Consider the following 128,254-nt stretch of genomic DNA (forward strand, 5'->3'; position numbering starts at 1 on the left):
CTACAGTTATGTTTATATTTCATTGTGCTTTAATTTCATAAAAAATGAAGACAATAGTTCCGCCAATATGGCTGACACGTCACACACAGACCCCCCTTAAGTCCAACAGTAGCGAGAGTGACCTCCCTGAGCCTGTACACATGCACGAAGCGACGTGGCATGGATGTTATGGCGCGGATTTGGCGTCCTCTACGTCCTACGGTGTTTCAGGCTGTCCTTGCTGCTGTCTTTGGTAAACCTGTCGGATGTGCCGGTCTGGATGGCCATCGTGACCGGAGTTTGTCCTGGTCAGGGCTCAATCCGAAGTGGTGGGCGACCTCACTTTGTGATGTTCCCACAACAGCAACCCGATTGCTTGTTCCCTCTGCTGTTCACTGAGCCGTGGCATTTTGTGACTGCTAGTGAAACGGTTGAACCATAGTGCCTTTTATGCGTGATTGGGGACGCGAATTGCTGGCTGTACTGAGTGGTGAACAGATTTACATCTCATCGTGACAACGGGTAGATCATCGATTGGAATATCAGAGGCAGTAGTTTCCACTCCGTGGCTGACGAGTGCTTGGTACTTGACAGAGCATTGGCGATGGCATTCCTGGGCTCTGGCCACAATGTTGAGTAAACTCATTACATGATAAAATCGAAACGTCCACAGAAGCAGAGCTGCCGATTCTGTCGAGCCCTGATAGTTTATGTACCATACTACTATTGAATTGTCTGATTGAATCAGTAGATGGGAGGACTGCCCAATGCTGAACGGCGAGAATGAGAATGTCAGTGTGAAGGGCACCATAAAGATTGCGCCGCAAACATTCCGCCCGTTGAGCCACCAACGAAGGACTGGGTCTAGTTGTTCAGGAAGACGAAACAACTCCCTGGGTTTGTCGTCCCGGATGCACACAAACATCTGAAAAGGGCAAAACTGCTGCTGGCCTCTGTAAGTCAGCACTTGTGCCGACGTCAACCACCCTAGTAACTGCTGCCACTGGAGAAGAGTTCCGGGTTGGGCCAGCACTAGTACTGAGTCTTGTCCCTAATGTCCTGGGGCACAAACATTACCTTCCGACATGGGAATCTTCGAACGACGAGCAGTTAATACGGGTCGTCAAAAGAGGGGTTTTGTAGGGTGATCAATCGACCATGCCCTGTTGACATATAACGAGCTCTGTCTGCCAGCAAACGGGCGCAAGCTCGACTATATGTTCTAAAAGTGTCTTTGATAAGGGAAGACATTCCCGACAGCGCTTGTTCCAGAAACACAGGCCAATACAATCCACACAGGACGAGTGGGGATCCGAGAAAGAAAATATTGTTTACACTGTGCGCAAAATTACGCTACTTAGGGTCAGCTACCCACGATATATTTCTCATGATAACTTCTAAGGAAAACTGACAACGTCCACACAGTGGTGCGACACGAAGAAGAATGATCACTCTGAGGTAGTCATGTGAGTAGATAGGGGAGCGTGCTGCACGCTTAACCAGGGACCCCCAGGCATAGGACCACAATGCATTAGCCATATCTTGGGAATGCCTGAATGCTAGCTAGTTTCCACCTCCCCCCGGCTTTTACTACACAAGGTAGTTCAACTTACTTGCGACAAGCAAGATTCATCTACTTTTGGTGGCGGCATTTTGGCCAGTGAAAAATGGCTCGTTGGCCTAAAAGCTATCAGAACCGAATACAGTACCACTACCCTCCCGGAACTTCTACTTCGTCATCCACATTCAGACGTGTACCACGGGTCATCACTAACCCTCCATCTGCACGTCTGGCGAATTTACAGAAATCACTGATAGCCATGGGCTACTCACTTAGAGTCGCTACAGTTATAATATCTGCGCATAGGACATCGACTCGATCGTTGCGTGACAATAATGGAAGGAATTCCTGTGAAATTAGGAGAATTAATTCTCCCACCACTGCATCTCCCCAGGTTGTTTCCTAATTTCTACAGCATTTACGGGCTACAAAAAAAAGAACCAAAAAAAACTGAAGGTACTACATTGTCAACCTATCTGGCTGCCATTAATTTGGTTCCAGCCACTACCACTGGAACCAAGGTGTCTACTACTCCCTAGCTCCAGTATCAGCTTCGTTGATCAGACTTCCTGGGATTTGTCAGTTGTCCTCCGTCACTTGAGTCGCTGCATGATAAAGAGTTCGAACAAATAACGTTCAAGCTTTCTTTCTAGTAGCATTAGCTACTGCACCTCGTATTTAGGAGTTACACACACTCGATGTGACTCATGTGCGTTTCAGACGGAATCGGCATTGCAGAGTTTTTCTGGGACTGCGTTTGGTCTTTGTTTGCAAAGAACAAGTTACCAGGACAACCGGATAGAATGTTTACTATCCCACCGTTGTCAACCAACTCTACTCTACGGAGCAATCACGTCAGTGTAGTGAGTCCTTCTCGACTTCCTTTGTGGATTTCGTAGCATTCTAGCTCCTAAGTACCTTAGCACACCGTTGTGGTCATATTGTAGTAAGCAGTGGAAGCCATGTGGTGTTGTTCTGGTACTGAACGTTAAACTTGTGAGCTTTCCGATTCAGTTTCCTTTTCCCTTCTTAGCGATTGGGTCTGAGGGGCTGTCTCGAAGCAGGTGCAGGCCCGATTGCTAGTCATAAGAAATTTCTTACGGGGGTACTCTCATAAATCGTGACAACGTGAGGTGACTCGCCTAGTTGCAACCCCTTGCATATACTAGGGTTGCGGCCGAACACCACATCACTCGGGAGCACCCACTCCTTGGCCGCAATTGTGTCTAGTAAGCCAAGGAGTTCAGGAGAACCCATCACTAGCATAGGTACTGTGCTAGTCGGATCCAGCCCCCCTTGTTCATTGCTATCTACGGTTGTCATTAGCCTATACAGTGTATACTGTCAGTGCTTTTTTACTTAGGGTAATCTGCGACCCGCCGTCCACCCGTCGGAGAAGTGCAAATCGTGAGACAGGATAAGTTTAAAAAAATTGAAATTTTAACTATATATTGTATATGTTTATACTTATCCTGTCTCACGCAATATGTACGTCCACCAGGCCTCCCCGCTACTCAGATTACGGCGGTAGCTCCAAGAAGAGAATGATCACTCTGAGGTAGCCACGTGGGTAGATAGGGGAATGTGCTGCATGCTCAGCCAGGGACTAGGGACCTGTCCAATAAAGAGAACAGCCTGGGGAAAACGGGCATATGGACAAGAGAGGCCTACAGGGAAAGTTCTCATTCGTTCCACTCAGCGTTGAAGCAAGAGAGAGAAGTGCAAATCGTGAGATAGGATATGTTTAAAAATGTATACTTGTCAAAGTATCATACCTTCGAGACAACTCTGCCTAACCTCGGAGTCACGTGCCCCTGAAGATGAGAAAGGAAATCAGATGTGATGTGTACTGAATCAGCATATTGATGTTTATCTATTCTATGGTCATGTGCCATACATGCTGTGAAGCATAAACCAAAACGAATGCAACCACAAACTTAGGCCTATCAATATGTATTATTAAGAACAAAATTTCCAACTGTAAGTTTAGTGGACACAATGACAACGACTAAGTTTGTTTTTGAGGACATTTTAAGTCTTATGATTATGGTAACCCACAAATACGAGGGTCTTTCACCTCGAAAATGATGCAAATAGAGCTCTTTTTATGTTATATTTTTCTATATACTATCTGTCAACCTCAAGCAAACTGCCTTTGCTATGTTCCAGCGCCACGATCCCCATTTTGACTTATTAACATGATAGCCCCCAAAACGTTTGAGATAGATAGAAGTCCGCTGGAATCAAACTGAGACATGAAAGTGCATATAAAAAGATGCAAAATTTGCAATCAACAGACATCATAACATGTCATGTGTACAAGTATCAAAACCGGCCTGTCTGTGTAATTACAAAATGTCACAGAGACCGAACTCGCGCCATAAATGAATGCGTTTTGTTTATGGTGTATAGCCTGATATGTGTTAAGTTCAAATTGCATGTGGTTAGTGATCGAAGTTGTGTATTGAATATTGTCATTAGCAGACAGGCAGGCAGACATAGGTGTCAATAAAAAAGACACTGAGTTTTGTCTGTGACAACGACATATCTATATCAATGTTAGAAGTTCTATCAACGCTAAATAATGACATTGCTTTTAAGTATCGAACTGAGAAAGTGACTCGGTAAGAAGAACGTGTGGTGAAATAGACAAATGAAATTATATAATCAGTTAAATCGGTAATCTACTGTCATAACATATAAAAAGCTCGCGCCTGTGAAATATCAACAACATATTAGAAAAATAGCTCATGCCAAAGCCTTCACCGAGTATTCACCGGACAACCCACTTCCAAGCTGCACGAACCTATTTCACTGCGCATGTGCTATGAGCGCAGCCCAGCGCAGAGCAGCCCAGCTGTTGAAACCACTTTCCCCTCAAGCGCTGGGGGAAAATTAGTGAATCGTTTGAACTCCGATTTCGCGCGGTTTTTTCGTGCGCGTTATTTTTCAACTTTATAAGTTGAATATGCATTTTTGATGATTTGTTTCGGTAAGTCCATACCGAAAGGTATCAGCATCTGCAAAGTTGTGTTTTACGTTGCATGTGACCTTTAAGAAATATTGTTGTGATGGCTACTATTTCGTTAATCACATTACCCAAATATGTGAAAGTTTGGATATGGCTTTGCTAATGATCCATTCAAAATAAAATGGAAGTGTTTCAAACATTGGACATCAGGAATATAGTTAGGCCGACTACTTTTTGATTGACAGTCGTAAATACGAAATCAACAAGAGAAACAGGTCGGTGATATCAGAAACAACATCGCATGCCGTCTATCAAAGCAAGTAAATCAATAGCCTGATGACATATTTAATTTCAGTGGCATCTTCTCACAGATTTCTACTGGGAGACGTGATGACACATGGCAATGACAAAATAACAGAAGTTTCAGGCGCACTTGATGCTGATTGGAATTGGTATTGGTAACTCCATGAAATGAAAACAGAATATGTTTACTTACTTTTCTTCCTCTCCTTCTTTCTGCGCCTAAAAAGAGAAACGAAATACAAGAGAAACAGCTATCCATAAGATTCATATTGGTAAATGTAAACACCTTCAGGACACGTCTTTGCCAACACCTCCGAGCCTCTACCTGACTTACATGAGGTTTATTACAACTCGTTCAGCTTTGAAGAAGACTAATTCGCAAAACTGCATCAGCTTCGACTCCATTATTTGGAACTGGGTAGCTTGCCACCCTCTTAAAGTCATATTGCTGTGAATCATGTTTGGTGCCGGCCTTTGAGATTGATTCACATAATTATTCAGTTAACACATTTACATATCTTTAAAAAAATAGGCTGTGCGTGAAGAGTCCCCAACCCGGTGCTAGAGGGTAATCGTGACAGGCGATATTGGACATCACTCACTTTCCAGTAGGAAGTAGTCAAGAATGCGTGTCAGGCGATCTAAAATAAGTCACGATTTACTTCCTATCATAAACGAAGGTTATTTCAGAGACAGCAGACGGCAAGGCAGACAGAGAGCTGACCCAAACCAATCACCTCCACCAGCAGCACACCCGAGTGAGAGCCAGAGGCAGAGCTATTGAAGTCAACTGTACTCCCTCTGTACTAAAACAATCCTGCATCAACGATGCTGTGTTACTTCATTTCCTTGGTAGTATATAAGTTGCAGGGAATGTGTGAAACCATGGATTTCATGTAATCCCTAAAAGATTCAGTGATTTCATGAAATCCCTTGAAGTTTTAGGGAATACGTGAAATCCCTTGTTTCACACATTAACTGTAGCATAAACATCGATTGGGCTAGAAGGTCTTTTTTCTTCCATACATACTAAGGCAATTTAGCAAGACTAACGTCGAAAAGCGACACAATTATTGTGATTTATGTTTTTCTTTCATCGTCACTTTGAGGTCAGTGAGACTTGTACGATAAAGGACGTCAGGGCGAACCTGTGAGGTGCTCCTGTTGTTTATGCTGTACAATCAATATATTGCCAACAAAGCCATGTATTTATTCTGAAATTGCGTACATTATATTATTTTTAGAAAGAGCACTAAGTATCTCGGATTTGGACAGACCTGTAGTTTGGGGCACTTATACATATCAATAACTCCTCTTGGCATCAACTGTGACATGTGCTTTTTCTCATCTTCCTGACTCCACCAACAACCAGTTACTCCATCTAAGACACACTTGACTCGCGAGGTGCATGTGACAAGAAACTTGTCATCACGGTTTGTTAAAGGAATGACGTACCTCGAAACTGTAAAACTCTTAAAGATTTGCCATTTCGATGCGTCTCCACCAGCGCACAATTTCATTGTCCCGTGCAAATCTGGCTAGATATAGGTATTCAGCAACCCATGCCAGTCAAAAAAAGGTTTAACAGTTTTAAGACTGTCGCAGGTCGTGCAGTGGTCTATCGGAGGTAAAACCCCCTATGTATCTACTTCATGATAAATCATGTTTAATGAAAACCTACACTTCTGGACATTTTGCCCATTACTCATTCTTATTCGTATTAACTGTGACAACTGGTGTCACTAAACCTGACGATAACAGCCAAAGGATACTCTTACCAAGACACACAGATCACTCTTACCCATGACTCACTTAACTTGGTCGTTCAAACTTGTCTTCTATGATTTGTAGTTAGGTCTGTATTTTGTTACGATTATTGGGATCTGATTTAAGATGGTTGACATGACTGATGCAGACACCCTGTCCCTGAGGTGTGTATCGATGTCCATGATATGAATCAATGGATTGTCTGGTTGATTGGCAATTATTATCTGATGGTGAATTATTTACAGGCCTCTGTCATAAAGCTGGAATATTGCTTATTATCGCAATCAACATTAAATGAACAAAAGAAGCAATTTGTTAGAACTTACCATATGAAGATAACCCCTGCGCCCACAAGGATAAGGATAAGGACAAGTACTGTTACAACAACTGGAATGACGACCTGGGAACTGCTTGTCGGTGCCACACCTGTGGAAACGGTTGTGTGACTGCTGTAGGTAGTACCTGCATAATGATAAACGCACACATGATAACGTGAACACACACTCAGAATCCTCGAAGTTTAATTTCTAACAGAAGATATGATTGCGGTTAATGTTATTCACACCTCTTACAAATAGTTTATACATGACACTCTGAACATATACTAGGCACATAAAGAAACTGTGCATAAAACAAATTAAAATCTAAATTTATCAAACCTGTGTAGACACATAAGGATTTAAACTCAGAGATTAGTGATATGTTTCCAACATGCATGCTCGTGCCGCGTTCCGTGACGTCAGTGGGTTCGTCCTTGGGACGTGCAAGACGTTGTTGCACGTGCAGTCCCGGAAAGAGAAACAGAGCAAATGAATGCCACACAATACTGTCACTTTGGAAAGCTCAACCCCTGCCCTTGCAATCGTTCAAAAAATTAAACGGCTATTGAAACGCATAGCATGCCAAGGCTCAAGTCCGCACAACGACATGAGGCCATTGGGATGGTCCGTGGGGAAATGTCTCAACGACAAATGGCTGCACATTTCCACTGCCACCCGAACACCATGTCTGCACTGGTGAGACGTTACCAGAACACAAATGACGTCATCGATCGGCCACGTTCTGGAAGTCCACGTGTAACGCCAAGACAGGACAGATGGATATGGGTGACCCATCTTCGCCACAGGTTTCAGACTGCAGTGATGACTGCCCGGACCATCCCAGGACTTCGCCGTATCCACCCCAACACAGTTCGACAACGTTTACGTCATCACGGGATCAGACCACGACGTCCCGCCATACGGCCTATCCTGACACAACGTCATCGACAAGCTCGCGAATGTGGTGCCGAAATCATGTCCGCAGACCCTTGTTTTGGTGGAAAAATGTTGTTTTTACAGATGAGTCCAGGTTTAACATTTCTCATAGTGATGGACGTCAACGTGCCTGTAGACGAGTGGGAGAACGTTATGCACAGGCCTGTGTCTTGGAGAGGAATCGTTTTGGTGGTGGTTCCGTGATGATTTGGGGTGGAATAACAGCACGCCAAAGAACTCCTTTGGTGATTGTTCAGTGCAACTTAACTGGTGTGGGCTACAGGGATCCGATTCTTCGACCTGTGGCGATTTCTTTTCTGCAACGTCATGGCCCTGGGTTAACATTCCAACAGGACAATGCCCGCCCTCATACGGCAAGGGTTGCTATGGATTTCTTGCAACACCACAACGTTGACTTACTGCCTTGGCCTGCAAATTCACCGGATCTCTCCCCGATGGAGCATGTTTGGGACGAGATTGATCGACGTCTAAGCCGTCTTCCTCATCCGCCAGATAACGTCCTTGACCTTGCAACAGAACCTGAGAGAATCTGGCGTGACATCCCACAAGCCTTCCTTGCACGTTTGATAGGCTCTATGCACTGCTGTTCTCAATGCCGCTGGTGGACATACCCGTTATTGAGCTTGTGACATGGTGGTTTGGCCCCTGTCCCGCTTGTGGACTCGTGACGTCATTGTGATTGACTTTTCAGTTGAAATTCTCCCGACTTGTTATGGTCTCATGATCCCTCCATTATAGTTTATATGTACCTTTGACATTGTTGTCGTACTTATCAACTGGGATAATATTTTGACAATGCACAGTTTCTTTATGTGCCTAGTATAGTACTTCTATTAAAATACAGTAAAGCTTTTATGTTAAATGTGTTAAGATGATATTACAAATGAAATTTTGAACTTGCCATCGTTCGCATTATACGTTCACTCTCCTCTTATCGTATATTAATATAATTAAACGTCTTTAACCTTGATGCACGACAGTAGTCTGTTGGTAAGTCTCACAGAAGTCGCCGATGTGATTTTCTATACAGCCCAAAACGCAGTGTCCATTTTGCTGGATACAGGTGTATTCTTTGCAATTTCTGCTGCACTGTTGATCACACCGGTCACCGTACACTCCCGCATTGCATCCTTCGAAACATGTTCCAGTTTCCTTGTGACAGAGCACTTCGTTATTTGGAAAAGCTTTACAGCCTTGAGAACAATTTCGACTACAACCATCTCCATACTTTCCAGGTTCGCACTCCTCTCTACCATGTACAGTCAAACCTGAAACACATCATAGGTGATCCACATTTCAAGTTTTGTCATAGCACATATGCCATACCCATTTAGACACATGCTTTAATGTAAGGACAATTACGTCAGAAATCTGAACGTAAAAGAATTCGGTGTGAAACCATCAACAAACGATGAGATGTTTAAAAATTAAGAATGTGATATAAAGATTAACTACTTTTACAAATTAATGCAGTAGATTTGTAATACGTATAGTTAGCATGTAGACAATAGCTCTACAGGGAACTACAACCCTATGGACTTTCCACTATATCCTGACCAAGATAGTTGTCCATTGTGTCGCATCTTTACGCATCAAGTTACACGAAAACCAGCAATTGCGTGGAGATCGCAATGAAGGGGATGTTAGCATCTCAGTCTTTATTGATATAATCACCTCTTTTATATGCTGCCTTTGAATTGCACTGTTACTCTATTTCGAACTTCAACCGTAATGCATTTGGAAAACACATTTGTTGGTTTCACTTCGAGTTCTTTTACAAACTGATTTCCATTTAACTAGAATTAGTTTTGATTTGGGAAACATGTAACTATGTCTTGAATTCCACCATTAAAAGCCACCCTTGTCAAAAGGTTACATTGATGAACGTTTATGGGGAACAGAGCTGAAGTATCAACATCTAATTTAGGTAATGAAATTAGAAATGAACAAACGTTAGTGGTACCCACTAGATCTAATAGGCTACTTATGACATCCTATGATGTCATACATTTAATCTGTGTATGTACAACCTACATGTAGATGTTGTGTGTTGTATTCTGTATACACCCTTATAATGCAGTTAGAATGTAGTAAGAATACTTAGAATGCAGTTAGAATGCACATCAAATACTGTTCGATATTCTTCCACTTCGGATGTACCTGGAAAGTTTTGAACATGTTGCATTCGGAATTCAGTAAAACGTTTTAGAATGCATCTCGAATTTCCGTGAATCTCCAGGAATATTCATTCCAACAGCATTCGGGCTCATTCTGCCTCCAGTGTGAAGGGCGTATTAAACTGAGAATTAAATATAATTATGTTCAGTTATCTAATTCCCAATTTGGGCTCCTATGGTCGTGACAATGTTTTTGTCTTAACCTGAAACGTATAAATGCCAAAGGAACATAACAAATCTCCTGAAAATTGTCTGCATTGAGAACACGGCATTGAAAAACAGCAAACATATCCATTTTCAACATTCAGGTGCAATCATAACAATTGTTTTTCTGCTCTTTATATCTAAGTAAAGTTTCGCTTTGCCAGAGAAAACTGTCTATGAAGTAACCACACAAACAGCATTATACCTTTAGAATGATACCACCTTCAATGTGCTGCTTAATTTTCAAAGTGACATTTCCATACGGAAATAAACCTGTTTAAATACTATAATTACAAACACAGTTAAACCTACTGACCACTAGCTTTTGTTTTCTTCTGATTGTACAACTGTGACAAGAACATGCACACATGAACTGTATGCTTTATTTTACATTTACCACAGAACATGCGGAATATTGTTTTATTACTTACAGTTATGGTTACGATTTGTCGTCTATTTTACACCCGTTTTGATAAGATGGTTGTGCAGATATATATTGTGTGTGCATTGGATTGTCGCATCTGTTGCAATTATGGTGACGTGAAAGAAATACGCATCCAAACATTCAAAGTTACTTACAGCATAAAGATACTATTGTTCCAAAAATCCAATGTCTTAGCGATGACATGACCTTTTGGCAGATCACCTGTAAATAAATGAAATGTACTTATTATTTAAACACACTGCTGAGATGTATTTCACGAAATTAGCCTGGGTTGGGTGAGATGGATAACTCGAAGGACATAAAATGTCGTTGAAAAAACGGGTTGAAGGATCGTCTGTTTGTTCACCGTGGATTGTCCCTTGGCAATCACGGTCAGTGTCGTCCACTCTGAATAAGAAGGGTTGAAGGAGCAAAGGACTAACGAAATCGCCCTGAAACATATGTCTTCTATTTAGAATTTGAGAGCCTGGCTCTTCAAAGGTCCACCAGTTTCTGAACCAACAACTTTTCCGTGCAACCCCGACATCACTTTCTCTTTAGATTACGTGGGGGTGGTCTGAAGAAGACGACATTAATATGTTGAGCAGAATACATCTCAGCTACAAAGTCTTGGTCGGTTAGTCAGAATCGGACAAGCTTTTGACTGGACATGAAATGACTATTTCAATAATGTGATAAACTATGAGATAGGTTAACTGTGTATCTATATGTGGACAACTCGGACACCCGTTTGACACAAGTTTAACGTAAATCTCGTACAGTGTCAGAAAGAAACGATAAGTAAATATTGAACCGTTTTGTGACAACACATCTGGCGAATCATTAGACATAACTGTTCTGTCCATATACAAAATCCATGACCAAGAAAATCCCCTATGTATGTGTGTGCATGTACAGTTAATGAAAAATATGAATCACCTTCTTAAAGTTATGTAGTCATTTATACTTATGCGATTCAATGAAACCTCTGTTCACTATCTTATCTATACACATTACAATATTGATTATTACACACCATTGAGAATACGTACATATTTCATTTTCTACCTCGTCTAATGGTAAAAAATACAGTGCTCTGAAAGTGCCAGCTTCTGATGTAAATATTGTTAAAAAATGTTCAAAGTATAAACATAGCTTATCACAATGATATACGTATCAGGCAATATTTAACAAGGCAAAATGTACATAATGAAATTAGATTGATGAAACAATGTCTAAAAGATAGACAAAATATACTTCAAAATATTGAAACTGAAAGCAGCTGAATAGTATGAACTTTGATAATTATATTCAAATCTACCAAATCATTGTATTGTACCGTCATATGTTTAGTTCGACATATATTTCCTCTCAACCTTAGTCAATGGCGGTTTGTTGTTGCTTACTTTCAGATGTGATTTGAAGGGCAGCTTGTTTGTCAACACGTACTGTCCCGCTTCCGCTTCAGTGACGAGATTTGATCAAATTTTAGAACTTGTGTTTGAAACAGAAATCACAAAGACAAAACTAACCACTATGAAATATAGTTTTCATTTTTTTCTTAACATGTTTCTGTGCTATGAAGCCTAAGGGATAAATCCACCGGCGTCGTGTTGGTATTTCCCACCAGGAAATCAAATGGCTTGTGTGTGGCTCAGTGCACGAACATAGCAAGTCAATGGAACGAGCGTGAAAAAAGGCATAATAACAAAGTGTCACTCTGAACTTGGGAAGCGATCGATACCTACTTTCGTTTTAGAGTCTTTAATATTAGCCGCATGAATATTACGTCGTTGTCATGGATCTTAATTTTTATGGATGAGGAAATCCGGTGAAACATACGCTGCAGCAAGGTGTAAACTATACGTAATGCAATAGGCGTCACATGAACGGGCTTCGCGAAATGTGATTTTGTAAACACAACAGTATGGGGGGACACTTCCGCGTTCGCGATCGTGTTTCCCTAAACATCCCAACAGACCTGTTTTATCGTAGGCATTTAAGAAGTATCGTTTGTGATTTGCAGAAAGAAACACAGGCATGAGTAGTCACTAATATGTTATTTTTGGAATTCAATCCGATTTTAACTTTTCCAAACATACACGAAATATCACTGCGAATTTGTAATGTGTGAAAAATGGCGACATTTCCGGTGTACCCTAAATACCCAGAGGTTGGTTTCAAAATCTTTGCTTTGCCAAAGATGAGAGTCGGTGACACCCCAAAAACGGGAAATATCCCTCAGAATTCAACATTGCAAAGTGTATTAATGTGAATGATATATGTAGAAGATGAGGGACACATGTCACCCCAGGCATACAGGGGTTAACTACTACTATACACATACTGCCTCGGAGGATAAAAATGTTTGACGAGCTTCAAGCCAGTGGAGTACAATCCAGCTGTGATAAGTCATATAATTGTCGGTTCCGTCGGTTTTAAGATGAAAATATAGTGTAAAGCTGCTTACCACTCTCTCTCACCCAGATTTGTGCAGCTAATGTATTTAAAACTGCTGTTGTCTTTCTTCAACACAGATAGTTTCAGTTCAGGTGAGAAGCTTCCTGGTTGACTGCTGTTATTCAAGCCTGTCCTTCCCTCCCACGTTACACCCGGTTTGTGCACACTCGCTGCAAAGTCGATATGTGCAGCTAATGTATTTATAACCTGCCTTGCGACTGACGGGTATTGTATAACATAACGGTGGATACTCGCTACACCATAACTATAGGTTTGTTTGTCGGTGTAGTGAGTGAGTGAGTTAAAATTTTACATGGCATCGGCAATATTACAGCCATATAGCGATGGAAACAGGATAATCATTATAAAATATCTGTATAACCAACTAGACTATCACTAATCTATGTATTCAAAACTAGTAATTAAATCTCAAACAGTTTTACTATTGAGGACGATACAAGATAAAAACAGGCTATAGATCGCCAACATCTGAAGGTAGATCACCATACCAGGGACCATGGGGACCTACAGTCCCTTTGCTACGTGCATGGACCCTAGTTGGATTTACACCATCCCTTCAGCCACTGGCGAATGTAAGTAAATCTAGACATAATTTTAAATTACAAAAATACTACGTTTAAAACATCTGGTAAGCATAAATTTGTCTTAAATGTTTTGTGACTACGTACCCCATCGGGAGGACAATCTTTGTCGGTGTAAGTATCAGAGCTACAGATAACTTTTTGGGTCATTGAGTTATGTACTCGCTTGTGTTCATCTCAATTGGGTATCCCAATTTTCCACTGAGTAACCAAATAAATTGTACCCACCCCATTTAAACTCATTTGGGTATTTTGTCCTTTTCCATTAATGGTCTAGAAGCCAGACCCCCAAAATGGTGAAAATGTGGTGCAGTTCTGACGACCGAATGGGATGCGATTTTTCACAATCAGGAATGATTAAGCTTTGATTTTAAGCCGGTTGTCATCAACTATCATGCGTGACTACCGCGCAGGGGCCCTTTTAAGGTGCAACATTTCATTTCAGTTACGGTAATATTTTAACCGATAACTGGATCCTTTAATTCAATAACTTTGGTTTGGTATAACCGATTTCCATCAAATAAATAGTTTTGGAATGCTCAGATCATGATTTATAATTGTGGACAATAATAATTATATATTCGTGGTTGCAAAAATATTTTGGTAAGGTCAAAGGTCAGTTTTTTTGGAAAATGCATTTGATGAGAATAATATGAGATAAACTTGACAAATTATAAGTAATTTTACTACAAATATGGTTTTCTAGATTCATCATATATCATTTGAAGATCATATAAACGTTTGGTTGGCAAAGTATGCATGATAAATCATTACAAGGAAACAAAAGTTGTTACTTTCTTTTCAGACCAGCAAAGTCTTACGCAATAATACCTGTGTTCAACAGTAACAGCTCCATGCTTTACAAAGCATTAACAATATCAAATATGTCGAAGATACTGTTGGACTATCTAAAATTGTCCGTTTATTGACAGTCTGGCAGAAAAATCAATTCAGCTGATGTCAGAGGGAGATGTTTTGATAAGTGTCAAGATTGTTTATACTTGTGTCACTTCACGGTCCACCTGCACTGCACTGACATGCTGTAAAACCCTTAAAAGTGGTGGGTAACAATATTATATCCATTTAGAAAGTTCATAGCTGACATTATTTTATTATGGTGCTCCAATTTCGTAGTGTTTACAGTGTGAAATATTACGACTTTGGTTTTCTTGATTTATTAGAGCATAAGTCTAGGCCTCAGGAGACTGGAGTACTGTTTGTCTGTGTGACGTAAACTCAATTATTGGAGATTTTTAAAGAGTGTAGTACCTATTGTCTTTTTGTTGTCGTCGCAACAATGGCAGAACATAATTGTTCGGATGTCAGTCCATCCAAAATCCCCTAACTATGCACAGATTACACCAAATGTATATTTTGTCAAACCACGAAGAGTGTACCTTTATGCACTGGGAGCGAAGCAGGTATATCAAAAATTGCTGATGTGCTGCGACTTGACCCGAGGGATGACATCAGCGTACGAATCAGCAAAAACATTGAAAACTTGATTCAGCTCAATCCCAAATGGCATAAATCATGCTATACAAGTTTCACTAGTAAACACAATCTCAAACGACATACGAGTTCAGCATCTGAAGAATCATGTGGTTCCCTCATTCCCATGACTCGGTCAATTCATGCTTCATCAAAAACCAAGAGAATGTATTATATGCTCCTCTGTTGTTGGCAACTTGGAAGAAAGTTCATCACTTCAAGCTTCTGAAACACTAAAGCATGTGGCCTTGCTTCGAAATGATAACCATGTGTTAAGGAATTTACAAGAATGTCAAATTTTGAGGAGAGCATTAACATTTCATAAATCCTGTCGAAAAACATACACATCCGCAGAGCACATCGCTCGTTTAGACAAAAAAGAAGATGCCGAAAGTGCCATAGTACAGGCTTTCCAAACATTGACCGACTTTCTGGACAATGAACTTTTCTTTCGCAATAAGATTGTACAACTTACTGATTTGAGGGACAAGTTTAGATCTTTCCTTCAAGACATGAACGTTGATTGTCAAGGCTACCAATCTAGTCGTTTAAAACAGCGCCTACTACATCATTATGGGAACAAAATATCATTTCACACACGAAAGGATCCAACAAAGAGTGAACTTGTCTTTGCTGAGTCAGCATCAGGCTTAATTGCAGAACATAGCTTGACAGATTCTGTAAAGGAGGACCAGAGAATTCAAAGTGGAATGTCTGATGACATTATCCTCACAAAAGCTGCCAGTCTTCTCAGAGATCTTTGTTGGATCCTTTCATGTGTGAAATGATATTTTGTTCCCATAGTGATGTAGTAGGCGCTGTATTTAAACGACTAGATTGGTAGCCTTGACAATCAACGTTCATGTCTTGAATGAAAGATCATCACTATGGGAACAAAATATCATTTCACATGAAAGGATCCAACAAAGATCTCTGAGAAGACTGGCAGCTTTTGTGAGGATAATGTCATCAGACATTCCACTTTGAATTCTCTGGTCCTCCTTTACAGAATCTGTCAAGCTATGTTCTGCAATTAAGCCTGATGCTGACTTAGCAAAGACAAGTTCACTCTTTGTTGGATCCTTTCGTGTGTGAAATGATATTTTGTTCCCATAATGATGTAGTAGGCGCTGTTTTAAACGACTAGATTGGTAGCCTTGACAATCAACGTTCATGTCTTGAAGGAAAGATCTAAACTTGTCCCTCAAATCAGTAAGTTGTACAATCTTATTGCGAAAGAAAAGTTCATTGTCCAGAAAGTCGGTCAATGTTTGGAAAGCCTGTATTATGGCACTTTCGGCATCTTCTTTTTTGTCTAAACGAGCGATGTGCTCTGCGGATGTGTATGTTTTTCGACAGGATTTATGAAATGTTAATGCTTCTCCTCAAAATTTGACATTCTTGTAAATTCCTTAACACATGGTTATCATTTCGAAGTGAGGCCACACGCTTTAGTGTTTCAGAAGCTTGAAGTGATGAACTTTCTTCCAAGTTGCCAACAACAGAGGACCATATAATACATTCTCTTGGTTTTGATGAAGAATGAATTGACCGAGTCATGGGAAAGAGGGAACCACATGATTCTTCAGATGCTGAACTCGTATGTCGTTTGAGATTGTGTTTACTAGTGAAACTTGTATAGCATGATTTATGCCATTTGGGATTGAGCTGAATCAAGTTTTCAATGTTTTTGCTGATTCGTACGCTGATGTCATCCCTCAGGTCAAGTCGCAGCACATCAGCAATTTGATATATACCTGCTTCGCTCCCAGTGCATAAAGGTACACTCTTCGTGGTTTGACAAAATATACATTTGGTGTAATCTGTGCATAGTTTGGGGATTTTGGATGGACTGACATCCGAACAATTATGTTCTGCCATTGTTGCGACGACAACAAAAAGACAATAGGTACTACACTCTTTAAAAATCTCCAATAATTGAGTTTACGTCACACAGACAAACAGTACTCCAGTCTCCTGAGGCTTAGACTTATGCTCTAATAAATCAAGAAAACCAAAGTCGTAATATTTCACACTGTAAACACTACGAAATTGGAGCACCATAATAAAATAATGTCAGCTATAAACCTTCTAAATGGATATAATATTGTTACCCACCACTTTTAAGGGTTTTACAGCATGTCAGTGCAGTGCAGGTGGACCGTGAAGTGACACAAGTATAAACAATCTTGACACTTATCAAAACATCTCCCTCTGACATCAGCTGAATTGATTTTTCTGCCAGACTGTCAATAAACGGACAATTTTAGATAGTCCAACAGTATCTTCGACATATTTGATATTGTTAATGCTTTGTAAAGCATGGAGCTGTTACTGTTGAACGCAGGTATTGTGTAAGACTTTGCTGGTCTGAATAGAAAGTACCAACTTTTGTTTCCTTGTAATGATTTATCATGCATACTTTGCCAACCAAACGTTTATATGATCTTCAAATGATATATGATGAATCTAGAAAACCATATTTGTAGTAAAATTACCAATAATTTGTCAAGTTTATCTCATATTATTCTCATCAAATGCATTTTCCATAAAACTGACCTTTGACCTTACCAAAACATTTTTGCAACCACGAATATATAATTATTATTGTCCACAATTATAAATCATGATCTGAGCATTCCAAAACTATTTATTTGATGGAAATCGGTTATACCAAACCAAAGTTATTGAATTAAAGGATCCAGTTATCGGTTAAAATATTACCGTAACTGAAATGAAATGTTGCACCTTAAAAGGGCCCCTGCGCGGTAGTCACGCATGATAGTTGATGACAACCGGCTTAAAATCAAAGCTTAATCATTCCTGATTGTGAAAAATCGCATCCCATTCGGTCGCCAGAACTGCACCACATTTTCACCATTTTAAAGGGGTCTGGCTTCTAGACCATTGAACGTTATTAGTAGGCCAAATATACAAATAAATTACTGAGAAATAACAAATTACATGTACTTTAAAATTTTAAATAAAAATTATGTACACCACTATGTGATCGAAACTGCATGTGTGATATTATGAACTCATGTGACACTGGTGGTGGTCCTCTTGAGAAATTAAAGCCTATCAATACTAGCATTCTCTCATCCGTGAAGATCTGGCCTCGAATTGGTATTCAGCAACCATGCTTGTCATAAGAGGCAACTATCAGGATCGAGTGGACAGACTTGCAGATATGTTTCCTGTGCTGACCGTATCCTACTTGCGTTGATCGGTACTCATGGTGCCAATCATTGATTGTCTGTTCGAAGCTCGATTATTTACATCGTGAAGTAGCTGGGAAATTGTTCAGTCTGGCGTTGAACACAAACACACAAAAAAACCAGCAGGATTCACCAATCAGAATGCATGATTCCATAAAGGTGTGGTAGTAGACACAAATGTTTCAGCATCATCCCATTAACTATGAAAGCCAGTCGTCACTGTTGATGGCTTCAGTTTTCATGGAACAAAAATACGAAAAAGCATTATTGTCATCAGAAACAAGTACAACAGTTTGTGTAGGTATAAACAATGTAAACACACATACAGGACAAAGGCTAGTCTGTGTTTCCCTCATTACAACCCTTTTTACACAGTGAATATCTGGATTAGTTCGTTGCATCGGGCAAGCATAAGGCATATTTATTGATGCAAACAATTCTTGAGCACTTTGAAATCTTCGTAGGCACGATACGACATATTTGAACGTGCCCAAAAGGATTTGAAGACATCAAAGACTGAAGTTGTGGCACACAGGGATTAATAATAAAACATGAAACATCAACATCAGAGAATAACAAGTCTCGACTATCAAGCAATATGACCATTAGGACAAGTGATTAAATTTTATCGAATGTACGTTAAATCATGTACGTCTTGGTAATATTTTCTGTAATCCAGAATGTGATAACACTGAATGGCTGGCATTAAAGGTAGAATTCGTGTTTTAAAAAACCCAATTTATTCAGAGTTGGTGGTCTTTAATAAATAATAGCCCCAAATCATTTATATTTTATAAGACTATAAAAGACTATACCATTAGAACGTTATTTTTTTTCTTCTAACTAATGTTTATATCCTGGAATTCTGGAATTAAGAACAACTGACCACCTTCAAACTATTGAGACCGGCCAATGGGAGGACATAACCAGAGACAATAGAACATGTAAGTTATGTGACTCCTCCTCAGTAGCTGATGAACTTCATTATTTACTGAGATGTAGTTACTTTAATGATATTAGACTAAAGTCTATTCCTTCGCACTATCGTAAATGGAAACATCTCATTACCTTCAAGCTACTAATGCGTACAAAGAAAACAGCAGAATTAATAAGCTATCGATGTTTATTAATATACTCTCTCAAAAAGGAAACGCATATAAGAATTTGAACTTATTTGTTTTCTTAATTATGATACATTGTGTTGGTTTTAATAATCAACGTAATGCAACGAAACGTCGCATAGGTTATGTCCCAGTATTGATGTTCGGTAGGGGTCGGAAAAAGTCAGATAGAGGATCCCAAAAAGACACTTGGTGGCGCTGTAGTTAGTACCTCGTGTGGCCACCATTGGCGTTCAGTACTCTCGACATCGTGTCTGCATCGAACGAATCAGTCTCTGGATCTGATGATTTGTTTGAGTGGCACTCTAGAAGTTGGTGGAGAAAGTTACTCAATGTCTCTATCTAGGTAGATATAGTGTGTGTGGTTTAATGTTGATGTGAGAGAGTTGCGTGCTCTCAATGTCTCTATCTAGGTAGATATAGTGGTTGAGGTTGAATGTTGATGTGAGAAAGTCATGTGTTCTCAATGTCTCTATCTTGGTAGATATAGTGGGTGTGGTTTAATGTTGATGTGATAAAGTCACGTGTTCTCAATGCCTTTATCTAGATAGATATAGTGGGTGTGGTTTCATGTTGATGTGAGAAAGCACGTGTTCTCAGTGCCTCTATCTAGATAGATATAGTGGGTGTAGTTTAATGTTGATGTGAGAAAGCACGTGTTCTCAATGCCTCTATCTAGATAGATATAGTGGGTGTGGTTTAATGTTGATGTGAGAAAGGCCGTGTTCTCAATTCCTCTATCTAGATAGATATAGTGGGTGTAGTAGTGTTGATGTGAGCAGGTTAGGTTTCGTTATTGCTGCTCTCTAGATAGATAGACGACAACATCTCTTGTAATCTAAACAACCCTGATTGAAATGCATACTTTCCGCGTACCAATGAATTGCCTATTTGTTGTTAGTTGTCAGTTGAAGAGGCTCCGTCTTTGCTTAATAAAAAGGTAATCCATTTATTTTTCCCAAATTATCGAAGTGTAAGAACAGTTTACTGAAACATGGTACTTGTTTAATGACAGTTGCAGGTATTGTATATGGTACTGGCATTTGATCGTAGCGCATGCACATATGTAATCAATGTATGGTGCGCTTGAAGGGTCAAAATACTCAAACAAACAAACATCATTCTGATATGGATATATATGGCTACGTAGGGGTTGAAGTCATAAGTGTTCCGATACTTTCTTTCTGTGTGTAAAGAAAAGTGTGGCTGGTTATATCTCTGAGTAGACATTCCCCTTACATGACCATGTTCATCAAAATCATTTTGATCAGTGGTAGAACCCCTGTGTACACCAATGAGGAATTCACGAACACATTCGTTAATATCTACATGTATCACAGACAATGTTTCGGTTATCCAAAACAACCAATGCGTCATTCCGCCATTTGCCAATATGGAAGCATATGAGGAAGTTGTAGAATGTCATGAGGATGAATCTTTCATAAAGCCTCTCAAACTGATCAGAATTCTCTTGAAATATCGTCTTTGCTCATTTAGGGTTGAACTTAAACACACATGTGGCCTGAAGTATATGATGTATGGATCATTGAGTGAAGTGTGAGATCTAGTATTATAGGCATGAAATTATAATATTGATAAAGATAGAACTTAGAGTGTGAGGGCACACTGTTGGTCAGAAAGGGGGTCGTATTATAGGTATGAAATTATAATATTGATAAAGATAGAACTTAGAGTGTGAGGGCACACTCTTGGTCAGAAAGGGGCTCGTATTATAGGCATGAAATTATAATATTGATAAAGATAGAACTTAGAGTGTGAGGGCACACTGTTGGTCAGACAGGGGGTCGTATTATAGGCATGAAATTATAATATTGATAAAGATAGAACTTAGAGTGTGAGGGCACACTGTTGGTCAGACAGGGGGTCGTATTATAGGCATGAAATTATAATATTGATAAAGATAGAACTTAGAGTGTGAGGGCACACTGTTGGTCAGAAAGGGGGTCGTATTATAGGCATGAAATTATAATATTGATAAAGATAGAACTTAGAGTGTGAGGGCACACTGTTGGTCAGACAGGGGGTCGTATTATAGGCATGGAATCATAATATTGATAAAGATAGAATTTAGAGTGTGAGGGCACACTCTTAGTCAGAAAGGGGGTCGTATAATAGGCATGAGATTATTGTACTTGCTGCAATAATAGATATACAATTGACATCATTAATGGCGGGTGATCATTAATGGCGGGTGATAACGTTGTTAGGTAGGAAGTCAGTAGCGGAGGTAATAAACATGAAAGTAGGTCGTTGGAGCTGATGGGGGCAAGGAGAGGGGACTCATAGCTTAGGTAGGGGAAAAACTGCTACACTATCAAGACAGAGCGGCGTGTCCGGGGACCCTGCTACCAGTTCTTGGTACTCTACGAGTCATATATGGTTTGGGGAGAGAGACTCTGAGATTCCTGGAATCCACCTCACGGTCTTACAAATATGGTATTGGGGGTACGAAATAGAGGTGGGGGAGAGTAATAGATAGTCAGGTTATGGGTTATTGACCAATAGAAAAGATGGACAAGGGTGTTGGCTGTGACGTAGGAACCCAGCTTTAAGCTGGAGCAAAGCTCAGAGACGGGAGAGAGGTGCGAGACCTGAAGCCGAGAAGGAGTGTGCACCTAGGAACCCCAACCCTGGGGCCTAGGGCGCACCAGCTCTCATCTGATTGTCACTAACTTTCGTACTAAGAAACAAACTCAAAGCACCAGCATTTCGACTGAGACTGAAGCTTTCCAGCTGAAGTCTCCTAATTATGTGACAAATAGAGTAGGTTGGACTAGCAACGCAGTGTTAATAAAACTGTGGAACGAAGATCATCGTCTTGTGGTTGCTGGAGGAACTACGGTAAAGGTCCAAAGGGCCCTCGGGTACTGACACGGTACCTCTCGCACATCCCTTATCGTCAGGACCGAAGTACGAGGGTATACCGTAGTTCCGGTAAAGAAACGCCCTCCCAGGTGTGGGATAACTGACAGGTAACACAACTACCTGGCAGGGTAAAAGGGCGGATTAAATTAAGAACCCTTTGGATACTAGGTCATGGACCCATGAACATACTCTGCATTAATGTCAGAATAACCAACATGTCGGGGCAGAATTACCGCGTTTCATGTTCCTCTCGGCGTGACAAGCAAATGATTTTGATTCAGAAACTAAAACCAAACTAGCTTTTCTGTAAGGACATGCAATAATTGCTCTTATATCACATTCATACATGTTATGCTCTTATCTGTTTCGGTGAGTGAGTGAGTGAGTGAGTTTAGTTTTACGCCGCCTTTAGCAATATGATTCCAGCAATATCACGGCAGGGGACACCAGAAATGGGCTTCAAACATTGTACCCATGTGGGGAATCGAACCCGGGTCTTTGGCCGGGCCTTTAACCACTACGCTACCCCACCGCCCCTATTTCTTTCGGGGCCATACACATATTGTACAATGCATAATTGTGGAGAGAATGTAATTTATTTATGATATGTATGTATACTAAGTACGTCCATCCATCCATTGTATTGCATTATGTACTTTGTATTTTATCTTTTTATAAAATAAACTAAAATATCAGTTCCAGAGGATTACGCGTTCCCTGAAACAGTTTTGTCCTGGCGTGGTCACACAGCTGTTTTCTTGAAACTGAGGTGAGTAAGTGAGCTGAAATTTGACATTGTGTTCGCAATGTTACAGCTATACAGCGGTGAAACAAGGTAATCATTGTATTATTCCTGTCGACAAAGGACAGAAAATAGGTTGGTATATCACAGCCTGAAACTGAAACACTAAACAACGAGAAAGTAATTAAGGGCATTGGCGACAGTTTGCAGTTTTATTTTCATAGGGTGGCTATATAGTTAACAAGACAGCTAAATCAGCACAGACGATGATCACCGACAAATACACAAAATGGATAAAACCCTTTCACGTTGGCGTGAAATATCCATCCAGAGCAGATATGATTTCGACCATGTCTTAGATCATTAATATCCCTCAGGATTCAGTTAAACCTATTGGCCAAATTATTGTGTTTAGATTTTGCCTTCCGAACATAAATTCTGATTGATATTCATAGCGCAAGAGTTCAGCAAGTGGTAGCAAACAGTTCCAACGGGGATGTCCACTACTTGTCTGATTGTTTTACTCCCAAGCTTCATCTTCATGATGCCTGTGGAAAGCATTACAAAGAATAGTATTCCTGTCACCAGACAGACAACAGAGGCTCGTGGATATCAGAGCCATGATGCGCTGTGTTATAGAATGTCGATGATAGACGTATAAAACAAACATGGCGAGGTAGTCGTGACCCTATATCATGCGCACAAGTTTAAGAGTTTGTTAGTTGTCGAACACCACAGACCAACACTCTGGTCATAATGACATTAACTACAGATGCTACTGGTCTTAGGATGGTGATGAATCACCACCAGCCTTCTGTGAAGATACAGCATGTGACTAGGTGACCTGTTCATGTAGTCAACATATGTTGAAAACACTCTGACAGTGTGTAAAACAAAGGTTACAGAGGTGCGTATTTTAATGTATCGGTATTTCAGGCATAAAGTATTTTCCATTGCTACTCTATGTGTTGTCTTCAGTTGGGGATATATACGTGACTACAGTTCTCGCATCATCAACAAACACATCCCTCATTAAGGGAATGTATGACTGGGAACCACGCGCTGACTCAGGTAATGTGTCACCACCATTGCTGTCTTCTGCATCCTGTGCCCCGGGAAAGTAATCAGCCAACACAGGTAGTACAGGAATACCATCATCATATTCACTGTCATGTGGCTCAGGAAAGTTGTCAGCCAAAGCAGGAAGTGCAGGGTCACTGTTGTCTCCTTCCTCTGCCGGTCCTTGTTGCTGATCATGGGTTTGAGATACTTCATCGTAGTCTTCTTCCTCTGTCGGTCCTTGTTGCTGTCCATGCAGCTGAAATACTTCATCGTAAGCTCCTTCCTCTTCCCGTCCTTGTTTCTGCCATTGCCTCTGAGATACTTCATCGTAATCGTCTATATCCACGTATTGATGCATTGTGTAGTTATCTCCTGTTTCCAGTTGTCTTGATCTCTGTGTCAATATGGACTCATCTGCTTGCCGATCCCTGAAAACGTACACATGGGTACAGAGTATACTGCTACAAGTTACCATTGATTACAAGCAAACTAGTATCACAAAGCTGGTTTGTCTGATAGTTTGCTGTGCTGTTCTGCCTGTTTCAGAACATATTCTTGGAAACTTGTGATATTCAATAAGTTAGTTCCGTAATCTTAATATATTTACAAGGTATGTAAGTAAATTGCAAACTGTTTTGCATTTATATCATTATTATATTGGCAACAAATACATTTTGTCTGAGATACTTTGAATGGCGACAGTTCTAGTTCCCGAAGATGTACATTCTTAACTTAACAGGAATGTTGAATAATGAAATATGTTCCACACATAATCTCCTCCAATCAAATGTTAGCTCAGGCTCTATTTGACATTTGCGCAACACGTCAACAAGGTGTACGTGCTGACCTCTTTGAAGCGACTCTCTTGAAGTAAAAAATGCACCCGAGTGCAATGATTCCAACGACTAAAATCAGTGCAGTGGTTGTTCCAATGGTTGCATAATTCATGGCACCCTGAATGGCAACTGAAAAGCGGAATAAAACAAACAGTTGTCAGTACATGTATGAATTGTATTAACCGATTCCGTGTTCATTACAAATGAATTTCGCACATGAGTATTGGTACATGTTCCATTTCAACTGATTGCACTGATGATATTTTGAGTTTCAAGCACATATGCGAATGAATAAATGAGTCTATGCCAGTATTCAAATCGTGGCATCATTCATGATCTGCACAAAAGAGGAGGGAAAATATAACAGTTATAGACACATCATGAGCCGAATCTGTGTCCGCATGTTTTCATCTTTCAGTGAATAGACATAAATTCACAAATCGGAGGTGGTAATTATATCCGTCTAAATCATCTCGGAAAAGATGCTTTTCGGTTGTTGGTATATCTGCCAAATTTGATACCAATTGATATGAGGCCAGTATGCTATATATGAATTCCCAAACCCTGTTCGACTGAAATATAAACTTCATTTTTCTCAACTCCGTGTAAAGGATTTAGAAACTATACATTCATTCAGACAATATGTATAATATATATAACTTTCATTTGTTCGTTTGTATGTTTTTTTCTATAAGTATTTGTTTTTTATTCAGTTAGGTAATTCTATGAAATATAAACCAATCACTGACATCAGTCGTTTGCTCCCAATGCCCTAATGCTCGCACTATTCACAATTTGCATTCAAACAAGAAATTATATAACATATAGAAATGCATTATGCCTTACCGCATATCCCAGTACCAGGATGACAAGCACCTCCCGGGCAGTGGATGCAGGATAGTTGACAGGATTGTCCATATTGTCCTTGGATACACCCGTTGTCACACAACCCGTTGTTTGGGTAACATGTGTGATTGAAACAGGACTTCGGACAAGGCCTACAGTCATCTCCAAAGTAGCCAGAGGGACATCCGTCAATACAGGCACCCGTCTCATTGCAACCCAAACAGTTTGGGTTACATTTAATTGGCGAGGAACAGTGTGGACCAGACCAGTCATCTGCACAACCATTGATACACTCGCCACTATATCTTTGACATTCAGATATGCAGGAGGGGAAACTGTTACTTGTCAGAGTATCATTGGCAATAGCGGTAGGATAAGACAAACAGGCAGCGTTGCATCTTTTTGAGCATGTCCGTCCATACAACCCAGGTGCGCATGTTTGTACACAATCAGTTGTTGAACAATGTGCACATGAGTATTCACAGTCCAGGCCATGATATGGATCATGACACACGTCACATCTGCCTGTCTTCCTGTTACAGTGTTGACATCTGGGTGAACAATTCTTGCAGCTGGACCCATAGTATTGGTCATGGCATCCAGAAACACAAGATGATGTAAGATGGCAGAACGTTCCATCACATCCTCCAGGACATTTTGTACAGTTTCCCTTCGGAAGTGTGCACTGGATATTGCATCGAGTACCATAGAAACCAGGTACACAACCGTCTAAGCATATACCAATCCCACCTCGTGTCAAGTTACATTTACTGTTTATGCATTGCTGGCTACAAGGTAACTTGCATTTAATGCCGAAATACCCAGAAAAGCAATCTGTACTGCAGTGTTGTGTTGAACGTGAGCAGTTTGAGCACTGTTGGTCCTCCATACACTTATCCGCTGTAAAAGACCCGTTCATAGTAAACATTAATTTCATGTTTGACTGTATATTTGAATAGTGAATACAATTTTAGATTATATTTATATCCTGTATGAATTATATCTAATATCATACACATCCATCAAAACACACAGCCAGTTTCCCAATTCAGTTCTTTTACTCGTGCTAAAGGCAGGGCCTTCTGGTGTCATCAGTGTTGACATTAGTATTCTACTGACAGCCTTATGTTGCCACCCATTGATGGACGTTCACTATACATGTACGACAAATCAGTAAACTTATTGTGATATCCAGAGTAGTATACTCAGCCAATATTTTTTAGAACAACCAACACAACTGAAGTGACTGTCGCTACTCAGAAATCAAAAGGCAGGAAATATTTTTTACACTCAGAAACGACACGGTTCACGTGCCCGAACGGGCTCAGTTAAACAAGTGTACAGGCGATTGTATTACTGCCACAAAGTCTGTGTTCACAGAATGTCATTAATCTTTACTACAAATTTAAATATTTTGGTTTTACTTAATCAAAATACCAAATGTATTCAAACGTTACCCTGTGTTGACAAAAGCGCCAGCGCTACACTCAGTATAACCTGAATTTCCATCGCTGTCCTGAAATTAACACAACACAGTCTTACATTTAGCTTCAGTATCGTTGGTTGGGTGATTTCAGTTATCCGATAAATGCAAATGTCATAGATGGGTGTTGTTAAAATACAAACGTACCTGTCCACTGAGGCTACTGCTGTGTGGGCAGATGGGAGATGAACGGACTACTGAACTCAAGTTTCTGGTGGTGCAGGCAACACTGAACTAGGGCACTACATGAACGTCATGGTTTCAGTGAGGTTTCAACTTCCGGAATAGACGGCCGATCTGTGATTCATGCATACTAAAACAAACGGTTGTGAAATGATGACGTCGATATCACGGACGTGATTTCTACATCTATTCACAGATGTATCTATAACCAAACGGCAGATCACAGCACAGTCCCCAGAGATTTTTTGTATCTCCTCTAAAATATTACAGCGGTTTTGAGTAGAACATTTGTATGGAATTATTTGTAGCCAAGCCGTCGCAGGCAGGACCTGACTGCTGAAATATTGTGTATTGGATGTCTGCCGCTAGGCTATGATTTTCTTTATTAAGTAACAGATTAATGAAAGATAAGAGGGTATATGATAAATATAGAACGTCATCCTTCGAACTCGTTGTTTGTCTGCTCCCATGCCATCTTCTCGTTCAATACAAAACATCCCAATGCACTAGTATGACGTTCTATATATGCATTCAATAGTGGAGTCTCATTTCAGTCAAGCATGATAGAAGAAGTTGGAAAGAAGTTGTTATCGGTGGTGGTGATAAGGATATTCTTGTATATAAAATGCCCGATACTACATGCTATATTTTATGCTTTATGCTTTGAATCAGTTGATAGATATAACAATGTCCTTTGTGAATCAAGATTCTGTCTTTTTTGCCAAAAAAGTAATCTTAATTTAATTGAAGATTAAGTACACGTTTTACTTTATTGTAAAGTCTTCCTAGATATAAGACATAAGTTTCTGGATAAATATTCGAAACACCCTCTATCACAAAACAGCTTTGTCAACGGTCTTCAACAAACAAACATGTTATAAATAATTCATTCCTATATTTATATAATGTTGGGAAAATAAAAGATTCTGATGGTTTTTTTCTGTAAAACGCATGTTAATTGGCCAGTGGCCTATTACTGAATGTCTGTCTGTATATCTGTTTGTTTGTCTTTCTGTCTGTCTGTATGTATGTCTGAATCAGTATAATACCAAAGAACCTCTGACTGAATGAAGTATCCCTATATCTATGGCCTGTCTTCGTGAGCTGCGATGAAAGCCTGGACTGATGCAGGTACCTGTTTGCTGAATCCATCGAGGACGGGTATAACACCTAGAAATAATCATGGCGAATCGAGATTCGAACACTCATTCCTACGTTTCTGGAATACATCGTCGAGCCCAATAATTTGGAAATAACATTCGGCTATTGTGATGCATTATTTGTCTCACTTCGTTACTTTGTATTTACTCCTCCTAAACCGTTTGAGGAACAATAAATGGTTCCTGGAAGCCTTTTGGAGATCCTCGACATTTCTTGTAATTTATCGGTATTTAGCTGAGGAAATGTTCTAGTTGCATCATTATAACTAAATTAGTTTCTTTTTAAAGTGAAGCCTGATGCTATGTGTCCTTATTTTGCCAAGATGTCTGGTCGTGTAACGTAAAGGACACTTGTATTGCAAGCAGGTTATTGACGAGAGCATGTTACGTATTTCTTCCATGTTGCAGTTGAAGTATCTAAAGTACACCACCGTCCAAAGTGTTAAAATGGCTCCAATCGTTATGTGTAAAACAGTGCCTATCATTGTAGATCACATTTTCGCAACGCTGTCCACCAAGGTTGCAGACAAAAGAACAAGAACAATTCAAGCATTCCAAATTCGGATGATGTCAAATTCTATGATTACATTAAACTAAGGTTATATAAAGCTGAAAGGTGCCAATATTCTTAGTTCATTATAACCGTAGTTCACTATATGCATTTCAGCTTAAACACACACCAAGTGTTCAGGACCAAATACATGTATAAGTCATCATATCTGTCACTTCATTCCTGCCTGACAACAGTACAAGAATCAGTATTGACACATCTCAATCACGACATAATGACAATGTGATCCATAAAATATGTCTTTATTAAACATCTAAAATGCTACTCAAAGAATTCGTTGAGGTACTCGTCTAGGACATCTTTGTGAAAAGGCGTCGGCCCATCCACACTTTGAAGTACTTTGAAGAAAGCGATCAGATTGCAAATTCAATTTTCTTTTGCATCCAACATCACTAGATCAGACATACAACGAATCAAGGCTCGCATGTTTCGACCCATGCTCTACGCATCAGTGTCCACCAGTAACGTCCCAGATAGGTTCGAAGGTGACTGTTAACGACTGAATGCTGGCTACGGCATGACATGGCAAGGATGTTTTGCTTTTGGAGTGAGACAGGAACAATCGAGCATTATCACCGTGAAAGATGAAACGTTGCCCAGCAAATGCTACCATGAGTGTTTCGATAATGATGTTCCGATAAGGTTATCCCGGGACTCTGTCATGGTAAATATGGAGTGCACTTCAGCCGATCATTGTCATATCATCTCACTTCCACCACGATCATGCTGTGCAAAACACTCGTTACGACGTCTCAAAACTCGATTCATTCAGTTAACTAAATATATAAAATATATGAGAAAATTGGCAATGGATAGAATCTCGTCCATTTTATGATATGACGTCTTTCTTGATCATCACTTTATCTCTAGACACAGAGGTTCAAGCTGTAGTTACTTCACACTTTAAGATGCCCGTTTTATGAACTCTGAACTGTCCCTTGTGTATATTTTTATACGAATCCATATTGGCATCGACATACAACGGCAACATTGAATTTGTTAATATGTAAAATTGGAATGAATACCCATCCATCGAGCATGTGGGATTGACGCGAAGGGTTGTTACAAATCAGATTGGGAATATATTTCTTGAGACCGCGAATAACAAATACAGTTCAAACAAAATAAGATACAGTTTAACGAAGAATCAGTGTATCTAGATATCTGGTGAGGAACACAGAATTGACGTAATCTTTCAATTGTGAAATTTATAGTGGAATTAACAATCAAATGTCTGCTTAGCTTTAAGCAACATATATCACTATTGCTTAGAACCTTTCATCTGCATACAGTAGACGTTCACTCGGCTACGACACATTTCGAAGAGGTGCAGAATTTTTAGAATATCACGCACGCTCGTACACACACATACATTCATATAGTCATGCCAATAATGGTTGTCACCCCCTTCATTCTTGTTAATAAGCGACCCGTGAAGATCCGGTGTAGAATAGGTCTTCAGCTACCCATGCTTGCCACAAAGGGCGACTATGCTTGTCGTAAGAGGCGACTAACGGGATTGGGTGGTCAGGCTCGCTACCTTGGTTGACACGCGTCATCGGTTTCCAGTTGTACAGATCGATGCTCATGCTGTTGATCACTGGAATGTCTGGTCCGGACTCGATTAATTACAGACCGCCGCCATATAGCTGGAATATTGCCGAGTGCGGCGTAAAACTGAACTCACTCACTCACTATTGATAGGCTGAGGGGTGACAACCATTATTGGCATGAGTATACATACATGCTGATTCACTAAAACGTTTCGGATAGAAACTCTCTCATTGTGGAATGGCTGTTGTACATACAACTGTTCACCTTCTCATAGACTCTTATATATAAGTGTATGTCATTCACAGAATAGAATTCAACACGTTTATATTAATACCACCACATGTTTCTTACAGATACAAATATCTGTCCAGGACAACATTACACTTAACAATATAACACATTCACAGTAGCTTTCTCCTGAGTACATTTTCTGCCCTTGTAGCCGGTGAGCGTGTGGCTTTCGGGTCTATGCTCTTACGCAAAACATTTGAAAGCATGAGTAACTGAATATTTCAAAATGTATTGAGCATGGAAAGTAATTCTTTGTACACATATTTTTTCCCACTCAAAGAAATTGAAAGTTTTGCTAGCTGAAGCACACAAAACAATCCATTGCTATTAAATTCGTTTTTATTTCCTGAAATAACAACATGCATTTAAGATTCTAAAATAGGTTACATTTTCAATTCAGTTAAATTCAAATGTGAAATCACATGTTTCCTCTCAAGGATTAGTCTCAAAGAGGGTCAAGGTAAAATTTGACAGTAGTGGGGAAACATTGTTTTGGAGATGACGAAACAAGATTTGTTTCCGGCTCTCTCATATGTTATCGCAGCCTGACAATTCACAGTGATACGGAAAACGCGCTTAGTTTACAGTGTCTAAAATGTAAAAATAATTGCAGCATCTCTTTGTCAATAACTATACAGTGGTGACTTATTAGCTACATGAATGACAGTTGCCTTGTATGCTGTCCTCTTTTCTCTACTGTAGTGACTAGTTATGTCATCACAACCTTGACATGGAGTGTTGGCTCGTTACAAGTGCAGCAGACCTGCTGTCAGAACAGTGGTGGGTGACTCACAGTAGAGCTATTATGTTCCGCATTCTAACTCAATCTACAGGATTGCAGCTATGATCGTTCATGATTTTTTTCTTTACTCAGAATGATTCGCATATGTGAACCGTTGAGTTGACAGTGACAGTCCACTTGTAAATGCATGTGTTTTGAGGGTTTGTCTCAGGTGAACCACTGACAACACGTGGAGGTATCCATGTTCTAGTCAAATACAGTGCGTGCCTTTCAACATCTCGTGACGCATATCTCGTGAGTCTCACGCATTTCCAACTAAACTCACGCTCTCACGCCATGCTTCCATTTTCTCACGCGGATATTTAGATTCAAACAGTTTGAAAAATATTATCTCTAAGATTCATGAAAAAATCATTAAAACAATATTAAGTCTTTTCCCTGTTGAAGTGTGAACTCTGATTCTTTAAAATGTGAGTAAATTTCTGTCTAAATCTAATTATGTCATTTTTTAACCTTATCAGAGATAGCCTAGGTGTGCGTAGTTATGGTGAAATATGATTTCCCCTGGCCCCCCTGTCACCCTAAACCTGACCGGGGCCTGCTGAGCCTGGACCCGGGCTTGTGTCATTCTCACTCAGTGGGGTTATCAAGGATTGGCAGCTCTGAAAGTATCGGTAGTAGAATAGTTACTTGTCGGCAACGTCATCGGAAGAGCAGCCGCGTGGTGTAACTGATCAATTTCAATTTTAACTTTTAAGATATAACATGTCTATGGAACGAGAAAACATGATATGTTTTGATGTTCAAGCGTTTGCTTGTTTCAATCACAAGAAGCTGCTTTGAAGCTTTTGCTAATTTTTACAGAAATATCAAATATTTAATCAATATAATATAATATATAATATAACAAGCCTGGATCATCTGCCAAAGCAGATTGAATTTGGCGTAATAGGCACTACAACTGGGAAATTACATGGATGGATCATTGAACGTCGGCGAGGACACCAGGTGTTCTCCACGGGGTAAGCAGGTCCTGCCCAAAAAGGTAACACCCGCTATTCACACAATTCCCATCAAAGTATTTCTGGTCTGACACTGCCCAGTAGTCATCGTGGGACTGCAGCATGTAAGTTAACCGGACAATCAAGTGAATAATTTTCCAGAAATTGCATGACTCACGAGTGCATTTATTTGTTATGTAGAAACTAGTACAAACGAAACTTTAATGTTTAGCTTTAAATTTTTAAAAAGTGAGCAAAACAATGTACATTGCAAAAGCTGGAGGACGAGTTTTCAACTGAATAGACATTTGTATTATTTCTTTCCTGTCGGCAAATGTTTCTGTTTCTCTTTCCGGAAAATATTAGTAACCACTTTCTCTTTGTAATCAAGGACACTCAGTGACAAGGCAACTTGCCCACACTTCAATAGAAATGTTGGTTTCGTATGTATTGAAATCGAGTCACGCTTTATCCAGTATGTTACACCAGCCCTCCTCCCCACCCCACCCCACCCCACCCCACGTGTCGTTAAGGACTAGGTGACGAGGTGAAAAAAATTGTTTTCATCATGAGCCACTCATTGCATGCACTATGTACCTTCAGCATGTCAGAGGTGTGTGTGTAGCTACGAGAAGGAGAAGTGCCGCATCTGAACAGGACTTAGGACTGTGTCCAGAAATTGTATCAAAACATGATCGTCGAAACAGAACATTATTCTCACCACAGCCTAATTCCTTGATTCCAGCTGCGAGATTCCGGTTTAGTTTATGTTAAACCCCTGGGTGCCACAGGGACATATACGTCCTTCCTCCTTAGCTCTCACTTTGAAGTCCAATACAATTCTAAATATATCACGCCCATCGACCAAGCTCTCAGACCCCACGTCATACCACATTTCGAGCATGATAACGCCCGGGCCCCTACTACCAGAGTTACACGGGACTTCCTACAGCAGAACGGTGTCATTGTTATGCAGTGGCCAGCCCTTACTCCTGATGTAAACCCAGTTGAACATCTTTGGGATGAAATTCAGAGGAGACTGAATAATGTCATACCAAGTCCGAACACAGCCGATTTATTGCGCCAGGCCTTTCTCAGAGTGTAGTTCCAGGTGGCAATGGCCTTCATCAATCGATTGGTGCACACCATGCATAGACGCTGTGCTGCAGTTATTGCCGCTCGTGGTGGTCACACTAGATACTGAAGTCAAGGGTCTGAATGGACTGCAAACGTTCACGTAATGTCTTGAAATTGTTCATTGATGTGTCAAGATATTGTACACAAAAATGTTTTTGATCCGCTTAAAATGTCCATTTCTGTAATGATTTGATTACAATGCCTATCTAATTTTGAATTCGTACTGACGTTTTTTTGCTGCTGAGTATATATTGATTGGCCAGGTGCGCGACTGTCAGAAACGTTTCATGATTCACTATCATTGTTTTCAATAATATTTGTAATCAATTTATATTCGATTGAAATATATTGTGACAACATGATATCAAACAAATATAAACTATTCAAAAAAGAAACGCATAACCCAGGAATCTGTTGAGAAAATGTTGTATTTTCAAAGATGTGTAACCCGTCCACAGATCGACTTTAGGGAATGGGATTTTGCATCAGTTTAGAAGAAGGCAGTATCTAAGCAACCAGGTGGATAATTTTAGATGACGGAGACGTTGAGATTCTAGCACGACATTGTGTGATACTCGATTCTGATTGGCTGAGAGCTCATCAAAACCGTACTTAAATGGCAGTTTAAGACCGCTAATTAAAGTGACCGATTCACCGCGTATGAATACAACGAACTCGTTGACCCTATTGTTTGTAAACAAACATGTCGGACATCGGCAATTTCTATCTCGGCAGCATCTTTGGTGTTTTTTTAAGTAAAAGCGAATGGTTTGAAGGAGAATTTCTTGAACCTAATCCCAGTGAAGAAACTACGAAGCTGGAAAATCCGTCAGCAGCGCAAAAGCGGCAGTATATATTCAAACCGGGTCCAGATCTACGTGTGTTGACGTCGACAACACACGTCGGCCCACACGTCCTAACCTGACCGCTTCCGTCCCGGCCGTAATGCCCAGTCCTTCCACTTCCACTGTCCATGTATCCCACATAAAACGTGGCATGTCAGGTCTTTTCCAAATTGGGAATAGTAGGGTGGTTATCAACAGTTATTAAATATTTCCGTGAATAAAGTTAGCGGCGACTAAACTTAGCGACTTCACGGCTTGAATTGGGACGAGTCGATTGTCATACAGTAGGGGAGATCAATAATTCGCTTGAGAAAAATCAAATAATTGTACTTGCTCACAGTATAAACTGTATTTTTATATTTATGTATGCTACTTGTTACAAATACAAGCATACTGGTTCCTGAAATAAAGCATTTATGTTGTTGAAAATGTCTCATTTTGTTCATTACACAACCTGTCCCTCAACGGGACGATTCCAAGCGATTTCCAGGAAAAAGGCCCCTTCGCGCCTTGTGTTCTTGCGCGCCAAACAGTTCGGTTTTAAAACGCTTATCAGTCGTGCTAGAATGAAGATAAAGCTACACTGTTTTCAATTTTGCGGTCCTTTATCGTTGATTTAAGACCGCTAAATGTTTAATTTAAAACCTCACTCTAACGCGTTCGGTTTTTAAATTACATTTAGCGTCCTTAATCAACGACAAAGGACCGCAAAATTGAAAACAGAGTAGCTTTATCTTCTAAACACTCACTATTTAAATGGTAAAATCATTCATTGCATTTTTTTCTAAAGTGTGTTAAATTCTGACTTAGAAGCCGAGACCTTCTGTACAATTAATTGGAAATTAGGTGAAATATATACTAATCAGCAGACCAGTGTCGTCTTTTTCCGAAGTCGCAAAATCCATAAAACAAACAATGACGTCAACTAAAATGTTTTATTATTTTCAGTAATTTCATTGCATTTGAAGATACGGCTAGTACCATTTTAATGATGATGCAAAAATAGTCAAAATACATCTACACAAACAGGGGAATATGGGAATCTGAGAACTAACTTACATATCGCACAGGGCCAGCGAAATCGCTATTACGTGCTTTCTTATGTAGTACGTTGTCATCTTTTGTTATATATTGTGAAACTACCACAATGTATCCGCTCACATTTGGGATATTCGAATTGGAATACTTTGGTTCACCGTGAACATAAAATATGAAAATATAGGGTCCACAACAAATTCCCTCCAAGTGAACTTACATTGACGTAGTCTTAAGCATAGCAGAGTTATGCCCCCTTATCTTATATATTACCTCTCTGTCGTCCTTTGACGTAAGAAAATCCATTTTTGACATGTATTGCGAGTCATTTTTAAGATTTAGTGTATAACGTTATGCATAAGCACATAAACCCATTTCATATACACCTATGTCGTTCAGATATCGGGACGTATTTCCTTTGTTCACACTTTCCGTAAAGATGCCAAATTAAAACAAATCGTAACATAGTGCTTTTATCGGTGCACGATAAAAAGCGAAGAAATTTACTGTTTTTCAACGCATAACAAAATTTTGGACAACATTTAGCATTTTCTTTGTCTCAAACCGTCAAGGTAGATGCACTTATATTCATACCGACGGATAGGAAATTTAATATTCTACATTTTTGTGTATTTTTATAGCGCAATTCTCGCACAACGTTCACTTTTCAAACCTTATGAAAATGTGCGCCTGAAAAAGAACCTCGGCATCCAGGGGATTAAACCCGGCAACGCCATAACACATTATCAAAATACTATTCAACACGACAAACATACTGATCTCAGTCGGTTCATCTGCCATCTACATGACTAAAGTCAATGGGTCTACACACCATTCTACAAATTAATGAATTGTAATACACATTACACTGCTGTCATGAAATATACTTGACGAGGATTATTATTTTATAGCCATGCGTTGTGTGTTGTATCGGACCATTTTCATTTCGTAGCTTATGTTTTCTCTTGGTTACGGTTTTAGAACGTCATGCAACATTACGTGAATTTCAAATTTCTGAGTATTGAACGAGGTGATGGTGTTTGTAAATTGATTTTCATTTCCTCGAAACACGGTCACTTTTTCTGCATTTGAAAGACTGAGTCCATTTACATTTGTTTTGAAATTTAAGCTTCTATTTCAGGATCAAATGTCAAGTAACGATGAATTACTTGAACAAGTTTTCAATAATTAATCTTCGAGGGGGTCGTGTGAAGTGCAGCAGTGTCCATCCGTATCTCTGTACGGTATAAGTTACCTACTTACCCGTGAACATCCGGGTTAGAATTGGTCTTCAGTAACCCATGCTTGTCGTGAGGCAACTAACTGGATACCGTGGTCAGGCTCGCTGAGATGGTTGACACGTGACATTGTATCCCACTTACGTAGAACGATGCTGATACATCAACCTTCCTACAATGGGAGAGTTAAAGCACAAGGCTAGAGTCCACTGTGACAGTCTAACTTTCAGTAGCTGTAGTTCTGGACATGTACGGAAACACAGCCTCAAACTTTAACCTCAGAGAATCACCTCTATTCCTCTGTGACAATAATCATTATTGCATTGTTCATTTTTCACTTTGATAGTTTTGTCTGCGTCCTCACTAAATAAATAACCCAGCTTGTCGTAAGAGGCGACAAACGGGATCGGGTGGTCAAGCTCGCTGACTTGGTTGACACATGTATTCGTATCCCAGTTGCAAAGAGTGATGCTCATGCTTTTAATCACTGGATTGTCTGGTTCAGACTCGATTATGTACAGATCGCTACCACATATCTGGAATATTCCCGAGTGTTGCGTAAACTTAACTCACTCACTCATACTTTACCTACCAGTGACATTCCCACACAATATACCGTTATGCACGTTTTACTCCAACATGGAGTTGTTATAGGCAGGGTGATAGATGTGCATATTTAACATTCAGTTTTACACGATGACGACCATCTACTGAGACATTTTCACCTCAGGCATCAAATGACACCAAAGTTGTTGATTAGACTTTACGGGTGTTATATAATATCAAATATGTTTCAAACTCTTTCAAAGTAGATTCAGTCTGACCGCATTTTTAATAATAGTATATATGTTCGTTTAAATTACTGGCTAAAATTGCTAACAGATGAAGGAATTGTGTAAATCACTAGAGTACATGCAGGTAGAAAGAGCACTGTAAGTCCCAATGGTCCCTAGTATGGTGATATACCTTCAGTTGGTGGCAACCTACAGCCCATTTTTATATTGTATTGCGGCAGATAGAAATAGTGGTTATATGCTAGTTTTAAGTGTAAATCTGTCTTAAACTAGTTATTTTACTGTCCTTTGCAGACATGTAAGTATATTAAGTAAGTTTGGTTTTATTCATTTATAAATTTACAATTTTCATACGTAAGATTTGGCTAAAATAACTCACTCACTCAATGGAATGTGAAGGCAAGGGAACTACCATTCCCGAATATCCACCGGTTGTCATTTCACCCTAGTCAAAAATACAAACAGCGGTGAAGATGATAGGGGAATTCACTAAACAGGCAAGCATTTCGTTCCCTACCATCAACACCCACCACCTGTTTCCAGAACGTTTAGAACAGGATTAAACATAGGGCATGTTATAAGCGATACTTAACAACAACACAGCCTTGTACAATACAACGTCCACCGATAACCTTATCAGCAGATACTGTAACGATCCTTTAGGTGATGACATGTAACCTATCTGCTGACATATACACGTGTGTACAGCTGTAGGCGGCGGTATATCAGTAACGTCCCAGGCACAACATGGAACGCGGAGCTATTTTCACAATAATCGGGGGTTTTCTAATCCACCTAACCCTGGGAACGTATTTCTGTTTTGGTAAGCATGAACTTATGTTGTATCCGGCTCATGAAGGCTGATTGATTAGATTGTGTGATAACAATGACCCATTCATTGAACTCCACGATTTAGATAGACTGTTGGATCACATCGAGTGATTAGAATTTATTTACATATTTACGAAAGCGTCTTGCAGATGTTGTGTCCGTGGCGGAGAATATTCATATAGAATAGGCATCTGTGCATGATTGTACCTATTAGTGGATAGTGGATAGGCCTACTTGTTATGGGACCACCTCTGTGGTGAAGTGGTTAGAGCGTCTTCCCGGAGAGCGGAAGGTCGCGGGTTCGATCCCCGACCGCGTCATACCAAAAGTCGTTAATATGGTACTTGTTGGTCCCTGCCCGGCGCTCGGCATTAATGGGTACTAGGACTGGTCGGCTCGGAGTCAGTATAATGTGTCTGAGTGGGGTATTGATGCTTCACTGCGGCATGTTATCTCAGTGGGCTACCACTATAAAACCAACTTAAGTCTGGGCTAGTACAAGCAGCCGCACATACACATACACACGCATGCACGTCGTGATATGAGCGAAATATTCTCAACCACGACGTTAAACCCAATTTCATCTCACCTCACCTCACCTCACCCCACCTACTTGTTATAAGGCAATCTAGTGTTGTATTTGTTTTACAGTGTCTCTGTTGAGATCTAGCTGAGGACGAGGCGGCGGGGTAGCCTAATGGTTAAAGCATTCGCCCGTCACGACCCGGGTTCGATTCCCAACAAGGGTACAATGTGTGAAACCCATATCTGGTATACCCCGCTGTGATGTTGCCTGAATATTACCAAAAACGGGAGTAAAACCACACTCACTCACTCTAGCAGAGGGCAGTCGTTGTTGCTGTTAGTATGTTTAGATTTGGAATCAAAACTGGTCTGAAAAAAAACTGGGCTGCTGAGAAAGCACATGTGTATCGATGAAAGAGCACTGGCTACTGCAATGGCTATTTATCAATGGAAGTAAGCGAGAGTTGTGAGGGTACTGGTGAAACAGAACTGGCTCTGCTATGGCGTTTAATTTCTCCTCTGGCGTTTAATAAATGTGTTTCTTTGCGAAAAACTATTCCAAATATCGAACATGAAAACAAGAAAATGATAAAATATTGTAATAGTTCTCGGTTTAATAAATTTTTGTCACCACTCATTTGTTGAGTTATCCCGATATTGTTAGTTATTGTGAATATGCCATACCCATTTCGAGGAAGTTACCTGCATACATATTGCTGTCGAACGGGTTGACAAAATATTCAATTACCATTTAATTGACTGTAACAGGTAATTTGAACCCATACATCACGTCCTACATCCGGGATACTTCAGTCGATCTCCGTTACAAAGACAGTGAGTGGATCTTTGCTGCAGCTGCCTTTGGACTGGCAGGTTCCATCTTTATTGGAGGACTTCTACGAGCTCGGTTTGGGCCCCGCATAGCAGTACTTTGTGGAAGCTGCATGATGAGGTATTTACACAAAATATGTGATGGACTAATACTCTTATCCTTCATCAGTCGTATGTACTAATGGATGAATTAGCCTGTATAATAGCGCCAGTGTACGCCCCTCTTCACCGGGGAGAAAGGATGTACCCAAAAGGAGCTGGGGCTCCTTACACGAAGCAACCTTTACTAAGGTTAACCTTAACTCCCATTCTTTTACATTGCACTAAGGTCACCTTAGTGACTTACGATCACCTTAGTGCTTTGTGAAAGGAGACCCTGGTCTATTTAATGAGGAGAATGGGATTACCAAAATTGCCGATAAAATGAGCGAACTGGCTTAAGTAGACGCCTAGGAAAAAAGGCCTAATGTTTTGTCAACTGTGTATTATGAGGGCAGTACACCACATTTATCAGTATATTCAATAAGTAAATGCCCATTTAATGATGGGTTGTGTCTGAAATAATACAGGTATCACGAGTCATTAGTACATGTCACCAAGGAAGTGGTTCTTGCAACGTATCACACGAAATATTCTCAACCACAACCCTGTTGACTAATTATCATTGACGAAGACCAACCTCCACTTCCCATTTCATAACGGCGCTGCAATTTTGTTATTATCGTAGAAAATCAGTTAGAGTCCGTTTTGCGATTGTGAACCTCGCTTTCTGGACAATAAACATGTTATTATTATACCTTTTCAAATTATAAGTGATCCACCACATTTTAAATAATTATTCTTGATATTCTTCCGTACCATCAAGACTAAGACACCTCTACCGGATGTTCCTTCAAAAAGGTCGACGTTCCCCATTGATCACAATTATTTATGATCACTTGTTCCAGTGTATGAAATAAGCCCAAAACCCAGCCAGACATCAGGATGGGAAACTTCAAAATATTACCAGCCCCAAATGGATTTAGTCAGACCGGACACCAAGAATTCAAATGTATGGTATATCTAAAATTTGCACCAGACCGTCGGGCTGGCTAGCTGTAAATTTAGACCGTCCGTCAAATCTAGCCCGTCTTGGACTGTCCTTATTTCATACACTGCTTGTTTATCCTACTACGTTGCCTTGACTAGAATGTTTATTACCGTCCGTATCGTAGCCTACATGTGTTGTTTATGTGTGTAGCCCCTTTAATGTGCCTGTGTGATATGTAACTAGTGATGCTCTGATGTTAAAAACAAATACAAATCTGAGGTACAATGAAGCTGAGGGCAATAAATTGTTACCGTATCCTATCTTTTAATGCTGCTGAGCATAGTCATAGATGTGGTTTGACCACCTGGTGTCTGGTTCTCCAGTAGTCCATTCACGTTTTACCTCGATATTGCCTTTCCTGGCCCATGGAATATTTAAATCGAAATTTGGTGTTCCCTAGCGTTGACGTTTTATGCCTAAAATTATTTTCTCACAGTTCTGGCGTTGCCCTGACCTACTTTTCGATACAGCATTCCTTCGCTGGGGTCATAATCACCTTCGGTTTGATGTTTGGGCTTGGAGTTGGAACCGCATATGCTGCTCCGATGGATAGTGCGATGATGGTAGGATGTAGTTTCATACAAACATTTCATCCAGTAAATAAACCACAGAGTCCACATAATATGTTAAGGCTGAATGAGGTGCAAATATTCACTCTGGTGGTTACTCAACGACAGAGATCAACCTACCAGAATATGTAAACGTAGCATTTGTGTGAGTTTAAGTTATGACTTTCCTACAATCGCCAGCGGCTGAAGGGATGGTATAAATCCAGCTAGGGTCCATGCAGGTAGCAAAGGTACTGTAAGTCCCAATGGTCCCTAGTAAGGTGATCTACCTTCGGTTGTTGGTGATCTATAGTCCGCTTTTGGTATTATGTTGTATTGTCCTAATTTGAAATCCAGGTTTAGTAATAGATACTAGTGTTTTTGTTTGTCTGTTGTCTGTGATATTCTAGTTGGTTTTACTGTCCTTCGTTGACAGGTTTTTAATGATTAAGATGTATTTATGATGAAGTTAAAAACTTGTTTTAGTCACGATATGGCTGAAATATTGCTGATGTGAACTCAACGACAGAGACCCCAAACGATTGGGTTTCAATGAGCCTATGACGTAATGTATTGTTGGTCGTGCTATCAACCACCAGACTGGCCCAAAACATACACACGTGGTGTAGTTGAATTACCCATGACTGCTCTTCGTATTAACTCGTCTCTCATCACCAATACAGATAACAAAAAAAAACACCAAACAGTTCATATGGATCATAAGAAAGAACATAATTATCAAAATGGCCGCAGTAGTGAAAATCAAGTTTACATAAGTGTTCGAACTCAGACTTTGTTTTTGAACCTAAAAGTATAATGCTGTATCTGATGCTGTCATAATACTGAATCCTAACATACCCACCTGGCAGGCTACTTAATCGCTAACAGTCTAGGTAACGTTGGCAGAGTTCTGATTGCTATATGTTGTTCCAACCTGTAAAATGTCCACGACTTTGAAGTTCAGAGGAATGTAGAGGAAATCAGTTGTGAAATATTTACAGGAAGGGCTGAATATCTGAGACTTTGTATCCCTGATTGAAATATTTAACATCAAATGCACATTTGATTTATTCTACTTCTGATCAATTGTAGGAGATAAGTTTGCTGTTCTTGATAAATAGAAGGTGTTATTCAGTATTAAGTATCTCGCGTGTCATATAACGAGTCAGTGATGATCTTATTCCTTTCACCAATCAGTGGATCCCTGACAAGAAGGGTCTCGCCACCGGATTGATCTTGGCTGGGTTTGGCGGCAGTGCCTTTATCTTCGACTACATCCAGTCATGGTACATCAACCCTGATAATCTTGCACCAAATTCCGGCAAAGTAGACGGCGAGGAGTATGTATACTATTTGTTTACTGAAACACGAATCACAAAAAAAAGAAGCTAAACTTTTAACTAATGCAAGGTGAATGACCCAAACAACAGTCCCATCCTCTAACATTAAGAATAATGCGCAACCATGTGAAATGATAAATGAGACGTGAGTGAGTTTAGTTTTAGTGCGCTTTTAGCAATATTCCACCGATATCACTGCGGGGAACACCTGAAATTGTCGTCACACGTTGTACCCATATGGGTAATCGAACGTGTCTTCAACGTGATGAGCGAACGTTTTAACCACTAGGCTATTCTACCGCCCCTTAATGATAATGGTTGTGGTTGGGACGAGACTGAATGAATTTCTATCTGGTTACAGATACTTCACTCAAAAAGACTTGCTTGGCAGAGTTCCCAACATGTTTCTGATTCTAGCAGCCTGCTATGTTTCTCTTCAGTTCTTGGGAATTGTGTTCCTTCGACTGCCAAAGGTAAAATTGTATATTTGCCTACTTTTCCAGAAGACAATATCAGATCAGACGGTATATGAGTTACATATTTCTGAGAGACTAGTAACAAATTGATTTCGAAATTCTGGTTTCCCTTTCTTCTGGTTGCCTAGGACATCCATTTAGTGCAATTGTCAAGCTCTTTTCTGTTAAACAAATCTGAAGGTAAAACAATTCTTTATACAATGTCATACGCAGTGATTATTCGAACTCACTACACATTCATTGATTTGATCCCATTTTCATCATAAACTGGTTCACGTCAATTCTGATTGGACAATCAAAGGTCTGAAACAATATTAACCACTCGGCAGGTGGCCAACACATTGGTAATTTTGTACATCTCGAGTCTGGTGCTCAGGTTGTCTAAGGATATCAAGGTATAGATTGTCTCCCGTTATCCTGTTCGGCAATCAATGATGGTGATCACTTGCATTCAGGGATAATATATTGATTCAACGGTGATATACTGAATCATAATCCACCTTTTCTTGTAGCCTGAAGATACGAAGGGAGCTAATGAACAGGACTCTAACGGGCAAAGAGATGGCCGACAGTATGAATACATTCTTTGTAATCGTAAGATTCATGTTAAATGTTTGAAACTTGTGTGCTTGTTTCTTCATAACTAAAGTGAATTTCATACAAATAGTGGCTATCGCTTTGACATATGTTGAAACATGTACACTAACAGTTGTTCACTGGTCACGAGGGGGGCATGGGTTGATGTACCCTCGATGTTTGTTTATGTTCCCTGAGCCCGAACGTATTTATCTTACCGAACACCTTATTGTTAATTTTGAATTGTTTGAAGCATTTACAAATCCTGTTGTAACCATCCCTACATTTTGCTGACAAAAAAAGAAGAAACAGATTTAGAGTAATCTCCCTTCCATCGATTTGCATTCGCAAAACATCGATAATTTCCTTACATCCGTACGCAATTCAATGTTATTCGAGATAAAGAATTACTACCACGAAGTACCAAATGAGTTGCCATTGACAGCGGGGTACATTGCAATGTGAGGTAAGATAAAGTATTTTATATCCCAGTGGCCGCTGTGTGTCCAACATTGACGAACTTGATGCAGTTGACAACTATGACCCCCTAATAGAGGATGCGAGAATGACGTAAGTATTTAAAAAACGGTTCTTTTTTCCACTGTCCAATGTTATGTTCATTGTTCATCTTTGAAGGAAACATAAACATGGGTTCTCTAATTTGGTTTTGGTAAAATGTGTCCATTGAACTAGAAAGTTGAATTTCGGAGGCCAAATATTAAAATCAAGAGATACAACTAGGCTTGATGTCAGTAGTTCCACAAACAGTTCCATGTCTGTCAAAGGTGTGGAGATGACTCGATAGCTAGTACTAGGGCCGGTCAAACAGTAGTCGGCCTAACTATATTCTCGATGTCCAATTTTTGAAAAGCTTCCATTTTAGTTTGTAGGAATCATTAGCAAAGCCGTATGAAAAAATTCACATATGTGAGTAATGTGATTAACGAGATATTAGTCATCACAACACATTGGGGTATAGTATTTCTAGAAAAAATGCAGAAAATGAAAAACGATCCGTCATTTAGTACCTCTTGGATAATGGTATGCCCTCAGATAATGTCATATAAAATATGTTAGTATAGTATTGGATGACTTCCCGTCATAATCAAGAATCAAAGCTTTGGATTGCTTGATTCATATTTAGTCGGGGGCTGTTTCTTTTAAGGACGCCCCCATTTTAGTCTTTCAAAAACATTTCGTCCAGATATTCAAGCTGGCCCCGTTTACAATATACCGAGAGTTCACACTTGTGTGACCATTTAGTATTTACTTTGAACCTTTAGCATCATGTGTGAAAAAGTGAAAACATTAGAATAAGTTATGTCCTTATGATTCGTCGTCTGAAAGGGGGTGGGTAGTGTCTCCAAAACAAGCTGTTTCAGTAAACATGAAGGGGAATCACTTTAATAAGCAATTGTACTTTCAAATTGCTTTTTTATGCACTTTAATATAAGTTTGATTCTAGTGGACGTCTACCTATCTCAAACACACAGAATGTTTCTTGCATATTTTGTTACCTGAAGTTTGTGGTGCATTTATTGCCGATTTTGCGCTTTTGGGGTGTACCAAGATAAAATTTCAAACAAAATTGGGATCGTAAGGCTGGAACGTAGCAAAACCAATTTGCTTGAGGTTGACAGATAATATGTAGAAAAATAAAACATAAAACAGCTGCATTTGTATCATTTACCAGGTCAGGCTGACTACTTGTCGACTGTCCCTCGTATCATTAGTCTTTATTGACTGACTTTCTGCCTCGTGAGCCTTTTAACTCTTGCCACCTCGTGGATTTGCGACAATAACCTGAAGTCTGAGTCATGTTAGGCATAGCAACAGTTAGCAGTTGATAACGAGAGATATCGAGCCTTGCTCTGTCGTGGTTATTTGTTTCGAAGACACACATAAAAAACAACAACAAAAACATGCTCTCCGAAAAATAGTGGATCCAGATATGTGAACATATTATGATAGTTCGTCTGAAGTATGATGAGGTTCAACTGGTTGTCAGACATAAAATCTTTAAGAAAGTACAAGACGAGCGTTCCACCGCACTCAAAACACTGAATGTTGACCAGCAAGGTTCGACGAAAAGGTTATCAATACTGATTTTAGTACTTCTTGGAAAGGGATTGTTCTGTGCGGTTGTTGATGTTCGGGCTTAACACATCGTAGAAACGGATGCTTGACCATTAGTGCTTAGTATCCTATTATTGGTCAACTCATCCTAAACGTCATTCTGTTCCACAGACGTTACTTGTCAAACCTTCCTACGAACCTCTGTTCTAGTACGACCCTTTCATGGTGCGAGTGTTCAGGATTCGTGATTGGTTGCAATCAGATTTAGGTGTGCAATCAGATACGTTGTTTCAAAAGTGATCATTCGCAAGGCCTCGGTAATTTCCTTATGCTTTGGGAAAACTAGAACCTCTTCCCCTGCGCAATGCGCTAACGTTTCGTCTAGACAGGACTCAGTCATGTAATGGCGAATCAATGGAGTCTCCATTGACAACGACAAGCTATCCATTAAATGTGTCACATCAACAAAAGTCCCAGGTAGAGGAGCGATATCTGTGGCCCCACATTTGCTTGTATATGTCAAGTTGGGTCTACGTTGGATAGAAAGAAGGAAGATAATTCGTATTGCAATTTTTTGCCGCTAGGTTATTTTACGAGAACCGGGAAATATGGCCATATCAGAAGAGAGGATCGAAGGATACGACAAGCAACCTCTGCGGGAAGAGCATGCCTAAACGTTCACTTTACATGATCTTTATGGTTACTTCCACCCCCACATTGAGAGGGAGTTATCGTTTTAATGTGTTACTTCAATTTTTCATCTAGTCCTTACCATCACATTGTGTTCATGTTTAATACATCGCATATGTTCAAATACTCCGTACTCTTTCATGATGAATATAGATTGTATGTTGGTTACACACTGTAAATTAACATAATATGTTTGTTTGAGCAAGAGTGAAAGTTCATTTCTAGATGGCAGTGTTTGGCACAGATCTCCTACTATTGATACTTTAAACTTCAAAGTTATAAGACTATTAGTACCCAATGCATTGCTGTAGTAGGTACTGATTGGTATGTATAATCTACACGTTCCTAAAACGGTCTATTATAATTAGGAGTTACTCTTTTAATTTAAGACATTTTTGTCATGCTGTCAGTCAAGTGGGTAAACAAGAGTCTGTTCACTGGAGAAACTGCTGGAGAACGAAAGAGTTCTGGATTCTCTGGTGTATCCTACTGTTTAACTGCCAAGGACTAATCTTCTTCTCTACCATCTGGAAGGTGAGCGTGTCTATGCTATATGGTGTACTGAGTGGAAACTTGTGTGCTGGCGATTAGGTGCCTGACTCTGAAGGTGTGGGTTCGAATCCCGGATGGGCCTCAACCCCAAAAGTACTAGAATATGTACTTTACTAAGAAAGTGTAATCCCAAATATAACATAAGTTACATTTGACCACTTTCTAAGATGGCATTGTGTATTTCATAGCTTTCGGCCGTGGGAGCCGTGTCAATTAACACTTATCAGAGAAGTACACAAAGTCCGCAGTCTAGACTACCAGTTGTCCGACTTGCATTTTTGAGGAAGTCGCGGTGGCTGAACGGTCTAGGCGTCTGACTTTGTGTGCTGGCGATTAGGTGCCTGACTCTGAGGGTGTGGGTTCGAATCCCGGATGGGCCTCAACCCCAAAAGTACTAGAATCTGTACTTTAATAAGAAAGTGTAATCACAAATATAACATAAGTTACGTTGTTTTACATTTGTTCTGTGAAATATTGTCGTACCATCTGGATCAATCGTATTACGTTCTGAATCAAACTTTTTATTGTCCAATATTATATGACATATCAATGATTTTCATGACATGAAGTTAGCACATTGCGACAATGATAGACCTTGATAAACTTCAAGTTATATAATTATGTACACGAAATGTCTGGTTATAATTCCAGACATATGGACAAACATTCATCCAAGATGACAGGTTCCTGTCAGTTGTTGGAAGCTTTGCGTCTATCTTCAATGCTGCAGGTCGTATCTCATGGGGCTACTTTGGAGACAAGGTGTCATTTAAGGTACTTCATTAAACACGGGCAATCCGAGACAGATGTAATAGGTTTATTTAGACCAAACTGCCAACTCAAACAATTCAACCTTTTTGAAAACGTCGCATGTATTCTGTCATTCACAAATAACCAAGATTAGAACTGATCTTCAGCAGGAGGCGACTAACTGGATCATGTGGTCAGGCTTGCTGATTTGTTGACACATGTCATCGTGTCCCAATTCCGCCGATCGATGTTCAAACTATTGATATCTGGATCGTCTGGTCCAGACTTTTTATTTTACAAACAGCCACCATATATAGCTGAAATATTGATCAATCAATCAATCAATCAATCAATTAATGAATCAACGAAGCCTCAGAGGTATAATATGAATGGTTCCAGAACGGAACATCAGTTCCTAGTGCATCATGTCACTTTCAATGTTCTTATATAACCCTCAATGGCTTGACACTTCTGCTGTCGAAAAAATGCTTTATTGTGTTACACCTTTCCGTTGAACGTTCAATTCTCAAACCAAATCTTACATTTCTTGTTTAAGTGTATACATTACTAAGTGCGGCCTCAAACCACAAGTAAAACTCCTCTTCCAGACGGCTATGCTGTGCCTGTGTGCGCTATTCACAGTCCTCATGTTCACCTTCACCCTGACCAAGGTTGCCGACGGGAAGCCCCTGTTCTTCATCTACGTCTGCCTCACATTCGGCACCTTCTCCGGCAACTACTCCCTCATCCCCACTGCGACCGCGAGGACGTTTGGCCAGGAGTACTTCATACAGATATATGGGATTTTGTTTTCCTCACAGGTTAGTACTTAACGTTTTATAAAAATGATGTGGTCCTGAATCACACTCTTGCAGATTTTCGTCCGCTACTCTCTGCCACATCATTGAGAAGCGATAAACATCTCAGATAATAAAGAATTACAGTGGTTGCAAACATCAACATTAATTCATCCATTGTGAAATTTCTCTTCACACTATTACAGTCCCATAGACATGATCGAGGGAATTGAAATTGATAATATGTGCCGTTGAGATTGACATCAAATGGTCGTGGGAAAAACAACAGCGCCTTGGGCGTGTACTAGATGCGTGGATATGTAAGCTTTATAGATATCCCGTCATAATGATGCGCCGTAATTTAAACAGATGGTCATTTCTCCAGTCGGGTCTCTGCTGACGTCTTATCTTACAGACCTTATCGGCTGGTATGGGCTCTTCTTTCTAACTGCTGCCTGTTCTTCCTGTAGTAAGTCTTTTACATCACCTTCTATATGTGGTATTGTAGAAGTGGGGAAATATAATATTGACAACATTTATGGATAACAAACTTAATAAGGAAATAAAAGAGGTTCTTATCCATTAAGTTTTTCAATATTTTTTCTATCAAGAGAATGTAATCTAATTCAGGGACCCCATCCGGAATAAAGCAGTTACGATGGGTCGTAACACTACGTTTTGTGGGTAAGGTCCCAGAATCTCGGTAAATCACTATTTTAACTTTTTTAAAGCTTTTATTTCCATTGGTTGTCAGTAATATTTTATTAAACTGGTTAGATCCGGTTTGTTTATTTACACATGGGAATTTGGTTTATTTGTTACATGTGACACGTACACGTGCATAAGGCATGATATCATAAACAGTGATACAATTCCCTCAAGTTGCATTGTAACATACAATCTAGTTTGGATAATATTTTATTGTAGGTTTTATTCTGATGTTTTTCTTCAACAAGAAGATGCCAGATGGAAATGACGTTTGAAACAATGTATAAGGCCGGATGGTGGAAGATGGTGGTGACCCGAATAATGTATGTACAGTGGGTGAGTGTGTTTAGTTTTACGCCGCTTTTAGCAGTATTCCAGCAATATCACGGCCTGGGAAAACAGAAATAATCATGTTAAAAAAAAAACCATATCCAAAACAAGTCCAAGTATGTCCAAAATACTACCATGGTGCCTCGTGAACAATACGACATTAAATACTTCGTTCCAGGTGGATAACCGGGGACACATATTTCAGTGAATATGTGGCTTCTTTGTATGCTAGCTGAAGTGCTACCTACCTGTGTATATCTGTCTTTTCTTCATTTTTCAGTTGTGATATTACATAACGCGTCTCTTGAAACTGTGTCGTGAGAAGACTGCGGGAAGACCGTGAGAATACTTCTACCAAAGGTGTTCTGTGATCGGCGTCAGGCTATATGGCCTCAGACCACAATTATTTTCCTTCTTTGCTATCTACAGTGACATGCCAGTGCACCATAATTAATATCGGTCGTAGGCTGTTCTCCTGTTGCATGCTCACCAACCTGCCACTTGTCACTTAATCGGCAAAATATGAGCCTGGATCGACCATGTCGATTTTGCTGTATCCACTGTAAACAATGGTCACCGGAAGTTACGAGCCGAAACACACCAGACAGCCTTGAACTTGGGGTCAAATCAAGGAAGGCTGGTGTCAATACCATGAGTAGATTGTGGACCAACAAAATTTTGCAATAAAAGTACAATGTCTTACCTTTCATTTAAGCTATCACAAGTCACCCTGAAAAATCAGCACAAGCAGAACAGCCCATTTAAACAAGGCACTATATTCTCATATTTTACTTCCGGGTCATGGTAAAAAGTTAAGGGGTAACTGTGGTCTGGGGCCTATCAGGACACCAAAAGTCTGCAAATTAAATAAAACTTAATCAATACTAAGCCCAGACACTATGTAAGGCTCACAGAAAATTTAGAAAGCCCTAACTCATACACAACTTGACTTATACTGCTTTTACTCCATGCTGTATCTCTGGCATTTTGAGTGTTAATTTTGGGCATGAATTAATTTCAAACACAATTCTAATTTGTCTATAACTCCATAACCAGGTGGAAATTGACAAAAACATCAAGTGTTCCTCTTTTGTTATTGCATGTGCTATCAAAGGACAATGGTTTCAGTCCATTAAAGCATTTTTTTTCATTTTTCTCTATTTTTATATACATACATGCATTTTATACTAAAATAATTCCATTAAAGTTCATATTTTTCAACAAAAATGAAAATTGAAACTGTTAAATTTGTATTCATTAGAAAGCCCTATCTTTCCTCGTTAAATTGATTGGCTGCACAAGTAGCTGAGTACAGCCAATCAAGTGCAGCGAGTCACCAAAGCATGTCCACTCTCACCTGACACCTGGCCAATACGCGACAAAGTGTCAGTAGGTGTGTATGGCTCAACTGCGATTTACACCAGTGGCGCAAGACATGTGTATGTCTTGAGTTTCCAATACATTTTTCTAATACATATACCTGCTTGTCAGTGCCAGTGACAACACACAGAGATGGGATATATAAGTACATGCTGTGCTCAGAGCTCATTAGTTCTATTCGACACAATCACGATGAAAGGCGACCATAAGAGAATCAAGTCACAGTTCAGCAAAGGCCATACTCCCTGGAACAAAGGTCTCACCCTTGAATCGGAAGAGTCGGAAAGTGCCTCTCCACCCCAGATACCCAGGACAGTCACTAGGTTGAGTGCAGAAGACTTCTCCCTGGTCACCAAGTCAAGGCTGGATGGCACTGGGCTGTCAACACCTGACTGCGATGGCATCTCTACTTCAGTGAGGCTGCTGCGTCCCACTTCAACGAGCAAGCATGACCTGAAACAAGAGTCAAGCAAAGATGACTTGGAGGGTATGCGACTAGTCGACAATGAAAAGGTGGCCGAAGCATGGAACACAGCTCTGCGACTGCATCGGTCAACATCCAGTGACTGTGACGACCCTCAGCTGCAGATAGCCAAGGAGAGAAAATGGGGAGCATGCTGGAAAATAACACTGAAATGTGTCACATGTGACTTTAGTAGCACCTGAAATGAAGTTATACAAAGAAATCGAGACGGGTAAACCTGGGCCAAACCCAGCAGCACCCAACGTGGGACTTGCCTTGGGTCTACAGGACACACCTATAGGAAATACGAGGCGAGGTTACTGATGGCCAACATGGACATTCCACCCCATGCAGGAGCAGTATGCAGAGGACCTCCAACAAGGTGGCTAAGGCTGTAACTGAACTTAACACTAAGGATATGGCAGAAAGGTGGAGTTAGTGAAGGAAGTTAATCGAAAGAGGGTACTGAGCCGTGTGAGATGAACATTGCTATGGATGGCCGATACAACTCGACAACAATAGCAAGCAGGAAGAAGCCAGGGCAGAATGCATCACAAGCAATCGGCATCGCCTGCGAAACTGTTACTGACAAAGAAGTTCATCGTCAGTGCGTCATTCCAGAATAAGCTCTGCTGGACTGGTGCCTGGCTGAAAGGAAAAGGCATGGATGTGAAATGTCAGGGGGCACCCAGACTGTACTGCGAACATGTCGGCCTTCCTCCATTCTCTGAGTTCAAAATGGGAGAGGACATTGGTAATCAGCTCGCACTACAGGGTGTACTCATAAAAGTATGCCACAACCGATGGGGATTCGAAGTCTGCAGATGGAGTAGACAAAGCTCTCAAAGTGTTGGACCCAATGTGGAAGGTGCAAAGGCTAGCTGACCCAACCCACTTGGCTCAAGGACAGTTCCGACAATGTTACAGAGCTGATTTTAGCAGATATGTTCCCCGGCACTACTCGTACACATAAAATGGAAGCAAAGAAGGTGCTGAGCCAGGATGTCAAAGCACGGTGCAGCCTGATACTAAAAGAACTCATGAAAGATCATGCAGGTGACATGAAAACACTTCGTAGTATCTTACCAAGAGTGCTCGAAGCAACCCTCAAGTGCTACAGCGGCGACTGCTCCAGGTGTGCCCGGTACTCAGTTGTGTGTAGAGGAGGTGTAACAAACAGCTGGTGGCAGCGATCCATGTTCCTCGGCTGCAACAGTATCACTCATTTCAATATGGATGACAATGATAAACACTTGCTTAATGAAATTCTCAAAATGAAGTTAAGTGTAGAAGTGGTGGAACAAATGAAACTGTACACAGACACACAGAAATGTGAAGCTGCCAATCGATCACTGAGTATTTCTTTGCCAAAGAATGTAAACTTTTCAAGGAACATGATTGGGAGGGCTTCTTCCACAATTCACAGGCTCAACAATGGCCCTGGGACATCAGCAATCGACAAGTGCGACCATTCTGGGGTGAAACTTTCAAGCCGAGCTGTGCGGTCACTTGAACAAATGGACAAGGAGGCTACCTATCACAAAGACTATCAGAAAAGCCCCAGTGTTGTGAAAAGGAAACTTACACAGCATGGAAGCAAGATCTGTGAACATTTGAAGTCTAAACAGACTGACAAGCAGAGTGGGGACTACAGAAAGGGTCAGTTAGACCCTGTACCGTGTTTCAGCAAAAACCATGAACATTCTTATTCAAAATATTGAAAATGTGCAGTGATGCTGCAGAACTGTATGTGCTAATTACTTCCTAAAGACAGATACTGTGTAACTTTAAGTTTAAATACATCATAATGTCTCTAAAGCTATGTGTTGTGAATAAATGCTATGTCACAACTAACTGTGACTGTGGTGAAAATCAGGAAATATGAATAAAATTTTACTATATTATTTGATATAGTATTTTTCATATACTTTGCCTTTGTTTTTCTGTTCTCCTATGACTTCAATGCCAAAAGGCAATCTGGGAAAGGTGCATGGCCTTTACACACACCCCTGTTTACACAGGCCACTCTGTCTGCATTTATGCTGTATGGTTCAGCAGACAGGTGTTCGACATAGGTGCATTTACTGTTGTGGCACAAATGGCTGATGTCGTAATCACCTATGTCGAAGTTTTCCCTGTGTACTATAAAACTCAGCCTGTGAGCATGAGTAGTACGCCACTGGTAGGCTATGGGGCAAAAATACCGCAACACCCCATACCCACTGTGCTTGCATGCTCCAGTCCACATATGACATATGCCATTTTCCACACTGAGGACTGAATTCTTCACAAACTTGGCTCTATATCTTTGGAAAAAAAGGCTTGAATATTAGCCATTTTAGGTATCACATGCATCTATAAGGCACGTGCGGTGTAGTGATACATACATTCACCATAATTGAACCAATATGTCTAAATATGATGCGTCCGCTCACTCACTAAAACAATATGCAATCAGAAAACTGAAATAAATTCATAAAAAATGTAAAAAAAAAATATTTTCAGTTGAAAACACATGTATACATATTTCAAATGCTCCTGGCAGTAAATATGCAAAGTTTCAAGTGAATATTTTGAAAAATAACAGACATATAGCAAATTAAACACTTGCACTACCTTCACCATATCAGGCCTCAGACCACAATTATTTTCCTTCTTTGCTATCTACAGTGACATGCCAGTGCACCATAATTAATATCGGTCGTAGGCTGTTCTCCTGTTGCATGCTCACCAACCTGCCACTTGTCACTTAATCGGCAAAATATGAGCCTGGATCGACCATGTCGATTTTGCTGTATCCACTGTAAACAATGGTCACCGGAAGTTACGAGCCGAAACACACCAGACAGCCTTGAACTTGGGGTCAAATCAAGGAAGGCTGGTGTCAATACCATGAGTAGATTGTGGACCAACAAAATTTTGCAATAAAGTACAATGTCTTACCTTTCATTTAAGCTATCACAAGTCACCCTGAAAAAATCAGCACAAGCAGAACAGCCCATTTAAACAAGGCACTATATTCTCATATTTTACTTCCGGGTCATGGTAAAAGTTAAGGGGGGTAACTGTGGTCTGAGGCCATATGCTTGTGTAAATAGCGGGTACTTCCGGTAGGACCGGACATGCGTATATCCGTTCCGCGAACACATGGTGTTATCACTGACTGTCAGCGATCCATGCATAATGTCTTCACAGCTCTGTTGTCTAAACACCAACTAAACCTGTTTCTGAGGATATTCAGTGCTGGGTATCCTTTGGCACTGACTGTTTGATATTTATGAATAAAATATGTTTACATCAAATCGTTCATTTTAACAAGTCGTTAATGCCTACAGTCTGTCTGGGTCAAAAATGATAGTTTCTTAAGTAACTTTTTTTCATTTCGAGACAAACGTAATGAATCCTTTTCCCAGAGTTGGTCTGATGTTTTCATTACATTCTGCGTTGAAATGAATGTTTGATCATGAACCGATTTGGTATTCGATTGGGATTCATCAATATCATTTTGACCCAAACATATTAATCGACTACACAAATAATTGATTCCAGCAAATCTGCAAATGCCTTATTTAAGTGCTCATAATTTATATCATTGTCAATCAATAAGTGTACCAGGCTAGCATATGTGTTACTGTTAGTGAGTGAGTTTAGATTTACACTCTTTACACCGCTTTAAGCAACATTCCAGCAATATCACGGCGGGGAACATCAGAAATTGGCTTCACACATTGTACTCATATGGAGAATCAAACCCAGATCTTCGGCGTGACGAGCGAACGCTTTAACCACTAGGCTACCCCACCAGCTTCAATCAATACTGCGGTAATGTTAACTATAGTGAGCCAGTATAGTAACATTTGGAATATATGCGTTTAAGTTTCATTTTTTAAAGCTAAATCAGAAATTCCACCAAATCATATGCTATTGAAGAAATTCAGTCCTGGTTACTTGGTTGAATGAATGTAATCGCACAGCCAATGTAAGAAGGCGCCCGTTATATCAATCACGGGATTGCCTGTTCCAGACTTCTGTCCGCAACCATATAACATGAATATTGTTGATGTTGGCCTTAATCAAGAACCATCAAGAAAGGACGACACTACACTGCACGTAGGACTGCACATTGTTTATCTCAAGTGCCCGGGATGTCCACGTTATCTTCAGTTATCACGACTACTGTGACATGTCATATCACATGCATAATGATAAAAAACATCACGTTGTTCCTGGTGCTTGCTCACATAAATGGCAAACTGATATGGACAATGAAGCCTGGTTTTCCAACCTAATGTCAACACGTTTCTGTCAACAAAGTGGCTCTTCGCCCTAATAGAATAAACTAATTCCACATTTCCAATGTTTTATAAATTTAGGCCTGTAAGTGTATTGGTCTTGGAGCGTTGATAGTCACGGGAGAGGATTACATGGGCAGGAATCCATACCGAGACACAAGATCTGAAATGGTGATTCCAATCCGTCATCGTGGCGAATCCAGGCAATCAAATGATCAATATCATGAGCATGGATCTACGCAATGGGGATACGATGACGTGTCAACCAAGTCACCCAATCGCCTCTTAAGACAAGCATGGGTTCCTGAAGACTAATTCTAACCAAAATGCGCCTTGTTGTTGCCTTTGGGGATACACATTGTATAATTGTCAGTACAAACTAATGTTTATCACCAAAGATTGAATATAATGATAGCTCAAAACGAGACAGAATCGAATGTCAGAATAATGAGTAACTGTACTTTAGGTAAATGTAATCTCACTACACCGCTGACAATGTTAAGTTTTCCATCATTAGATTGAAACCGTGGAAGACGGATCATGTGGACAGATGTATATACACGTTTAGGTCATTCCACAATCAGTGCGCATGCAGCAAGCTAATGATATCACCGTTATCAACTAGATTATCAGTTGCATTTTTCTTGTTCGTCCACGTCCTAACTAGATGCCATTCTAAAAAGACGGTCAAGGATGTAGTGCGATGTTAACTGATATTCAAGCCTTCTCAAATCCTCTGTAATTTACTCTATATTCTCTTCAAAAACAAAGTCAAGGGAGCAGGCTAACCAACTGTGTGGAGCGCTTTACACATCAAGTGGGTGATCTACAGCTTTATCCAACACACTCGACAAGATGGCGTGCTGGATCGGATGGCCCGCTACCGGTGTTATCATTGGTGGTGTACTTATTCAATTAACACACTGATGGTTGGATTACATTTTGATATTGACACTTTACACCTTCCCGTAAGCCTTTGTCACCTACCTTCGCGCCATTATTATTTCAGGAGTGTTATGTTTTGGTATTTCGTTCGTTATTTTCTCTGGTGTGTTGCTCCATCGATCCATGTTAAACAAACAATTCAAGGTCAAGTTCAGAGTTTCTGAAGTATTCTTGCCTGAAATTCAATCATATGTAGACTTGACATGAGATTAACAGACATGATAAAAAATTGCTATACCTACATATCTATCGGCAGAGATTCAGGAAAATTTATCAAAAATGAAAGCAAATGTCAAATGTGAGGTACAACGAGAAAACAATCTGTGAAATGCTGAAATAATACGATCTTTGCTAAATTTAGGGGTAAAACATTTCTCAAAGAAGTATGCATCAGCAAGGGCCCCAGTCGTGCTCCCCTCCTTGCGGATCTATTTATTTATGCATATGAATCAGAATGTTTGCTTGGGTTGACAAAATCAAAACAAGGTAATTTGGCCAAGACGTTTAACCTAAGCTTCTGATATATCGATGGTCTAATATCGTTCAATAACCATGAAATAGCCAATTGCCTTCCACTGATTTACCCACCTGAAATTGAAATTAAGGTGACAAGTGAGACCGCCTCAACTGTTTCATATTTACATCTATGCATAGAGATGCAGAGTGACAAAAAATCACCACAAGACTGTATGACAAAAGGGTTGATTCAAACTTTCCAATAGTCAACTTGTCTGTCATGTCGAGCAATACTAGTATTCCAACAGCTCCTGCATTTGGTGTTTACATCTCACAACTTTTGAGATGCAATCAGTTTGTCAAAGAGCGTTATATCACTCTTGCTCAGAAGTTGTTTGATCAAGGTTACATTCAAGGCCTAAGTAAAGCTTGCAAGAAGTGTGTTGGTAGACAGGTGGAGGAAATTCCCAAATTTGATGCATCAGTGACAAAAATGATGCCCGATGCAATTCCCTATTTTGACTTATACCATACATTCCCGAAGTATTTCAGGTGACTGACTGACTGACTGAGTTTGGTTTTACGCCGCTTTTAGCAATATTCCAGCTACATCACGGCGGGGGACACCAGAAATGGGCTTCACACATTGTACCCATGTGGGGATTCGAACCCGGGTCTTCGGCGTGACGAGCCAACGCTTTAACCACTAGGCTACCCCAGCGCCCTATTTCAGGTGAACAGTTGAGTTGACTTAGCATATGTTTATGACGGGTGCCACTTGTGGGGCAGGATACGTTCACCTTTTCGCGAACACCTGGTATCATCACTATTTCAAAGTGAATCATAAACGCGCTCTGTCATCGTATCGCATGGTTACAATCACTGGATTGTCCGGTCCAGACTCGATTTGTAGTCTATTGTTTACAAACAACATCATACAGCTGTAATATTGTTGAAACAAATATATACTCTTGATACAGTCACAACTGTAAATCGACTTAACCTGTATTCTTGTTTTAAATGTGGTGAGTGAACATGTGTTTATATTCTCGATTTATGTGACATGAATGTTTTACTTGTGTTGGTCACTATATGGCTGAAATACTGCCGATGTGACTAGAAATCGTAAAAGACTAACTTACTCATTTGTAGTTCAATTGTTTATCCAGGCAGATTTATTCCAATTCGATACAATTGGAATCTTAGTTGATCTAAGGTTAGTAAATGTATGCTTTTATACGACAGATTTCGACTTCGGATTTACTTTTGGGGGGAATATTTTATCACATCTGGTGCTAGCTGGGATGTTGTTATTGGAATGGATCAAATCTACGTAGACGTAACGATTTGCTCATTTGTCAATTCCCAGGCAACATGAACCCTTATATCACGTCTTACCTGTGGGACAAGTTCCCTGACTGGAAGATACGCTACTCGGATACGGCCTGGGTGTACTCTGCTGCCACTATCGGCATGGGATCCACGATCGTACTGGCGGGCGCGATCTATGACAGATTCGGTCCTCGCATAACTGTGTTCTTTGGCTGCTTGATACTGAGGTATGCTGTTTTAAATGTTGTAAACATCTCTTTTTCTATAAATGTTTATAAATCTTTGATAGTTTCATGTGTCGCAAGTGATAGTTCATTCTTGTCGTTCATTTCTCACGCCAGGATGAAGTGTGTGATCTGTTTACAGCTCTTCCCGTATCATGCGTCCACCAGTCCTGCGAGGCTAAGGTTAATGACCTGTATTCCACTGTTCACTGTACTTGCGTCCACCAATCTTACCATGATCAACTTCGTGACCTGTATTCCACTCAGCGTTCGAGATTAACGTCGGTCATTAGGCACGAAGCCGACTGAACCACAGTCTGACCGACAGCTTTTGCTTTCTGCAGGTCCTTATGACCGACAGTTTTTTCGTCCCCAATAACTAAGAGCAATATTTCCATATTAAAATACAGGTCCTACACATTCTGATCAGGACTCAACACTTTGTGTGTTTTTGGGTCCTTATGGCCTGCAGCTTTTCAGGGTTAAGGGCAAACACTGATTCAACCGTTTACTTATTCATTTTTTAGCTTTATGCTGAAAATACATCTTCATATTGGAAACTCTTAAAGATCACATATACTTTAGGGGGTACAAATACATAAATCACTAATTGGCATCGTTATAAATGAAACCCCATCATTAAGACTACTCATTTCGATCTTTAATTAACTTAAATCGACCTTGTTGACAACAGTGCACAATTCTCACCCTCGAACAAAATTTCAACCAATCAGATCGGGGCGTCTCTGTGACGTCATATGAGGAATAGATATGAGGACTGATGCAGAATTCATGTACATTTCAGGGTGTACATTATCTTGTGTACAGGTTTGTATAAACCTGCAATCGTGACAACTGTTGTGAAAAATGAAAGCTATATGTTCTCACAATCTACTGTCATTTGATTTTGTCTCGTGCTTTGCCTAGTTTCCGAGTTACAACTTGTTTTCATAGACGATTCTGTCAAAATCGCTTGGTGTCGCTAGGCCTTATTTGTTCGAGCCAGACGCTAGTGATAGTGAAAACGATGAACAGCCTCGCTCATCACGGTTACGGTTAATTTCTTCAACCTAAACAGTGCGACATTAACAGAACAGAACAGAATTTTATTTCAGTAACAGGCCTCCGGCCCAAAATACATGTACATAAATTGATGATAAGTAGAGCACATATATATTTCATTTAGATTTGTGTTTCTTGTCAACAAAGTATAAAAATAGACATACATCCTTGATAATATTAACATTTTTACTCTGTAATATTGATAAAATATTAATAATTGATGGACATTTACTAAAATATTTTGATATGTACTTATTTCTGATATGGGAATATGCATCACAGATATAAAACACATGCCATTCATCTTCAACAACGAAGATACCATTTAATTTACAAAACAGGCAATGCCTTTCATTATATGCAACATCAGTGTATCTGCCCGTTTCAACTGCTAATTTAAAATTACAGCACCGAAATCGGGCATATAAAGTTTTTAAATATTGAGGGATATCATTATTTATCAAGGAGCTCTCAACATTTAAAAAAGATTTGAATTGCTTATAGTAAAGACATTTACAGTTACTGTCCAAAGATGATTGACAAGATTGAAATAAATTGTCATGTAGTCTCTGTTTAAATGATTCCATAATTATTTTGTGATCACCAATTTCCTGACTTATCCAAACAAATCCAAAACCAAATTGAAAAAGAATATTTTTAATTCTAGTTGCCCATGAATTTCGTCCTACCCTGTCTAAAGATAATAGCATAAAATAACATTGTTTTGGTAATCTATAGTCAGGCATGTTTAGAAGTCTGCACCAGTATTTCACTGCATTGGTTGTATAAGTAAACTGTAAAGGCACTCTTCCACATTCACCCAAGACCATATTGTTACAGGTGGATTTTCCAAGTTTCAAGACATATTTACAGAATTTAATATGGACAGATTCAATAGTATTACAGTAGGATGTGCCCCAGATTTCAGACCCATAACAGAGAATGGGTGCTATCATACAATCAAAGATTTTGAATAAATCAGTACTATTAATGCTGCCAAGTTTCCTTTGGAAATTTTTAACAGAGAATATTGCCTTACTAGCTTGTGATGCAAGGCAAGATGTAGCTTTACTCCAGGATAATTTAGGAGTGAACATAATTCCAAGGTACTTGTAAAAGGATACAGTTTCAATAACATTGCCATTATAAAACCAATTTTCATATGAGCGCATTAAGACGGTTGGATGCCCATCAGATGCAGTTATGTGAAAATATCCCCGGTAGTTGTTGATTGGTTGTGGTAAAGCATCCAATCAGTGTGGGATTTTTCAGGTTTTCTATAATGCCTGGATGGTATAATGAATGAGCCAAATTGATCCCATTTCTGTGTTTTTTTACCTCGATATTTAATGTCATGTAAAAATATGACGTCTATTACGTATGATATTAAAAAATGACGTTTGATTTATTTGAATTCGTAAACTAAACAACCCTACTTTGCCATTGCTAGAAGAATCTGAAAACTTACTTAGGCAAATAGGTACATACAGTTTTAGCATACAGAAAATGCTTATATGTATTTCTTATGCAACAATGAAGTTGTGTTTGTATTCTCAAACTGTGTCGGCCCATAAGTTTTCACATGCAATTAAAATGCATGCAATACAGCAATTAATACTCCCTTGTTGTAACCCGTGTTAGGTGGTATAAACCTACACATGTTATTTGTCATCATTCACTTGATGGTCAGTTAATGAAATTATAACAGGTATAATTAGTGGTAACACCACTTAGATTACCCGACAAAGGTTCCCATTTGACATTTCTTGTGTCTGGAGTAAATGCTCAACATTATAAACATCGATCAAAGGATTAACCGATAACACGCTGATTGATTAATTACTTTTATCTTGCACAGCGGATTTGTCAAAAGGTAGTGTTTATGTATGTAGATTTAATAATCTATACTGAATACACTCTGTCGTGTCTGTGTCTGTGAAAAAACAACGTCCTTCTGTCAAAGGATCAACCGCCAATACATTGAGTGATTGCTCATTATTGGCTAACAAAATTACTTTTTTTAAAGAATGGCGGACATTACGCAATTAGTTACCAGGGGTGCTATCTTGGGTGACCAACGAGACTAAACACCAATGTGAAATACATCACTTGGAACAGCTGCAGATGAATGGCATATCACTCGTTTTTGTGGATATTGATGGATACATTCCTCGAACATGGTAATAGCCTGTCATTGTTCCTATAACTTTAATCTGTTTTAATTTTAACATTTGCATTTTGTTTTTATTCATTTGTCGTAGCATTCAGCAGAATCATAGTTTTCGCCGAGAAGTGTAATGAGACAGACAACATACACTAGGGCGTGTGTGCGAATTATGATTCACATTGGCAAACTATATAATGTCTAGACCAAATATAAAGACGTACATTGACTAGTATCTACATACTGGTGAGTGGACGTTAACCACGTGAATGTAGCAAGAAATTTATCGCGCAGTATTGTGACTTCGACCCCCACCTCGCTTCTATGGAAGAAATCGTTATTTTATATGTGTCATGAAAATCATTTTGGTCATGATTCCAATACATATGTAACTACGAGTAGAATATAGTTTTCATTTTCTAACTTGATGAAAACAAACCATAATCCCATTAATTCTAACAGACTTTAGCCCGAGACTTTATGATTTTCAAAACTGGCGAGGCCCTGTCGCGAACATCTGCCAATACTATTTAGTTTTGTTTTCACCGAGTTACAAAATCAAAACTACTTTCTACTGGTAGTAAAATATGTATTTGATTGATGGCCAATATGATTTGGCATGACATAGCTTATAACATAACAATTTCTCTCATGGAAGCGAGGTGTGTGTCAATATAATACTACTTACAGTATTATTGTCACTTCGACCACAACCTCGCTTCCGAGGAAGAAATCGTTATGTTACAAGTTGTGTCATGGAAAATCTTTATGGTCATCAATCATATGCATATTTTACTACTACTAGTAAGTAGTTTTGATTCTTTAACTTCCGTGAAGCGATCTGAACACAATTAAGATATCGTTTCAGGCTTCCACAACGCTCGCTTCGCACTCACAAACATAACCCATTTAGTACGAACTACGGGGTCCTGTGGAAATCTGTGCATGGCGACACCATCGCCCGACCCCTTGTAGCAACTGACGACAATGCAACGATTCGGCATGTCTTCCTTGATGTTGAGAAATCATCAAAATGACGGACATGCTACACACTTTCTATACAACTAACTGAAAATCCTTCCTCATATGACGTCACTGCAGTACTCTGGCGACAGAGTTACCTAACCTGTCTGTGGTTTCGTTAGCGGGCGAGAGTGAAGCAGGCGACTTTTTGGCAACTTTTAATCGCTCCATATTAATTAACCACAAGTTTTTTTAAGAATGAATTTGGTGTTCCGCATAAGACTAACCACAAATCTCTCATATGTAATAGTTAAAAGAGTACCACAAAAACAAAGTTTATTTGTTCTTTAAGAAACATAGTAAAAAAGTCAAATTCCGCTTCCTACATTCCCGCTCTAAAGAGAAATGGCAACGAAGAGGGTCCATCAGCGTTCACAGACTTGGAAAAGGCTAATTGTTGAATGAATACTTTGAATCTATCTGCCATTTAGAAGAAGATGAGAATTTAGACCTGCCTCTGTTTGACAAACGCACTGACGCGTTTTTGGAAAATTTCATTCTCTCCAGTAATGAAATATCCGATATTATCAAATGCTTGCCTGTAAAGAAAGCTGCTTGCCCCGACAGAATCAGTCATCAATTGCTTGAGAAAACGGTCAATTCTATTAGTCATGTACTGTGTTTATTATTCAACATGTCCCTTAGTTGTTGTGTGTATCCCAATAATAGGAAATATGCCAATGTAATGCTTTTATGAAGAGAAAGGTGACCACTCCATTGTGTCTAACTACAGACCTATATCGCTTATTAGTTGTGTGGGAAAGTTGTTTGAGAGAGCAGTTTTTAGACATGTGTATAACTATTTTTAGACAATAAGTTATTATATTAGTATCCATGTGGATTCCAAACTGGTCATTCAACTGTTTATCAACTATTGAAATTTGAAATCAGTTTTGTACATCACTTGACAACAAAGAAAACCACTGCATGGTATTTTGCGATGTACCTAAAGCGTTGGATAGAGTGTGGCACAAAGGGCTTATGTTAAAATTAGAAATGTATGGTGTTAAAGGAAAGTTACTCAATTGGTTCAAAAGTTATGTAAGCAATCGAAATCAATCAGTATTTGTTAATGGAGCTTTATCCACCCCGAGAATGTTAAAAGCTGGCGTTCCACAAGGTTCAGTACTCGGTCCTTTCTTGTTCATTGTTTACGTCAATGAAATAGCCGATATACTCTATTGTTTAACCAGACTGTTTGCTGATGATACGGCACTAGGGGATATTTCAAAAGACAAATGCTTATTGGAAAAAAACATGAACGATAATTTGACCTTATTGAGTAGTTGGGCGAAGGAATGGCTGATTAAATATAATCCTGACAAAACTAAAGCTATGATAATTTCTTTACAAGATAGTGACCAAGCTATTAAACTATATTTTGATGGAGTTAGTATAGCTATTGTTGATTTTCACAAACATCTGGGGTTAACTTTTTCTTCAAATGGCAGTTGGTCTTGTCACATCGGAATTATTGTGGACAAAACCTCTAAAACGATCGGTGCCTTAAGAAAATTAAATATCTATTGAATAGGATAACGTTATCAAGAATTTACACAGTGTTTATAATCCACATTTTTAATATGCGTGTGAGGTATGGGGTGGGTGACTGATTGAAGACTCGAACAAGTTAGAAAGACTACAACTTGAGGCAGCTCGTATAGTAACTGTCCTACCCAAATACACTCCGAGTAGAGTTCTTTATTACGAGACTGGATGTGAGTTGCTATCGGAGAGAAGAAAGAAGCGTAAATTTAACTTGTTTTATAAGATTAAACATGACATCGCCCCGTCTTTTTCAAACGAATTGTTACCACCTGTTGTAGGAAAAAGAACCCATTATAACTTACGTAATGCTCAAAATTATACTGTGCCCAATACAAGACCAAAATATTCAACATCTTCATTTATTCCGTCAACCATAAAAGCCTGGAACAATCTCCCGTCAACTGTAAGCAACTGTGACTCCATTTCGTCATTTAAAAGAAACATTACAACAATGCGTAATAGTGCCCCATCATACTTTTCATCTGGTATACGTAAGCTAAATATTTTACACACAAAGTTAAGATACAATGTAAGTACGCTCAACTATGATTTGTATAGAATCAACATTATAACCGATCCATCCTGTTCTTGTGGATGTCTCTGTGAAAATGTATATCATTATTTCTTGGATTGTCCCCGTTATAAAACATATAGAGAAACTTTGTTAGCTAACATAGGTGATAATTTACAAAATTGATATTTACCAAATATATGTCTTATTATATATGGCAATGCAGACCTCTCAACTGAAGAAAATCTGAATATCTTCAAACATGTCCATCACTACATCACTCAAACTAAACGATTCATCTGTTCTTCCTAAACTGTTATATTCTCAAACTCAAGATCTCTCATGCATAATTGTTGTAAATATTGGGAGAGGGCGTCATTAAGTTGGATAACTTGTGCTCAATCCGTTTCCTGAATGAATACAATATGTGAAATCATACTTATTGGGCATCCACCAATCTTACCAGGATGAAGTATGTTACCTGTATAACACTATTCATTTATCATGCGTCCACCAATCCTACCAGAATGAAGTTTGTGATATGTAGACAACTGTTCCCGTACCCGGAAATCCTACCGTGACGAAGTCCGTAACGTGTATTCCACCAGGATGAAGTTATTGACGTGGTGGGCGAGCTGGCTAAGGCGCCAGGCTCGTGATCCAGTGAGCACGAGGTGCCGGGATCGAGCCCACCCGTGACCAGGTGTAAAAACCTAGGAGTCAACTTTGTGTGCAGACACTTTCAGTGTTGTCACAACCCCTAGTGTACAGTACAAAAACCTGTGCGCTTAAAAGAACCCACGAATCAGTTGGTATATGACCAGATGGTGGCCACATGAATACGTGCAAACACCTAGTTGCGGGTACAGCAATGTGCAGTAAACTTGGACAAAGTACTGTGACTATGTGTCCCAGTCCACCCAGCTGTGAATGGGTACCTCGTAAGGTGGGAAAGCCGCAATAACTCGGTGCGCCTAGTGGCAGCAAGAGTTGTATGCTCGCCAGGGATTTGAGATTAATAATAAGATGTGCCGTTGAGGTTGACATCCAATGATCGAGGGAAAAAATACCAGCGCCTTGAGCATGCACTAGTGCATGGATATGTGCGCTACATAAATATTCAATAATAAAAATAATAATAATAATAACTGTTTACTGAACGTGTGTCCACTGACCCTGACATAATTAAGTGTCCAGGCTAAAGTTCGTGCCCTGTATACCACTGTTCACTGTACTTGTATCCACCAATCCCACTAGGATGAAGGTATTGACCCGCATACAACTTTTGACTGAACGTGCGTCCACTGACCCTGACATAATTAAGTGTCCAGGCTAAAGTTCGTGCCCTGTATACCACTGTCCGCTGTACTTGTGTCCACCAATCCCACAAGGGTGAAGTTTTTGACCCACATACAACTGTTTCCTGAACGTGCGACCACTGACCCTGACAGAAGTGTCCACAACCTGTGCCAGTACTAAGGTTCTGGGTACGTGTCGTTGTACAAAGAGATCTAAGTGGTAAAGTGACTGTGACTCCAATACCTTTACATTGACTTATGACAAGTCCTGTAAGTGCTAAGGTGACTGTGACTCCAATACCTTAACATTGACTTATGACAAGTCCTGTAAGTGCTAAGGTGACTGTGACTCCAATACTTTAACATTGACTTATGGCAATCCTATTGCTAAGGATGCTTTGTACACCAGCACCCTGATCTGTATTCTATTCTGTACGACCGCCCACTAACTCTACCAGGATAATTGTTGTGGTGTGCTGTTCTATGTACGGTGTCAACCAAGCTGCATATTCAAAGCCATGATTACTCCCAAATCCCCAAGCAATTTCCTCATTCAGTTATCACGTTGCCTGTATCTGTATTTGTTCCAGCGGAGGCACCATTTTCACCTACATCACTGTCCAACGCTCCTTGCCCGTCGTGGTTCTGACGTATGGTCTGATGTTTGGTCTCGGAATAGGGATATCATACGTTGTACCCATGAGTTGTGCAATGAAGGTAATTAAAGGTGGCTATTCAAACAAGTCACGTATTGATAAGTAATCCTATGAGGAGGATCCGTTAAAAGTTATTATACTAGGTCCAGCAAATGTACCACCAAATCCCTGTTTTGAAAATGAAACATTGTCCTTAATACATTCAAGAAACAACTCCCGAATTCATTTTCAGGTTTACGAGAATTTTGCATTTGTATATGACTCGTGCTGCATGTGGTGCAGGATACGCTTATGTTATCGTATCATCACAATTTCATTTAAAAAAACTCATTGCATAATCGGAATAAGAATCAAATCTGCATTAATAGATATTTCGTAAAACTGTGGATTTGAAATTCGACTTTTCGATATCAATTTTGGATGTTTAACATCTGTGGCTTATGAGCGTTGTTTCCATTGACTACTCACCCAGATGAGCTTTTAAGCGTGCAGCACTAATTGTGTTTTATTTACAGTGGATCTCCGACAGAAAAGGTCTAGCCAGTGGACTAATTGTAGCAGGATTTGGTGGTGGCCCTTTCATATTTGATTACGTTCAAACATGGTACATCAACCCTCAGAACGAGCCCCCCTCCGTATCTTATCCATGGTCAATAGTAAGTATTCATTGTTCTATTTGTGTCATATGTTGTTGCTGTTTATTTCGCGAGACCAGTGACCAGGTTGTTTATCCTATGATTGTGGGTTCGCATCCCAGTTTGTCCCGAGTGTGTTTCGAGGTGTGTAAGCACCATTCCTAGGGAACACCAGCATCACCTAGAGTTGAGAATGGACATCTGTTCACATCGGCGTTAAATCAGTCACTCACTCACTCTTGACATCCTAATTGCACCCCAGTCTCCAAATACGTTATTGATAGTTACAAAGGGCGGTAACTCGACGTTCATTTAAAAGCAGTTCATCTCAAGTAAGGCGGAAGTGTTAGCGGAACAACTATTAATTGTCACATTCAGCAGAAAATGACACAATGAGAATGAAAAGGTAAGCAATTGCACTCAGTGTTACAGAGTTTGTTACAGAGTCTTTCATTCGATGTGACACACCAGCTTGATTATATCCATCGCGGTTGATGCCCCAAATCACTTGGAAACGCGATGTACGTTTGCTGGGTGCCATTAAGAGTGTGTTACTTCACTTCGCCAGACCTTAGTGTTGTTTAGTACTTCGAGTGACCAACAACGTTTCATACGTTTTCGAATGGTTTCATTGTTGGCAGTGGACAGTAAGGAACCGATAATCCATGCGGGATCTAACCATCCCCAAATACGCCAACTATTACGACTGTCAACAGCTGTGACAGCCAAGCATGGTTGTATACTTGGTCTGGTCTAGTAAAGTCATATCTGGCGGTCCCGCAATTTGGAACCAGTAGAAGTTCTTGAAGTTCTTGTCACCGGAAATCTGGTATCGGGTGTAGGCAGGGCTCTGTGTCGCCGGGAACCAGCTTAGTACCGGAAGTAGCGCCTCGCGAGATTTACAGGCCCTATGGTCAATGTGGTGCTGTAGTATAATTCAGAGTGTCTATCCTCGACATTGTATAACATGTATTGATATGCTTATCATATAAACTGAAAATGATTTGAAAATAGTGCATAATTTGTTGTTTATCACCTATGTGTTTTCAACTTGTGTGGACACTCAAGTAGGTATCAATACATTACATGAAATCAAACCCTATATTGGTTACACCTACTTGGGTTGTCCGACCAGATTTGCAGAGGTCATAACACGACGATGTCGTATTGGCCATACAATATATACCCATGAATACCTATTAAAAGGTGAGGATCCTCCGTTTTGTATCCCTTGTGATGAAAGAATCACGGTCAAGCATGTCTTGCTTGACTGCATTGAATATTCCATCACAAGGGATAACTATTTCAAAATCACGAACAATGAAGGATCTTTTTAATAATGTCAGTTCTCATTTAATTATTGCATTTATAAAAGAATTAGATTTGTTAAATGATTTGTAACTAGATGCATATTTTATTATTGGTAGTTTAGATTAGTAACTGAGATTGTTAGTGGCTGTACCCTGAAAGGGGGTTGAAGTAGCGTTAAATTATTGTCCTCCTGAGAGGATACGTATGTCCCAACACTTTCAAAGTCAATTTAAACTTACCAGGATTTTTAAACGTAGTATTCTTGTTATTTTAATTTTGGCTAACATTTCTTACAGTCGCCATGGTCCCTAGTATGGTGATCTACGTTCAGTTGTTGGTGATCTATAGCCTATTTTTATATTGTATTGTCCTCTATAGAAAAATTGTTTTAGATTGTATTAGTAGTTTTACAAGTATATCTGTGATGTTTGTAGTTGTTTTACTGTCCTTCGGTGACAAGATTTTATAATCTATCTTTACTAATTGTTAATCTATAACTTGTTTTAGTCACGATATGGCTGAAATATTGCCAAAGTGCCAACTCACTCACTCACTCACTAACTTTCAACTTGTATTGCAGCTACTTTATACAACGAGCTATTCTAAGCAGAGTCCCCCTCGTCTTCATCGTTCTGGGAGGATGTTACGTAGTTCTACAAGCGTTCGGAATCCTGTTGCTAAGGGATCCGCCCCAGGTGAGGTGTCCTTTGACATTAACACACAAGGGTTCACCCACACTGGAGACCACAACTCGGTCCTTGCCACCATCAACCAACACGAAATCTCTAGGCTCTCCTACAGACACAGTTCTTCATATGTAATAACGATCTCACATACGGTGCTGATGTGCATTCAAAACAACTTACCAGTGAATATGTTTCGCCAGTATTTAAAATACATTCAAATCCTTCCCCAGTTCAGAATATTCTTCAATAATGTTGCTCGATATACATCGTAAATTAATTAAACAAATTTTCCCAATCAATATGAAGATTTTAACTGAAATAATTATGCGTGAAAATATTGTTATATATGTTGTTATGTTTCACTCTTTCACCTTTTCACCTCAAAATCAAAGATCTTTATCCACAGGCCCATACACATATAACATATATACAATCAGCATATATTGGAAACATGATGTAAAACAATACGTATTAAGAGTTTAACAAAGTCTGTCTCTTCTTATATACATTTCCATAAATTAATAATGATTCACTGTAAGCGGAAGTTAACAGGCTTTTGAATATAAATATATATGGAATTTGGTTATAGACATGTGGAAAATAACGTAATCTTACTTCAGAATAAAATTGAATACTAAAAGAAAATAGAATTCATCCTCTATACCGAATTTGTGCGTAGAGATACATCAATATTTAACCATCTTCCTTCATTTTGTTTAAATCGTAATAAGCCTGATCGGAATTTTATAAGAATATTACGATATTTAATTTCATGTATAACACCTAAAATACGCGGATGACCTTAGAATCTACATAACCCGTGACGATCCGGGTTAGAGTTGGACTTCAGTAACACATGCTTGTCTCAAGAGGCGACTAACAGGTTCGGGTGGGCAGGCTCGCTGTCATGGTTGACCAGTCATTGTATCTCAACTGCATAGGTCGATGCTCATGATGTTCATCACTGGATTGTCTGGTCCAGTTTAGATTGTTTGGACTGCAGTTATATAGATGAAATATACAAAACAAACAAACTTGAGTACATGTTGATGAGCACACGTTGCATGAGCACACGTTGCAGGAGCACACGTTGTGACATTTCTTTCCTGTATTTATTGGTTGGCGGACACGGCAGACTAGACTCGTGGACGTTGAGGAGGATGTGGACGACGAAGAGACATCACTCTCACCCGAAAGAGAGCCTACTTCCATCACGAGGTTCAGTTACACATGGATGCATGTTCAAACAACTTGGGTTTTGTTATTTAATGTCAGGTGTTAGCCTTCTGCTCATACCTTGGTCATGGAGTATGTAGAGCAATGATTAAATGAATAATGATACTTACCACAGACAAGGCTAACGAGGAAATAATTTGTGATCACGATTCGATTAATTAATATCTAAATTAGACCACGCCTACTGAACTAGGTTCAGCTGTTGCCCTTTATTGGCGAATGTCTCTGCTGAATATTCTCATTCGGTATTTCAATGCACAATTTATTGTTAGTCAGATTCATGAACAGCTTAAATGTGAACTTGTTGTTTGTCTGGTCTAGTTGTTCATACGGCACTTGCCATTACGAAACAGTTACCAACGATTAAACACACGTAGAATATGAGAAACAGCTTGGGTCATCGATGCTGATCTAATATTTACAATTATAGCAAATCAAACAGCTATCGTATCATGATTGTAGCTACGGCCATGATGAACAAGAGCACTATGTGTCATGGAAACACAGTTGGAAGATGAAGGACTTTTGGCTGCTGTGGTTCACGCTGCTCTTCAACAGTGTTGGTCTTGTGTTCTTTTCAACATTCTGGAAAGTACGTAGTGTTTCTGAGTCGGATCAATTTGTCAGAACCCTCATATAGCAGAGTCCGGGGTTTTGGGAGGACATGTTCCTTTAAAATGTGCCCATTATAACTATGATCTTCTTTCATGAATGTACTGAGGGCTATTAATTACAAGTATTATGTAAATATCTCGCACTTGTCATCCAGAAATAGCATTTGATTAATGTAGCTTTAACAAGTGGAAACGTGCTGATTGAGTTTATGAATGCTACAGTGATGCATTGTAAGACTTTGAACATTTTGAACTGATCATTGCAGGCATACGGACAAACGTTCATCCATGATGATCACTTCTTGGCCGTTGTTGGAAGCTGTGCGTCCATATTCAATGCTGGGGGCAGAATCTGGTGGGGGCATTTTGGCGACAAAGTGTCCTTTAAGGTATATGACACGAACAACGAAATATTTTTTGCAGAGATACATTTTCATGCATAGGTGAATGGCGACTCAAGGAAAGTAATAAGCCATTCCAGTATGCCAGATAAGGTGGATCGTGTTTTACAACGTGTCAGCCTTCATGTTACATGGTATATGGTTGTCTATGTTGTAGGTTGCCATGATGTCCTTATGTACAGTATTCACGGTGCTTATGGCAACGTATAAGTTGACGGAACTAGCAGGAAAACCACTATTCTTCATCTACGTATGCCTGACGTTCGGAACTTTCAGTGGAAACTATTCGTTATTTCCATCTGTCACAGTGCAAACATTTGGACAACGCTACTTCATACAGAACTATGGACTGTTGTTCACCTCTCAGGTTTGTACCACAAATTCCGCGGACACTGCACGCCGATATATTAGCCACAATACAAAATTATACTAGGCCGGAACTGATATCTGGGTGAGTTGGTGAGAGAGTGAGTTGACACTGCAGGACAATATATTAGCCACGACACCAAAGGATATCAGACCGGGACCGATATCTAGGTGAGTGGGTGAGCAGGTAAGAGTCAGTGAGTGAGCTGTGTTCAACTCAGCGGTGAGCAATATTTCAACTTCGTGTGTAAGGTTTATGTGGCACTATAGCTCTATCTGATCCAGGCCTAAGACGTGTACCACTTCGGCAACACCCATAAGAACAGATATTGTTCTTATAAATCTAAAATAAAATCAGGCGCGATGGTTTTGTATCGTTTTCAGACGCTGTGTCCTCTGCATTTTTCCTTTCATGAGCAGAGAGATATTTCGTACTTTGCAGGCGGTCATGTCCGTGATCATTGCCGTCATCGCTCCCTACATCCAGGACAACTTTGAGTGGTATGGGTTCTTCCTCCTGTCGACTGGGTGCTCCGTCGTCAGTACGTATGGTTTGATATAAGCCTCCTGGAACATTCAGTGTTTTATCACAATGTTTCTCGCACACGCCTCGATTAAATTCATAATTATCCATGTCTACATTGTATTGCAATGACTGGGATATAGTCGGGTATGCAGCTGCTCGTTCTTGATATTGTCTTGAATAATTGGCATTACTGATTACTATGTGCAAGTAGTGTAATCCCAAATATACTACCATCAAAATGTTTGGTTTTCGTATAAACCATCAAAAGTTTAGACTCACTAGTATAAATTTAGCCACTTACTTCAGTCAACTGTTCTAAACTAGATTTTGCAAAATATTCCATACTGTTTAAAGGTACTGTCTACACATGAACTAATGTATTGTAAAACAAATTCGTAACATTGAAAAGATTATTGTCATGAGTTCAGTAAATAATGAAATTCTTTATTTGCACATGTTTTTCAGCAATTTGATGCATGATCCTCTGCAATTCATCTGCATAAGGTCTGCAGTTGGTTCCCCAAAGTTAGTGGAGAAATTCATCTTCGATGTAACCACACACACACACACACACACACAAACACACACACACACATAGATACATAGATACATACATACATACATACATACATACATACATACATACATACATACATACATACATACATACATACATACATACATACATACATACATACATACATACATACATTACATACATACATACATACATACATACATACATACATACACACACACACACACATACATACATACATACATACACACACACACATACATACATTACATACATACATACATACACACACACACACACACACACACACACACACACACACACACACACACACACACATACATACATACATACATACATACATACATACATACATACATACATACATACATACATACATACATACATACATACATACATACATACATACATACATACATACATACATACATACATACACACATACATACATACATAACATATAGTGAGTGCTTTAAGTGAGTCTAAACTTTTGATGGGTAGTATATATGATATGTTACATAAAGACCCCGAGAAACCAGTGAACAACGTATTTATCTAACCTAACACCTTAATGTTACTTTTGAATTGTTTGAAACACGGCTACAAATCTTTTTGAAGCCATCGCTAGATTTTTCTGGCCAGAAAAACAGATTTAGAGTTATCTCCCCTCCATCGATTCGCATTCGCAAAACATCGGTAATTAACGTACATCATACGCGATTCAGTGTTATTCGAGATAAAGAATTACTACCACGAAATACCAAATGAGTTGCGATTGACAGCGGGGTACATTGAAATGTTACTCGCTTGTAAGCGGGGTACATTGAAAATAATAGAAGAGCTTATATATGATATGTTACATAAAGAATTATGCAGTTTCGTCAAAATATGATCAACTACTTAGTAGTTGTTGTTTATCTCCTGTTCTAGGTTTCCTACTGATGTTATGTTTAAAGCAACAGCGACCGTTCAACTGAGAAACGGGAGCTACACCCATCTGAAACCAGTGCTGTATGATTCTAGTTTGCATATGCACTTTCTTCGAAGAATCTTCCACCGAAGAGTAACAAAAACGGAACAATAGCAGGGAGCAGTCCAACAGGGCTCCTTGTTCACTCTGTTTCTTATTGTAAAGGGTGAGGCAGATGCGCCTGGTTTTACGTTTAGTCCGTCAAATACAGCACCAATGAACAAATGTTTTTCATCCTGTTAATTCATTTAATTGACCCGTGAAGATGTGGGTTAGAACTGGTCTTCAGTTACCCATGCATGTCGTATGAGGCTACTTACAGGATCGGTTGTGGTCAGGCTCGCTTGACACATGTCATCGTATCCCAGTTGTAATACAAGGCTCATGCTGTTTGTCACTGGCTTGCCTGGTTCAGACTCCATTATTTACAGCCCGCCGCCAGATAGCTGGAACATTGCTGAGTGCGGCATTAAACGACAAAAGGTCTCATTCAATCAATCAGTTACAAAGTCTCACACATATTATAAGACTGGCCCTAGAACAGAAAATCAGTGCATTATGTCACTTTCAATATTGAAACATCTCCTTGTATAACTCGAAATGACTTGTCATTTCCCCTGTCGAAATAAAGGCTTCATTGTGTAACACTTTTCAGTTGAAAGTTCAGGTCTCACAGCAAATCTTACATTTCCTGCTTAAGTGTACAAATTGCTATGTGTGTCGACAAAACGGAACAATACGTTCGTCCAGAAATCTGCCAGAAAAAGGTTTCAGTGTAAAACGAGAAAATAAGGAAATGCTATAGAATTAACATGATTTACAAATAAATACAGGTTACTGCAAAGTAATTGCAACTTCAGTACAAAATAGAGTAGCAGTACAATGGCAATACAACTAACAATATTATATAAACGCATTTATTATACCCCACTGTACAGTACACAACCCTGTGCACTTCAAAATAACCCACGAATCCGTTGGTATATGAGCAGATGGTGGCCATATGAATACGTGCAAACACCTAGTTGTTGGTACAGCAACGTGCAATAAAGCTGGACAAAGTACTATGACTGTGTGTTCCAGTCCACCCAGCTGTGAATGGGTACCTTGAAAGGATGGGAAAAGCACAATAACTCAGTGCGTCTAGTGGCTGCAAGAGTTGTATACTCCCAGGGAGTTGATATTGATAATTCGTTGTGCCGTTGAGATCGAGGGGAAAATACCAACACCTTGAGCATGTATTAGTTGCGTGGATGTGTGCGATGTATAAGTATATATATAGTTAAGTGTATATACATACACACACCCTTAGACCCGTGAAGGTCCGGGTTAGAATATTGATCTTCAGTAACCCATGCTTGTCGTAAGAGGCGAATAATGGGATCGGTGGTCAGGCTCGCTGACTTGCTTGACACATGTCATCGGTTCCAATTTGCGCAGATTGACGCTCATGATGTTGATCACTGGATTGTCTGGTCCAGACTCTATTATTTACAGACATGTAGCTGGAATATAGCTGGGTGCAGCGTCAAACTCACTCACTCACTCACGTATATATACGAAAGTGCAAAGGAAGTAGATTTCTTAGTTTAAATTAAAAGGTATATTTTCACTGCAGTGACATTCATTTGACCTATCACTTTGCTGGTACTACTTATTTCATAAAATGCATTTCTTCAGGTGGCGTTGGCATCGGATGACCAACGTCAAGCGGGGAACATTTACACCGATCAGCTGATTGCCAAGTCATTCAATGCACCGGCACTGAGCTAGAGCGACTGTGAATGACTCGCCCCCGCTGAGTCGAGTCCATGCCTCGCTTTGTGCAAATTTGCCTTTGTTACGTGCTGTCAGCGTACGGTCATTTTACGTGCAACCGACACACTCGATTGGCAACAGTCATTACCTGTAGTTTTGCTTCATGACACAGTAAATAGCTGGATGTTATGTCTCAATCGTTCTCTCCACTTTCTATCGGCGTGCACTGTTTGTTTTTTGGTTTTATGTTTTCGTATGCCAGGACCGAGTTTTTACGTTTTCGCTAAAACCAAAATGATTATTATCAGAGGTGCCCTTACCCATGTAATGACAAACAAGGATAGGAATGTATATAAATACATGTCTCAATTTTGTATATTTTTGCGAACGATGTCTTTTAGCCTATAAACGTGAACAGTCTGTTAGTTTACAGTTGGGAGATCTTGGAATTTTCTCGGATGAACGTTTGTTTAAAGTTAATTAAATCAAAAGTAAAGAAAGAAAAAGGGGGTTTAAAATAAATAAGATAGTCTAGGTGTTTAGTGATATTTGATATATCTATCGAGTCGTGTCGCTAAATACGTGGCATTTCATTAGACACACGAAACATCCACTATTGATTCCAATAATAAAGACAGATGAATTCCTAAAATTTCAACATTGGTCATGCTTCCACAATTCTAAACGTTGGGAACCGGGTGAAGATGTTGCTATGTTTACGCATCGCCTGGTTTAGTGTAGTGTGACTTGAACAGCTGCATTAACATTCTTACATTCCATGATATATTAATATATTTTTGAAAAGTAAGTGGAAAAAAATATTGCATGACGGTATTCTGTGAATATGTCAAAATTATAAAAATGCCTCGTACTAATTATATATTGCTTAAATAATTAATTCGTTTGTTCATTGGTTTGATTCCAGTATAAGCCCTATTTGGTGGGCCACAGAGCTACTGGTTTCTGAAAGGGCAGCATTTATAATTTGTGTGTTTCTCATCGCCCGACCGACCATTCTAATCTAATTGCCGACCCTACCAAACATTCCAACACTGCCGACTCAAACCTAAAGCGTACCGCCTCGTCATATAAAATATTTATCTTTTAATCAGTCGCAGTCGTTAAAAGAAGGCGAGAAATTGCAATATGAATTACAATAAATGAGAATCAAGAATAATATTTAGATCATTTTGATTTTATTAAGCTTTTCTCCCCTACCGACCGACCGACACATGTTCAGAATTTGGTGGCTACATGAAACATACAAAATTATGCCCATATAATACAATTCGCTTCCAGTTTAATTATCTGCCCCAGCCATGAGTGTAGAGCCTCTACAGCACGAACACACACAAGACATACATAGACACTTCGAAATAATCTAAAACTTGATGTTTCTACTTCAACTTCAAGTCATGACTTTTCGTCGATACCTCGAGCAGGATTCGCGAATGAATCCCTTTGAAATACCATATACATGTGTGGACTCGTTTTGTTTAGTATTCTGCAAAGTATGAGGTTACTATAGGGTTACTAATAAAGGCAATAACATGTAAACAAGTCATACGACCTTGATCTTCGTGTTGGAAATCAACAGTCTGCTGACTCGTATGAAATCACGGAGCCAATATGACATGGCATGAGTCGATCGTCTTGCAGTGTCCTCTTAAGCTAATCTACTCCGAACTGATTTTGAAGCTTGGGCTTTCGCTGACCACATATGTTGTCTGACTTAGTGATGATTGTCTTCATACAGGCTATTATGAACCTTTTATTTTAAAATCGGCATTTTTCATATAACCGTTCAAGAAGTAAACTGGGCACGTTCCCGACGTTAACGTTTGAGAGAGAAATCTAGGTCGAATCATCACGACACACGTCAATAGAATAGAATCGTTTCCAGTTGTGTCTATCGACATTTTAATTCTGCTAGTCACTCCATCCTGTGTATGTAATTTAGGAAGTTAGAAAAATCATACCGTCATTCTCATAGCCTTAAAACAGTTGACCTTACAGAATGTCAAGAGAAACAGTAGTATATACAATGGGGGTTCTGGATCACTTTCAACCAAAGCCTCTGCAAAGCCTTATTTCACAAGTAAGGCTTTGGTCGGACCCTTAGCTCTTGCTACCATTACCCCTACTATGAAAAAGTTTGGGACGATAGCGGGACCTCCTAGCCGCACCGGGGGTATGGCTGGAGTGTGTTGGTATTCTGGGTTGCACCATCCAATACTGGGCTGCGTCTAACGTGCCGCTATGACACTATGCCATGTTTACCTCGATGAAACAGTTTAATGTGAATCGCCTATGATCTCTTTGGTGTTCGTAATAAAGGCTTGCTGGGCTTTTTTCACCCCTTGTTCTATGTACTTTTTTTTCTCGTCCTCACTGATAGCAGACTTACGAGACTTGGATCGAATCTCTTGTTTCATTTTGTTATATATTGTGAGATCAGAGAGGATTGAACAAAACTCCTCCTCTGAGATCTTACTGTCAGTGAGTGCCGTGGAAATACGCTCACTTACCGTGTTCAGCTTTGCTTCAGCCAGAACCCTGATCTCATCGTGTTTCAACGCCTTACGATGCAGTCTGCGTGATGCAAATTTAAGCACCAACCCTAACACCCCTGTCACCCCAGCTGTTATTTCAATGCTTAGCACTATAGGTGCAGCCACGATGGTAGCTAACAACCCAACACCTGCCGCCCCTAGTCCCATGCTGGTTGCCATAAGGGCAGTATCAGTCCCGTCCACGGCATTGAAAGCTCTATGGTACTTCTTATATAGTGCTTTCCGCGTGTCGCGGTCTTGTTCTAGTTGGCGTTTTACATCGCATAACTGCCTCAAGCGGAACCCGTCTACAGTTTCCAGGGTCTTCGCTACTTCCTCTACGACTGGGTATAGCCCCATCCTATAATATATATTATAAAAGATATTTTAATTGGGTTTCATTTAACCTTCGATTAATGTACTTAAAGCTGATAATACTTAGATTAACTTGCGTGTAAAAACTCGTGGTCTCAGCTCTACGTCCATTTATGACATGAACTCCATCAAGGCTTGCTAAAGGTTCATTTCCCGATACCCTAATAATACGGCAACGTTGGTTTTCATGCTTGTCTTTCCAACGTAACATAATATCACCTAAAAGTTTAATAAACCTATGGGGCCAAACCCCTAGCTCCCCGAGATAGATGTCTATGATGAGTGTGAAGTTTTCCGCGACCTTTTTAAAGACCTCTTGGTAATCGAGTAATGTGAGCTCTGTCTTCACCTCCCCACTGGAAGCTAACATGTTGCCCGAGTGGTCTGGTATTGGTATGACTTGTACACTATATTCCGGAATGAACGATCCTAGTATGATGCCGTTGTTCCTAATCTCAGAGATAGTATTATTTTGTTTCAAGGAGATATAAGGTGAGGTGAGGGTTAAGTTGATCAACCATTCAGGCTCTTTAAAATCTGATAACGACACACGCCTATACACGTTGTCTTTGAAGTGTAGGATGTATAAGGTGTCTTCCTCACCAGGCTGATCGAATCCCTCCGTGTCCCCTAGGTCGTTAAGTGTAGCGTTGGGATGATGACTGGTCATTGCTATAATACTATTACGATATAATTTCCAACTGGTTTTCTGATAATAGTTCAGGGGTGCACTTCAACCCCATGAAGTGTATGTTGTCGGGAAGGAAGATCTTGGTTAGTGATATAGCGTCTTCCACGATCACGGTGACACCCTGCAGACTGGTTTTGGAGTCGACACCCACCCGCACGTAAACATTGCAAACGTGATACTGGTGTTGTTTCCCCCACCGGAGTTTGACCCCTTTCACGATTTCGACATCATCCCGCGATGGTTCCCCTAGGTAGACTTGGATGATCAGTGTTGAGTTCGCCGGTAGACTCTCTAGGATCTTGACCACGCCTTCGAATTCAGACACCAACTGCAATGTCACGTTTTGTATGCCCGCTTTACTCGATAGCATGTGGGCTGCCATACTGTTGAGTGGGCTGATGACTACGCTACGTCTCTGAGTCGGGACATAAGCCACGAGCAGGGTTCCATTGTTCACGACTTTGTTTAGGTGGTTGTCTTTGTTATCCGTGAACACGTAGGGGGGAGCCGAGCTTAATATTGAGAAACCAGTCGACTTTATCGGGTAATAACACCCACTTGTCATCATCGGTGAAGACGAGTGTATATGGCTTATTTTTGGTGATAGCCGTCACGTTGCTCTCAACATCGGTTAAGTCGAACAGTTTGCCTCCGAACGATGGGTATATTATCCAGTTATCATCGCCGGTGTTGACAAGGGTGTACTTAGTGTTGACTGCCGCTCTTGTGGTATCTACCATATCACTTAGGTTGCTAGTACCACCGGAGGGGACTTCAACGCGTTTGTAAATGCTGTTTTTCAGTTGCAAGGCGTACACTTTACCATCCACTCCGGGGTCGTCGAATCCGCGTGTGTCCCCGAGGTCGGATATCCCCACATTGATGCATTTTTTTCAACTTCATTCCAGGACCTTGTGCGCTGGTCATTTTATGTGCAGCGTTATGCTAAGGTATCCTATATTCACGAGATTATGATTTATATCTAACACCGATATTATCATCTCAGGGATGTTGCCTTGGGTTAACCTCTTATACTGCCGAGGTGAAAACGACTCAGTTCTACCGTCGTTGTATTTCTCCGTTTTCACCGGTACGGCTCTCAGTATAGTGGAAGGGTGACCCCCCTTGAATGTTGTCAGTTGTGCTAACCTGGCTGAGATGAATGCACAGCTCTCGATACGGTACTAGGTCGGGTAACTTAGTGCCTGTGGCGGTAGTCGTTGGATTTATCTCGTCAGGCTGCATACCGAGTGTCCTCGCCAATGGTCGGCCAAGTCTCAAGGAGTTTCTTCCGTTGTTGATTAACACCACTGTGCCGTTTGAGTCGTTCATCTTGAGTTCGGCTCCTAGGGGTTTGAAGACCTCGTCGCTTAGAGAACACACGCTGTAGTAGCCGGCACTTATCTGGTTGCGAGCACCACCTACGAACAGTTTATTGTTGCTAGCGTTGATGTTAGTCCATCGCGGTAGGTAGGTTATATCGCACAGTGCTACTTCGAGTTGACCCGACGTATTATCGATCGCGTGCGTCAGCTGAACGGCCTCACCGCTCGTTATTCCTGGAAGTGTTATGTACATGTTAGAGTATATAAACTCATTATATAATAGTTTTAAAATGTACTCCCCTGGAGTGTTTTACCCTAAACTGGACGTAGATTTCCCCCCACATGAAGATCGTGGTCGCTGCCGGGTTGTATTTCGACGCCCAGTTCATAGATGTGTTTGATAAGTATAAGTTTTCGGTGACTAACGCTAAGGTAGTTCATGCTTGGTTCAACAAACCGATGCAGTTCTGGCAGAATCAACTCAACTTCGCCGTGTGGTGCGCTACAACGGGGTGTGGTGTGACATTGACCGACACTCGGCGTGGATCGCTGAGTCAGTCTGTGTTCACGTTTCACGTGTACTACCAGGTCAGGCGTATCCTCAAAGAGATCAGCCCGCTCCCACAGGAAAAGGCGTGGAACCCAGTAAAAACCAATACGATAGACGGGCCTACGAACGTATTTGCAACGAATTCGAACTAAACACGAAGACGGATTGGCGTTTGCCGGGACCGAACCACGGGTTGGGTATCCCCATCGTTCACAATATGCCCCTCGTGGAAGCCAGCGAGAAGTTGAAAGAATGGGATTACGAGTCGTATCATCACCTCACAACCAACGAGTGGGATGACCGTTACATGGCTTTCGACAACAGTAAGGATTACAGAGTCTGGAGGTTTGAGCAGGGGGCAGCGGATGACTGGAAAAAGTTCATGCTGGACACATCGAAAGGGTTTACTCGTGCCGGGGTAATCAGGTTAAACGACTCGATTCGAACGTACGTGTGGGCGCTGTTGGGTGCGCAGACGCAAACGCGTTCCAATATCCTAGGCAAGGGGACTGCTTACGACGCTCAGAAACAGTTCGTTGTCAACGTTGAGGATGCTATCAATGCTCCAGTTGATCTCCCGAGTGCTATCAAACGTTACCAAGACGTGTTGGAATATGCTAGGTCGAAAGTCGACTACGTGTTCAACGTGGGACTGTACATGGCTCCGAGCGATATGCAACTGAGAGTAAAAAAAGTGGTGGGCTACAACAACGAAATAGTCATAGCCACGGCGGGTCAAAAGTTGGGCGTTAACCTCGATGTCAACGTCCCCCACGTCCCACCACCCACGACCGGTGAAACGGGTATAGTGGCGCCACCCCCGGAGCCTAGGGTTCAACATACACCCCCTGTGGGGTCACCCCCACACGTTCAGGCGGCCAATCAGCAGCACATCGATCGTAAAACAGCCCTGGTGGTTGGTGGGGTAGCTTTGGGGCTTATTTGGATAAAAATTCCTTAGCCGCTACGTACACCAAACCCGCCACTGCGACGATGGCTGCCCATAGGTTTTGACTGAGCCACGTGGCAGTTTTAGCCAGAGCGCCCAGCAGCCACGAGACGATGCTACCCAGGATGCCGGGTAGGGCTTCGGCGGCCTTACCAGCCAGTTTAGCCAGGGCTTCCCCTAGGGATTTCAGGTGTTTTTTATCCACTCTTTGACACCACCTGTGGGTGTTGGTGTTGGTGCAGGCGTGGGGCTACCCCCTGTCAATGACACCACCAGGGTTGATATGATGAAGCCCAGTGCAGTCAGAATGCTGGCGATGGTGATCCCTTGCTCCCGGAACAGTATCCGAATCCTGTCAGCTAGCGTGGTGTCTTCATTTAGAACTCGATCGATGGTTTCCCGTACTCTACTGATCTGTGATCGGAGCGCTTCCCGGTTAGAGGAAGCGGATTCCAACCGAGTCCGTCTCTCGTCTTCCAAGTTTTTTATTCTCTCCTCGATACGACGTTTCATATCACCATCCGCGTCGGTGAGTTTTATTTTCTCGCGAGCGATGTGCTCATCGATTTCGTTAAGTTTCCCCATGTTGTTCACGAGTTCTCCGCGTACATGTTTCAAGGCTTCGTCTAGGCCTCGCAGTTCCCTCAGGGGAAATTCGAGACCCGGCAAGGGTTTGTCATGGTACGTGGTCAATATTTTCTCGATACTGTCCGACGTTTCTTTAGCACGTTGGGGTATATCACCTTCATCGCCTTTGGGTCTGGCTGCTTGCAGATCTTGGACGACCTTCGCGGGAAGCTTTGACCGTGCGCCGGCGTAATCTATGAAGCCTAGTTCATCACGGATCAGCTGACCCCCACCAGGGCGACTGGTGAGTGTTGACAAAGCATACGGCTTCCCGTCTTTTTTTATGATATCGACCCCCGGGTGAGCCTTCAATCGCAGCGTGCCCTTCTTATCGACGGTAAACTTGGCATAGTCCCTTCCCAACGGCTTGATGTTGTCTCTATTTTCAACTGCGTTGTAATAATCGTCGACAGCAGGCTGTACAAGTTCAGTACTTAAGGGGGTAGTGAATGTGGTGTCATCCTCGAATGCCTGGGCACTATCATCCCACATATCATCCATAGGTATGTACTCTGCCATTATTTAGTATTAAAATATATTTCATTTATATAACAATGTACGGTAGAAAACTAGATCCTTTCAGAAGATCAAGAGAGCCTCTAGGCGTCAGAGCCGTGCGCCAGTCGGTGACCATCACCAACAATCCCAGCAAGATAGACCAGAATCAAACGCTGCTGGTTAGATTTCCAAACCTTGGCGAGAATGACCTCATTGTACCAGGCACGGTTCGACTGGCGTTCAACCTCACGTTGACCTCCACCAACGACAAACGTGAGCTAGTGCGGAACGTGGGTCGAGCCATCATCAAGAAAACAACCATCAAGATCAGCGGTAATGAGGTGCTGAGCATCGACGACAGCGACGTGTTTCACTGCTATGGGGATCTCTGGAAAAGCGAGGGAGAACGTGTCAATGACGTGTACCAGGGTATCAGCAAATCGACCAGGTCGCGCATAGGGTATGCCTTCACGCAAGACCAGCTAGACAAGATCACGGACGGTGAAAAGGCCATCGCCCAAGCGTACGGGAACAGGTTCTGCGTGCCGCTCGACTTCGAGTTGCTCACGGGACACGCGCCGTTTTACCAGGCCGCGCTGGGTGATAGGCTTGAATACGAGCTAACGTTTAACGACTACAGCAAAGTAGTGCGTACGCCGAACGGTGATGAGGCCAGTTACGCCATAGATAACATCTCTCTGGAGTTTGACATGGTCACTAGCCCGGAGCTGGCCAGGCAGGTTCGAAGCCAGTACTCTGGGAAGATGGCCATCCTGTACGACCGCATACTGAGGCATAGATCAGTCGTGCGAGATAAGAGCGACACTGTGTGGAATATCAACCTGAACGTGCCGGCGCGATCGATGAAAGGCATCCTGGTCGTCCCAGTGGAGGATTACGAGCCGTTCCGGAGGGACAGCGAGAAGTTTTTCAACCCCGAGATTGAAAAGGTGGAAGTGACCATAGAGGGCGTGCCCAACCAGCTGTTCAGTCATGGTATGAGGCCATACCAGCAGTGGGATGAGATAAAAAAGCTACCGGTCATCAAACAACACCCATACATAACCAAGGACCTGGACCTATCCTCCGTGCAAATCGGTGAATACCTGGCCACCAAGTACGCGCTGTGGTTGGACATGCGATCCACGGATGACGATAAACTGCACGGTAGCGGACGCCGCATAGACAATGGCAGCGAAGGGATTACTATCCAGATTACCAAGAAGGCTCAACCCGCTGGCAAGTTGAAATTATATCTGTACGTGATTATGGACGCGCAACTTAATATAGACAATGGGAGATTCGTGCAAGCCATCTATTGATTTGCCACGTGACCCACACTGCGCCATAGTGTGCGGGCAGACTGGCTGTGGGAAGACCGTTTTCGTGTTGGATATGTTGGAGGGGTACTACAGGGATGTGTTCGACAACATCGTTATCATGTGCCCTACTCTGAGCATGAATAAAACGTACACGGAAAGACCTTGGGTGATGACGGACCCGGACGTACACAAAGTCGACCCGGGAACACGCCTGCAGGACTGGTTGAAAGCTCTTCACGAGAAATTTAAAGGGGAGTCGACGCTGTTCATACTAGACGACTGCAGCGCTAATCGCGAGATAACAAAAAAAGAGAGACATGCTATCGTACCTGGCCTTCTCTGGCCGACACGCAAATCACAGCGTCTGGGTACTGACGCAGAAGTTCAACTCGGTGTTGAAAGACCTAAGGGAGCAGACGCGATGGGTGGCCTTATTTCACTGCAAGGACAGGGATTCGTTCGAGGAGTGTTTGAGAGAGAACGATGTGATGAGTAAATTAGAACGGGAACGGGTGAAGAAACAGCTCGCTGAAACTAAACACGCTAAGCTCGTGCTCAAGACCGACCAACCCGTGGCCTATAGGGTGTTTTAGCTTAGCAATGCTTAGCAATGATTAGCAATGCTTAGTAAATGCTTAGCAAAGCTAAGCAAAGCTTAGCAATGCTTAGTATAAATACTTAGCATTTAGTTATAGCTATGGTATTTGAAGTGTTTGTCGTGTGCAACTTAACCTTCATTTCCCTGTGTTTTGCCTGCATCGGGTATTATATTGTTAAAACTAAAACTTACTTATCACATTATAAGATGGAGTGTGAGGAATTGCTAGAGCAACTGTTGGTACCACAGGTGGACGATGATAAGCGAGAGAAACTGGTGGCGTTGGCTGTTGGTGGCAAAGCCAAACATTACTTTGGGGAGTACACTCCAGATAAAATTCACAAAATGTCAGCCGAAGAAATCGATAAGCTGTACGCTAGATACGAGGCTAGACTAGGTGCAGAGATGACAAAAACAATAGGATCGGCTATGACCCAGATATACACTGGTATTGCGTCATACTTCCTTCCCATCCCCCCGGAGCGCCGACTTTACTTGTGGGAAGACCTCGAGAAAGACCCTTTTATCGAACACGCCTTGAGCTCTATTAGCTGCGAGCTGTACCACAAATACGGTATGTTGTTAGCCCCGGTGACGGCGGCGATTATCACGGCAAAGCATTGTCAATTTGAGAGGAAAAATAATAATAATAGTATAGATGGATGCTGCACAGGAGGAGACACCACCCCAACTACTGGAGGAAACCCCCCAGGGAGCAGGGGGAAACCCCACCCCAACTGGAGGTGACCCCTACAGTAACCAGGCAGAAGAATCCTAAGAGAGTAGCTGCCGGTAAAAAACGGTGGTGTAACCAACATAAAATTATCAAGGTGACTCACCCAGAGCGACTCTTGTTGGCTGTATGCGTAACTGCTGTCGTGGTTATCTCGTGGTTACATACACGACATAGGAATCCTAAGGATTCCGGGGAGGGAAGCCCTCACAGGGAGGGGAAACCCTCCCGCGCAATTAGAGGTCGACCCGCATATCATGTTATAATTTAATATTTTATATCATATACATAATGTCTGAGGGGAAAACGTTCGTCAACGACGCATACCACGCCACAGTGGTCGCCAGTCTAGCCGTAGGATACGCTCGGTTGACCAAAATGGTGCTTAAACAACCAACTATCAAGCTAGATTTCAACCTGCAGGATATGGGTATGCTTATAATGAACCTTGGTATGGCGATGGCTACAAAAGACATCCTAGTAAAACAAGGGATACTACCTGAAAATATTATGAAGTAAATATAGGATGGCTACGATTGCCATGATGGTCGGTGGGGCGTTAGTAAATGCCCTAGCATTTTCCCGGGAGTAATTTCCTCTTCTCAAAACTACGAGAGTCACACGCGGCTGAAATACAGGAAGAAAGAAACCGGCACGACCTCGCTATTGAAAAATTACAGGCCGCACAATCCGAGTACGCTAAAAAACGCCTCCAGAGGATCGATTACATTAACGAACAACTCAGGCGTGAAAACCATGCCGTTCAAACATTCCACGATGTCGACGAGGCAGCGAGAGAATACTTCTTATTAACAGGTAAACAGTTGCAACCACTCAATAAACCCACACTCGCTCAGTACTACACACCATCCAAGGGGCAAATGGACCGTGAACTGGTATTCATAGCGCTGGGTATAGCAGCGACTGCGTTGGTTGCGAAACAATTAGACTAAGTACTCATATAAGTATGCTAAACATGAGACCTGCTCCATACCGATGCGAATACATACTTATGGGGAAGACCGAGACCTGTGGTAGGAAATGCAGGACTCAGGGGTACTGTTGGTTCCACATGGGAAGCCCTAACTACGCGTGTTGTGTGTGTGGCATAGGGGTTAAAGGTCACTACTGCTTATGTAAAGCTCACGGGGCGAACGTAGTCAGACATCACCTCATCTACGAGAATAAAAAGGCCTACATAAAAGAACGTAGGCGACTTCTCAAGATAGTAGTGTAAGGCTGGAGGAGTTACCTCCCTTTGACTGTGGCCCAATTAGAGATTATACACACCTACGTATAGCTATGTTTGTGGAATTTAACCCCAGGGAAAGTATACCCGGCATCGAATCTCTGGTTAAAAACATAATCAAAGATGAACTGAACTTATGGGGACGCTTCAGATTTCAGGTCATATTGGAAGTGGTATGGATTAAGGAGGGTGTTAAGTATACTCGCCCCTTCACATGTGAGGGGGATATCACGACTCAATACCAAATCAATTGTTTTACAAGTATACAGGAATACATGTACAACTTCAAGGAACACTATATCCAACAGTGTAAGTACTGGGTTGAAACAGCCCATCTAGTGATTTTATGATTTACCTCACTTTACTGTGGCCCAATTAGACATTGATCTTCATAGGTGTGTACGCAACTATGACTACTGTTGGTGAACTTAAGCATATCGCCAGAAGCCGTGGTGTGATCGGGTATTCTCGAATGCGGAAGCCAGCCTTGTTGAGATTACTAGGTTTAGAAGCCCCTCCTACGGTAAAACAATTAAAAGCTCAAGCAAAACAGCTTGGACGCACAGGTTATTCAAACCTGGGGAGAGCCGGGTTAGTTGCATTGTTATCACATGCCCCCGTAGCAAAACCTCCCACTGTAAAACAATTGAAAGTTCAGGCACGTGATTTGGGGTTAGGGGGATATTCCCGAATGAGAAAACCACAGCTTGTAGAACTGTTACGGCAGAATAGAGCTGTCGACCTACAGTTCGTACCCACTGAGCGCGCTGTAGGTAATTATTTAAGAGGCTGGCGCATGCATGTTGATAGGAACATAGATATTATAGATATGAAGCCTCTGATAGTTGATAAAATAAACCAGGAACTAAACAGTCTAGGAAGTATCAAATTTCAAATCACAGTGAAAATGTCGCTCGATAAGCAGGTGGGTGGAGGTGTCACTGAGTACGTTCAGCCTTACTTCCGTGGTAAACAGCAGGTCGTGACCCATATAGAGACCATTGACGCATCAATCGATACCAGTTTTCAGCAGATACGAGAATACCTAGAACGCTACACACACTTGGGGTCTGGGTGGACTGTAGATAAAATCGATAATGTCTATCTACACATAGCTAACTACGTGCCGTTCAGAGGCGGGTCATACCTAGACTTACCTCCCTACTATAGGAAAAAACATGCCATAGTCAACGTCAGGAATAGAGGAGACGATTGCTTGAGGTTAGCTATCAGGTCAGCCTTGTTTCCAGCTGACACTAATTCGAACAGGCCTTCTAGTTATCCCCAAGACGATGGGCTCAACTGGGATGGTATAGATGAACCCACCCCCATATCCCAGATAACTAAAATAGAAAAACAGAATAATCTAGCTATAAATGTTTTTGGGCACGAAGGTAACACAACAATAGTACACAGAGTAAGCCCAGTGTTGGGGAACCCCCCTCGCATTATCAATATATTCATGATCCAGCGAGGTGACAAGTATCACTACACATGGATAAAACACTTTAGCAGGCTGTTGTATGACCAATCAGCACACAGAGAAAAGACCCACTTCTGCGAACGGTGCCTACACGGCTTCACACGAGCTGATTTATTAGAATCCCACCGGGAGGATTGTCAAGGTGTGGGGCAGACGGCTATACGAGTCGATATGCCTAAGGAAGGTGATAATATCCTAAAATTCGGTAACCACAAGAACCAAATGTCTGTGCCTTATATCATATACGCCGACTTTGAAGCCTTGGTTAAACCTGTTGAGGCTGCCGCTGTTGGGGGTACCCCAACCACACTCAAAACACAGGAGCATGAAGCCTGTGGGTTTGGATACATTGTCGTCCGTTGTGATGGGGAAACGAAAGCTCCCGTAGTGTATAGGGGGCCTGACGCGGCTGAAAGGTTTCTAAAGTGTTTGCAGGAGGAAGAAAAAATTATTAGGAATGCACTGTATAGAGTCGCTCCCATGCGTATGACCCAAGCCGACAGGCTAGCTCACGCCTGTAGCACTAACTGTCACGTGTGTGACTCACCACTGAATGGTGATTCGGTGAGAGATCACTGCCACGTAACCGGTAAGTATAGAGGCGCAGCTCACAGCGCGTGTAACCTCAAGCTTAGAATCATCACTAAGACAATAAACATCCCCGTGGTCTTTCACAACTTGAGAGGGTACGACTCTCACTTAATCATGCAGGCCATCGCGAAAATCGATGGTAATATAACTTGCATCCCCAACAACATGGAGAGATACATCTCCTTCAGCTTAAACGGCCTTAGGTTCATAGATTCAGTACAATTTCTATTGTCTTCATTAGACAGTCTGGTCAAGGCCAACGATACCTTCCCTATTACCGATCGATACACAGACGCCGAGACTAGACCCCTGCTTATGGGGAAGGGTGTGTACCCCTATGAGTACATGGATAGTTGGCCTAAGTTCACCGAGACCAGACTACCCCCCATCAGAGAATTTTACAGCAATCTGACAGACTCGGAAATATCCCAAGACGATTACTCGCACGCGATTAACGTATGGAATAAACTGGGCTGTAAGAATCTGGGTGACTATCACGACCTGTACTTGAGAACAGATGTACTGCTGTTAGCCGACGTGTTTGAGACGTTTAGGCGGACATGTTTCAAACAGTATAAACTCGACCCCGCATGGTATTACACCAGCCCAGGTCTGTCGTGGGATGCCTTGCTTAAAAAGACCGGAGTTAAGTTGGAATTGCTTACAGATTATGACATGCACCTATTCATTGAGAAAGGCTTGCGAGGTGGGATCTCCATGGCAACCAAACGATACGCGAAAGCAAATAATCAATACGTGAAGGGCTACGACCCTAGCAAGCCAACCAATCACATTCTCTACCTCGACGCCAACAACCTGTACGGCTGGGCTATGAGCCAGTATCTACCCACAGGGGGGATTCGAATGGGCGTCACATGTTGATGTTATGAACATCGCACCAGATTCGAATAAAGGTTATATCCTCGAGGTTGACTTGGAATACCCCAAGGCATTACACACATCACACAACAGCTACCCCCTGGCCCCCGAACGTATGAGGGTTAACCCAGACTGGATGTCTGAGTACCAACATAACTTGTTAGGTGGGCGGGTGGCAGACGTTGAAAAAAATCGTGCCTAACTTAATGAATAAGACCAAGTACATCGTTCACTATCGCAACCTACAGCTGTACCTGTCATTGGGTATGAGGCTGACCAAAATACACAGGGTGCTCGTGTTCAACCAGAGCCCATGGATGGAGCCCTACATCAGAATGAACACAGACCTCCGAAAGCTTGCTACCAGTGACTTTGAGAAAAACCTCTACAAGCTCATGAACAACTCGGTGTTCGGTAAGACTATGGAGAACCTGAGGAAACGCGTGACCGTGAAGCTGGTTCGGTCGAATGAGGAAGACAAGCTCAGGAGACTGATAGCCAGTCCGGCATTCAACCGTAGCAAGATATTCACCAATAACCTAGTTGGCCTACACATGAAGAAAAGCCACATAAAATTCAACCGGCCTGTTTACGTGGGGATGAGCATCCTCGATTTATCCAAACACCTGATGTACGACTTTTACTACAACGAGCTTAAGAAACAGTACGACGACAGGTGTGAAGTTCTGTACACTGACACGGATTCCCTGCTGATGGAGATTCGAACCGAAGACGTGTACGTTGACATGAAAAAACACCTCGATTTGTACGACACCAGCGACTACCCTAAGGACCATGCCATACACAGTACGGTAAATAAAAAGGTCCTAGGTAAGATGAAGGACGAGTGTGCTGGCACGCCCATAGCCGAGTACATAGGTTTGAGGCCTAAGATGTATTCCATACTGAAGGCCGATAATGGGGAGATCCGGAAGGCTAAGGGTGTTAAGAAGTACGTGGTTAAACAACACATCAAACACGCCAGATTTAAGGAAGCCCTGTTCAAGACCCGTACCTTTAGGCATAAAATGAACACGCTTAGAAGTGATGGGCATAAGATATACGGACTGACTATAAACAAGACGTCCCTGTCGCCTATGGACACTAAACGTTGGATAGCTATTGATGGGATAAACACGTACGCGTACGGGCATGAGAAAATTGAACCAAGAACATAGATATAAATATCGGGACGACATGTCACGGAACCAAAGAAAGTTTGAGGCTATTTACTATAGCCCGCGTGGGTACTGGAAAGGAGCTAGTGCTGTAGATAAGCTAGCTAAAATGGCGCGGTACCCCCGGAGGAGGCCAAAGCGTGGCTTGAAAAACAAGCCCTGTGGCAGATCTATTTACCGGCACCACGCTACGTGCCTAGAAGGAGGTTTGGTATTAACATACCTAATAGCGTTCACCAGGCAGACCTACTGTTCCTACCCCACGACAAGAGGTACAAGTATGCCTTAACCGTAGTGGACGTAGCCAGTCGCTACAAGGAAGCCGAACCCTTGACCACGAAAGATTCAGCCCAGGTAGCCAGAGGATTCGAACGCATATACAAACGCAGTCCGCTGACATGGCCAACAGAGCTGCAAGTTGACCCCCGGGCGGGAGTTCATGGGTGCCGTGTCACAACTGCTAGCCAAACACGATACAAAGGTCAGGCGTGGTACGGCCGGAGCCCATCGCAGCCAAGCCATAGTTGAGAGATTTAATAGGACTTTGGCTGAGCGCTTATTCGGACATCAGTATGCGAGGGAGATGGCCACCCCGGGGAAGCGATCGACTGAATGGATCACAAGGTTACCCAAGGTGGTGTCGGCAATCAACCATGAAGCCACCCGTCTCACCGGCAAGAAACCGGCAGACGCTATCAAACTAAAATCAATAGTTGCAGAGCCGGCTGCTCCATTGCGTGGGAAGGAGAAACAGATACCAGATAGGGTCCTAGTTAGGTATCTATACCAGCCGGGGGAACACGAGGGTGATAGCCGTAAGCGAGCCACCGATCCTATATGGTCAGTCAAAACGTACAACATAGATAAAGTGGACATCAAAGCAGATGAGCCTAACTTGTACTACTTGAGGGATGGGCCGGGTAGAGGGTTTGTAAGAGCGGAATTATTGATCGTACCGTACGGCACAGAGTTACCTCCTGTCAACACGGCATAGCGGTGCCCCAGGATACCAACACACTCCAGCCATACCCCTGGTGCGGCTAGGAGGTCCCGCTATCGTCCCAAACTTTTTCATAGTAGGGGTAATGGTAGCAAGAGCTAAGGGTCCGACCAAAGCCTTACTTGTGAAATAAGGCTTTGCAGAGGCTTTGGTTGAAAGTGATCCAGAACCCCCATTGTATATACTACTGAAACTGTTATGAACAGCAATAGCAAAATAAAAACGTTGGCACTGTTCCTAGCATAAGAACTGCCAACGCCAATGCATACAGTCTGTTTCCAGCTTCCCAAAGCCGTCGACGCAGCCATGGTCACAAAAAGGGACGAAGGCACAATGATGTAATTCATGTGGAAGGGCTATTGCCTCTCCTGCAGGAACCATTGGGGCTGCACAAAGAGAGAACAAGACTATAGGGCTTACCCTCATTCATTAAAAGAAAATTAGCAACTGTTGCTGATGCATATGGCTGGATCTACAAACAGCAAAGCCCACAGTATCGACTATTGAGTATATATACTGAGTCAAAAAAGAAACTTCACATTCTTTCTTCAGGGCACTATAAAATAACAAGAGATGGTAAGATGGTTAAATTGTTATTATTTCATTGCTGAGATCTGTGTGATGTACTCGATACACTGACAGTACCATAATCAGTTCCATTAGGCTACACCGCCGTTCCAAAACATAGGTATACAGAATGTCAAGTCACAAGAATAAAAATGCGAAATTTCTCAGTTCAATATCGTGTATGGCCGCCCCGCGCATTCACCACTGCCAAACACCGTCTCCTCATCGACTGCCTGATGCTTGTGAACACGTGGTTGGGGATTCTGCGCCATTGCTCTTGCAAGGCAGCGCCAAGTTCCTGCAAATTTTGAGGCTGGTTCCTAAGACCACGAAGCCTTCTCCCAAGTGCATCCCAAACGTGCTCTATTGGATGAACGTCCATGACGTTGATTCCAGCATTTTGAAGGAAATTTCGTGTCAACATCGCGGTATGCGGCCGAGCATTATCATGCTTGAACTGTAGACCTGGACCATGAGCCGCCATGAAAGGAACGAGTTCAGGGGTGAACACCTGGTCGCGGTAAGCAGCAGCTGTGAGGTTTCCACGGATGACCAGAAGTCGGGAACGGTTGTCCCACAGAAAGCAACCCACACCACGCAACTTCCGCCCCCGAATCTGCCGACTTCCTGTGCACAACATTGAGCATACCGTTCACGACGTCGTCTCCAGACTCTATGCCTGCCGTCTGCGAATCTGAGGGTAAACCTAGATTCATCGCTAAAGACGACTCGATTCCAGTCTCTCTGGGTCCATCGGAGGTGACGTTGGGCCCACAGCAGACGTTGCCGTTGATGAAACGGCGTCAATATTGGCCAACGATATGGATGTCGAGTATGGAGATTGGCAGCCCGCAACCGATTTCGAATGGTCTGTGAGGACAGTCGACCTCTAAACATCTCAGCCCTGGTTCGTGTAGCTAGCAGAAATCTGTCACGTAGGTGACGTAGGACGATTTGATGGTCTTCTGCTCGGGACGTCACACGTGGACGACCCGACCTTGGTTCGTTGTAGACGACGTCGCAAGTCATACACAGTACGACGGCTGCATCCCATTGCTCTTCCGACGTCAATAACTGATCTTCCCGCTTGCAACATGCCAACGGCACGTTCACGTTGCACATTTGACAATCGTGGCATTTCAAGTACCCTTAGAACTGTGGTTTAAAAGTGTTTTTTCAATTCTTTAGGCCAATGCAAACACGTGCATATGAAGAAAACTTCGATGCGAAGATCACGTGATCGACTGCAGGTGCAAAACCTGATTTGGCACTAACGTCATTTGCACACGGATGGGGTTGAGTGGGTTTTGCTAACGTTTTTCTAAAGTCGAAAGATAGGGATCCCATTTCGGATACATAGATGTATCATCAGAGAAAAATTATTCATTATGTTTCAAATTACATTTTGTGAAGTTTCTTTTTTGACTCAGTATAGTTCATGATATAGCGTCGAAACACTTGACGAAACCACAATGTGGCTCTCCTGACAGAGACCGCATGTTTCTGATTCTGAAAATGCAATTGATGCTACACTTTTAAGCAACATTCTTAGACAAAAATCAGTTGTCAAAGATGCCCCAAAGTATTACCGATTTCAGGAAATTCCATCAATATCATTTACCTATACGAATAATTTCATCCAGGTTGTTCAGTTATAGGAACGTACTGCAGAACGTGGACTTGGCAGATCACGTTGTGAATTCGAACTCAAGGTGTTACTACCAAGCTGCATTGTCGACAATAGAAACCTCCGTCAACGTTTTAAATATTGACCTAAATATCGTTAACAAAGATTCCAATTGGTAGGTACCAATTAGGACTACAAGTTCAAAATCTTTGTAAAAAAATATGCCAAAATGAGAAGAGGAACCTGTAAAATGTCTTTCAGAGTTGGTTAGGACAGTTTGTGATGTTGTCATTGGTAGAACTGAAAGAGAGGAAACATAATTGGAATAAACCCATTCTGTCCCAGCCACCTGTCATCTTATGTCTGGCTGCCCTGTATGAAAGTACCCGTGAAGATCCGAGTTAGAATTGGTCTTCAGCAACCCGTGCTTGTCGTGAGAGGCGACTAACGGGATCTAGCGGTGAGGATCGCTGGCTTCGTTGACACATATCATCGTATCTCAATTGCATAAATCGATGCTCATGTTTTAGTCACTGGATTGTCTGGTTCAGACTAGGTTATTTACAGACAGCCGTCTCACAGCTGGATTACTGCCGAGTGCGGCGATAAACAACCAACCACCCAACCAACCAGCCTGCATGAAAGTTATTCTGTAAAATAACGAGCCTGATCACCCGATTCTGACAAGCACGAGTTGGTGAAGACCAATTGTAACTCGGATTTTCACGGGTCATCTCATTGATAACATCTTCGTAAAATTTGGGGATGAAACATCTCGAGAAGAAACAGGCATCCCCATGGGCACAAATTGTGCTCCGTTGTTTCAGATCGTGCCAAATGGAATCTGATGTAGAAATCTTTCTGGATCAGCTACAAATAGTAACATTATGACAAGACACGTTTTGCCCGTTAGGATTTTAATGAGCATAAAAGATGCGTTGGAACCAAAGTTAAATGGAATAATGACATGTGCTCTTCTGGTTAAATGGCCATTGTGTTTCAATGTTTCTATATGTTACGAGCTTGAGTCCACAAGTGCCAGTCAACGTTTCCATTTTGTCCTTTTTCCAGAGGTTTACTGAGCCCTGGTTATTTTTACGACCTGTCTTAGCGACACAATCAAATTCATATACCGTTATGACGTTATATAAAAAACATTATTTCACTCTTCATAAGTATTTTTACGTGAGGTTCATAACCTACCAACCGTGGTATACGTAACAAGTGGGTGATAAAACATGGCGTTGTGCTAGTCACTGGTTGATACTCGATGGGAATGAACCATCTTAATTAGCAGGAATGATAGAACTATGTTACAAAACATATCACGGGAGTCAAAGGTAAGTTCAACTTGAATCATTAGAAAATCCAAATCAAGTATGGAACGAGTATAAATGTTTTGCATGCTGTACTTCTGATCAAACAGTTTCGACATTTACACATAATACACAAAGAAATACTACATGTATTGAAACTTCCATCTTGTCCTTGGTAACATTGTGCAGTCGTGCGTTAAACTTGGATCCAGGCATTACTCTTAAATATTCATCAGTTGGCATCGTTCAAGACCTGCGTTCGGAATGGGAGTGATAACTTGGACTTTCCTAACCCACATATAGGGGATCCCTACAAGGGAGGACAAATTCGTCAACTTCAGCTCCTTGCATGTCGTACATGGTCATTCGGGAGCGATATGTGTACCTCACTTTTTCTACACATGTAAATGTAAACGTCTTGTTGTAAGTGTTTGTAGATGGCTTCTCGTAGAGTAGCCTTCCTGGGCATTTAGCCACGTACTTTTCAGTCTTCGATATTAGATGGTAGGATCTCAGGGCATTATCGTCGTAATTAATCCACAGAAGCAGATCACCTGTAATCGAGAGTTGCTTCAGTTCACCCTGCACTTCGTACAAGATGGTGGGTGTGACAGGTTTAGATCCAGTGTATTCAGCGTAGGAAACTTTGGACTTACCCTTGTCATATGATGAAAGCCACACAATGACCTTGGTGACTGGGTCACCAGCGACATATTGTAAATCCCTCGGACAGTGACATTCATGTAAAGGTGCTATTAAAATAGGTTCGTCTCCTGCAATGTTCATTGACATCAGCTCAAACCTGTCTTTGACTTGCTGTATATAGTACAAAAAGTTGGTGTATCGGTCATAGTACATTCCACAAAATGCACCAGTGACTAACCGCCTTGGCTTAGAGCCATCTGTACAGAATAATTGTATCATGTTGACATCTGGGCCAGAATCTTCCTCATAATCTGCATCACTGTCGTGTTTGTAGGTAACGACGACACAATCTTCTGCATCAAAAGCTAGGAGACTAAAGTCTGAACGCTTGGAAAAATAGCCCAATGTGACAAACCTGCTTTTACTATTGTCATAAACACTGATTCTACGCGATTTAAAGTTTACGAACAACCTATCGCCATGAGCATTTTCTGCACCAGGTAAGGGACACTTACAACCACTGTTCAGTTTTGGCGCTCTCGTTTCAGTTTGGTCATCCAAGGTCCACTCTCTGGCAGAACAAGCGATTATCTGAGAACCTGAGTACCTAGTGCATCCCACGCGGTAGTCGGTGGAAGAGTGCCTGTGCTTGTAGAAACTCGGAGCTTTGTTTGGCTTGGTCGTCTTGGCAACTGTATCGTCGTTAAATACACTGCCTGAAACGTAACATATTGCTTTTAAATAACTGATTTGAGGTGAGTCTGTGAGTTGTAGAAGAACTATTAAATCAAATAAGAAAAAGAAGATCATATCATTCTGATATCATCTCACTTGCACATGTTTCACAAAATTCTTCTGGGAAATATGTGTGTTCAACAGTATCATCTACTAGTATATTGTATATTGTAGAGTGCATGTTCAATCGTGACGTGCCAGGTAAGCGACGTCACAATGACGACTTGGACTAGGCTTTTACCCGATGATAACTTGCTTTTGAGATTCTATCTAGAATATCTATCTAGATTCTAGCTACATTCTATCACATGCAACGACCAATTTGTATTTCAGATATTCCATATTATACAAAAAACTTTGGTAGAGTTCAGAGACGGTTGCATTACATTTTGAATGTACACTATCTGCGGGAAGTGATCACAAGCAGCCGATGTTATATTTGTGATTACACTTTATTAGTAAAGTACAGTTTTTCGCACATACCTACAATACATCAAATACCAAACTATAACTATTTTTATAATGTAGCATTGTGAAGACATATGAACATGTAGCTTGACTATTGCGACGTTAAGCAAAACACTGTCAAAACAAATATAAGAATATATAATAAAACATAGTATTAATGGTAATAAAAATAACGATTAAGAAAGCATTAATACCCAGTTCAATCTTCGACATCATGTAATGGAGCACGTTGTTAGCTAAAGACTTGTTTTCGGGAGCGTCCGACAATGGGATCTTCTTATCACTGAAACCTGAGTAAATTCCACAGTAGTCATTATTGCATGCACTAGCATTACCAAAAGTTTGGAATATTCAGAAAAAAGTGTCCCGATTATTGATATTATATATTTTTAATGAGATACATGTACATAATTCCACAGTGTAACAGTGACATCTGATAGAGATTTGCTTTAGTCATTGAACGTCAGGTGTCCATTTTGTGAAAATGCCCTACCTTCAATCTAGTCGTTTATCATGAAAAGTCAAACACATTAATATCTCGTCCATCCGCCTCTATTATCAAGACAATGTCTCCTGTGATGAAGTGTTCAGGCATATTCTGCTTGACTGTGTGGATTTTTCAAATGCGAGGAACTCTCATTTTGAGTAATAAATGAAAGATCTGTGTTCCAAAGTCTGGCTGCCCTACATGAAAGTACCCGTGAAGAAGTACCCGCGTTAGAATTGGTCTTCAGCAACATTTCACTGTAAACTATACTGAAAGCCATTAAAACGCAATTGGTATTTGTTGTCCTGAAACTTACAAAAGTTCTATTGAACATTTTTCCTGCGATACAGAGAATGTAAGGATAAAAGGCTGTTATTCTGACCCATTTCGAGTTCGAGTCCCGGAGCATTCCTCTCACATGAACTTTGATACTTAAAACTGAACCTTTGACATTTCATTTAAACACAACCGCATTCATGAAACACGTTGTGCACATGCATTACCTGCACCCAGGCCTTGTAAAAGTACAAGGAATTGTGGAACTCAATCACTTTGAGAAAATGCCACACTTGACACAAGACGAAAGGAATCAGGTTATCGGTATGCCAAGGTGCTTCAGATGTGATGATTGCCAGGCACTTTAATGTGCATCCATCCACTGTAAGTCGACTCGGACAACGTTTTCGGGCTACCGGAAGTGTTGCTGATCGTCCGCAACCTGGTGCACCACCTGTGATAACAGCTCGACAAAACCGCAATATCCGAGTTTCACACTAGCGAAATCGGTTCCAAACAGCTGATGATTAGGCAAGGAGGACAATTGGGACAAGTCAACGTCATTTCAGCGCCCAAAAGGTGCAAGGACGCCTTGCTGCCTTCAACATCCGGTGTCGTCACCTGTACCGTGGTCCAACCTTATTGTATCGCCACAGACTTTCCAGACAGCGATGGGCAGCAAATGGGGCCAATCTTGGCAACAGGACATGGCCAGATGTCATTTTTTCAGATGAATCCAGGTTTCACTTATCCATTGCAGATGGACGTCAACAGATTTATCGACCACATACCATCAGACCACCTCAGACCACATACCATCAGAGGCTGCAGACCATCCAACAGCTGTTCCTGAGAAATGTGTGTCTTTCAATGCCCCAAAGACTGCGAGCATGTCTTGCAGCGCAAGGTGGACACACACGATATTGACTGCAAGTGACCCCTCCTTTGTGTGATGTCGTTGTTGCGTCACTGATGTTGTTGTTGACTGGACATTTTCAGATGAAATTATTCACAGATGTTCACTTTAAACATATCTGCCAGTTAAGTTTATATATGATTAAATTAGTGTGAGTAAAGAAAGTATGAAAGTCAAATTGCATTTTTAATGGCTTTCAGTATACTTGAGAGAGATTGATCTGTATCTGAAATAGTACTTATGTAATGTGAATGACGGACTGCTTGTTTTGGAATTTGGTGCCATGACATTTTCTGTTTGTAAATAATAATGGTATTAATAAATATGTTTTATAAACGCATTTAAGCTTTGTACTTAAGTTGTGTTTGAATGAAGACTCGGTCTCGTTGCTATATGACTGAAATAATGCCGATGCGACGTTCAATTCAACTCTGAAGGCAATCCCAACTTCGACAAGTCATACTCGTGACCATACGTCCAATGTCAACGTGTGTCATTCTATCCCATTCCCCCTGCAGTGTTGTGCCGTGTTTCTTGGTCTGTGTATGAGGACGGTCATGTATACAAGCCTGGACAGAGTGACGACCACGTTAAGGTGGCTATACACTCTTGTTGAGGAACTCAGTAACAATACGAGCCCTGTGTGTTCTTGCGTTGTCATCTTAGTAAACGCTCGCAAATGGCACATGTGGGCCTCAATGGTTTTGCCATGGTACTACTGCCCAGTGTAAAGGTGTTCTGGCAGTCGAAGTGATCCCACTCACGCCATTACTGAGGCACCCGTAAAACGATGGTCCTGTCTGACGTTAACAGTACGAAAACACACATTTCGTCCTCATCCCACTTTGTTGTGTCTGTCCGTGAAGTCCAAAGTAAACTTTGTTTCATAAACAAAAATCAAACAACTTAATGTTTGTTTCCCCAACGACGACTTGCTGCAATGTGAGGGTCCGTCAATCGTGGGATAACACATGGATGTCGGTCACTAGAGACTTGCTATATGGACCCTCTGTTTAACCAATGATACCGTGGTGGTCACTAGAGACTTGCTATATGGCACCTCTTTTTAGCAAATGTAACGTGGTGGTCACTAGAGACTTGCTATATGACCCCTCTGTTAAGCCAATGATACCATGGTGGTCACTAAAGACTTGCTATATGTCCCCTCTGTTTAGCCAATGATACCGTGGTGGTCACTACAGGCTTGCTACATAGCCCCTCTGTTTAGCCAATGATACCGTGATGGTCACTAGAGGATTGCTCTATGGCCCCTATGTTTAACCAATGATATCGTTGTAGTCACCAGAGGCTTGCTATATGGCCCCTCTGTTTAGCCAGTGATACCGTGGTGTTCACTAGAGTCTTGCTATATGACCCCTCTGTTTACCCAAGGTTACCGTGGTGGTTACCAGAGACTTGCTATATGGCCCGTCTGTTTAGTAAATGATACCGCGGTTGTCATTAGAGGCTTGCTATATGGCCCCTCTGCTTAATCAATGATACCGTTGTGGTCACTTGAGGATTGCTACATGACCCCTCTTTTTAGCCAATGATACCGTGGTGGTCACTAGAGGATTGCTGTATGGGCCCTCTGTTTAGCCAATGATACCGTGGTGGTCACTACAGGCTTGCTACATAGCCCCTCTTTTTAGCCAATGATACCATGGTCACTAGAGGATTGCTCTATGGCCCCTATGTTTAACCAATGATATCGTTGTAGTCACCAGAGGCTTGCTATATGGCCCCTCTGTTTACCCGAGGTTACCGTGGTGGTTACCAGAGACTTGCTATATGGCCCGTCTGTTTAGCCAATGATACCGTGATGGTCACAAGAGACTTGCTATATTGCCCTTCTGCTTAGCCAGTGATACCGTGGTGGTCATAAGAGGCTTGCTATATGGCCCCTTTGCTTAGCCAATGATATCGTGATGGTCACAAGAGACTTTCTATATGGCCCCTAGGTTTAACCAATGACATTCTGGTAGTCACTAGTGGCTTGCTACATGGCCCCTCTTTTTAGCCAATGATACCGTGGTGGTCACTAGAGGATTGCTGTATGGGCCCTCTGTTTAACCAATGATATTGTGGTGGTCACTAGAGACTTGCTATATGGCCCCTCTGTTTAGCCAATGATACCGTTGTGGTCACTAGAGACTTGCTACATAGCCCCTCTGTTTAGCCAATGATACCGTGATGGTCACTAGAGGATTGCTCTATGGCCCCTATGTTTAACCAATGATATCGTTGTAGTCACTAGAGGCTTGCTATATCGCCCCTCTGTTTAGCCAGTGATACCGTGGTGTTCACTAGAGTCTTGCTATATGACCCCTCTGTTTACCCAAGGTTACCGTGGTGGTTACCAGAGACTTGCTATATTGCCCTTCTGCTTAGCCAGTGATACCGTGGTGGTCATAAGAGGCTTGCTATATGGCCCCTTTGCTTAGCCAATGATATCGTGATGGTCACAAGAGACCCCTAGGTTTAACCAATGACATTCTGGTAGTCACTAGTGGCTTGCTACATGGCCCGTCTTTTTAGCCAATGATACCGTGATGGTCACTAGAGGTTGCTCTATGGCCCCTCTGTTTAACCAATGATATCGTGGTAGTCACAAGAGGCTTGCTATATGGCCCCACTGTTTAGCCAGTGATACCGTGGTGTTCACTAGAGGCGGTCACCAGAAACTGGCTATATGGCCCGTCTGTTTAGCAAATGATACCGCGGTGGTCATTAGAGGCTTGCTATATGGCCCCTCTGCTTAATCAATGATACCGTTGTGGTCACTTGAGGATTGCTATATGACCCCTCTGTTTAACCACTGGTACCGTGACAGTCACTAGAGACTTGCCATAGGACCCCTTTGTTCAGCCAGTGATACCGCGGTAGTCACTAGAGGCTTTTTATATGACCCCTCTGTTCAGCCGATGCAGTCAAATTTAGGCTTTATAATATTTGTTACACTGCTATACTGAGTCTTACAAACCCTAGTAGAAGGTCGTGTCAGCGAACCTTTGAGCGTCCTATGACCGTCCAAGCAAACGCGAGACGGCCGAACAGATTTAACCAGTCAGCCAACGGCTACTATTTAGTGTCAGGCTGAACGTACAAAGCGGTTTTTGATTTTGCATTCACCATAGGCCCCACTGCGGGTCAGAAAATCGATAAACTAGGTCCCGGTTTATTATCCACACCCTACTATATAATATGTAAAGGTTCATCACAGAAATACGGTGACATGGTCGAAAACCGGACAATTTACGCACACGTCAATAAATATATCGTTTTTAAAAGGTCTCACAAGTATCAAAAGCTTTTGTCTATATCTCTGATGTGTGTAGGAGGCATATACACATGCTTCCCGTGGGGATGCATTTGTTGGTATTTATCAAATCGCCAAAGACCGAGGTGCTGTGCTTGAGTATTCAAAACTATGTCGTCAGCGCTTGACTTCAGTACCTCCGGCGATCTATTTGGCTAACACATTACACTGAATGTATGGATTGTTATGTGTTTCTTTCAAAAATATTTTTATTAGTTTTTAAAATAATTCTGACCAAGATAAAACATCAGACCGTGATATCGTGGATAAGGACGTTTGAGTTTCACTCTCATTTTCGCACGTGCATTTGTTGCCATTTTATTACCCAATTTGATTGCTCTGACGACCTAGTTTTGTATACTTCCGGCACAGCAACTCGGTCTTTGGCGATGTATATAGTAGGGGATGTGGATACTAAACCGGGCCTAGTTTATCGATGTTCTGACCCGCAGTGGGGACCTATGGTCTTCCCTGGTCGCTCATACTGATCTCTCAACAAACGAAAATCCACAGATTATTTGACCTGTAGTATATACGCTTAGGGTTACTATTAGCTTATGTCTCCGCCAGATGTCATCCTGGAATATTGACAAAAACACTATTTTTAGCAACAGTTGTGAATAATGGTGTCCTCCATAAGTATCACTCGGAAGCGATGGTCAGATCAAAATGTGAGCTGACGCGACCCTCCACAAGGTTTGGTAGATTCATTATAGTGTAACCAATAATACAGTGTAACAATAAGTTTACTAAGACTGCAGCCGATGGTATCGTGACGGCCACGGGAAGTACGTTGGGCCTTGTATTGATCCAGTGGTGCCAAGGTAGCCACGGAGAGTTTGTTATTGTTACATCTGCATAGCCATTGAGTCCATGAGAGTGACCAAAAGTTTGTTACGGGGTCCTCTGTATAGCCAGTTATGAATGGAATGGATCATCTGTAACATTTATCCTATCCTTTCTTCTTTGACAACACTCCCGTGAAGATCACTCACTCACTCGGTGCATATTCAGAAACAACTAGGTACTCTTTAGATACTCACCTGTTATAGATCCTTAACAAATAGCAAATCAAGCAAAGATTTGAAAATCCACAGGTACGAGGTTCATTACTATAACCTTTGAAGGAGGACAGATACCTACCATGTTTATCACAGCGTTGCCCATGCCAGTTGTATAGACATGGGGTATTTTTAGGTCATCTTATCAATGTCGGCTTCAGAGTGAGGACTGACATGGTAGATTGCCATCAAAGATTCGCGGTTCAGCCATACCTAGGGAAAATGTAAATTGAATTAGCTGGTTTGCAATATCCCTGGTTTCCAGAACATGTCATTTCAGTCATGACATATTATCTCAGAATTAATTGTCGGTACAGCTTCTGCAAAGTGACAATATCATAGTAATCTGTCTTGATGTTTTGGAGCTGCTGTTTAGAGGTCCCCAGTTGACTGACAAGGAGACTCGTAAACTATTATCTGCTCCAGAATTAGGACATAGAGGGACCCGATCTGCTGGAGAATGATGCCGTTGACGTATAAACCTGCAATGGCACAGTGTCCGACCACTCTGATAACATTTGGAGCTTCTCACCTGGACAATGAGTGCTAAGAGCTTAAGTGACATCGGCAACATTTCAGTTATATCGTTACTAAAAAACAAGTTATAATTTATAATTAAATTACCTGTCAGGAAAGGACGGCAAAACCAACTAAAATCTAAATTAGTTTAATTACAGAAGACAATCAAATATAAAAAAACAGTCTATATATTGCCAACAACTGAAAGTTGATCATCACACTAGGGAGCATTTGCTTTCTGCATGGATCCTAGCTGGAATTACACCACCCTTTCTGCTATTAGCAATTTTAGACAATCTAGCCATACATTAAGAAAACATACATATTACGATTAAAGATTGTGGTTGCTTTAAATTTACTTGGAATGTTTATGGACTTACGTTCATTCTCAGACTAACTTGGAAATACCCTGCACATAAGAGGCGGTGGGATAGCCTAGTGGTTAAAGCGTTCGACTGTCACGGTTCGATTCCCCACATGGCTGCAAGTATGTCCTGGTGTCCAGCGCCGTGGCATTGCTCAGATATAACGGTAGCGTTAAACCACGTTCATTCACCACCTTATATATTTTGTTCTAAAGTTGTCACAAGGCTCAGTGTATTTGTTTACAATGGGCAATAAAACAAAATGGAAGAGGAACAGGTTTCAATGTAAGACAACATTACATTTGACCTATACGTAATCTGAAATGCTGACAAAGGTATTTTGGGCCAGGTATTCTGCGACCTGCCTTTGTCATGGTCAGCAGGCTATATTAATGCTTTCCATAACGCAGGTAATTCGCTCAACCCTTCTTCAACATTACTACTTGATAATGAGTGCGAAACTGACTCTTGATGCATCAGATAGGTCTTATGGTATTGATAAAGTTTTGTGGCGTGTTTCTGGTCACCAGGATGAGAACGGGTTATCAGATTCTTTACTGATAACCCCTGATAGACGTTTTTGGCCACTTCACTTTCAGCGGTTGGTATCTTGTGTTGCAAAATCCTTTCAGTACCTAAAAATGCCAGAGAAACAAAATATGTTCCTCCGGTTTTAAGAAAACATGATCGTCCTGGCATGCTGTTTCTTCTTGACAAAAAGGCCAACGTCTGGTAAGAACTGGTCTTCAGCAGCCCATGTCCGTCGTAAGAGACGATATCGGGTGGTCATTCCAGTGATCTCGTTCAGGCATATCATCGCACCCCAACTGCGTAGATTGATGAACTTTGTGTCAGACAGTGAATTTGCAGATCCATAAGGTCAGCTATTTATTAATAGGCTGGCGTCACACAGCCAAAAGTATTACTTAGTAAACCACAATCAATTAATTGGTGTGATGGTATACTTACAATTCTTACATCAAAACAAGCGTTCATCCGTCTGTCTTTACCAGCTTCTTTATCACAACACGTGGTGACTGTACACTGTTCCTTGAGGCTGCACTGGACAGCACATTGTAGCAAGGCACGTCCCAGTTCCTTGCTGAGACACACATGGTACATTAGGAATAAGAGTGTACAAAACAGAGGCAGTCGGAAAAGCAACATTCTTCCTGCTACCTTGCACCAAGACAAATAATATGAACGTTAGAAGATAAAATGTGAAACCTAAAAGTTTAATAAATAAAATACATTATCTTTATTCAGGCGTGTTTTATCAAATCGATTATCATCTGCTGAGGTATGAATATGAATGGCACATATTTTGATATGACATTTAACAAAACTGCTCATTTACCGCCTCGTGACACTACAGTCGGTCATCATATGACCTTCAATAAGGTAAATTAATAAATTTAAATAAAATATCAAATTTGTTTCTCTCAGATAACATCCATCAATTCCATATATTCCATTGTGTGTGAAACCACCAGGTATTCATTTGGTTTGGCTCAAATAATTTCTGGTCATATAAGAAATACACTTCATGCTGCCTGTTTGTGTTGGAACTATGTTCGTGGACTGGTTTAGGTGGTACAGGCAGTCCACGAACAAGGGACTATACCACCTAGACATACACGCAGTCCACGTAGGGACTATATACAGACATACACGCAGTCCACGAACAAGGGACTATACCACCTAGACATACACGCAGTCCACGAACAAGGGACTAGGGACTATACCAGTCCACGAACAAGGGACTATACCACATACATACACGCAGTCAACGAACAAGGGACTACACCACCTAGACATACACGCAGTCCACGAACAAGGGACTATTCCACCTAGACATACACACAGTCCACGAACAAGGGACTATACCACCTAGACATACACGCAGTCAACGAACAAGGGACTATACCACCTACACATACACGCAGTCAACGAACAAGGGACTATACCACCTAGACATACACGCAGTCCACTAACAAGGGACTATACCACCTAGACATACACGCAGTCCACGAACTTAGGGACTATACCACCTAGACATTCACGCAGTCCACGAACATAGGGACTATACCACCTAGACATACACGCAGTCCACGAACAAGGGACTATACCACCTAGACATTCACGCAGTCAACGAACAAGGGGACATACACGCAGTCAGTACCACCCACGAAAGGGACTATACCACCTAGAACATACACGCAGTCCACGAACATAGGGACTATACCACCTAAACATACGCAGTCACGAACAAGGGACTATACCACCTAGACATACACGCAGTCCACGAACAAGGGCAGTCCACGCAGACTATACCACCTAGACATACACGCAACGAACAAGGGACTATACCACCTAGACATACACGCAGTCCACGAACAGTGGACTATACCACCTAGACATACACGCAGTCCACGAACAAGGGACTACACCACCTAGACATACACGCAGTCCACGAACAAGGGATTATACCACCTAGACATACACGCAGTCCACGAACAAGGGACTATACCACCTAAATATGCACGCGGTCCACGAACATAGGGACTAAACCATCTAGACATACACGTAGTCCACGAACAAGGGACTATACCACCTAAACATAAACTCAGACCAAGAACAAGGGACTATACCACCTAGACATAGACGCAGTCCACTAACAAGGGACTATACCTCCTAGACATACACGCAGTCCACGAACAAGGGACTATACCACCTAGACATTGACGCAGTCCACGAACATAGGGACTACACCACCTAGACATACACGCAGTAAACGAACAAGGGACTATACCACCTAGACATTCACGCAGTCCACGAACAAGGGACTATACCACCTAAACATAAACTCAGTCCAAGAACTAGGGACTATACCACCTAGACATACACGCAGTCCACGAACAAGGGACTATACCACCTAGATCAACGAACAAGGGACTATACCACCTAGACATACACGCAGTCAACGAACAAGGGACTATACCACCTAGACATACACGCAGTCCACGAACAGTGGACTATACCACCTAGACATACACGCAGTCCATGAACAAGGGACTACACCACCTAGACATACACGGAGTCCACGAACAAGGGATTATACCACTTAGACATACACGCAGTCCACGAACAAGGGACTATACCACCTAGACATACACGCAGTCAACAAACTTAGGGACTATACCACCTAGACATACACGCAGTCCACGAACAAGGGACTATACCACCTAGACATTCACGCAGTCCACGAACATAGGGACTATACCACCTAAACATAAACTCAGTCCAAGAACAAGGGACTATACCACCTAGACATACACGCAGTCCACGAACAAGGGACTATACCACCTAGATATACACGCAGTTCACGAACTTAGGAACTATACCACCTAGACATAGACGCAGTCCACGAACAAGGGACTATTCCACGTAATCATACACGCAGTCCACGAACTTACGGACTATACCGACTAGACATAGACGCAGTCCACGAACATAGGGACTATATCACCTAGACATACACGTAGTCCACGAACATAGGGACTTTACCACCTAGACATACACGCAGTCCACGAACTTAGGGACTATAGCGCCTAGACATACACGGAGTCCACGAACAAGGAACTATTCCACCTAGACATACACGCAGTCAACGAACAAGGGACTATACCACCTACACATACACGCAGTCCACGAACATAGGGACTATACCACCTAAATATGCACGCAGTCCACGAACATAGGGACTATACCATCTAGACATACACGTAGTCCACGAACAAGGGACTATACCACCTAGACATACACGCAGTCCACTAACAAGGGACTATAGCACCTAGACATACACGCAGTCCACGAACATGGGACTATACCACCTAGACATTCACGCAGTCCACGAACATAGGGACTACACCACCTAGACATACACGCAGTCCACGAACAAGGGACTATACCACCTAGACATTCACGCAACCCACGAACATAGGGACTATACCACCTAAACATACACGCAGTCCACGAACATGGGACTATACCACCTAGACATTCACGCAGTCCACGAACATAGGGACTACACCACCTAGACATACACGCAGTCCACGAACAAGGGACTATACCACCTACACATACACGCAGTCCACGAACAAGGGACTATACCACCTAGACATACACGCAGTTCACGAACAGTGGACTATACCACCTAGACATACACGCAGTCCACGAACAAGGGACTACACCACCTAGACATACACGCAGTCCACGAACAAGGGATTTTACCACTTAGACATACACGCAATCCACGAACAAGGGACTATACCACCTAGACATACACGCAGTCCACGAACATAGGGACTATACCACCTAGACATACACGCAGTCCACGAACATAGGGACTATACCGCCTAGACATACACGCAGTCCACGAACAAGGGACTATTCCACGTAGACATACACGCAGTCCACGAACTTAGGGACTATACCACCTAGACATAGACGCAGTCCACGAACAAGGGACTATTCCACGTAGACATACACGCAGTCCACGAACTTACGGACTATACCGACTAGACATAGACGCAGTCCACGAACATAGGGACTATACCACCTAGACATATACGCAGTCCACGAACTTAGGGACTATAGCGCCTAGACATACACGCAGTCCACGAACAAGGGACTATTCCACGTAGACATACACGCAGTCCACGAACTTAGGGACTATACCACCTAGACATACACGCAGTCCACGAACAGTCCACGAACAAGGGACTAGGGACATACACGCAGTCCACGAACTTAGGGACTATAGCCCCTAGACATACACGCAGTCCACGAACAAGGGACTATTCCACGTAGACATACACGCAGTCCACGAACTTAGGGACTATACCACCTAGACATAGACGCAGTCCACGAACATAGGGACTATACCACCTAGACATACACGCAGACCACGAACAAAGGGACTATACCACCTACACATACACGCAGTCCACGAACATAGGGACTATACCACCTAGACATACACGCAGTCCACGAACATAGGGACTATAACAGCTAGACATACACGCAGTCCACGAACATAGGGACTATACCACCTACACATACACGCAGTCCACGAACATAGGGACTATACCACCTACACATACACGCAGTCCACGAACTTAGGGACTATAGCGCCTAGACATACACGCAGTCCACGAACATAGGGACTATACCACCTAGACATACACGCTTAATGTTAATGTATTGAGTATATGTATAGTCTCTTGTTCGTGTAATATGTGTATGTATAGTCTCTTGTTCATGTATTGGGTGTATGTATAGTCTCTTGTTAATGTATTGGGTGTATGTATAGTCTCTTGTTCGTGTATTGAATGTATGTATAGTCTCTTGCTAATGTATTGGGTGCATGTATAGTCTCTTCTTCGTGTATTGGATATATGTATAGTCTCTTGTGAATGTATTGGGTGTATGTATAGTCGCCTTGTTCGTGTATTGGGTGTATGTATAGTCTCTTGTTCGTGTAATATGCGTATGTATAGTGTCTTGATAATGTATTGGGTGCATGTATAGTCTCTTGTTCGTGTGTCTCTTGTTCATGTATTGGATGTATGTATTGTCTCTTGTTCATGTATTGGGTGTATGTATAGCCTCTTGTTGATTTATTGGGTGTATGTATAGTCTCTTGTTCGTGTACTGGTTTTATGTGTGGTCTCTTGTTAGTGTATTGGGTGTATGGAAAGGTCATCTTCACACAAATGTCCAGGTGGTGTGCTCATGCATTGTGTTTGCATGCATAGGTATGTGTAGGTCGTGCGTTCATGCACTGGATGTATCCAGAGTCCGTATGTTCTGGCAATGTATGTATTGGAGCTGTGTTGGTGGACTGAGCATATGTATAGGAACTGTATTCGTGGAGTTGGTGTATGAGGATCATGTCTCAAATTGCTGAAAAGCATCTGGAAATATTCTGCATTTGAACAGCTACGTTTTGGTGTAAAGTTTTGTAAGGAATTCATCAATTTTCACTAAGTTTTATCATTTATTGAACCCATGGCAATTCTCTTTTCAACGTTAAGAATTTGTTTTACAACATATCTGTTCCTGTGTAAACGGTACCATTAAACAGTATGGAATATTTTGCAAAATCTAGTTTTGAACAGTTGACTGAAGTAAGTGGCTATATTTACACCATTGAGTCTAAACTTTTGATGGGTAGTATATTTGAACTATGTTAGTGGACTGGGTGTATGGGTGTCCTCCCATTTGTGAGAACTCCCAGTTGTGAGACACATTAATTAATGATTCAGTGCACACAGGTGGTGCTTCCCCATCCCTACGGTGAAAGTGGGAACAGCCCTGTTGCTGAAGAGTACCCGCAGGAGGCATAGTTCATTAATGAGTTAATTAACACAGAAGACATTGTTCGTGGAAGAGCATTTATTGTTTTCAATAGACACTGAAATACTGAAAAAGATTATCGTGAACTGGTGATATATTCTACTTGTTGAAGGCCTGCCATAATGGTGATCGGAAAGAGCAGTCAAAGGTTAATAAATACATTTGGATTAATTATAGTTACAACAGTTATTGCTAGATATTTCAAACACGTAAATCTGAGTAGGTAAATTCATTTCTCTTTCAAATGATCACGAAGTTACCTACACAAAATGTCTATTTTTTAAAGCCATTTTTCTGAGTAGGTTAATTACTTTATCTTTTAGAGTTTCATTAAGTTACTCCACAAGATTCAGTTAAATAGCTAATACATAATTAGCTGGGGTTATTCCATTCTATCAGATAGGGGAGTAAGGTGTGTTTTCTTCGCTAAGTACCTACTCCACTGTCTCACAACTGGGAGGTCTCACAAATGGGAGTAGACCGGGTGTATGTATATGAAGTATGAACTATGTTCGTGGACTTGGTGTTTGTCTAGGAACTATGTTATCATGGATATCTTGGTACTGAATCTAAATATACCAATAACACGTTGATTGCCGCGCACCATCTGATAGGACTGATAAACCCATACATTGGTTCGTCATAAAGATTAAATGTGCTTATCTTTCATAACCGTTATCCATGTTTATCATGCGAATGTGCAAGTGATAAGAATACGTTTTCTGATGGAAACTATCAGTTTGATTTTGTGAAGTTCTAAAAACAGGAATCCTAATGGACACAGGTGTGATGTGTTGATGGCGCCTTCACGTATTGTTCGGCCACCTTTTATGTCTAAGATCTTATAATGCCTTTCCAGGTTCGAAACAATCTAGTATTTGAAATGCAAAAACCTTGATAAGACGTACAAAGTATCATTTTGCATCTCTTGTTGGATTTTTGTGTTTATCAGCTTTTGAGCATCTTACACTTGAACGTTTGAAGTGTAAAATATTTAATATAACTGCTAAGAAAGATAAAACTAGATCCAATAATCATTAAAGATAATATCATACAGAATACATTTAGATGAAATTGGATACGATGGATCATTGTTGTCCAGAATAAGAGGGCCTATACAGAAACAGAAAAAAACACGTTCCATTGCGAAGGATAGAAGTGTCCTTCAACCATAGATGATAACGAATTGTTGTCAGAATATTCCCGCCACACGTCAAAACCCCTTAACACGTATAACGCCCTTTACATAACATGAACTCATACAGAGATTGGCATGTAAACAATGTTTTTCGGTCGTATTTTAAAGGTTTTACCATAATATAAACGAATACAAATGCTATGGATTGACCTAGTAGTAAATTAGGATTTAGCATATCTTGCCCAGATTTAATTTTGGTGTGGGTACGAGAGAGTGAGTGAGTGAGTTTAGTGCTAACCACTAGGCTACCCTACCGCCCTTTTGAGTACGACACGTACAGCTCAGTGCCTGTTGTTTCCCACTGTAACTCGGACTCTGATAATTAATAGACCGCATTTTATACAAGTATCAAAAGGTGTACACTGTGACGAGCAAACGATTGCGTACCTGTAGGTCTTCTACATTTAATGTAGCAGGAAACAGCAGTCAACCAACCTGATGTCAGTTGAATTGTCTGATGAAGTTACGGTTTCAGTTATTTCACACAGAACACATATACAGGAATTGGCATGACTGAGATCGATTGTTTGTTGACATGAGTGAGTTAAGATTTAGAGTCACATCAGCAATATTGCAGCCATATCGTGACTGCTGACATGAAAGCAATATGGAATGAAAGAGCATGGAATAATCCTTTTTAACATGATTCACAAACGGAAACCACTTTGAAAATGAACATACAGACACCAACAACTTTCATTTTTTTTCTCCGGACTAAATATTGTTTGTATTATGACCAATGTGAATTGTACAACTCAGTATCAGTGAACTATTTCCTTGTACATTTAAGCTGTGACAACCTAGAGGCCGTGTCAACTGCCACACTGTATACGAGCGTCATGGCGTCACACGAGGAATGTGTTGAACGTCACCATGAGACACGGGTAACACTGTCTTCGAAACGTCATAGGCTGGATTCGAACATGGACACGAAATATGTAGTATTTAATGTAAAGATCAGTTAAAATGTCTGAGGGAATGTCCCTCGATTACTAGTTTTGAGCTGTGAGGTGAGGCAGCATGTAAAGTAAACCATGCTTGGAGCACATAGTAGTCTCCCTTGCACCGTACACAGTGAACATGAGAATACGTCCGGTACAGTGACAGTGTTGACTGACAAAAGCCGAACCTCGCATGTGAGGGGTCTGTGTACTGTTACTACCAGCGTAGCGGAGCGCAACCTGACGGAGTAGTCTCCCTTACATCATTCGCCACGATCAACAGTTTCAACATACAGTGACATTGCTCCTGTGACTGTACAACTGTTGTTCAAGACACGCGGTACACTAACAGTGCACTGTGAGCAGCGAGTGTGGTATGCCAAACATTGCCTGAGTAATCTCCCTTGCACCATTCATACCATGCTATAATGTACACGCTATCAGAGCACCGTGGATACAGTATTTTCACTAGTAATCACAATGTTACATTAATAATAACCATCCATAACCATTATAAGTATCCAATGAAACCCGCTGGGTTGCACATGCATGTACGGGCGAATGTACTTGTCAACACACGATGAAGACGTTTACACAAGTAGAAACTATATAATATGCGTTTCTCAAAACGACATTAATCAAATTAAGACCAAGACCAAAACAGTTATTAGGGACATGCCAAATATACTCCCCATAAGAAATAGAAATCCAGTGCTGTACGAGTAAACTGATATCATTTATACAGTGGATTAGAATAAGAGGTCTTTGTGTCAGCTTGTTGTGAGGGAGGGGGGTGGTCTTGAACTACAGTGGGATGGTTTCAACAATATGCCTCTTGGGGTGACATGGAAATGGCCCAAGTCTCAGACATGACATTGTTGAATGAGTGAGTGAGTTTAGTTTTACGTCGCACCCAGCAGTATTCAGCCATATGGCGGCGGTCTGTAGATAATCGAGTATGGATCAGACAATCCAGTGACCAATATCATGAGGATCAAACTACGCATTTGGGAACCGATGAGTCAACCAATTCAGCGAGTCTGAATCAATCCCGTTAGTCGCCTCTTACGACAAACATGGGTTACTGAAGATCATTTCTAACCCGGATCTTCACTTAAACAGCAGGGAAATGAGAGGAGAATTCCATTGATGTTGCCTACCTGAAAACCATACAAACATCCTTTCTGTATTCATTTCAAATTGCTGTCAAAAAGTCAGTTGTACACATCCAACGTTATCGTGAGCAGTTGTCAATGAATAACGATCAAGCAGTGATGATACCAGGGGAAAAGATGTAAATCTCGCCCACCAGAGATACCTGTCACAAACACGTGCAAGGTTGACATAAGTGAAAATAATAAACTGCAACGGAGTTCATATTTGTCCTTAACAGCTCCACTTGAACAGTTATGAAACCTTTACAGAGGCATTAGTGAATTAGTCCTGCAGCAAGTGGTCCTTCATTCTACTGCGTGTAGCAGACATAAATGCTGTCTGTTTCTCCAACATACCATCGATTTTCAAACTACACTAACCATTGTGTAATGAGTGTTACTTCTTCATTACATATTCTAACAGTTGCTACCACAACTAACCTAGGTCAACAGGAATCATTTATGTCAGACAAGGGTGTATATGTTACGTGGCTTTACATATTTGAGATCGAGTAAATTAGATCTCAGGTTTTGTCCTGGCAATCCTGTGAAGTATATGTCGAAGACGTGGTACAACAGCACACAGTTTAGAAATACGTATACCAGAGGTACACGTTACCCACCACAACCATCATTAGATGACCAGTACCACCACAATCAGAGACGATAATTAATTGCTAATTCCTCAGTTGAAGCAGGTAATCAAATGATTGACAAAAAATCCAGCCTCATGGATCTTTCGATAGTTTCGAGATTTTGCTGCAGTCAGTGAAATATAAAGGTTACAAATATGTTCGAAGTGGATCCCGTTAGTATCTGTTTCAAACAATATTTGTATGTTTTTGTAAACGAGGTTCTTGCAAACTTGACGACAGGCGGTACCCACCAGTCGGATATTTAATAGCTGCAGGTGAGAAAACCATTGCGCAGAAGCATACCCTGATCGCCAAACGCAGATCTCAATTTGTTTTTCTGAGAAATATAACGAATCTCTGCTAGTGGGCTTTACACATTGTACCCATGTGGGGAATCGAATCCGGGTGTCCGGCGTGACACGTGAACGCGTTAACCACTGTACCACCCCACAGCCCCTCAGATATAAAGCTTTAAGGGAATGATTGTACTTATAAAAATGAGTAACACTTATTTCACAATGGACAGTGATTCAACTGTTTGTTGCATTTACCCTTTGGTTTCAATGCAAAGTGAATAGGAAGAACCAGACGCCATTCATTTCTGTCACATAAAGTGTTGGTGATAGCAATTGTCACCATAGTTGTAGACTTGCACATGTCTTTTGTGTCCAAAACGTACAGAATTAATCACGTGTTGAAAGAATATTATTGAATTATTTTCTTTATAAACTTCACATAAAATAAAGTTGAAATTTGAAAACTACTCCACCTTGATTTACTGAATTAGGAGTTATCTTATTAACCTACGGTTTATCTCTGGTACGTGGAAACTTGGAACTATCGAAACTGTACCGGGTAGTACCTGCTATGTGGTTCAATGTATACTTAACGCAAAAAGAAACTTCACACGAGTTGCTTTGTGTTCCTAAGATATCCACATAGAAGTAAAGAGTGCTGCTATTGGATAAATATGGTTGATGGACGTAATGAGCGTACAGTAAAACAGGATTAGGCATTATGATGTGCTTGGTGCACCCTCCACAGTCAACAACAGTACGATAGGGTCACATGTTTATTTCACAGGGACCAGCCATCTGTACTGGAGCTTGTTCAGTACCGCGCAAGCCACCCTCTCGTACTCCCCAGGTGAATTGTCTCATTGACTGCATAACACCCGTGAACACAGCATGGCACCCAGCTCAAGGCTACACCCCGTGCATGTTGGACGGAACTGATGTTGGGAGATCTCAAAAGCCACCCCGTGACGTCAATACCCTCATTTTGCAACCACCAGCAGGTGCAATTCTGCTCAGCGTAGACGTTCATTACAGTTTACTTGTGTTAGAATCGGCCCAACATAAGAACGTCAGGTACGAAGATGGACAGCGCTCAGACGGTTTCGTATGGTCTGGTCAGTTACGCTACCCCTAAACTGAGCCTTACTGGTTGACGTTGTGGTCGTAAAACGATAACGCAAAAGACGTAGCCGAATGTTATTGCCCTCTGCATGTGACGTCACACTCAGCCGTCGTGACCAGTGGCGATCAGATGTCGTAGCCGTTTACTGCCTACGTCCCCTCAGATTACGACATGACCGTCTAATGCATCTCATGGCACTTGCAACATCAACTGCAAACAAACCACCCAAGAGGAGTTCCACGTTCACATTCAACATTTGTAAGGCGTGGCAAGAAACCTTTTTATCTCTCAAGGATTGTTAACGTGTTATGTCAAATCACCAGCAAATTCTGCACACTTAATATTGGTGGTTGGGCACATGAAATTGTGCGCACGTGCAGGTTCGCGTTTTCACAACAGAGCGTGTTTCATGCACCCCAGAATTGGCTCACCACACTTTAAATGGACGGATGCGATTCGGCCACCATATCAACTACCTCGTGCTACCCATTTTCAGTATAATTCATTTCTGCCAGTGTGAAGTTTCCTTTTCTGTTCCGTATATAACTATCTGAACACTCACAGGGGAGTCATGGCCATCCATTGCCGAGTTGATTTAGATTGTTATTTACCAAACATAATCTCCAGGAATGAGATTTTGTTTATGTGCACGGGTTGGTAATGAACTAAATGTACTACAAAAATAAGTTGGTTTCCGGAACACTGAAACTGAGAAGAAACGACATGGAAACCACTATTTCCAGTTGGTTTCCATGTAGTTTCATATAGTTTCATTGTGGTAAACTTCCTAAATGCTTATACTCTTTCACATTCTAAAGCAGACATAATTAAACTGATTTTTCCGTCAAATTTCACTTTTTGACGTTTAAGATTTTTCATTACTACAGTGAAAATCGTTACTCATCGTAGAATATGGTTTAAACATATTTTATTCTATTCAAGAAGAAAGAAAAGGATTGGCTTATATTAATGCCGCTCCATAATACATATGAAGGTTCACATTTGTGCATAATGTTGTACATATTTATAAGAATCATGGATATCAACAATTCATCGTAGAATATCATCCATCTATTTAGATTTTCAAAATTCCCCATGATATGAAATGACGATAAATAATTGGTATTTGATAACAATTAAGATTGTAATAAATGATAAAATTTGATAACTGAGGATTGTTCATCTCATATTGTCGTACACAAGTGAAACACTTCATGTGTCATATATATCAAAATTATAACAGTATAGTGATTTGGTGTCCCACAATATCAGTTCTTTCAACACACTCAACATCTTGGATCAACAAAAACAGGTTAATATAAAGTTGACCAATGCGTCAACAACTATTTGGGGTAACCTTTCTTCTTGTTCATCTAAGCAATCTTACAAATTACGTAATCTTTCAAATGTAAATCTGCTATTCCTTCCCCAGGCATATGCATTTTGAATTTTAAGACCTCATAATTATTCTACGCAATTACTGATAATGTAATATGATATGAAAGTAGTTAATCTTCGAAACTAAGTTTCAGGAATGGAGCCCATTTCTGGTGTCCCCCGCCGTGATGTTGCTGGAATATTGCTAAAAGCGGCGTAAAACCAAACTCAGTCAGTCAGTCAGGAATGGAAACCAACAGAATACACATGACCATAGTTTCTTGTTGGTTTCCATTGCCGGAACTATACGTTTACAGTATCCATTATGGATTCTATTAGGAAACTAACCCAGTTTCAATGAATTGATACCAACTGGATGCCAGGATGGTCAACTTCATGCCAAATCCTTGCAAATTGTAAGTTACTAAGTTCAAAACAGTGCACAGGAAACCAACATGCAACTACATATTCTGGTTCTATGTTGGTTTCCATTAAATGAAACTTCAATTGCAAATTCAGGAATGGAAACCAACAAGACCTCTTTACAGAAATGCAAAATCAAAGAATCCAAAATGGAAACTCAGTTACTCAGTTTCAGTGAATGGAAACCAACTGGATTCCCCAATTACCCAGTATACGGATGGTTTCCAGGTTTCAGGAAACCAAGTCATTTTTGTAGTGATGTAACGTACACTATTGTCGGTTACAGATAAAGGAAGACCAATTTCCATTCCCCGAAATCGTCGTGCAACAATTTCTACAACACTTGTAAAGGTGACAACAAATCATTTGTAATTACTAATCCTGATAATATGACAGACATAGCCTTTTTTACCCAATAAATCTTTTGAACATAGTTTCAAAAGTTGAAATGTAGTTTCATGCGTTACAATGACAATATTTATATACAATTTTATAGATATGAATTACTTCAGAACATTCGGAAAGTCTAAGCAATAACATTGGTATTATTTGACGGCTTAGGTGAAAATCAGTAGATGGTGGTGATCATTTAAAACTGAATGTTAAATATGTGCACCTGTCACGCTGCCTACAGCAACTCCACATGTTGGAGTAAAACGTGGATATATGGGCGTCACTAGTAGATCACACAGTATACCGTAGAGAGACATGGCGGGACACTGTTACACTCCACACCATCGAGTCTCACGCCCTCGCAGTGTCAGGTATATCACCTTTACTTTGAGTTAAAAACCTAAACGTGCGTTAAAAGCTACAGTGTCAATTCAGTGGTTAAAAAGTTCTGCACTGAAAATTTCAAAGGGAGAGCAGAAGTCTGATTTTGTTACCAATAGTCAAGACAATTTCAAAGGGGAGAATGTATTACAGTTGGGATAATCCTAGACTCAAACGTGGTAAGCAACTAATATAATAGCTTCACTGATGCCTCCTTTTTAGCACAGAACATGTCTACACAGAACATATCTACACATTCACGTTCACCTAAAAGTATGTTTAAGTATGCAAACACGTCAAAGCAGGGTTTCTTTGGACAAGACATGTGTCCTTCTTGTATAAGACGAATAAATCATCATTAAACTACAATCAGCGCTGACGAGAATTGTGACTGCAACGAAGCACGTATGCATTTAGCAGTTTGCAATAGTCATTTATGTGTGTCATGTGTGACGCATGCACTTTCTCAATGTAAAGGCAGTTAAGGTGATAACTACCATATAAGGAATTGTAGCTGGGGCAACAGGCGACTTGGACTGGCAACTGCACACTCCACGCTCCACTCTGCACGCCGTTAAACAGAGTATACTAATCTCAGTTGATATAAGTGCCAGCCATCTGTATGACTAAAGTCAAAGGAGTCTGCACAATATTCTACAAAATAATCTAGACAGTGATGTCTACACACCATTTTGCAAATCGATGAAGTGTAACGGACGTTATGTCGCTGCCATAAAATAATACTCGAAGGTTCGAAAATTAATTCATGAAAACTAGTCCCAGCAGTAAACTATCACATGAAATTCGGTTTTGAAATAAAAGTTATAATTTTAAACCAAATGTAAATGTACTTTCATTATTATGTTAAAAGTGTGTCCTTATTTGAGAAAATGAAAATAAATTTAGAATCACCATCCACGCAACATAAATGGTAAAATTCACACTAAAGAGTTTTATAAGATGTTGCAAACTATAATGAAGAGAAAGCATACTTGTTGGAATGAAAATAATAATGATAATGACAATAACCTGACAAGGACACATAGTGACCGGGTAACTTTCCCGGTACTCTACAAACTTGGAAACTTTGATACTTTTTTATGTATTTTTTAAATTTTGATACTTTGTTTCATCATGAAACATTCGTTCATTACGTAAATTAATCAGTCGTGTTTTCCTATCCAGGCTCACACCTTGTGCGCCACATTAGATTTACATTACAACGGTTACTGAATCAATGAATATCTCCTCGATGTTTGAATCCTGGGCCGGCATCCAAAATCCTGCAGAGTTATGTGGATGTTTGTGAATCTTCGTAGAACATGAAATATCCCCCCGAATCATGCACAGTTACTCTGGTCGTAATCCAAAGGAAAGGGTGGCCTTTCTTCACATATCAAGTTATCTCACATGCATCTTTCTCTTACTTCAGTAACAAACTGTAATATCTTTTAGTAGTAGTTCAACCAGACGACAATATATGTATATATAAGACCGAACGTTTGACACATTTATACATATTTTAACGGTTTCATCACATACACGTATTATAAATGAATGCTTATCATTTAGCCATAACTAGCTACAATACTGGTGCTGCATCTTGAGGGAAGACACACGCACGCACGCACGCACGCACTCACTCACTCTTTTCTGTGTTCAAATTGTTAAGTGTTGATTCCCAAGTTGAAACTTAAACGTTAACCAGAATCAGTTGGTAAGGGAACCAGCTGTGAAACTAAAACGATCAGAATCAGTAGGTAAGGGAACCAGCTGTGAAACTAAAACGATCAGAATGAGTAGGTAAGGAACCAGATGTGAAACTAAAACGATCAGAATGAGTAGGTAAGGAACCAGATGTGAAACTAAAACGATCAGAATGAGTAGGTAAGGAACCAGATGTGAAACTAAAACGATCAGAATGAGTAGGTAAGGAACCAGATGTGAAACTAAAACGATCAGAATGAGTAGGTAAGGGAACCAGCTGTGAAACTAAAACGATCAGAATCGGTAGGTAAGGAACCAGATGTGAAACTAAAACGATCAGAATGAGTAGGTAAGGGAACCAGCTGTGAAACTAAAACGATCAGAATGAGTAGGTAAGGAACCAGATGTGAAACTAAAACGATCAGAATGAGTAGGTAAGGAACCAGCTGTGAAACTAAAACGATCAGAATCAGTAGGTAAGGAACCAGATGTGAAACTTAAACGTAACTAAAACGTTAACCGGTATCAGCAGCAGAAGTGAACTAGATTGTTTTACACAGAGTGTTTACAACATATGAGTGAGTTGAGTTTACGCCGCACCCAACAATATTCCAGCTATATGGCGGGTTTGCAACATATGTTGACTATATGAACAGGTCACCTAGTCACATGCTGTATCGTCTCAGAAGGCTGGTGGTGATTCTTCACCATCCTAAGCCCAGTAGCATCTGTAGTTAATGTCAGTATGACCAGAGTGTTGGTCTGTGGTGTCCGACAATTAAAAAACACTTATACTTTTGCGCATGTTATAGGCTCACGACCACCTCACCATCAGGGTTCCCACAAGCGAGATGTTAAAACTCAGCGCGTCACGGCTCGGAAATCCTATGAGCTCTGCGGTCTCTGGAGACAGGACTACCGTTCTTTGTGATGCCTTCATCAGGCTTCATCCAAACAATTTTGTATCCGTAAATTTTTTTCTCTAACACTATATGTTGATATTAGATATTTTATGTACATTTCAGATACATGTTATCACTTGTCTTACTGACTCTAGCTTTTATTACGATTAGTTTGTACAGTATATAAATTCCCATGTAATTATAGTCATTTGTATAGGCGCAGTAACTTGTATAGGTGAGAGGTATGCAGAAACCATCTATATGGATGTAAACTTCTATTTACATTGTTGTATGTGAAAGTGCCTATGTGAATACAGTATTAAAAAGTAAAAAGTCCTGCAAATGTATTTTGTCAATTTACATAGTTGTATTTGAATAAAGTATTAAAAACCCGAATATCTAAGTTTTTCTTGACATTTGTTATAAAAAAATAAAGTAGGATTTATTTGCCTAGGCAAATTTAGTATTTTTTACCTGTACTTTTTTCCCGAGGACTTTTCTCCGAACACCTGATATTTTAACCTAAACTTAGCTTATATACGAATATATTTCAGTTAGTGATGCATGTTGAAGTGTTCATCTCACATTCACAGGTAATCGTAATCACGTAATCAGCATTACTGAAATGCACGTGCAAGTGCGTGTATTCAATTCAAATATAACGCTTCTACAGGTAGCTGTCATAACTGTTAATGAGTAACTTACCCCAACAGTTAGTTGATATCCCACCGGTATCATCTTTTGTTAATACTTGTCATGTACCGCTGTCTCCCTCTTCAAATATTTTGTCAGGTTCAATCCGTCCACCACATTTGTATTACGTAACGTCGGGTGTTCTAGACCCTGTGTATAGTGATCATTGCCCTGTATATGTCACTATCAAAGAGTCGATTGCAAAATCGATTAATTACAAGAGGAAAATATACAATTATACTCCAGCTGATTTTGGCGTAATTAAAAATGCCTTATATACATTTCATTGGCATGTTATCTTTGCCTCTGAAAATATTAACCGTATCGCAAGCGACTTGACTGGTGCAATTCTTGAATTATGCGATAGAAATATTCCAAATAAAGTCGTTACGATAAGGCCCTCGAGATGCCCCTGGATGAATAGTGAAGTACGTAAATTGATTCAGTACACGCAATCGCCGTCATAAAATCGCAAAAGGCGTAATTAATCATCTGACTGGGCACATTTTAGATTGAGTAGAAATAAAGTTATATACTCGGTAAGAAATGCAAAGAGAATGTACATGAATAAAATTGATGAACAAATACACAATGAACATGGTAGAAAAACATGGTGGCGTTTTGTTACATATAAATAGTAAACATACCACCACTATTAACAGTTTCCTTCGATAATCCATAACGATGATATGATGAGAGTGCTGAAACAGTTGAAGCTGCTGCTCCTATAGAGATATTCCTGAAATTCGTTCAGAGGTAGACAATCTATTATCTGACTAAACACCTAGTCTGACAGATGACAGATGGCAAGTTACATTTAATCCTAATTAAACAGATATTATACAATTTTCTCGTTGTACAGCCTAGTTCAGCCCAAAACGAAATTTAACAAGGAAAGATAGTAATATTAAAGACATTAATAGCCATAAACCCCCGTTTGGGACTTACTTTACAGCACGATTGTTCCTGGACTGACCATGTTAACTGTATCGCTAAAAAGGTTGCACCTACGGTAAACTGCCATAGAGGTTTTAAATATCGTCTCTCACGTAAAACTTTACAGACAATGTACAAACAATTTATTTTGCCTATTTTCGACTATTGTTGTCACATTTAGGACAACTGTACCAAACAGCAAACACTAACACTTGAAACACTTCATCCTGATGCACTTAGAACTATACTGGACAAAAAGGTTAGGGATATATGTAAATTTTGAAATTATGAATAATGATGTATTTATTCACTGACACATTGATAAACATACCAGTATCCCTAACTAATTTTGTCCGGTATACATGAAGAGAGATCTAAACGTTCGGTAATACAAATTCGGTGTAGCATTGTGATGAGGGGTGTTCGGGGTTTTATGCGTCCCGTTCTATCCACCGAGCCGGAGGCGTCAGCGACAATTTGGCTCCGTGGATAAAATGGGACGCATAAAACCCCGTATACCCCCCATCACAAAGCTACAACTTATGATATGATATAATTTGTCGTTTTTGTGTATCCAGTTCTTGTGTATTCTATTATATTATATATGCACTTGTGAGGTATTAATTAAAGAAATGTTTTGCTTGTTTACCAAACCAGATTCTCTGAGAATATAAATATGTTTAAACCACATGTTCAAAATTGCAATACAAACAATTGAAAGGGTTTTCAAGAGCACAGCACACACATAAATGTATTTTACAGACTAACCTGTGCACGTCTTGAGAAAAGTCAAAGTTACTATTCCTATGTGCTTTAAACATATTTATTTCCAAAAGTGGAACCGGATTGCTAAACAAGCAGTATGTTGCTTATCTGAATACCTCTCCGGAATACAAATAAATTATAAATATAACAATCATATCATGATGAGAAAAGCATGCTATTAACAAACAAAGAATAGCATTCTGGAAATGTAACAATCGATAACAGTAAATTTAGCTGCTTATAACATTAGAACAATTAGTGTCGGGAAGTAATAGTTTGTGCAATTTCGTCTTTGCTACTTACAACACAAATCTACCTGACAATACAATGAAAGAATGGACAGATTCTAATAATTCAAGATTGTCTTTAGTAGATCCGTTAGCGTGGCCGTATAGTCTTGATTTGATGTCATATCCTTTAGCGTAGAAGTACATGTTTTCTTATGTCGGTGTAATAAACGCACGAAAGAAATAGTGCACTGGATCCTCGCAACAGTAGCTACAAGAACAAGTGGGAGTTGAATATCTAAATCGTTCATATTTATGTGCGTTTAGTTCGCTGCAACCGAGCCTGAGGCGTGAATGGATAATCTGACAAAATCTTGATCCAGAGTTTAAATCTAAGTAGTTGGGACTATTATTATTTGACACATTAATCAGTTTTTTTAAAACTACCCAAGGTAGACGATTCTCTGTGATCTGTAGCCAAAGAATTCCACAATTTTACTGTAATGACTTGGCATAATTTGCACTTTTACAATCGATACTTTGGAGTTTCAAACGGTCTCGGACATTGTTGTTTGTAGTGTAAGATACCTTAGGAGGGACGAGATTACTCAAATATTTTGGAGTTAAATTATACTGGACAAATTACGTTAGGAATATTGGTATTTTTATGATTGATATTTTATCAGTGTGTCAATGAATAAATAGATCATTATTCATAATTTGAAAATTTACATATATCCCTAAGTATTTTTGTCGAGTATATGAGGTGGGATAAATGTGCATAGTACGTGCTTATGAACCTTGAGCTGGCAGATACATTTCATTAACTGTGTGCATATATTGGCCTCGATCGAATAATTTATTAAATCGTTTTGTCTTGAAGATGTATTGATACAAGGACTCCATTATGTTCTTAATGACGTTGTTGGTAGCTGGAGGTATTCCATTCTACACAGTTTGGAGGATGACCAGACTGAGTAAAATTATTGTCTTCTTGAGTGGGTACGTAAGTCTCATAATATTTGAAGTAAATTTAGATATAGCATGTTTATAATCGTAGGATATTTGTGTTTTTAAAGCGATGGCTAAATTTGTGCACAATCGCCATGTAAGTTCATCTATGGTTCTTGCAGGTAGTAAAAGTATCGTTAATCCCCATGGTGATCTACCTTCAGTTGCTGGCGGTATATAGCCTGTTTATATTTTGTATTGTTCGAATAGTGCTATTATATAAACATTACCGTACCGGTGACAAGTTTTCTCTTTGTCTTACTCCAGAGTGACTGCAAAAATAGTCCGATTGGTCTGTAAGAGTTAGGGTCTTTTTCATCTCCTTTTTCTTGCACTGGATTACTGGATTGAGTTTGAATATTAGAATCATTAAGATCTTTGAAAAAATTATAAAAGCCTTCAACAGCGGGATATCTGCTTGCATCATCATTACAATGTTTCGGATTGACTATCTTCCAATATTCCTTTGGTGAATAAATCTGATTGTTTCTCAGTTAAGACGAGATGTTGGTTCTATATGTTTTAAGTTGAGTGTTCATACACTTTTTATACTCTTTTGAATGGAATTTATAAGAAACTTGTCAAGTGCGATTTATATTTTTCTGTTTTTGTCTTGTCCTAGTGTAATATTTTCTATATCTTGCATTTACTGTTAAACCAAGATTTCCTTTTCTTTGGAATAGGGGTGGAAAGATTATGACCTACATACTGTTGTTTAACCCCAAACGCCTCACGTGCAAAGCACGTGCGTGACCTCATTAGCTATGCAGTTGACTTCTTCAACCGGGTCACCATGACCCTGTAAAACCAAATCAACCTCACTCGACAGTTCATTAAAACATTCTAAGTTGATGGAAGAAAGAAAGTCGTTAGCTTTATCAGGAATGAAACGCTTATGTGTTTCGTGTGTATCATAATTGTTGGTGTTAACATTCATAAGTTTATCATTAGGTTTAGGAGTAATATCTTCTTTTTATGAAAAAAATGTAAGTGGGGAGTGAACATCAGTGTAGAGGGGTGAGAAATCAACAACATCAAATGAGTTATATAAAAATCAAGCCTAGGATGAGCAACGACATTATAATCTATGACACTTTTGTCTTTACATGTAGCCTTGCCTATACCCTTATCACAGCCAATACGCCCATTACATACAAATAAATCAATTTCTTGGCAAAACTCCAGTAGTTTCGTGCCGTGATTATTCATCTTACCTTTGTCCATAGTAGCTCTTTCACGTGGTAAATGTAAGCCGTCTAAAACAAGCTCTGGGTCTAAATCTACGTTTTCATCAAAGCCCGTTTCTTTTGATAGGAATTCATCAACATTATGGTATTCTAATACATATGACGTTCTGGCGTTAAAATCTCCCAGAAGTATTAAATATTCCGAATACGTGAAAGCTCTCTAGTATATATTTTTTTCTATATTATCAAACGTATCATCACGTAAAAAACTTGAGGGTTCAGGTGGTATATAAGTGACGCCGACAACAAGATCCTGTTCTACACTAAATAACTTTTGGATATTTGGAACCAAAGAACGTCATCAACTTCAAGATCTAATAATGACATGTGACCAATGACATCACACGTACTGCTAAGGCTAGTCCACCTGAACGTCGCCACGTACAGCTTCTGTGTTAACAATAAACCTCGTAACCATCAATCTTGATATAGTCTAAACTATCTGTTTTGGTCTCTTGAAAACATAATATGTCTGTATTGGAAAACAAGTCTCACAAATTCTGGGGTAGTCTAGTCGCTCTCTTAAGCCACACACATTTAGATTCAGTATACATTCAAATGCTGATAATCACATTGTCTGTGCATAGTATTATCATCATTATTTGTTACAGTTTCACTTTCATTTGATATATATTTTGTCCACTGTAACTTGTGCAACGGACGCTGACGGTGTTTATGGATTCTGGTTGAAGGCATGCATCCGCTACGGTTCTGCGTTGAGATGTCTCTTGTCCACTCACGTATCCCTAATGTTGCTGGGATTGATGAGCCAGAATGCTCTTCGGTGAGTTGAGGCGGGGTGGGACAGGTGGCGTTTTGAAGTTGATTGTTTATGTACAACTTATCCACGACAATAGAAGGGCTTTTACCTTCGTTTCGTGTAGCTCGATATAACGGCATCAACACATCATTTCTGTAGTCAGAAATCTCTGGCGGAAATTGCTCAACTACTCTGTAAGGTTTTTTCCCTTAAGCTCTCTGGCTGACCGTTTAACAACATCACGTTCTTTTTGTAGCTATAAATTTA

The 128,254-nt window shown here is 40.8% G+C and overlaps 5 protein-coding genes across 11 annotated transcripts in view; 2 read left to right on the top strand and 3 right to left on the bottom strand.

Moving 5' to 3' along the window:
* LOC124271609 (multiple epidermal growth factor-like domains protein 11) overlaps nt 1-13,294 on the bottom strand; it is a 23,820-nt gene extending 10,526 nt beyond the window's left edge. Inside the window, exons 1-6 of one of the 4 annotated variants that reach the window (XM_046706762.1) lie at nt 13,134-13,293; nt 10,819-10,885; nt 8,824-9,126; nt 6,908-7,043; nt 5,008-5,033; nt 3,316-3,354 (exon numbers count right to left, since the gene is read on the bottom strand). In XM_046706762.1, coding sequence (XP_046562718.1) covers nt 3,316-3,354; nt 5,008-5,033; nt 6,908-7,043; nt 8,824-9,126; nt 10,819-10,867 — 553 coding nt within the window. In that variant the 5' untranslated portion in view covers nt 10,868-10,885; nt 13,134-13,293. Of the gene's footprint in view, nt 1-3,315; nt 3,355-5,007; nt 5,034-6,907; nt 7,044-8,823; nt 9,127-10,818; nt 10,886-12,069; nt 12,187-13,133 lie in introns of those variants that run through there. The other 3 variants (XM_046706760.1, XM_046706761.1, XM_046706763.1) reach the window with 3 other exon arrangements.
* A 10,078-nt stretch (nt 13,295-23,372) lies between these two features.
* On the bottom strand, nt 23,373-27,624 carry LOC124271605 (multiple epidermal growth factor-like domains protein 10). Its single transcript, XM_046706754.1, has 5 exons — nt 27,558-27,624; nt 27,385-27,443; nt 25,928-26,827; nt 25,093-25,210; nt 23,373-24,673 (listed from the first exon to the last, which is right to left on the bottom strand). Exons 2-5 carry the CDS (start codon nt 27,434-27,436, stop codon nt 24,145-24,147), a joined length of 1,599 nt encoding a protein of 532 aa, XP_046562710.1. The 5' UTR covers nt 27,437-27,443; nt 27,558-27,624; the 3' UTR covers nt 23,373-24,144.
* A 10,997-nt stretch (nt 27,625-38,621) lies between these two features.
* On the top strand, nt 38,622-50,468 carry LOC124271606. Of its 4 annotated transcripts, none has more exons than XM_046706755.1 (13): nt 38,622-38,784; nt 40,086-40,269; nt 41,675-41,801; nt 42,984-43,126; nt 43,488-43,599; nt 44,115-44,173; nt 44,671-44,748; nt 47,334-47,478; nt 48,148-48,270; nt 48,855-49,067; nt 49,413-49,512; nt 49,971-50,087; nt 50,362-50,468. In XM_046706755.1, the coding sequence occupies exons 1-12, from the start codon at nt 38,709-38,711 to the stop codon at nt 50,024-50,026; spliced, it is 1,416 nt and encodes a 471-aa protein (XP_046562711.1). In that variant the 5' UTR covers nt 38,622-38,708; the 3' UTR covers nt 50,027-50,087; nt 50,362-50,468. The 4 variants fall into 4 exon arrangements, with proteins under 4 accessions (XP_046562711.1, XP_046562713.1, XP_046562712.1 ...); XM_046706757.1 differs by having other exon boundaries at nt 47,355-47,478; XM_046706756.1 differs by having other exon boundaries at nt 49,971-50,074; nt 50,362-50,466.
* Nucleotides 50,469-68,003: 17,535 nt separating this feature from the next.
* On the top strand, nt 68,004-75,384 carry LOC124271610 (oxalate:formate antiporter-like). The gene is made up of 8 exons (XM_046706764.1): nt 68,004-68,091; nt 69,962-70,076; nt 71,194-71,285; nt 71,766-71,895; nt 72,184-72,306; nt 72,476-72,685; nt 73,127-73,226; nt 74,700-75,384. The coding sequence occupies exons 4-8, from the start codon at nt 71,818-71,820 to the stop codon at nt 74,744-74,746; spliced, it is 558 nt and encodes a 185-aa protein (XP_046562720.1). The 5' UTR covers nt 68,004-68,091; nt 69,962-70,076; nt 71,194-71,285; nt 71,766-71,817; the 3' UTR covers nt 74,747-75,384.
* A 20,825-nt stretch (nt 75,385-96,209) lies between these two features.
* LOC124271608 lies at nt 96,210-106,552 on the bottom strand. The gene is made up of 4 exons (XM_046706759.1): nt 106,368-106,552; nt 104,597-104,727; nt 98,650-98,745; nt 96,210-97,968 (listed from the first exon to the last, which is right to left on the bottom strand). Exons 3-4 carry the CDS (start codon nt 98,669-98,671, stop codon nt 96,896-96,898), a joined length of 1,095 nt encoding a protein of 364 aa, XP_046562715.1. The 5' UTR covers nt 98,672-98,745; nt 104,597-104,727; nt 106,368-106,552; the 3' UTR covers nt 96,210-96,895.
* Between the last annotated feature and the right edge of the window lie 21,702 nt (nt 106,553-128,254).

This window comes from Haliotis rubra, unplaced genomic scaffold (assembly GCF_003918875.1).
Source record: "Haliotis rubra isolate DU_JTF1 unplaced genomic scaffold, ASM391887v1 Scf1617, whole genome shotgun sequence".
Classification (NCBI taxonomy): Eukaryota; Metazoa; Mollusca; class Gastropoda; order Lepetellida; family Haliotidae; genus Haliotis; species Haliotis rubra.

What these genes read in the sequence shown, in the direction of transcription:
- LOC124271606 (XM_046706755.1), top strand. Translation starts at nt 38,709, where the DNA reads ATGGAACGCGGAGCTATTTTCACAATAATCGGGGGTTTTCTAATCCAC. An exon ending in GGCAAAGTAGACGGCGAGGA is followed by an intron (nt 43,127 to 43,487) that starts GTATGTATACTA and finishes ATCTGGTTACAG; the next exon opens with ATACTTCACTCAAAAAGACT. An exon ending in TCTTCTCTACCATCTGGAAG is followed by an intron (nt 47,479 to 48,147) that starts GTGAGCGTGTCT and finishes TTATAATTCCAG; the next exon opens with ACATATGGACAAACATTCAT.
- LOC124271610 (XM_046706764.1), top strand. Translation starts at nt 71,818, where the DNA reads ATGAAGGACTTTTGGCTGCTGTGGTTCACGCTGCTCTTCAACAGTGTT. An exon ending in GCGACAAAGTGTCCTTTAAG is followed by an intron (nt 72,307 to 72,475) that starts GTATATGACACG and finishes TCTATGTTGTAG; the next exon opens with GTTGCCATGATGTCCTTATG. An exon ending in GACTGTTGTTCACCTCTCAG is followed by an intron (nt 72,686 to 73,126) that starts GTTTGTACCACA and finishes CGTACTTTGCAG; the next exon opens with GCGGTCATGTCCGTGATCAT.
- LOC124271605 (XM_046706754.1), bottom strand. Translation starts at nt 27,436, where the DNA reads ATGGAAATTCAGGTTATACTGAGTGTAGCGCTGGCGCTTTTGTCAACA. An exon ending in GGCGCTTTTGTCAACACAGG is followed by an intron (nt 26,828 to 27,384) that starts GTAACGTTTGAA and finishes GGTCTTTTACAG; the next exon opens with CGGATAAGTGTATGGAGGAC. An exon ending in AAGAGAGTCGCTTCAAAGAG is followed by an intron (nt 24,674 to 25,092) that starts GTCAGCACGTAC and finishes GTACGTTTTCAG; the next exon opens with GGATCGGCAAGCAGATGAGT.
- LOC124271608 (XM_046706759.1), bottom strand. Translation starts at nt 98,671, where the DNA reads ATGATGTCGAAGATTGAACTGG. An exon ending in GATGTCGAAGATTGAACTGG is followed by an intron (nt 97,969 to 98,649) that starts GTATTAATGCTT and finishes GTTACGTTTCAG; the next exon opens with GCAGTGTATTTAACGACGAT.